At 41.3% G+C, this 144,179-nt stretch overlaps 2 protein-coding genes, 1 long non-coding RNA gene and 2 pseudogenes across 3 annotated transcripts; 3 read left to right on the top strand and 2 right to left on the bottom strand.

The window, feature by feature from the left end:
• The first annotated feature begins 12,865 nt into the window (after nucleotides 1–12,865).
• Nucleotides 12,866–13,832, top strand: LOC117086349 (annotated as a pseudogene).
• Nucleotides 13,833–28,482: 14,650 nt separating this feature from the next.
• Nucleotides 28,483–29,487, top strand: LOC117084894 (annotated as a pseudogene).
• Nucleotides 29,488–44,338: 14,851 nt separating this feature from the next.
• Nucleotides 44,339–66,024, bottom strand: COQ2 (coenzyme Q2, polyprenyltransferase). Its single transcript, XM_033214220.1, has 7 exons — nucleotides 65,407–66,024; nucleotides 59,962–60,128; nucleotides 54,310–54,431; nucleotides 52,577–52,662; nucleotides 50,342–50,475; nucleotides 48,071–48,259; nucleotides 44,339–44,876 (listed from the first exon to the last, which is right to left on the bottom strand). Exons 1-7 carry the CDS (start codon nucleotides 65,657–65,659, stop codon nucleotides 44,712–44,714), a joined length of 1,116 nt encoding a protein of 371 aa, XP_033070111.1. The 5' UTR covers nucleotides 65,660–66,024; the 3' UTR covers nucleotides 44,339–44,711.
• An 8,672-nt stretch (nucleotides 66,025–74,696) lies between these two features.
• On the bottom strand, nucleotides 74,697–118,680 carry HPSE (heparanase). Its single transcript, XM_033214219.1, has 12 exons — nucleotides 118,345–118,680; nucleotides 105,629–105,774; nucleotides 102,736–102,861; nucleotides 96,503–96,676; nucleotides 94,789–94,957; nucleotides 94,092–94,139; nucleotides 93,462–93,555; nucleotides 92,905–93,011; nucleotides 89,947–90,061; nucleotides 85,737–85,855; nucleotides 84,563–84,709; nucleotides 74,697–77,720 (listed from the first exon to the last, which is right to left on the bottom strand). The coding sequence occupies exons 1-12, from the start codon at nucleotides 118,575–118,577 to the stop codon at nucleotides 77,561–77,563; spliced, it is 1,638 nt and encodes a 545-aa protein (XP_033070110.1). The 5' UTR covers nucleotides 118,578–118,680; the 3' UTR covers nucleotides 74,697–77,560.
• Nucleotides 80,142–90,909, top strand: LOC117085379. Its single transcript, XR_004437931.1, has 2 exons — nucleotides 80,142–80,225; nucleotides 90,661–90,909. It is a non-coding gene; the product is annotated as an uncharacterized LOC117085379 (long non-coding RNA).
• Nucleotides 118,681–144,179: the final 25,499 nt, after the last annotated feature.

Here is a 144,179-nt window from a genome sequence, read left to right as displayed (position 1 = left end):
GAGGTCCACGTGTCTAAGACCTGAAGCCTTCCAACAACCACGTGAGGGAGCTTGGAAGCAGATCCCCACTTTGTGGGGCCTTAGAGAACTGAGGCCCTGGCTGACACCTTGTTACAGCCTTGTGACACAACTGGACCCAGAACCACGTGGCTATGTTGCACCTGCCTTCCAAACCCACAGATAATAAATGTTTGCTGTTTTTAATCACTTGGGTTGAAGCAATTTGCTATGCAGCGATAAATAATATGTCACCCTATTAAAATAAAATAAATTTGGGATATATATACATATGGTCTTAGTGAGAAGGCACATCTGAAATACAGGCAAATTAAAGTTAGATTTTGTATTTTAAGACATATTGGCATGAAGGCTTTGTTCCTTGGCTTGAATAAGAAGATTAGAAAGTGGGACAAATGTTGTCAAGTGTAACAACCACATTTTCTGGTTTCTGTATTTGATATTTGACATTTGGGGCCTTGTGACCCTAGAGAGACTGCCATTCCCAGGGCTAGTCAAAGCCTAGAGATAATAAATGATTCACCCACCTGGGAGTGTGCGTTTCATATGCAAACCAGCTAGTCTTTTTTTTTTTTTTGAGACAGGGTCTCACTCTGTTGCCTCGGCTGGAGTGCAGTAGAGTGATTTAAGTTCACTGCATGCCTGGCTAATTTCTGTATTTTTAGTAGAGACGGGGCGTTGCCATGTTGCCCAGGCTGGTCTTGAACTCCTGGAGCTCAACTGATCTGCCCACCCCGGCCTCCCAAAGTGCTGGATTACAGGTGTGTGCCACTGTTCCTGGCTTCAATCACCTCCTTTATTGCTTTCTTACACTCTAGGCCACTGTCTGCCAGGCCTAATCACCCCAGGGCTTGGTACCTGGCCCCTGACAACTAGAGACAGTCCCTCCACCTCAGAGCCCACTGAAATTATTCAAACCAGCCAATGCGAGGCCTACTTACCCTGCTGCCCACTCTGTTCCTTCTCAAGGAGACCACAAAAGGCTCTTGCCCATGTATTCCCCTGTCTCTGCCTCCTGACTGACCCCAGTGTTCTACATGTCACATCCCTCAGCCCCCATGGCATGGTGCATCCCCTTCTCTTGGGATCTGTGAATATAACCAACTGTCGTGTCAATGGCAGTCATCTCATGATCTGTTGGTCTTGCTATACCTAAATAATATGAAAACCTACATTTTAAAACAACAACGCAATATGCATGACATTGTAGACGTTGTCTATTTTATTTTTAGTTTTGATAATTACAAGTGTTAAAAATCTTGTTTTACAAAGATATTTTGTTGCAAATGAAATGACAGCTTTCATATCTCATTTTTCAAGGCTTCTCACAAGGAACACCAGAATTATCTAAGACTTTTAAAGTTCAACTCTAATTTTCTTTTTTTTGTTTTTGAGATGGAGTCTTGCTCTCACACCCAGACTGGTGTGCTGTGGTATGATCTCGGCTCACTGCAACCTCCGCCTCCCGGGTTCAAGAAATTCTTCTATCTCAGCCTCCTGAATACCTGGGATCACATGCCTGGCTAATTTTTGTATTTTTAATAGAGATGGGGTTTCACCATGCTGGCCAGGCTAGTCTCAAACCAATACAACTTATATTAAAAAGGATATGACTGTGAATTCATGGTTCAGCTTTGATGCCATTATGACAGAAATAGTTGTTGAAAGAGTTTTAAGTGTCTCCATATGTACTTAGCTTTCTCTTCTTAAATAAATGGACAGAGAACTTTGTAGACATGGAATTACAGAGAAACAATGTATGTCTCTGAATGAGCAATATAGAACACAGGAGAAATAGGCTGATAATTGCTCAATAGCATTGATTACAAGAAGACTGTACCTATCAGGGGTCAAAAAACTTCAATAATTTTGAAGCAGTAGTGAGTGAAATGGTATTTCAAGGCATGTCTAACAGTTGAATTGGCTCTGAAAATATCTGTGATTTCTACTAGTGGAAAGTCATGGGTTTTGTTAAAACTACTGGGGTTTCTTGCCTACACTCATAATTAAGCAAAATGCTAAATTATATTTTAAGGTTAGTGAAAACAAAGATATATTACTCCCCCATCCAAGGTTCTGGATCCAGTTTGGAAAACTGCTCTAGAGCTTAATTCTCAGCCACTGCCATACTCCCTTTTCCATGGTCAGGAACAAAGGTGGCCGTGAACTCTGAGCTTAGTTCTCATTGTGAGAAGTACCTAAGTATGGTAATCCCAAAGGTGATAGACCACAAGTCTATTCCCAACAAAGGATTACAATTAAGGGAAATGTAGGTATGTTCCCCAATTTGTGGCTTTTCTGATGGTTTCAGTGCATGCCAGAGAGTAGTCATGCCAGGATGGACCTGAGCTGTTGCCAGCAAGGGTGGGGGGATGCCTGGCAGTGGTGTCAGGACATGCATGGCCCAGAGACCCACTGAGACCAGTAGAAACCTTGAGCACTGAAGAGATGGTTTCTCCCTTCTTCCCCAGGTATGTAATTACAAATTAAAACTACAGCAAATCGTAAAATAAGTATAAGGTGTCAGACAAAGTTCTTACTTTGCCTAGGCTGACAAATTTTATGCTTTGAGGGAATGTTTAATTATCTCACAAAAAAATAATTTTTGGATCCTTCTGCTTTATTACTGGTGTTAAAAATTAAAATGGAGACCAGGCTTGAAGAATTCCTGAGCAAACAAAGCAAACAAAGCAGTTAAGCCATGGAGGCAACGCTGACCATGCTTGATTTGTAAAGGTAAGTGAAACTTAGCTTGGGGTTATTTGTTTTGTAAATGTCTACCTTAAAGTAAAATGAAACTTAAGTTCAGCCAATCAGAAGCCACCATCTAATTTATAGGTAACTAACTAGGAAATTTCCAGTAGGAAAGATCAAATAAGACAACTGTATAACTGTAACCAATCAAATATTTCCTTTGCTTTACGCTATGGTTTGAATGTGTTTCCCCAAGAACATTTGTAGGAAACTTAATCCCAAATGTAACAATGTCAAGAGGTGGAACCTTTGGGAGGTGATTAGACTAGGAGGGCTCCACCCTCATGAATGGATTAATGCTTGAGGTTGCAAGCTGGCTTGCTTGCCCTTCCACCCTCTGCCATGGGGTGATGCAGCAAGAAGGCCCTTGCCAGATGCTGGCACCTTGATGCTGGATTTTCTAGTCTCCAGAACTGTGAGAAATAAATTTCTTTACTTTATAAATTAATTACTCAGTCTGTGGTATTCTGTGAAGCAACACAAAATTAAGACACTTTACCTTCATGTGCACCCTATAAAAGACTTCCTCTTGCATCCCCTTGGCAGAGCCCAAACCAGCTTTGATTTGGTGTTTCCTGATTCACAAATCACTGTTTGCTCAAAAAAACTCTTTAAAAGTTTATTGTGCCTTAGTTTACCTTTAACACTGGTCAAATGCATACTTTGTCTGACTGTTGGATAATTCAGCACTGGTTAAAGTATTGTAAGTAAGGGAAATACATTTTCACCTTGGAGCCCAATGAAGCTCCCTTCCCAAAGGGGCAGATGACCCCAATGATGGCAGCTTGTTGTAACATGTGCTCCTGGATCAGTGATCTGTTGGGCTGCAAGGACAGGGAAGGTCAATAAAGGAAAAGCATACTTTCAGCAAGGTGTGATTCCTGGATAACAGAGACAACAGGCTGCCTGCATTGCCTAGTGAATATTGAAGGGAGAAAACTTTGTAAAAAATCAACTAATAAATGATACTTAAGTCAAACATTGAACAAATTGCATTAAAAAAGACCAAGAACAATCTGAAAATAATAATAAGGACTAGGAACCAAGAAAGCTAGTGCATTTGACATGAGCCCAGAATAGCTTCACAAACATGCCCCTGAAAAGTGGCAAAGAGGGGTTTCAGCAGAATTGGAGTAGCTTACATGGGAACAGGGGCGATTCCTTTAGATACTCTAGAAGTAAGGTTCCCACCAGTGCCTCAGGCAGAAAATACAGATACATACTCTAAAGCCAGCACTTCTCACACTTTCCTATGGCCATCCCCTTAAGGACAGAAAAGTAGAAAAGGACTTCTGGGAAGCTAGGGAAATAGTCCAAAGCAGCCTATTTAAACTCCCTAAGCTCAAATTTTCTTTGAATTTGCATGCTTCATTTAAAAAATATGTGTGGATTTTACATTTCACTCCATTAATACATCTGCAATTGTCTCAGCATGAAAGTGTTTTTACAATTGTGTTAATATCACTACATAAAATCATTCCTGTAAGTTCTGATCTGTCCTGTGCACTTTGCCTAACTCAGCCTTTTACAGCATATCTCTGGGGATATGTTTACCCACATTTGAGAAAAAACACCTTGAATTATGTATAATAAAATGAAGATATTAACATTTACAAAGTCTCAATAAATTATTTTGCTATTTTTTTGTAAGGAAAACTAAAGAACTTTTCTAGGATCTATGTATATATCATCTATCTTTCTCTTTCCCGATGGTGACAAAGAATCACTCCACAGATTGTTCACTAATTGCAAACAGAAAAGAACTGTTACCATAGGGAGACCTGGCACTCACCATGTTAACCAAGTGCTCAAACAGCATCCTTGACACATAAGGGAGTATTCCAATCTTATGGGGAAAAAAGCAGGGGAACTAAAGAGATATAATAACCAAATGCAAATGTATGATGGGATACTACTCTGGAAAAACACACCTATAAAAGACATTTATGGGATATGTGAAATTTGAATATAAACTGTAAATTAGAGGATATTATCAAATTACTATTAATTTTTAGATATAAAATGGTATTGTTTATGTATGAGACTGTATTTCTGGGATATTAATATATTAATATTTAAAGGTGAAGTGTCTTTTCTTTTTTCTTTTTTTTTTTGAGATGAGTCTCACTCTGTCACCCGGGCTGGAGTTGAATGGTGTGATCTTGGCTCACTGCAACTTCTGCCTCCTGGGTTCCAGTGATTCTCCTGCCTCAGCCTCCCAAGTAGCTGGGACTACAGGCGTGTGCCACTACGCCCAGCTAATTTTTGTATTTTTAGTAGAGACAAAGTTTCATCATGTTGGTTGGCCAGGATGGTCTTGATCTCTTTTCTTTTCTTTTCTTTTTTTTTTTTTGAGACGGAGTCTTGCTCTGTCGCCCGGGCTGGAGTGCAGTGGCCGGATCTCAGCTCACTGCAAGCTCTGCCTCCCAGGTTTTACGCCATTCTCCTGCCTCAGCCTCCCGAGTAGCTGGGACTACAGGCGCCCGCCACCTCACCCGGCTAGGTTTTTTTTTTGTATTTTTAGTAGAGACGGGGTTTCACCGTGTTAGCCAGGATGGTCTCGATCTCCTGACCTCGTGATCCGCCCATCTCGGCCTCCCAAAGTGCTGGGATTACAGGCTTGAGCCACCGCGCCCGGCCTGTCTCTACAAATAAACAAACAACCCAATCTGTGAATACCAAGATTGCTTAAGAATTCACAAACAGTATTTGAAAAAGATGTAGTAAGAACTGTTAGGAACATAAAAGTTATAGGATACTAATTCCTTAAAAATAAAAAAGCAAAATTTCTTCCTAATTAACTTTTTTCTAACATTTAGGTTGGAGATAATTGGAAGAAAGGTTTACATATAGATTAGCGTCACTATTAGTCAAATAGTGCCTTTATAAAAATTACAGAGAGGCCCTTTTCTCTGGTGATGGGGGGTGGCATACAATCCTAAGCAGGACTCACAGCTTGGCAAGGCAGGAGGAGCACAGACTGGATTTCAGTTCCTACTCACCCCTCAGGTGGTTGCTTTTTGGTAATAAACATCCTGCCCAATCATACGAAGTGGCCTGATAGAGATGATATTTATTAACTACGTGACCTTGGGCAAACATCTCCATCCTTAGAACTTTAGATGCCTCATATAACAAGTGAGAGGGGCTGACCTCTTAGGTCCTTTTTCTCTACAAATACTATGCTCCATGGCATCAGTAATTTTTTTTTTCCTAACTAAATGAGAGTCTTCACAGAAAGTGGAGGAAGTAAGTACCAAATGCTGGCCACAAGAAGGAACTAGTCTGAGAAGTAGAAGTGACAGAAACCCATGGGCAAAAGTGATCAGGTTATTCTAGAGTTCATGATAGGGAGAGTTGGCCATCATTAGATATATATCCGAGACTTTGGTAAGACACATCTACAAATTTTTCCTAAATAATAAGATTCCCTGGACAGAGACTCCCAAAGAGAAGATGTCAAGTGCTTGGGAGAAATGCTGCAAAATGAAATCTGTGTCTTTCAAACAGGATGATGTGGAACACGAAAAAAAGGGGGAGAGTTATTTAAAGAGAGACATACTTGGCCAGGCGTACTGGTTCAGGGCACTTTGGGAGGCTGAGACAGGCGGATCACTTGAGGCCAGGAGTTCGAGACCAGCCTGGTCAATATGGTGAAACCCCATCTCTACAAAAAAAAACAAAAAACAAAAAAGATGGATGTTAATGCTCTGAGATGACAGACTTTTGGAACTGTGGATATAAAGCCCACAGACCTTAACATTAGTGTGTTCAGCCTCATGACATTTCATTAGCTTATGGCTTCTGCTCCAGAAACTCCCACCATTTCCCCATTGACAAGGGAGAGAAAGAGGGCAGTAAGAGATTGTTTAAAAATAGTTGTGAAACTACCAAGGTCTGTGGTTGAGGGTTGGTTTTCTTTTCTTATTTCTTTTTTGTTGAGATGGAGTCTCGCTCTGTCGCCCAGGCTGGAGTGCAGTGTCATGATCTCGGCTCACTGCAAGCTCCACCTCCCCGGTTCACACCATTCTCCTGCCTCAGCCTCCCAAGTAGCTGGGGCTACAGGTGCCCGCCACCACTCCCGGCTAATTTTTTGTATTTTTAGTAGAGATGAGATTTCACCATGTTAGCCAGGATGGTCTCGATCTCCTGACCTCGTGATCTGCCCGTCTCGGCCTCCCAAAGTGCTGGGATTACAGGCCTGAGCCACAGTGCCCGGCTGAGGGTTGATTTTCTAACCAACCTTTATCTAGTCTAGTCTAACCTTTGACTGCAGACATCATATAAGGAACATGGTTGCCTCAGATCCAGAAGATATCAGGAAGGGCTGATTTGTTCCACACTATTTGACCAAACTGATTGCAACAAGATGTGGTCATGTTTTGCTATGAGTTTGTCCCAAAACATTGGAAAGAAACCCCACATCCTGTCACCCTCCCTGAGGGCAAGGACACTCAGAGTTGAGAAATCTGAGGTTTAACCTGTGCTGGGGATGATGACTGAGACAACAAAGGATATAGGACCTCACCTAATGGATTTCAAAGATTGCTGATGTAAGATACACCAAGAACGAATGTCGATGTCCTGGTAGTAGAACAGGGGACCCCTTGTGGGTCCCGTCTTTGATCTCGGGAACACAAATCTTACATCATATTTATGATTGTGAAGGCAAAAGAAATCTTCAATGATGAGGTCTGGAAATTCTGAATATTCTATGCAAAGTATTAGAATTTCACAAGAGAGGACTTTGCTCAGAAGAGAAAAATGAAGAGGCACTAAGTGATAATTCACAGAATTGTCATTCCCATGCTCTTAACTCTCAAGTCTGTTTTGAGATCAGGAAACCTGGAGTCTTTATTCTCACTATGTCCCCTGATTTGAAGACTGTGATTAATTAAGGTGTCATTCATGACATGGTGAGCCATCTTGAGATATTTGAATATCCTGCCATCATGGGAACCCAGACCTACCTCTGGACTAATTATTGGGAGGGGACTGTGGGAAAGAATAATGACTGGAAAATAGAAATCTTTAAGATGTTCTTGAGTAGAACAAACTTCTCCAATAAAGATGTCCATGTGTTTGTATTTGGCATGAATAATACCACATATTCTATAACTCCAATTCTTTAGTATTAGCTCTTTGTGAAAACCTTCTTAGAAACAAGATGTGGATTTCACTAGATTGTGTTTGGGGGCTATAATTTTATGATCCTATGGAAGATTGTCCCCTACTTTGTTTGCCACTTCTGCCAATAAGACCTCTATGTCCTGTCTGCTCTCTTGTTCCCCCAAATAAAGCTGGGATTTCTGTACCATTAACTATCTGCCCAGCATACAAACCTTTAAGTAAGAAAGAAAGCTTCCTCTTAACCTTCATCCAAAAAACAAACAAACAAACACACAAACAAAAGAAAATCTGAACTAAGAATAGAGAGCTTTGGTACTTCTTAAGTACAATGACTAATAAAATATAAACATACTTGCTGTCTTCGGGGGTTTATAATTAAAATCATAACATATATTGACATTGTTTATCAGGTTAAAGACTATACTAATCGGCAGGAATAGAATATTCTTTCCTTTTTTTCAAAATTATAAGTACTCAAAAATTTAAGCAATCTCTATGTTCTACTTACTACTTCTAATGAAGACCTGACAATTCTACATTAATTCAATAGTAATTTTAAGCATTAGATATGTTGATTTGTAATTAAGAGAGACTGAGATCAAGCATTTATGTTGGTGTCTACATTACTAGAAATGATGCAAAAATAGGGCTTTAATAAAATGAAGAAACTATTTTTTTTGTTTACATGCACCTAACACAAACTGAGATCAATATGTGCAACCTACATCTCTGCCAAATTTATCCTCCTTCCAGCCCTACCTTGGAGAGGGGTAATCATCTAAAATTAAACTATTTGCAGACAATTTTTCTTGGAAATGTAATACTAATGGAAGCAATTATTTTTCTTTAGGCTATAGAAAAACAAATTTTTATTATTATTTTTATTTAAAAAAATAATAGAGTGGCAGGGTCTTGCTGTGTCGCCCAGGGCTTGAATTCCTGGGTTCAAGTGATCCTCCCACTTTGGTCTCCCAAAGTGCTGAGATTACAGGCATTACTGGCCTAGAAAAATTCTGAAGAAGTACGATAAGACCAACTCCTTGCCAGCAACCAAATTTTAGAAAATATAGTTTTTACTCTCAAGTAACTTGGGATGGCAGAAACAAACTGTCTCACTGTCTATTCTTGAAATATACACTAAGAAACCTATATTCATAAGAAGAAGTCTTTTAAAAGGGATAACATTTCATAGAAACTTTATTATTGACTTACATTTAACATATGAGCTGTAGTATTTTTCCAGAATTTTATATTCATCTTTATTTTCCTGAGTTTTTTGGTTTTGGTTTTGGTTTTGTTTTGTTTTAGTTTTTGGTTTGTTTTTTGTTTTTTTGCTTTTTTTTTTTTTTTTGAGACAGGGTCTCACTCTGTCACCCAGGTTGAAGTGCAGTGGCTCACTGTACCCTCGATCTCCCGGGCACAAGCAATACTCAGCCTCTTGAGTAGCTGGGACTACAGGCACATGCCACCATTCCTAGCTAATTTTTGTATTTTTAGTAAAGATAGGATTTTGCCATGTTGCTCAGACTGGTCTCAAATTTCTGAGCTCAAACAGTCCTCCTGCCTTGGCCTCCCAAAATGCTGGGATTGCAGGCGTAAGCCACCACGCCCAGCCTATTTTTTATTTTCTTGAGTATTAAAGGCATTCCATGACTATTAAAGTCAACTAGTTTAAGTTTAATGAAGACCTGATTAAGGTTAAATATTCACCAAAATAAAAACAATTATTATTACCAAAATAACACCAATCTTTAAAAATCATTCCAAAAAATTAAAGTATCCACGTAGCATCCCTGCAGGGACTATATTCAGCATGAGAGATGAAGTAGGGAATTTGTCACAGAACATTCAGCAGACAAACTTAAAGAGGGAATTTTAAACTAGCTTTCAGAACCTAGGCTCAGAGGCAGTACTCAAGTGAGGTCCTGCTGTAGATGACAACTGCAAAAGAAAATGAACATTGATTTTCTCCAAGTTAGACTCATTTATTTAGCTGTTACTCATAAAGTAGAAGCCAGGTAAGCAGTAGTGTTGACTTATACATAATTTGCAAAGAGTTGATAAATTCGGACAACAGTAGTGGGACTGCTTTATAGTTTCAAAAGCTTCTTAACATCTTCTCTGTTTTGAGTTCATCATCTTCTCTAAGATGAATTATCTTCAGATCAAATGATAAGCCAATCTGCAATGGAACAAGCTGGAGGAGATTTAGATTCACTAAGAAGTTCTCTAGAGAAAAGTGTTAGTTTGTTTAAAAGAAATACTTTAAACTGAGGGAATTCATCACGACTAGACCAGTCCTACAAGAAATGTTTGAGAGTCCTTCATCTAGAAGTGAAAGTGTCAGGCCTCTGAGGCCAAGCTAAGCCATCATCTCCCCTGTGACCTGCAAGTATACATCCAGATGGCCTGAAGCAACTGAAGATCCACAAAACAAGTGAAAATGCCGGGTTCCTACCTTAACTGATGACATTCCACCATTGTGATTTGTGCCTGCCCCACCTTAACTGAGCGATTAACCTTGTGAAATTCTTTCTCCTGGCTCAGAACCTCCCCTACTGAGCATCTTGTGACCCCCACCCCTGCCCATAAGAGAAAAACCCCCTTTGACTATAATTTTCCACTAATCACCCAAATCCTATAAAACAGCCCTACCCCTATTTCCCTTTGCTGACTCTCTTTTTGGACTCAGCCCGCCTGCACCCAGGTGAAATTAACAGCTTTGTTGCTCACACAGCCTGTTTGGTGGTCTCTTCACATGGATGCACATGACAGAAAGGATGATGTCTACCATCAAGAAAACACACAAGAGTGTAAAATGCACTGGCATAGCAGATACACAAATGAGAACGAGAAAGGAATCAAATGTTACCACTACAGAAAACTGCCAAACCTCAATGATAAATAATGAAAGAGGAAAAAGATCAATGAAAGAAAAAGTTGGTTTTTGGCAAAGAAAAACAAAACTGATAAACTGCTAGCTAGATTAACCAAGAAAAGAAGAGATAAGATCCAAATAAACATAATCAGAAATGAAAAAGGAGACATGACAACAGATACCACAGAAATGCAAAAGGTCATCCAAGAGAATTATGAACAACTATATGCTCAAAAACTAGGAAACCTAGAGGGAATTGATTAAATACCAGAAAACATACTACCTCCTAAGATTGAACCAGGAGGAAACAGAAAACCTGAACATGAAGGGGTGGCCTGCCCCTTCACACCTGTGGGCATTTCTCGTTAGGTGGAACGAGAGACTTGAGAAAAGAAATGAGACACAGAGACAAAGTATAGAGAAAGAAAAAGTGGGCCCAGGGGACCGGCGCTCAGCATACAGAGGACCCACGCAGGCACCGGTCTCTGAGTTCCCTTAGTATTTATTGATCATTATCTTTACCATCTTTGAAAAAGGAAAGTGGCAGGATAATAGGATCATCATAGGGAGAAGGTCAACAGTAAGACATATGAATAAAGATCTCTGTGACATAAGTTTAAGGAAAAGTGCTGTGCCTTGATATGCATATATAAACATCTCCATAAACCTTTTTAGTGCATAAAGAGCAGCTTTGCCGCTGGCACGTCCCACCTTCAGCCCTAAGGGGGTTTTCTCCTTTCTCAGTAAATAGAACATACAATCGAGTTTTACACCAGATATTCCATTGCCCAGGGATGGGCAGCAGACAGATGCTTTTCTCTATCTCAACTGCCAAGAGGCCTTCTATCCTCCTCAGCACAGACCCTTCACGAGTGTCAGGCTGGGGGACCATCAGGTATTTCTCTTCCCACGAGGTCATATTTCAGACTATCACATGGGGAGAAACCTTGGACAATACCTAGCTTTCCTAGGCAGAGGTCCCTGTGACCTTTGGCAGTGCACGTGTCCCTGGGTACTTGAGATTAAGAGAATGGTGATGACTTTTCACAAGCATACTGCCTTCAGGCACTTGTTTAACAAAGCACACCCTGCACAGCCCAAAATCCGTTAAACCTTGAGTCACCACAGCACATGTCTCTTGCAAGGACAAGGTTGGGGGTACGGTCACAGATTAACAGCATCTCAAATACAGAACAAAATGGAGTCTACTTCTTTTTTTTTTTTTTTTTTTTTTTGAGACGGAGTCTCACTGTGTCGCCCAGGCTGGAGTGCAGTGGCGCGATCTTGGCTCACTGCAAGCTCCGCCTCCCGGGTTCCAGCCATTCTCCCGCCTCAGCCTCCGAGTAGCTGGGACTACAGGCGCCCGCCACCGTGCCCGGCTAGTTTTTTGTATTTTTAGTAGAGACGGGGTTTCACCGTGTTAGCCAGGAGGGTCTCGATCTCCTGACCTCGTGATCCACCCGCCTCGGCCTCCCAAAGTGCTGGGATTACAGGCTTGAGCCACCGCGCCCGGCTGAGTCTACTTCTTTCTATACAGACACAGTAACAGTCTGATATCTTTCTTTTCCCCACAGAACAGACCAATAATGAGATTACATCAGTAATAAAAAGTCTCCCCACAAAGAAAGGCCCAGAACTGGATCACTTTACTGCTGAATTCTATCAAGCTTATAAGGAACACCAATTCTTCTCAAATCATTCCAAAAAATTAAAGAAGATGGAAATCTTTCTAATTCATTCTGTAAGGCCAGCATTATCTGATACTAAAACCAGACAAGGACACACACAAAAAAGAAATCTATGAGAGAAAAATATCTCTCAGGAACATAGATGTAAAAATCCTCATCAAAATACTAGCAAACTAAATCCAACAACACATCAAAAATATAATATACTATGATCAAGTGGGATTTATCCCAGGAATGCAAAAAATGGTTCAACATATGCAAATGAATAAATGTGATACATTAACCAAAGGAAGGACAAAAACCATATGATTATCTCAATAAACACAGAAAAAGCATTTGATAAGATTTAACATCCTTCATGATAAAAACTCTCAACAAATTAGGCATAAAAGAAACATACCTCAAAATAACAAAGGCCATATATGACAAACTCACAGCTAACATCATACCACCTGGGGAAAAGCTGAAAGCCTTTCCTCCAAGAACTGGAATAAGACAATGATGCTCACCTTTACTATTCTTATTCAACATTGTGCTGGAAGTCTTAGCCCGATCGATTAGGAAAGAGGAAGAAATAAAGGCATAATCCAAGTTGGAAAAGAAGTGAAAGTGTCCCTCTTTACAGATGACATGATCTTATACCTAGAAAAACCTAAAGACTCTACCAAAAAACTCTTACAAATGATAAATAAATCCAGTAAAGTTGAAGGATACAAAACCAATATACAAAAATCAGTAGTGTTTCCATACAACAAAGATGAACTAACTAAAAAGAAATTAAGAAAGCAATCCCGCATTTCCACCCACTTCCCCACCCAGTGCCACTCTGGCTACCCTGCACTCACTCTGAGCTCCAGGCTCCTGCTAAGTTAGTGCCCCCATGGTCTCCCTTTAGCCGCTATCATGATTATCTACCCTGGCATCATCAGTCACAATAGTTCTCCAACATGTATAAGATTTGGGAGATTGCAGACAGGCTTGCCTGGAGGTGGAGGGAAAGATGGTAAGTAGGACAGAAGGTAACACTCATGACTTGTTCACTGGTGGAAATGCCTCTGCTGAAGGCCCCCTAGAGCAAAGGTACCTAAAGCACAGTAATCACTGGTGTTGATATTGTCAGGAACCTCACTTACAGGAAACCAGCTTCACAAAAGAAGCCTACAAGAAGTACATCAAAGATTACATGAAATCAATCAAAGACAAATTTGGAGGATAGAGACCAGAAAGAGTAAAACGTTCTGTGACAGAGGCTACAGAACCAATCAAGCACACCCTTGCTAATTTCAAAAACTCCAGTTCTTTATTGGTGAAAACATGAATCCAGATGGCATGGTTGCCCTACTGAGCTACCATGAGAATGGTATGACTTCATATATGATTTTCTTTTTTTTTTTTTTTTTTTTTTTTTTTTTGAGACGGAGTCTGACTCTGTCGCCCAGGCTGGAGTGCGGTGGCCGGATCTCAGCTCACTGCAAGCTCCGCCTCCCAGGTTCACGCCATTCTCCCGCCTCCGCCTCCCAAGTAGCTGGGACTACAGGCGCCCGCCTCGTCGCCCGGCTAGTTTTTTGTATTCTTTAGTAGAGACGGGGTTTCACCGTATTAGCCAGGATGGTCTCGATCTCCTGACCTTGTGATCCGCCCGTCTCGGCCTCCCAAAGTGCTGGGATTACAGGCTTGAGCCACCGCGCCCGGCCATGATTTTCTTTAAGGATGATTTAGAAATGGAAAAAATGGTAACAAAGTTGACAATTTCTTTGGATCTATCACCTGTCATCATAACTGGCTGCTGCTTGTCATCCATACAACACCAGTACTTAAGATGGATGGGACTGATATAGTCTTGAGCTCTTCATTTATTTTGACTATGATTTATTTGGAGTGAAGGCAGTTTTTAAGAAAACTATGTCAGGTTGTCTAAAAATAAAATGTATTTAAACTAAAAAAAAAAGAAAAGCAATTCCATTTATAATAGCTAAAGAAAGAAAGAAATAACATACCTAGGAATAAATTTAACTAAGGAGGTGAAAGACTTCTATAAGGAAAACTGTAAAATACTGATGAAATTGAAGAGAACACAAAAAGAGAACAACATACCATGCTCATGGATCAGTAGAATTAATATTGCTAAAATGACCATACTACCAAAGCAATCTACAGATTCAATGCAATTCCTATTGAAATACCACTGACACTCTTTTCAGAAAGAGAAAAAAAAAATCCCTAAAATTGATATGGCACCACAAAAGACTCTGAATAGCCAAAGCAATACTGAACAAAAGCCAAGCTGGAGGCATCACACTACCTGACTTCAAAACACACTACAAAGCTATGGCAGCCAAAACAACATGCTATTGGTATACACATAGACATATAGAGCAATGGATCAGAATAGAGAACCAGAAATACATTCCATGTACTTACAGCAAACTGATTTTGACAAAGGCACCAAGGACATGCACTGGGAAAGGAACACCCTCTTCGATAAATGATACTGAGAAAACTGGATAGTCATATGCATAAGAATGAAACTAGACTCCTATCTCTCACTACTTACAAAAATCAACTCAAAATGCAATAAAGACTTAAGCATAAGATCTGAAACACAAAACTACTAGAACAAAACATAGGAAGAATGCTTTGGGACATTGGCCTAGGGAAAGATTTTATGGCTAAGACTTTAAAAACACAGGGAACAAAAACAAAAAATAGACAAATGAGACTATATTAAACTAAAAAGCTTCTGCACTGCAAATGAAACAATCAACAGAGTGAAAAGACAGAGTGAAGAGACAACCTGTAGAATGGGAGAAAATAAATGAGAACTATTCATATGACAAGGGACTAATATCCAGAATATATAAGGATCTCAAACAACTCAATAGTAAAAACAAAATAAAACAAAAATACCCTCAAATAATCCTGTTAAAAAGTGGGCATATGATCTGAATGGACATTTCTCAAAAGGAGACATCCAAACTGGGCACAGTGGCTCACATCTATAATCCCAGCACTTTGGGAGGCCAAGGCAGGAGGACTGCTTGGGCCCAGGAGTTCAAGACCAGCCTGGGCAACATAGTAAGACCCTGTCTCTATTGAAAAAAAAAAAAAAAGGCATGGTGGCATGTGCCTGTGGTCCCAGCTGTTTGGGAGGATGAGGTGGGAAGATCACTTGAGGTGGTACATGCTTATGGTCCCAGCTACTTAGGAGGCTAACCCTGGGAGATCAAGCCTGCAGTGAGCCGTGATTATGCCACTGCACTCCAGCCTGGGTGACAGAGTGAGACCCTGTCTCAAAAAAAAAGAAGACATACAAATGGCCAACAGGTATTTGAAAAAAAATGTTGAACATCACTAATCATCAGGGAAATGCAAATCAAAGCCATGAGATAACATCTCATTCCAATTAGAATGGCTATTATAAAAAACAAAAACAAAAAAAATGCTGGTGAGGATGTGGAGAAAAGGAAACTCACACACTGTTGGTGAGAAGATAATATGTTACAGCCATTATGTAAAACAGTATGGCGGTTTCTCAAAAAACTAAAACTGGAACTACTATTCGATGCAGCAATCCGAATACTGGGTATCCAAAGGAAAGGAAATCAGTATATACAAGGGATATCTGTACCCTTGTGTTTTTGCATCATTATTCACAATAGCCAAGATATGGAATCAACCTCACTATCCATCAGTGGATAAATGGATAAGGAAAATGTGGTGTATATATATATATATATATACAATGAAATACTATTTGATCATTAAAAAAAAAAAAGAAATCCCATCATCCACAGCAAAATGAATAGAACTGAAGGTCATTATGTTAAATAAAATATGCCAAACACAGAAAGACAAATATCACATGTTCTCATTCATATGTGGGAATAAAAATGGTGATCTCATGAAGGTAGAGAGTAGAATGACAGTTACTGAAGGCTGGGGAGGGTAGTGGGTAGGGAGATGAAGAGAAGTTGGTTAATGGGTACAAACATACAGCTAGACAGAAGGAATAAGTTCTAGTATTTGACAGCAGAGTAAAGTTACTATAGTTAACAATAATTTATCGTATATTTCAAAATATCTAGAAGAGAATATTTGAAATATTCCCAACACAAAGAAATGATAAATGTTCGAAGTGATGGATATCCTAATACTCTGATTTGATCATTGTACGTTGTATGCATGTATCAAAATATCACTCATTTGTACAATTATTATGTATCAATGACAACATTCCTGAAATCCTAAAAAAAAAGTCCTTTAAAGAACCAGTGAGGGTAAAGGATAAGACCAAGGTCCAGCTCAAGCAACAGAAGATAGTTACAGAATTATTGTGCACATTCTGGAGAAAAAGCCATGTTTTTCCTAAGAGGGAAAAGAGATGGAAAAGGAGGGAAGAGAAAAAGTTGGATAAGAAGAAGAGAAGCAAGCCAGAGGATAGAATGCAGGGCCAATATGGTGGCTATGGTCTGAATGTGTGCCTCAAAATCATACGTGGAAACTTAGTCACCAATATATAATATCAAGGGGTGTGTTCTTCAGGAAGTGATTAAGTCATGAGGGCTCCTTGCTTGTGAATGGGATTTATGCCTTATAAAACAGGCTTCACACAGTATTTGCCCTTTTTGCCCTTCTGCCTTCCACCATGTGAAGACACAGTATTCAAGGCTCCATCTTGGAAGCTGAGACTGAACCCTCATTAGACACAGAACCTGCTGGTGCTTTGATCTTGGACTTCTCAGTTTCCAGAGCTGTCAGTATTGAATGTATGTTGTTATAAATTACGCAGTCTCAGGTGTTTTGTTAGCAGCAGGAACAGACTAAGACACCAGCCCCTACTATTTCTGAGTTTTGGCCTGTTCATACTGGCTCAAGAGAGCCAATTGGGTCAATTCCACGTTCAATGACATCACGTGGATAGTGCGAAATCACCGATGGGTATTTATACCGTGTAAACTGGCACATGCTATAAATCAGGGGTCACCAATGCCATCTTTCCTCTGGGAGCTTGTTTCCCTCAACTCCTCTAGGTCTGGGGCAATAAGCCAACATAACATTGGTCTGAATATTTATTTATTTATTTTGAGACAGAGTCTTGCTTTGTCACCCAGGTTGGAATGCAGTGGCGCGATCTTGGCTCACTACGACCTCTGCCTCCTGGGTTCAAGTGATTCTCCTGCCTCAGCCTCCCGAGTAGCTGAGATTACAGGTGCCCACCACCATGCCCAGCTAATTTTTTATTTTTTATTTTTTTTGTGTGTATTTAGTAGAGACAGGGTTTCACCGTGTTGGCCAGGCTGGTCTCCTGACTTTAAGTGACTTATCTGCCTCGGCCTCCCAAAGTGCTGGGATTACAAGTGTGAGCCACCATGCCCGGCCAGGTCTAAATATTTGTAACAAGCTGTTAAATAAAATATGTTTACCCTCACATCTTGACAAATATACTTTTATAATGATCTGGAAGGGCAGGTTCCTATTTAGAATTATCAGACTCCTTGGGGTCTCCAGATTATGGAGCTAGCTGGCTCCCTGGCTGCCCATCCCTGGTCTGAGGGCAGTTCCTCTGTTATTTCTACCTATGCCCCATCCAACACCGCAAAGGGCTTTGTGGACACATGTGTGGACACCTGATGCTGCACAGCTAAGCTCTAACCATACCCACTTCATAAAATGTGTGTCCCCTAGGCATCCTTAGCCTCTAGGATTGTGTACTCCAGCTGTGCATTCTGCCCTTAGGAGGACTTAATCAGGAAAGAGGCTGTACTGGCCCTGTAAATAGGCTCCAAGTGGGTTGGGCAGATAATTCTGTGGTCTAAGGCACCCAGACATAGATGAATAGTATTCCATTGTATAGATCACTTTGGGTAATATGGACATTTTAACAACTTTAATCCTTCTAGTCCATGAGCATGAGCTATCTTTCCATTTATGTGTGTCTTCTTCTATTTTTCTAATGATTTTTTAATAGTGTTCAGTGTACTGATTTTTGTGTGTTGATTTTGGATCCTACAACTTTATTATATTTGTTTATCTTAACAGTTTTTTGGGGGAGTCTCTGGGGTTTTCTATATATAAGGACATGTTATCTGCAAACAGGTGTAATTTAACTTCTCCCTTTCCTATTTGCGGGATGTCTTTTATTTATTTCTCTTGCCTAATTGCTGTAGCTAGGATTTCCAATACTATATGTTGAATACAGGTGGCAAGAATGGACATCTTTGTGTTGTTCTGATCTTAGAAGAAAGGCTTTCCATTTTCACTGTAGTGTATAATATTAGCTGTGAACAAAGTCCGCATTTTAAAACACCTGTTAGATTCTTACTGGGAGATGCTGAAGGCCTCTACATGTAAGAGGTAGGGTAGGGCTGTGTTGCTCTTCCCTCCAAATTCACTAAATGTTGGCACGTTACCCTGGTATCCAGCCCTAGATGGAATTCTGCTACCTCTGTCATCATTGGCAAGCAGGCATCCTCTTCTTACAAGCTCAGCTCAGTCCCTTAGGCACTGTATCAGTTGAGATAAGGAAAAGCTGCTGTAATAATAATAATACAACGGTTTAAAGCAAGAGATGGAGGTGAATGTTCCAAGGTGGCAGGTGGTCTGCTTCCTGAGCCACTCAGGGGCTCAGATTCCTTCCAGCATGATTCTGCACTACTGTCTGGGCCTTTTGTTGTCTGCATAGCAAAGTTCTAGCCAACCAAATGGCAAGAAGGGAACAAGAACTCAGAAGAGGCATATTCATGTTCTTAAGGTGTAGGCCCAGAAATCTAGGTATACATTCTTCTATTCACACGCCATCAGGTGAAACTTAGCCACATGACTACAGCTATCTCTTAGGTGAGCTGGATGGGTGGGGTAGCCAAGCCCCTAGGAAGAAGAGGAGAATGGACTATTTGGTAGAAAGCCGGTTGTCTCTACCATTGGCACACTGCCAAGTATCTTGCAGGAAAGAATTAATCAAGGCAGATGCAGTAGTATTCTAGAGGCAAGTTAAGCTCACTTACTATTCAGAATAGGTACCAGAATCTTCAGGTCCAAATCAGAGTCTAAGCCACGAAGACCACTCTGAAAGATATAGATAGGCTGCTGGGCTCATAAATTTTATGCTCTCCTATACATATAAGGACACAAATTCTTCTACAGTATTGCTAATTAATCCACATATTTTATTTATTTATTTATTTATTTATTTATTTTTATATGGCGTCTCCCTCTGTCACCTAGGCTGGAGTGCAGTGGTGCGATCTCGCCTCACTGCAAGCTCCGCCTCCTGGGTTCACACCATTCTCCTGTCTCAGCCTCCGGAGTAGCTGGGACTACAGGCGCCTGGCACCACACCCGGCTAATTTTTGGTATTTTTAGTAGAGATGGGGTTTCACCATGTTAGCCAGGATGGTCTCAATCTCCTGACCTTGTGATTCGCTCACCTTGGCCTCCCAAAGTGCTGGGACTACAAGCGTGAGCCACTGCGCCTGGCCTCACACATTTTATTTTTTAAATTTAATTTAATTTAATTTTTTTAGACATGGGGTCTTGCTATGTTGCCCAGGCAGGATTCAAGCTTCTGGGCTTGGCTGGGCATGGTGGTTCATTCCTATAATCCCAGTGTTTCGGGAAGCCAAGGCAGGAGGATTGCTTGAGGCCAGGAGTTTGAGACCAGCCTGGGCAACATAGCAAGACACCATCTCTACAAAACAAAAACAAAAACAAACAGACAAAAACCTCCTGCACTCAAAGAATCCTCCCACCTCAGCCTTCTGAGTAGTATCACACACACACATGCCACTTTGCCTAGCTAATCCACATATTTTAAACACCACACATTTTGCCAACTAAAAACCATTTCTATCATTTAAAAAATATATTAACAACTAGTACATTGAGATAGCAATAGTCAAACCACTTGTAATAGGTCCTCTGGAATGTGGAGACCTGAGAAAAACATTTCAAGGCCAGGCGCAGTGGCTCATGCCTGTAATCCCAGCACTTTGGGAGGCTGAGACGGGTGGATCACGAGGTCAGGAGATCGAGACCATCCTGGCTAACACGGTGAAACCCCATCTCTACTAAAAAAATACAAAAAACTAGCCAGGCGTGGTGGTGGGCACCTGTAGTCCCAGCTATTCGGGAGGCTGAGGCAGGAGAATGGCGCAAACCTGGGAGGCAGAGCTTGCAGTGAGCCGAGATCACGCCACTGCACTTCAGCCTGGGTGACAGAGTGAGACTCCGTCTCAAAAAAAAAAACATTTCAGGCCGGGCGCGGTGGCTCAAGCCTGTAATCCCAGCACTTTGGGAAGCCGAGACGGGCGGATCACGAGGTCAGGAGATCGAGACCATCCTGGCTAACACGGTGAAACCCCGTCTCTACTAAAAATACAAAAACTAGCCGGGCGAGGTGGCGGGCGCCTGTAGTCCCAGTTACTCGGGAGGCTGAGGCAGGAGAATGGCGTAAACCTGGGAGACGGAGCTTGCAGTGAGCTGAGATCCGGCCACTGCACTCCAGTCCGGGCGACAGAGCGAGACTCCGCCTCAAAAAAAAAAAAAAAAAAATTTCAAACCTGTCCTGGAGAGTATATTCCTGATTAGGGCACTTTAAATGCTAAATTCCTATTTCTAGATTAAAAGTAACAAACACGCATATATATCATATTGTCCAGGCCCTTTATGCATATTGGAAACATTCATACCACACACACACACTCACATACACATGCACACACACAAACACATGTGTGTGCGCATACACACACACATGCACACAGGAAATACAGAAAACTATGCACCAAAATAGAGATGATTATTACTAGGTAGGGTCTATTTTGTGCAGGTATCAACATATAAATATTCCCAGAGGAATTTCATAATTCACGATTTCGTGAAGATGACAAAAGAAGTAAGGAATGACTGCATCTATTCTGAACTTGACGCAATTCTGAAGTCCTGATGTCAGTCGCTACTTCTTCCTTTCTAAGGCACTGATGGTAACAATTAACTTCTGTGGCCAGGGGACTATTTCCAGGATGGCCTGGATCCTATTTTTGCCATCCCATACTGCTCTTACACCACACTGTTTGAGAGGTCTACTTCCTGCATCTGGGCCCTTGTTATAAATGAAAGTAGTTCTTCTTTGCTTTGGTCCTGGATCAAAAGTTAGCCCTCAACTACTGAGTCTTTAGCAATTCCTTTGCATCTGATTGCAGATGCAACTGAAAATTGCAACATAACTGCAGTTGCCGTGCCTGTGAAAAGGCAGTATAACTGATGGTTGAAAGCAAAGATTCTTTCAGTTCCCTCATCTGAATAATGAGTTGGCAGATGTAGAGTGCTTCGGACAGCACCTGGCATGTAGTAAGTAGCACTCTGTGGGTGCCGGCTATTACCATTTCCCTATTATCTGTTTCTCCTGACAGACTTTAGATAGTGGGACTTTGAATCTTCTTCACTTTATTTTATTGTTTTAATTAATTAATTAATTATTTTTAAAAGACAGAGTCTCACTCTGTTGTCCAGGTTGGAGTATAATGAAGCAGTCATAGCTCACTGTAACCTCAAACACCTGAGCTCAAGTGATCTTCCTGCCTCAGTCTCCCAAGTAGCTAGGACTACAGGCATGCATCACCTCACCCAGCTAATTTTTAAATTTTTGTAGAGATGAGGTCTTGTCATGTTGTCCAGGTTGGTCTTGAACCCCTGGCCTCAAGGGATCATCCTGCCTTGGCCTCCCAAAGCTCTGGCATTACAGGTGTGAACCACTGTGCCTGGCCTCCACTTTATTTTAAGAAGGAAACCACAGGTAAATACTCTTACACTTTATCACTCTTGACACTACCCTTCCACTAGTTAACTGCAGGAACAGGGTCAGATGGCTGCTGGGGTTGTCTTGAAACTTGACATGATTAAGCCTGTGATGCCAGGATAAAAAAAAAAATTACTTTTCTCTTGGCCTTTATCTGTTGTCTGTCTTTTAGACATTTAACTATCAGTCTTCCTGGCCGGGCGCGGTGGCTCAAGCCTGTAATCCCAGCACTTTGGGAGGCCGAGACGGGCGGATCACGAGGTCAGGAGATCGAGACCATCCTGACTAACACGGTGAAACCCCGTCTCTATTAAAAAATACAAAAAAACTAGCCGGGCGAGGTGGTGGGCGCCTGTAGTCCCAGCTACTCGGGAGGCTGAGGCAGGAGAATGGCGTGAACCCGGGAGGCGGAGCTTGCAGTGAGCTGAGATCCGGCCACTGCACTCCAGCCTGGGCGACAGAGCGAGACTCCGTCTCAACAAAAAAAAAAAAAAAAAAAAAAAACTATCAGTCTTCCTACGTGAAGGAATAAATGGGGTTAAAAACAAAAAAAAGAGTTTTTCCTGTTCCAAGATGGCCAAATAGGAATAGCTCTGGTCTGCAGCTCACAGTGTGACTGACGCAGAAGACGTGATTTCTGCATTTCCAACTGAGCCTCCACTGGTGATACTCAGGCAAACAGGGTCTGGAGTGGACCCCCAGCAAAATTCAACAGACCTGCAGCTGAGGGACCTGACTGTTAGAAGGAAGACTAACAAACAGAAAGGAATAGCATCAACATCAACCTAAAGGACATCCACACCAAAACCCCATCTGTAGGTCACCAACATCAAAGACCAAAGGTAGATAAAACCACAAAGATGGGAGAAACAAGAGCAGAAAAGCTGAAAATTCTAAAAACCAGAGCACCACTTCTCCTCCAAAGGATTGCAGCTCCTCGCCAACAATGGAACAAAGCAGGACAGAGAATGACTTTGACTAGTTGACAGAAGTAGGCTTCAGAAGGTCGGTAATAACAAACTTCTCTGAGCTAAAGGAGGATGTTTGAACTCATCACAAGGAAGCTAAATACCTTGAAAAAAGATTGGACGAATGACTAACTAGAATAAACAGTGTAGAGAAGACCTTAAATGACCTGATGGAGCTGAAAACCATGGCACAAGAACTACATGACACATGCACAAGCTTCAGTAACCAATTTGATCAAGTGGAAGAAAGGGTATCAGTGATTGAAGCTCAAATTAATGAAACAAAGTGAGAGAAGTTTAGAGAAAAAAGAGCAAAAAGAAATGAACAAAGCCTCCAAGAAATATGGGACTATGTGAAAAGACCAAAGTAAAGTTTGATTGGTGTACCTGAAAGTGACAGGGAGAATGGAACCAAGTTGGAACACACTCTTCAGGATATTATCCAGGAGAACTTCCCCAACCTAGCAAGGCAGGCCAACATTCAAATTCAGGAAATACAGAGAACACCACAAAGATACTCCTCAAGAAGAGCAACCCCGAGACATATAATTGTCAGATTCACCAAGGTTGAAATGAAGGAAAAAATGTTAAGGGCAGCCAGAGAGAAAGGTTGGGTTAACCACAAAGGGAAGCCCATCAGACTAACAGCGGATCTCTTGGCAGAAACTCTACAAGCCAGAAGAGAGTGGGGGCCAATATTCAACATTCTTAAAGAAAAGGATTTTCAACGAAGAATTTCATATCCAGCCAAACTAAGCTTCATAAGTGAAGGAGAAATAAAATCCTTTACAGACAAGCAAATGCTGAGAGATTTTGTCACCACCAGGCCTGCCTTACAAGAGCTCCTGAGGGAAGCACTAAACATGGAAAGGAACAACCGGTACCAGCCACTGCAAAAACATGCCAAATTGTAAAGACCATCAATGCTAGGAAGAAACTATGTCAACAAACAGGCAAAATAACCAGCTAACATCAAAATGACAGAATCAAATTTGCACATAACAATATTAACCTTAAATATAAATGGGCTACAGGCCCCAATTACAAGATACAGACTGGCAAATTGGATGAAGAGTCAAGACCCATCAGTATGCTGTATTCAGGAGACCGATCTCATGTGCAGAGACACATATAGGCTCAAAATAAAGGGATGGAGGAAGATCTACCAAGCAAATGGAAAGCAAAAAAAAAGCAAGGGTTGCAATCCTAGTCTCTGATTAAACAGACTTTAAACCAACAAAGATCAAACGAGACAAAGAAGGCCATTACATAATGGTAAAGGGATCAATTCAACAAGAAGAGCTAACTTTCCTAAATATATATGCACCCAATACAGGAGCACCCAGATTCATAAAGCAAGTCCTTAGAGACCTACAAAGAGACTTAGACTCCCACACAATAATAATGGGAGACTTTAACACCCAACTGTCAATATTAGACAGATCCATGAGACAAAAAGTTAACAAGGATATCCAGGACTTGAACTCAGCTCTGTACCAAGCAGACCTAATAGACATATACAGAACTCTCCACCCCAAATCAACAGAATATACATTCTTCTCAGCACCACATCACACGTATTCCAAAATTGATCACATAGTTGGAAGTAAAGCACTCCTCAGCAAATGTAAAGGAACAGAAATCACAACAAAGTTTCTCTCAGTCCACAGTGCAATCAAATTAGAACTCACGATTAAGAAACTCACTCAAAACTACTCAACTACATGGAAACTGAACAACCTGCTCCTTAATGACTACATAACGAAATGAAGGCAGAAATAAAGATGTTCTTTGAAACCAGTAAGAACAAAGACACAACATACCAGAATATCTGGGACACATTTAAAGCAGTGTGTAGAGGGAAATTTATAGCCCTAAAATGCCCACAAGAGAAAGCAGGAAAGATCTAAAATCAACATGCTAACATCACAATTAAAAGAACTAGAGAAGCAAGAGCAAACAAATTCAAAAGCTAGCAGAAGGCAAGAAATAACTAAGCTCAGAGCAGAACTGAAGGAGACAGAGACACAAAAACCCTTCAAAAAATCAATGAATCCAGGAGCTGGTTTTTAGAAAAGATCAACAAAATTAATAGACCACTAGCAAGACTAATGAAGATGAAAAGAGAGAAGAATCAAATAGATGCAATAAAAAATGAGAAAGGGGATCACCACTGATCCCACAGAGATACAAACTACCATCAGAGAATACTATAAACTAGAAATAAACTATGAAATAAACTAGAAAATCTAGAAGAAATGGATAAATTCCTGGATGCATACACCTTCTCAAGACTAAACCAGGAAGAAGTTCAATCTCTGAATAGACCAATAACAGGCTCTGAAATTGAGGCAATAGTTAATAGCCTACCAACCAAAAAAAGTCCAGGACCAGAAGGATTCACAGCCGAATTCTACCAGAGGTACAAAGAAGAGCTGGTACTATTCCTTCTGAAACTATTCCAATCGATAGAAAAAGAGGGAATCCTCCCTAATTCATTTTATGAGGCCAACATCATCCTGAAACCAAAGTCTGGCAGAGACACAACAAAAAAGAGAATTTTAGACCAATATTCCTAATGAACATCAATGAGAAAATCCTCAATAAAAGACTTGCAAACTGAATCCAGCAGCACATCAAAAAGCTTATCCACCACAATCAAGTTGGCTTCATCCCTGGGATGCAAGGCTGGTTCAACATATGCAGATCAATAAATGTAATCCATCACATAAACAGAACCAATGACAAAAACCACATGATTATCTCAATAGATACAGAAAAGCCTTCCACAAAATTCAACAATCCTTCATGCTAAAAACGCTCAATAAACTAGGTATTGATGGAAGGTATCTCAAAATAATAAGAGCTATTTGTGACAAACCCACAGCCAATATCATACTGAATGGGCAAAAACTGGAAGCATTCCCTTTGAAAACTAGCAGAAGACAGGGATGCCCTCTCTCACCACTCCTATTCAACATAGTGTTGGAAGTTCTGGCCAGGGCAACAGGCAGGAGAAAGAAATAATAGGTATTCAGTTAGGAAAGGAGGAAGTCAAATTGTCCCTGTTTGCAGATGACATGATTGTATATTTAGAAAACCCCATTGTCTCAGCCCAAAATCTCCTTAAGCTGATAAGCAACTTCAGCAAAGTCTCAGGATACAAAATCAATGTACAAAAATCACAAGCATTCCTATACACAAATAACAGACAAACAGAGAGCCAAATCATGAGTGAACTACCATTCACAATTGCTACAAAGAGAATAATATTCCTAGGAATCCAACTTACAAGGGATGTGAAACACTTCTTCAAGGAGAACTACAAGCCACTGCTCAATGAAATAAAGGAGGACACAAACAAATGGAAGAACATTCCATGCTCATGGATAGGAAGAATCAATATTGTGAAAATGGCCATACTGCCCAAGGTAATTTATAGATTCAGTGCCATCTCCATCAAGCTACCAATGACTTTCTTCACAGAATTGGAAAAAAAACAACTTTAAAGTTCATATGGAACCAAAAAAGAGCCTGCATTGCCAAGACAATCCTAAGCAAAAAGAACAAAGCTGGAGGCATCACGCTACCTGACTTCAAACTATACTACAAGGCTATGGTAACCAAAACAGCATGGTACTGGTAGCAAAACAGAGATATAGACCAATGGAACAGAACAGAGGCCTCAGAAATAACACCACACATCTACAACCATCTGATCTTTGATAAACCTGACAAAAACAAGAAATGGGGAAAGGGTTCCCTATTTAACAAATGGTGCTGGGAAAACTGGCTAGCCATATGTAGAAAGCTGAAACTGGATCCCTTCCTTACACCTTATACAAAAATTTATTCAAGATGGATTAAAGACTTAAATGTTAGACCTAAAACCATAAAAACCCTAGAAGAAAACCTAGGCAATACCATTCAGGACATAGACATGGGCAAGGACTTCATGACTAAAACACCAAAAGCAATGGCAACAAAAGCCAAAATAGACAAATGGGATCTAATTCAACTAAAGAGCTTCTGCACAGCAAAAGAAATTACCATCAGAGTGAACAGGCAGCCTATAGAATGGGAGAAAATTTTTGCAATCTATCCATCTGACAAAGGGCAAATATCCAGAATCTACAAAGAACTTACACAAATTTACAAGAAAATAAAACAAACAATTCCATCAAAAAGTGGGCAAAGGATATGAACAGACACTTCACAAAAGAAGACATTTATGCAGCCAACAGACACATGAAAAAATGCTCATCACCACTGGCCATCAGAGAAATGCAAATCAAAACTACAATGAGATACCATCTTATACCAGTTAGAATGGCAATCATTAAAAAGTCAGAAACAACAGATGCTGGAGAGGACGTGGAGAAATGGAAACACTTTTACACTGTTGGTGGGAGTGTAAACTAGTTCAACCATTGTGGAAGACAGTGTGGCGATTCCTCAAGGATCTAGAACTAAAAATACCATTTGACCCAGTGATCCCGTTACTGGGTATATACCCAAAGGATTATAAATCATGCTAATATAAAGACATATGCACAAGTATGCTTATTGCGGCACTATTCACAATAGCAAAGACTTGGAACCAACCCAAATGTCCATCAACAATAGACTGGATTAAGAAAACGTGGCACATATATGCCATGGAATACTATGCAGTCATAAAAAAGGATGAATTCGTGTCCTTTGCCGGGACATGGATAAAGCTGGAAACCATCATTCTGAGCAAACTATCACAAGGACAGAAAACCAAACACTGCATGTTCTCACTCATAGGTGGGAATTGAACAATGAGAACACTTGGACACAGGGTGGGGAACATCACACACCGGGGCCTGTCATGGGTTGGGGGCCTGGGGGAGGGATAACATTAGGAGAAATACCTAATGTAAATGACCAGTTAATGGGTGCAGTAAATCAACATGGCACATGTATACCTATGTAACAAACCTGCACGTTGTGCACATGTACCCTAGAACTTCAAGTATAATTAACAAAAAAAAAGAAAGAGCAATAATTTTTTTTAAAGAAAAAAGCACTCCGTGGGCAGTGTTTGAAAGAAAGTCTAAAAGAGAGTTCCTCACCTCCTGTGCATTAAGTTTATCTATATACTTACCTGTTCCCTTTAATAACTGTAGTTTTTGCTGGTGTTTAAATATGCTAAGAACTACATCTCCCAGCGTGTGTGGCAGAGTGGTGGCCTCTGTGCACCGTCTGCACCCGTCAGAGGCGACAATGCAGTGGGCTGTGAGCACAGTGGCCTATCGGGGTTTTCTCCTGCAGGCATTCCCTCCTGTCTTGTGTCATCCGCTTAGTTGTGCACAGACCAAGATACATGGTGGCAACCCGATGAAGCTGACGCAGTCTAGTGGTTGGAGACACTGCGGAGCTAAGGCCAAACCAGAGGACACTGTTGCTGTTTACCGATGACTTCATTGTGACCAGCACTTCTGAGGGGCATCTATATGTGATATCCAACAATGGCTGCTGGAAAAAAGACTTGGCCTTCATGCAGGTCAAGGTCAGAGAACTTCAGAGGCAGGGCAGAGATGTGGGCCTGGAGGTGATAGATACTGCCCTGCTAGCCCTGCAAGGGCCCCCTGTGGCTCAGGTGCTATAGGCCGGCGCGGCAGCTGACCTGAGGAAACTGCCTTCATGACTAGTGCTGTGATGGAGGTGTTTGACATGTCTGGCCGCCACCTTATCCACTGTGGCTGCACAGGAGAGAATGGCATGGACATCTTGGTGCCAGCAGTGGGGGCAGTTCACTCGGCATCAGCTCTTCTGGAAAACCCAGAGGCGAAGCTGGCAGTGCTGGCAGCTTGTGCCTGGAGGCGGGCTTCTGGCTGTACGGGAGTGACACTGATGAACACACTACCCCTGTGGAGGGCAGCCTCAGTTGGACATTGGGGAAGTGCCACCAAGCTGCTCTCGACTTCCCTGGAGCCAAGGTCACTGGTCCCCAGCTGAAGGGCAAGTGCAGTGGAGGCATGTGGGGTTGATGTGTGAGGGGGCCCTGATGCAGGCACACAGTCCCACCTGAGCATTGAGGGTCCATGACTGGTACTGTGACCAGTGGCTGTCCCTTGCCCAACCTGAAGAAGAATGTGGCAATGGGTTACATGCCCTGCCAGTGGTCAGCCAGGGACAATGCTGCTGGTAGAGGTGCAGCAGAGACAGCAGATGGGCGCGGTCAGCAAGATGCCCTTTGCATCCATGAACTGCTCTATCCTCAGGTGAGGATGGCTCAGGGCAGGGCCATCCACTCCAGAAGTCTTGCCCTAGAGGGCATCCTACAAGGGCTTTCACAGGAAGCTGAGGCAGAACTCACTGGGGGTGGGCAGCTAAGGGGGAGGTTGGTTCTAGTGGTCTGGTTGGGGGGGGCCATACCACCTACTCTCCCCACCCAACCCATGCCACTCCAGCTCCAGGACCCCATTTCTGAGTGACAGACCAGCCCATTCAATGTCTTCTTTTGGTCCATGATCCCACTGACCCACTCTAGCCTGGTGGAGGGAAATGAGAAGCTCTGGTTCTGCCATCTCTCCCACTCTGCCAGGTGCCGGCTGTGGAACAAAGGCTTGCCTTTGTGGGGAGGATAAAATCTGCCCAACCTGCCTCACCTTGGTTATTCGCATTGCAAGGAGTCATTACCATGGGCAGTGGGCTCAGGCCACCCCTCCAGTTTGCTTTCCATAAATGCAAATTGTCCCTACTATGAGTGAGGAATGACTCCTGACTCGCAGGCATGCGCCACCACATGAACTGCCACACTCAGCCATAAAGTTATTTTTAACTCAGGTTTATTTACAAGGAAATGGAATCCCAGAGAATCCAGAGAGGCAGAGTCAAAGTGACTGCATTTAACCACCAAAGACAAGAAACGTAGGCATATTTACAATACAGGGCAGCAGGAACGTATTGCTAACCAGTTGCCTTAGCTCACAAAGATCTGTGGTGGTAATTGATCACAGTGTTCCTAGGAACAAAATGGATGGGTAGTCAAAAATGTAGCTTGCATCATTAGAGTGGAAAGTCACAGCCTTTTACCTAGTTTTCAGACTTAATAACTTTACAGATGCAGACAGAGGGCCTTGATTGAAGAATGTCTCTGGTGGTCCACCCTAATCAGAGCCATGCAGGCAGGAGAATTCTGGGACATGTAGTTCAGTCTAGCCAAGTCTAGCCAAGTTGACAATGATAAAGCCACCATTCCTAAGGAAGATGCAGAGCAGGGATTTGACCGTAGGTGGTCAGGAGTTGTAGGCTCCACTCTTAACTGTTACTCTATTTTACCTCCTTGGGGTACCCAGGTTGGTCTTGAATTCTTGGGCTCAAGTGATCCACTGCCTCTGCTTCTCAAAGTGCTGGGATTATAGGCATGAACCCCTTTGAGAAACAGAGGTGCCATAAAGTTATTTTTAACTCAGGTTTATTTACAAAGAAAATGTATCACAGACCTTATGTAGTTCTGGGCCACAAGGCTGCCTCAATGAGCTTTCCATCTATTGAGCTTATGGTAAATGTTCCACCATCTTCTAATTGGAATCTACACTAATGGCCAAATAATATGTAGACTCAAAAGTATGTATGCTTTACAAAAAAAATTACACTTACATTAACATACCTGATTCTATCCTGAAATGGAGCCAAAAGTCTCTGTAGTTTGTTTAATAGATTCAAAATAGTAGAGAGAAAATCTGAGCAAATCACCGTACTGTTTTGCTGTCTTCCCTCCCAAACAATGCAGCAGCTGAGTGGTGGCTGGACTGCCGGATTCTGGGGGTGCTGGTCTGCCTGGGATTTTCATAGTTTAGTGCAGAAACTCCCATGCCCTGGCAAACCAGGAGGTTTGGTCACCCTAGCTGGGGGATAAGCAGGCCTTACATGCCCACCTAGGAAGGTCTGCGTTTATCAGTATGGTAGCATCATGAACAAACAGGCACCAGGTACAGCTTCACAGAAGCCTCTTTTCTCAAAGAAGAAAAGACAAGATAATAAGCCCCCTAAAATGGCAGATTTGCCACTGGATCCAGTTGCCTTGTGCTTTCCTCATCACTCACACTGTGGTGGGCGTGAGCTGGAGTTCCAGGCCCTCCAGACCAGGGTTGAGGGTTTTTTCACCTCAACCTGCAAAAGAGACACCCACAGAGCTTTTCCAGTCTGCAGGTGCCTTAGTGCAGGAAGTTGTCTCCTGGTTCTTTTCCTGGAACATGCTGGAAGGTTGGTGTGCAGGTTGCACATGGTAAATCCAGTCCCACGTGCCTGTCTCCCTAAGCCTTTGGAGTCTCTCTTCCATATTGTGCCAGGAAAGCTCTCTAGTAAGTGCGCTCAAGTGAATGAATTTAGCCTGCTCTAGTGTTCTATTCCATTATTCTCGTTTGAACATCTTTAGGTTGCACTTCCACACATGTTCCCCAGGTCTCTGAAGATACACATTAGAAAAGTGTGGCAATTCTTTTGGCGTATAAACTATTTCTTCCTGGGTCATGGTGGGTCCCTGTCCTACTGGAACATGCTGAGATTTGGCAATAATCATGAGTCTAGTGGCAACACGGGGTGGTTGTGGTAGATTTAGAGCATCATGAGTAACTCCTTTTAAGGCATTTGTCTCCAGATGAGCTTATCACAGATATTTAAGCAGAGGAAGGCTAGTCTTCTACCGAGAGCAAGCTACTTCCACAGGAGAGGGAAGCTCAAAACTATACATTCAACTATTGTTGTAAGTCAGCAACCCACACTCTTAAATTGTATGTTTAATTTTTTAGCAGTACCAGCCCTCTGGCTGTGAGCAATAAAAGATTCTTTCAGGGCTATCCTCAAAGCTCTGTGGTCCTCTAACGATGACTTGAGCTGAGAGTTAAAGGATTTGGGCTTGTCATTTTTCTTTCTGTTAATACTCAAGTATGCTCAGAAAAGTCCGTCTCACAGCACATCATGCACTGCCGCAACAGTTAGTTGCAACTGCCATTTGGGCTCCTAAGACACTTGCTTCAGTTACAACTTCATTACAATTAGCCACAAGCGCTAGCTTGATGTGTGATGTCCCTGCACGCCACGGGTCACTAGCTTCCCATTTCCCATTGCTAAGGAGCTCAGTACTGTGCTGAACTCCAAGGACTGGGTCAACCCTCAGATCCCATCTCCACAGGTCTATCTCCTAGGACTACTCCCAGCACCATTTTGTGGCAGTTGGATTCTGTGCCAATCCAGAATTGGAGTATAATTTGAACAGGGAAAGTTTAATAAATAGAATTATTAACTAGAGGAGGGAAATAACTAAAAGGGGTAAGCAGAATGCTAAAGAATACTCTAGAGCTGAGAAAAGTACTTGAGGAAGAAGCAAACTTGGAAGGGATTCCTCTCGTCAAGCTGGAATTCCAGCTCTACTGGAGAAGGTGTGGCTGCAGTCCACTGGAGGGTGGACAAGTTTGCTGGGTTGACCCAGGCCAGAGCCAGTCTAAGTCACTGGACAGGCAGGTAATATTCTTCTAGGGAGTAGGGGGACAGAAGCTGGCCAGAAAACCACAGTTAGGACTAGCAAGTGGGAAACATGTCTCTGGAACGTACGTGGGAAGGTTGGCAAACCACTCCAAGGTGTAGGAGGGCTGAGGCTAGCGGATGGACCTGTGCAAGGATTGAGGGCATCAAGAACCCCTTTACTGATTGCTTGTCATGAGGCCTGGTGTTAGGAGGGCTGCAGCCAGGTGGTCACAGAGCTGGAGCTGCTGGCTTGCCAAGGGACTGTGCCCTCTCTGTTCACACTGGTGTGTTAGTTTGCTTGGTCTCCCACAACAGAGGACCACAGACTGGGGGGCTTCAACAACAGAAATGTATTTCCTCACAATCTGCAGCTAGAAATCTAAGATCAAGGTGTTGGCGGGGCTGGTTTCTTCTGGGGGCATCTTTCCTTGGCTTGTCTTCCCCCAGTGCCTTCATATGTTTCTTTTGTATGCGTCTGTGTCCTCATCTCCTCTTCTTGTAAGGACACGAGGCATATCAAATTAGGGCCCACACTAGTGACCTCATTTAACCTTAATCACTTCTTTAAAGACCCTATCTCCAAACACTAGTAGCATTCTGAGGTACTGCAGGTTAGGATGTCAACATGAATTTTGGGGGGACACAATTTAGCCTGTAACAGTCGGGGAGGAGCATTACTGGATGTCCCTGCCATATGTTGCATACAGCCAGGAGCAGAAGCAAGAAGCCAATGGAAGCACACCTGACCAGGAAGAAGCCCATTCCTCCTGCAAGTGTCCCTCCAGCATCCTCTACTGAAAAAGTCTGACACCCCGCTCACTGCAAAGGAGAAATTCTACAGTATTCAACTCCACTATTGCAGAGTAGATAATGAAGGACGGATTGAGAGCTAAGAGGCAATAAATTAATAACTAGCACACTGGTTCCTCAGCTTTCCCAGCATTTCCGTGAGTTTTCTAATGTCCTCTAGAGAAAATATGTGCCTAAACTGAGTGGTTTACAACTGAGAACACTGGCAAATTTGTAGTTTCCCACTTTTTTTCTTGACAGTAGTTGTGCATTATGGTACCTTCAAGTTGTCATTTTGGGAGGAATAAACAAATTTTCCCTGGAATTTTACTATTATGATAAGTATAAATTAAAATTATCTCCAGGCCGGGCGCGGTGGCTCAAGCCTGTAATCCCAGCACTTTGGGAGGCCGAGACGGGCGGATCACGAGGTCAGGAGATCGAGACCATCCTGGCGAACACTGTGAAACCCCGTCTCTACTAAAAAATACAAAAAACTAGCCGGGCGAGGTGGCGGGCGTCTGTAGTCCCAGCTACTCGGGAGGCTGAGGCAGGAGAATGGCGTGAACCCGGGAGTCGGAGCTTGCAGTGAGCTGAGATCCGGCCACTGCACTCCAGCCCCGGCGACAGAGCAAGACTCCGTCTCAAAAAAAAAAAAAAAAAATTATCTCCATTTAGCGTGGCATGGTAATGGGCTATGGAAACAAGACCAGAAATCCAGCTTTTCTGTTGTTCCTTGTATCTGCCTGATTCATTTCTGTTTCAAGGCTGATACACTTGCTTTTCCTCCTTCCTGGAACTCTCTTCCATCAGGTATTCACATAACTTCCTCCATCAAATCAATTAAACCTCTGTTCAACTGTCACTCGGAAATCCTTCCTTAGTACTCTATCAAAAATAGCCTCATTTCCTCAAAACTCTCTTTCACCAGGCTTTAGTTTTCTTTGTAACAACTTACCAGTATGTTATGTTACTTAAAGTAGCCTATGTACTTATTTACCTACAGAGTTATTCACTTATTATTAAAATGCAAGTTCTAGGAGGGTAGGGATATGTCTTGTTCATTGAGGTATCCTCAGAACCTAGAATAGTGTATGGCATATAATAGGTACTTGATAAATACTGATTAAATGAAGGACTGTAGGTTTCAGAAAAGAATTGGTTTTTCCAGAACACAACTCTATATGCAGGCATATCTACAGCAATGAAAATTTAGCCCCTAACTTAATTAGGATGGCAACAATATAATTGTGTTTTGATTATTCTCACCCTAACTTGGTAAAAATGACTTTTGTTCACTTTTTAAAAATTGTGGTATGGTTAGCATACAGTAAAATTCACCTTTTGTGTGTGGGTACATCCTAAGAGTTTTGGCAAATGCCTGTAACTATGTAAAACCTTTGCAATCAAGATATAGAACAGTTCCATCATCCTTCAAAATCTCCTCTTTCCCTTTTGTAGTCAGATACTCCTCTGACCTCCAGTCCCTGGTAGCCACTGATCTGTTTTCTGTCCTTATAGTTTTGCTTTTTTCAGATTATCACACAAATGGAATCATGTAGTATATAGTTTTCTGGATCTGCCTGCCTTCACCTAGCATAATGCATTTGAGATTCATGCATTTTGCTACATATATCAGCTGTCTGTTCCTCTTTACTGCTGTATAGTATTTCATTATACATACAAAACAAACTATGTACCGTAGTTTGTTTATTCTTTCACCAGTTGAAGGACATTAAAGTTTTATTTATTTTTTCCAATTTGGGATTATAATGAATCAAGCTATTAATAACATCCATGGACAGGTTTTTGTGTGAACATAAGTTTTCTTTCCTCGTGGGTAAATACCTAGGAGTGATTTTGCTGAGTCATGTACTCAGTGCATAGTCAATGATAAGAAATTGCCAAGCCAGGCCGGGCGCGGTGGCTCACAGCTGTAATCCCAGCACTTTGGGAGGCCCAGGTGGGTGAATCACTTGAGGAGTTCGAGGTGGGTGGTCCCAGCTACTTGGGAGGCTGAGGCAGGAGAATCGCTTGAACCCGGGAGGCAGAGGTTACAGTGAGCCGAGATCACGCCCCTGCACTCCAGCCTGGGTGACAGAGCAAGACTCTGTCTTAAAAAAAAGAAAGAAAGAAAGAAATTGCTGAACTGTTTTCCAAAGTGACAATACCATTTTGCATTTCTACCAGCAATGTATAAGAGTTCCAGTTACTCTACATCTTTACCACCATTTGCTATAATGTGGGATGGCTATGGGCTTTGGAAACAAGACTAGAAATCTGGCCTTCTTGTTACCTGAATCTGCTTCATTCATCCCTATGTCAAGGCTTATGCACTTGCTGTTCCATCTTCTTGGAACACATTCACATGTGTTAGTGTAACTTCCATTCACATTTTATTTTAAAGGAGAACCTATCTATGTACACATAAAGACCAGCTAAAAACAGAATGAAGAAAATCAGAAACATAAATACATGAATGAGGAAAAATTATAAAATTGTATGCCTTTCCCTACATTCTTCACCATGTGTCAGAGATCTTAACAATTTTCAATTAGTAATTAATTAATCTGTGCTAAAAACTTTTTTATTTGTAGCATGTTTTTAAATGGATTTGTTTAAAATATTCAGTGTGTATTATGGCCAGGCACGGTGGTTCATGCCTGTAATCCCAGCACTTTGGGAGGCCGAGGCAGGCAGGTCACCTGAGGTCAGGAGTTCAAAACAAGCCTGGCCAACATGGTGAAACCCCGTCTCTACTAAAAATACAAAAATTAGCCAGGCATGGTGGTGGGCACCTGTAATGCCAGCTACTTGGGAGGCTGAGACACAAGAATTGCTTGAATCCTGGAGGCAGAGGTTGCAGTGAGCCGATATCATGCCACTGCAATCCAGCCTGGGACACAGAGTGAGACTCTGTCTCAAAAATAAAATAAAATAAAATATTCAGTGTGTATTTTTAGCAGTATTTTAAAAATACTGACCAGAGCCATAAACTTTCTCCAGATTCTAAAGGGTGTCTTCAACACTTTCCTCTCTTCAAGGAAATGATGTAAACCGAGAGCAATTTATGTTTATGAGGTATTCCTACAATGGGACATGACCTCTGATCCCAATAATTCTTTCACAGATGCTGTGTTGACATTTCTATTGCTTAAGTATAAAGCAAGTAAAAGCCATGATTATTTCGGTTTGTTACTATGCCAATGCTGCCTAAGAAAAAAATTACTAACTTGAATTTTCAAGATTATTCGAGAGTTTTAAAATAGGTAAACAAATATAAATGTAGTTAACATTTGCATGCACTACTTTCCATTTCTTTACACTGAATTTATACTTTATTAATGGGGAGGATATCCCTAGATATATATATTTCTTAATATTTATTTATTTTTTGAGATGGTGTCTTGCTCTGTCCCTTAGGCTGAAGTGCCGTGGCATGATCTCGGCTAACAGCAATCTCTGCCTCCCAGGTTCAAGCGATTCTCCTGCCTCAGCCTCCCAAGTAGCTGGGATTACAGGCACTTGCCATCACGCTGGGCTAAGTTTTGTATTTTTAGTAGAGACAGGGTTTCACCGTTTGGCCAGGCTGGTCTTGAAATCCTGACCTCAGGTGATCCACCTGCCTCAGCCTCCCAAAGTGCTGGGATTACAGGCCTGAGCCACTGTGCCTGGCCTTTTTTTTTTATTTTTTGAGACAAGTCTGAGTCACTGTAGCCAGTGGGATATCCCTTTTAAAATTCATCTGTAATTTTTACAAATTCTCCACTGTTTGTCCCCACCTTTCCCCCACACCCTAAGTTGACACCATTTCAGAAACTCAGGCTTAGAAACTGAATGTTAAAATTGTTCTCCTGAAATAGAACCTGAAAAATCAGCTTCCTCTTAAGTGAATAGTTCCTCATAGAAGGTTTCCGGAAAGACAAATCCTTTGGAGAAGAAAAAGAGTGATAAAAATGCCTGAAGGCAATGAATCATATACTATGCCGTCAAAAGCTTTATATACGTGATTCATTCCACAAATATTTATTGAGAACTTACTATGTGCTAGGCAGTATTCCAGACACTGGAAATAAAGTATGATGATTCAAACAGAAAATAGCTGTGCCCTCATGAAGTTAGGTTCCTGTTAGTGGAGGACACACACCAAAGAAAATAAGTAAAACAAGTTACAGTCATGTGCTACACAACAATGTTGTGGTCAATGATGGGATGCATATAGGACAATGGTCCCATAAGATGATATTGTATTTTCACAGTACCTTTTCTGTGTTTCTTTTTTTTTTTTTTTTAAGACAAGGTCTCACTCTGTTGCCCAAACTGGCGTGCAGTGTTGTGATCACTGCAGCCTCTACCTCCTGTGTTCAAATATTCCTCCCATCTCAGCCTCCCAAGTAGCTGGGACTACAGCCATGTGCCATCACACCTAGCTAATTTTTGTATTGTTTGTAGAGATGGGGTTTAGTCATGTTGCCTGGGCTGGTCTTGAACTTCTGGGTTCAAGTGATCCTCCTGCCGTGGCCTCCCAAAGTGGTGGGATTAGAGGTGTGAGCCACCACACCCAGCCCTTTTCTGTGTTTAAATATGTTTAGATATACAAATACTTACCATTGTGTTACAATTACCTACAGCATGAAGTAGGTATGCTGCACAGGTTTGTAGCCTAGGGGCAATAGACTATATACCACATAGCTTAGGTGTGTAGTAGGCTAGACCGTCTAGGTTTGTGTGCATGAACTCCATAACGTTTGCACAGGGATGAAATTGCCTAATGATGCATTTCTCAGAAAGTATCTCCATCTGTAAGTGACGCATGACTGCATATCATACTTTTTTTTTTTTTGAGGAGTCTTGCTCTGTTGCCCAGGCTGGAGTGTAGTGGCCGGATCTCAGCTCACTGCAAGCTCCGCCTCCCGGGTTTACGCCATTCTCCTGCCTCAGCCTCCCGAGTAGCTGGGACCACAGGCGCCCGCCACCCTGCCCGGCTACTTTTTTGTATTTTTTAGTGGAGACGGGGTTTCACCGTGTTCGCCAGGATGGCCTCGATCTCCTGACCTCGTGATCCGCCCGTCTCAGCCTCCCAAAGTGCTGGGATTACAGGCTCGAGCCACCGGGCCTGGCATCTCATACGTTTTAATATGGAGAAAAATAAAGCAGCGAGAGAGAAAAAGAAGTTTGTGTAATCGTATATGTTAAGTTTTAGAAAATGAAGACAATGGTTTCACTGAGTTGGTGACCTTTAGGCAAATACTGAAGGAGGTGAGGAAGTAGCTATGGCAACATCTGAGAAAGCATTCCAGGAAGCCCACTGAGGCCAGAAGGCTGCAGCGGCACTGGTGAGGCAGGGAATGGACGAAGAGCCAGGCGGCAGCAGGAGCCAGCTCACTTCAGCCATGCTAAGGGCTTTGGCTTTACGCTGGGAGAAATGAGGAGGTGTGAAATGGGGAGGTTCTGAGTAGAGGCATGACATACATTGGCTTTGGTTGTAGCAGGATCAGCCTGGCTGCTATGGTGAGGACACATGAAAGGGGGCAAGGGAGAAGGAGGGAGACCAGTTAGAAGGCTATTGCGTTAATCCAGTGGGGAGAAGATGGGCACTTGGCCAGGGTGGCAGCTGAGGAGGTGGTAGGAAAAGATTAGATTCTGCATGTGTTTTGAAGGTAGAACCAACAGTCTTTTCTAATGTCTTGAATATGGAATGTGGGAAAAAGGAGTTATGGCTGATTCCAAGGTTTTGGTCAGAGCAAAAGGAAAAGTAGATACCATTAATGAGATGGCGAGGAGGGTGGGAGGAGGAGGTTTAAGGCTGAGATCAGGAGTTCACAATATATTGAATTGGAGGTGCGTATTTGGCATTCATGTTGAAATATCAAGTAGGCAGTTCAATATTTATTTCTGCCAAGTGCAAGTTCAAAACGGAAGTTAAGACTGGAGGTGCACATTTGCGAGTAATCAGTGTACAGATGACATTTAAAGTCAGGAGTTTAGATGAGATCATTTTCTCATGCAATTCTTAAAACACTAGCATGTGGAAGATACTATTTTAATCCTCATTTTAGATATAAAGAAACTGGCTGGAGAGGTTTAAATAGTTCACTCTAAGTCATTCAGTTAGTAACAGTAGGGACTTCAATGTTCATTCTTATCTCTAAGAGACAGTTTTCAAACTGGGCTCTGTGACAATCCTAAAAGAAAGGAAGGCACAGTTTAAGGGCACTGTCTCTGATTTCCATCTGTATGCATTTGTTGGGGTTTTATGTACAATTTTATTTGAAAAAAAAAAAAAGTATTTACGCTGAGTGAGGTGACTCACATCTGAAACCCCAGTAACTTGGGAGGCTGAGGCAGGAGGACTGCTTGAGCCTAGGAGTACAAGACCAGCCTGGGCAACAAAGCAAGACCCTGTCTCTACAAAAAGAAAGAAAGAAAGAGAGAGAGGCCAGGCACAGTGGCTCATGCCTGTAATCCCAGCACTTTGGGAGGCCAAGGTGGGCAGATCACTTGAGGTCAGGAGTTGGGAACCAGCCTGGCCAACATGATGAAACCCCGTCTCTACCAAAAATACAAAAATTAGCCAGGCATGGTGGCGCATGCCTGTAATCCCAGCTACTGATTCTGAGCTTATTGAAGATAGAAACTGTCTAATTCAACTCTGTGTCTGCAGCAACTAGCCTGTGCCTGCACATAGATGTTCAACAAATGTTTGATGACTGTCTGAATAATACATATTAATTGGAACAACTATAAAAATGTTAAATATGCTGCCTTCTCATGGAAGAGATAGTTCAGTATAAAGCATGAAATCCAAAATCCCATCACAGTTAATAAAATGATGATCTTGTAAAATAAGAGCACAAGTCTAAGTATGTCAGATATCAGGTCTCGGGGATATAACCAATGAATGAGACAGCGTACATCAACAACAATAACCAAATGGGCAAAGACATGAAGGCAACTCACAAAGAATAAAAATGCTCTATAAACACTTTGAAAAAGATCAACTACTTTAATAATCACAGAGTTGTGAGTGAAACCACGTATTATTCTTGCCTACGTGTCAAGGTTTTAAAAATAGTATCTCTTCATATTGGCCAAGGTCTGAGAAAGAGGCTCTCATGCACTGCTATTAGCAATGTGTACCTTTCTGTAGGGTAATTTGAGAAAATGAATCCAAAACCTTTAAAATGTGCATACCACCATACTCCACCCTCCACACCTACCCTCCAGTCCCTGGAAATGTACATGCACATACACGAAGACATTCTGCTTCTAGGATTTTTCCTAAGGAAATATTCACAGATATGCCCAATGATACAAATCTATTCATGGCCCTAGTGCTTGTAAGAAGGAAAAAAGGCAAATATTGAAATGCTATGTGTTCAATGATAGGATTAATTAAATTGCAGTGGATACATATGATAAAAACTTATGCAGCCAAAAAACACCAATATATTGAAAGAAGCATTAATGAAACGGGAAAATATTAAGTGAAAAAAGTAGATTTTAAAAAAGAAGTATAGTATAACCTCCGCCTCCCAGGTTCAAGAAATTCTCATGCTTCACTCACCCTCTTGAGTAGCTGGGATTGAATTACAGGCGTGTGCTACCAAGCCCGGCTGATTTTTTTTGTATTTTTAGTAGAGACGGGGTTTCACCATGTTGGCCAGGCTGGTCTCAAACTCCTGACCTCAAGTGATCCACCTGCCTTAGCCTCCCAAAGTGCTGGGATTACAAGCATAAGCCACCATTCCTGGCCTGACTCATTTCTAAAGTTAAAAATTAGTTACTGTATGCCAGCACCTATATTAAATGTGTTGCATAGTCTCTAAATTATACATTAACCCTAAGAAATAGGCATCACCATTGATACAGGGCAAATGAGCCCCAACGTGGAGTACATGAGGGTTCTTGGCTGTGCCCGGGAAAGAAGGGCAAAGGGCAAGCCAGAGGTAGAAGAAAACACCTTTATGGAAAAGGCAGTGTTAGCTCCAGTGTTGTTAGAGCTGTGACTGCTCCTGCAGAGCGAGGCCACCCGGTGGGCAGAGAGTAGCATAACTTATATTCTTATATAGTTTTGATGATATGTACATGAAAATGTTTTTATAACGTTACCTTACATAACCAACCTTTCATATGTTGTTGAACAGCGTTAATAATTCCTAATGGTTGCACCTAACACCAGGTCTGACAAATAACTCTAATATTAGTTCACCTGATGTACAAAAATTACAAATGTTTACTGAGTGCTTACAGCGTGGTTTATTGGGGGTATTTCAATGATTAAGACAAACAAGGTCCCACTTATCATGAAATCTACATTCTCTCAAGGGAAGACAGATAATTTTTAAATCCATGAGAAAGGTATTACGATTATACCTATTTGAGTATTTGAGCCACAGAGAGGTCAGGAAACTTTCCCAAGATCACCCAACTGGTAGGCAGGTGTTAAAGCAGATTCTAACCCTGGCAAGCTGTCGTCATGATAACTTTCTTACTTCCTGCTCCACTGGCACCCACCAGCCTAGAGAGAGAACCAGCCCAGAGGGTGGAGGGTGTACTTTGAGTTGGAGGAAACAGTAGGGTGAGGCCAGATTATAAAAATCTGGTAGGGGCGTTAAACAATTTAGCAAAGAAATCTGGGAAGAGGGAGAGGCAGCCCTTGTGATGTGGTATATTGAGGATATTTCAATGAATAAGACAAACAAGGTCCCACTTATCATGAAATCTCCATTCTCACAGGGGAAGACAGAACATTTTGAAATCTATGAGAAAGGTACTATGATTATCCCTGAGTGAGCCACAGAGAGGTCAGGGAACTTGCCCAAGGTCACCCAACTGATAGGTGTTAGAGCAGATTCCAACCCTGGCAAGGTATGGCCATGACTGGCATTCATAACTCCTGCTCCACTGGCACCCACCAACTGCTCTGGGAATTCAGAGGGCAGGTCAGTTAGAGCTGGAATAGTTGTATTCATTTACTTTTTAGACCCTGTGGCTCCCATCCTATCTCCACCCCCATCATGAAATTGTGGTAGATAATTGACCACAGTTTAAAAAGTTCTTTCACATGATTTCTACTGAAAAACTCACAGTGACTTTGACGCAGAATAGTAGGGCAAGCGCCCTCCCCGCTGAACAAATTACCAACGCAATGCTGGTCATTTCAACTATCACAAACTCCTGCAATGCTCCTTTCAACTCTCTCAGGGACTGACACTCCTGATCCAGATGGATGACTGCTGTGTGTCTTTCCAACTCGAGTTGTAAGTCTGTGATTCTAGAGACTAATCAGGTACTTAATCGTTTTTTCTTTTTAAAAATCTGTTCCTTACCCATTTATATTATTTTTTCAGTGTTTCTACTGGGAGAAGGAAGGAAAATGAAAAAGAATTAAAATAATTCAATTACGTTTAAGCAGCTTTTTGAGAATAAGCTTTTTGAGCATGTATGAACTAATGTTATGTTCTCTTGTCCCATGGATCACAAAAAAGTTGCAGGATTTTTAGTGATTTAAAAATTTGTTCCATTTTTAACTTTCATAAACTAAGGAGAATGTTGTAAAATTGAACTACATTGTACTCGCCCTTCTTTAATTGGAAAGGGTTAAGATGTTTTAAGCATTTTAAAACATAGGGTCATATCTGTAAGAAAACAGAAACCAACACAGATTTAAACTCTTGTCTATTCTGTTAAAATCAAAGCCAATCATATTTCCTCAAAAGTAGGGTACTATGTTCCTAATTCTCCCTTTCAACTCACTGCTGCTATAGCAAAGTTACAGCTGCAACAACTGACCCAAGTCATTTTCAGTGGCTCAGTATTTGCTGAGTAAACAGTTAAATCATTTTTCCTATGCTTGCCAGTGTCTGGCATATGTAAGTGCTGTTAGCTGCATCATCTTCATCATCCTCGTCATCATCATCATCATCCTCGTCATCATGCAATTTTGTATTTACTGCTGCCCACACCCACATACACAAATGACTGTCTGCCCTATAGCCTACTGTCTATGAGAGCAATTTAAATCAAGTAAGGTATATTTTAGGTTGCTAATGTTAAGAGCTGAAGAGAAAAAGAAAAAAAAAAAAGCAAGGGGACAGGAAGTATGGGTGATATATGTGAGATTTTTGAAGGTGGCTAAGAAAAGCTTCTTAGAGAAGGTGACATTTAAGAAAGGTTCTGCAGTGAAGGAGTAAGACATGATCTGGGGAGAACTTTCCAGACAAAGTGAACAGTAAATGCAAAGGCCTTGGGGTAGGAGTCTGCCCAGCCTGATTAAGGAACAGTGAGGCCAGTGGGGCTGCAGGTGTGAGTGTGAGAAGTCACACATGAGGCCAGATCACGGAGGGCCTGGCAGGTGGTAGGACTTCTGTTTTGTACTGAGTGACCTAGGGAGATCCTGGAGGGTTCTGGGGAGAGGAATGACATGACCTTACTTAGGTTTTAAGAGAATTACTCTGGCTGCTGTGCTGAGAATATTCTGAAGGTGAGGGTAGGTAAGGGAAAAAACAGTAAACATTTAAGTATCACTATCCTATAAACTGTAATGGGATAAGATAAAAAAGATAGAGACAGAAAATCAAGGTAGTCTCTGGTGACTGCCTACTTGTTTGTTCTGATCACTGTGACTGCATACAAGAGACCAAATCTCCCAAATAAAAGTCAGGGTTGGTAAACAGTGGTACGTGTGGCTATAACAGCTAAATACTTTGATTTGCTTATTTAAATTATCCTAAAACATAAAAAAACAGAATTGGTTTCCTAAATTACAGTTTTTGGCAGTGACTAAAGGTCACAATAAAGAACAATAAGCCCCAACTTTCCAGAGCAGCTTTTATTTTTCCCTTAAAAAAGAGTCCATTTTCTTATAGAGACATTCATTTACGAAAGACCCACATCAGGCTTTTTCTAAAGTGCCAAAACTTGTACAATCCCCATAACTTCAGGTGAGAATTATAATGGGCAGGAGAATGTATCAAGTAAAATACTCAAGGCCATCTTAAATTCTGAAGAGTCCCTGGTTTCTGTGACACAGGGGAATTTTGCTAGTAAATAATTGAATTAAAATCCAGGTAAATATGCTCTAAATCTTCAGGTTCTTAATTCCTTAACATATTGTATCAGATTTTATATTCAAATCTAATTATATTTTGAAAAAAATGTTTTAATAATTCCTAGAAAAATTTCATTCATTAATTTTCTATTTTATTCTCTATACTCTTCTTTGTTTTGTCTGTCTTCTTTTCTTTCCACAAATTCCCGAGGACAATCCCTAAAAAAACTATTAGCCCCAGTGTTCGGTTGGAGATAAATTTATTCCAACAATCCTCAGGTCTGTGGATGTCTAGAGTGTAAATCTGCAAGAGAGGAATAGAAATTTGTATTAATATCTAGTCTGGACTTTGGGTCATCACAAATAAACATGTTAACACAGAGGAGGAAACAACAAATACAAAAGATGAAAAATTAGCTGGGCGTGGTGGCGCACGCCTGCAGTCCCAGCTTCTCAAGAGGCTGAGGTGGGAGGATTGCTTGAGGCCAAGAGATCAAGGCTGCAATAAGTCGTGATCACCCTACTGCACCCTCCTAGCCTGGGTGAGAGAGTGAGACTATATCTCAAAAACAAGAACAAGAAAAAGAAAAATGTACCATATTTTTCACTTGGAATCATCCAAGCTGTTTCCCAAGAACTTTCAGTTGAGGGCTGCATGAATGCTTGTGAGGCAACCCATACTAATTTTCGTTCTAACTATTTAGAAAGTTCTTCCTTATACTAACGGATCGAAAATCTGTCTCCCTGCAACTCCTACCCTCCAGTTGTGGTTTTAGTGTCTGGAGCAAAGTTTCTCAATGGAGAACAAGTACCATTTGGGCAGGACAACTCTCTATAATGCAGGGTAATCTGGTGCAGCACAAGATATTGACTGTATCTGGCCATCATCCATATAGTCACCCCTCCTAGTTTATTATGATAACCAAAAATGCCCTCCCACATTTCTAAATCTCTCCTGTTCAGGGACCTACATTTAGAGAAGGGGAGCTAGAGACCTAAATCTGTTGCTAGTAATCTAGAACAAGCATACTCCTTTTCCCCCATGCTAGCCCTGCAAATAACACTAAGGAAGTCTCATGTATGTTCCTATCTTCCTTAGGCATGGGGGACTATTCTTTATTATGTGGTCTGCAGACTTACAATCATCATGATTTCCTTTATCTTTAAATACTAGAAGATAGCTATGACCATCTCTAAACACTGTATCGAAAACTGGACAGAGAGGCCAGGTGTGATGGCTCATGCCTGTAATCCCAGCACTTTGGGAGGCTGAGGTGGGTGGATCACTTAAGGCCAAGAGTTCGAGACCAGTCTGGCCAACATGGCAAAACTCCGTCTCTACTAAAAAAATACAAAAATGAGCTGGGCATGATGGTGTGTGCCTGTGGTCCCAGCTACTAAGGAGGCTGAGTAACAAGAATTGCTTGAAACCAGGAGGCGGTGGAGGCTATACTGAGACAAGATGGTACCACTTCACTCCAGCCTGGGTGACAGAGGGAAGACTCTGTTTCAAAACAAGAAACAACAACGACAACAAAAAACTGGACAGAGGACCATAAATGCAATTTAAAATATAAAGTGGGCTCCAAGTATTTCTTTTTTCTTCCTTTGAGACAGTTTCCCTCTGTCACCTAGGCTGGAGTGCAGTGGCACCATCTTGGCTCACTGTTACCTCTGCCTCCCGGGTTCAAGTGATTCTCCTGCCTCAGCCTATCGAGTGGCTGGAATTACAGGTGCACAACACCATGCCCAGCTAAGTTTTGTATTATTAGTAGAGACAGGGTTTATCCATGTTGGCCAGGCTGATTTTGAACTGCTGACCTCAAGTGATCTGCCCACCTCGGCCTCCCAAAGTGTTGGGATTATAGGCATGAGCCACTGTGCCTGGCCAAGTATTTCTTATAATATTTGTGATTGTCTTAATAATTTTTGCCTTCCTGTACTATTTAATATTCAGGTGTTTAAATATTAACCTATACCCATTATCCAGACCAGACAATCAAATGACAACGTCAGTCCTCATGGAACTGAGCTACGACCAAAAAGGGATGCTGAGAAATTCTGAAGGGAAAAATGGCGACATCCTGGAAAGTCACCAATTCACATTTTAGTTTTCACAGTGAGGAAAACAGTGGAGGGGACACAGCATATGGTTTACTTTATAGACATCAAATTCTGATTTCCTTCATACCATGTTATGTAAGTCTTGCCTACACTGCTAGTAACTGACAATAATCTGTATAAAATCAGTCATCTAAATATAGCCTCATGAATACTTTTTTTTTTTTTTTGAGATGGAGTCTTGCTCTGTCGCTCAGGCTAGAGTACAGTGGCATGATCTTGGCTCACTGGAACCTCTGCCTCCTGGATTCAAGCCATTCTCCTGCCTCAGCCTCTTGAGTAGCTGGGGTTACAGGTGCCCGCCACCATGCCCAGCTAACTTTTGTATTTTTAGTAGAGATGGGGTTTTGCCATGTTCATGTTGGCCAGGCTGGTCAAACTCCTGACCTCAGGTGATCTACCATGAATACCTTTTTGATTCTGTTTAATGAAAATAACAATAACATTGATATAAAAATATAGTCAATTTATTAGCAAGTGATTTAATCAAAATTAGATTTAATTCATTCATTTTACAAGTCAACAATGTAGATTCTCAACATAAGTTTGTGACAGGTAGGGGATGTGGTGTGGGTGAATATCCTGAAATGACAGCTTCCTGCTCTCTACTGGCAGAACTTTGACATGTTCTGCATTTCATATCTTATCTGGCCTTGGTCTTTATGCCAGCAGAAACCAAATGTATGAATAATTAGTCTACTAACCATCAGTAGAAACCCAGTTTTTTTTTAAAGCTTTATCTGTCAGTTTGCTTTTAGAGTAATTCAACTCAAACCACAAGCTTCAGATATTACTGAAATTTTTCCAACCATGAAAATTCAGAAGTAATTCCAGGAAAATCAGAGGGGAAAATTTGGATTTAGGCCTGTATTTTTTTTTTAAATAATATAGCTTGGCTGGGGTTGGTAGCTCACACTGGTAATCCCAGCACTTTTGGGAGATCAGGGCAGGAAGACTGCTTGAAGCCAGGAGTTTAAGACCAGCCTGGGCAAAATCTTAAGACCCCATTTCTACAAAAAATAAAAAAAATTAGCCAGGCATGGTGATGCATGACTGTAGTCCCAGCTACCTAGGATGCTGAGGTGGGAGGATCACTTCAGCCCAGGAGTTAGAGGTTGCAGTGAGCTGTGATTGCACCATTGCGCTCCAGCCTGGACAACCCTGTTTCAAAAAAAAGTTTTAAAATAAAATAAAATACTATAGCTAGCTTTCTTATAAGTTGAGGCCAGAGGGCAGGGGGGCTCTGTTAAAGGTAGTACAAGCCAAGTAGTTGTTTAAGAAGCTCCTTGCCAGGTAAACACAGAGGGCATACTGTTTAAATAATTTTTATAATTTATACTAAGGAAATATGAGGGACAAATAAGAAAAAGGCCAAACCTGGTGAGTCAGATGGGCTCCTACAGCACCCAGGGCAGTGTAGTAGGGAGCAGTCTGACCACTGTTCACACCCACTAGGCTCAGCGCCCCCAGCATTGCAACACTGAAGCCGCTGAGCCACAGCTTGGTGTTTTCTCCAAACCGCAGAGCCGTGGACTTAAGACCAATCAAAACATCATCTCTTTTGTCCTAATATCAGAAAGAAAAATAAACTGTTTTTTGAGATTTAGTTCACACACCATAAAATTCACATTTTGAAGTATCAGATTTAGTGTTTTTTAGTATATTCACAAGGTTGTGCAACCAATTACCACTAACTACTTTCAGAAGAAGTTGTCTTTTAAAGAACATGCGGATATACCATAAGTGGTGAAAGATGACAGTAACTCAGAAACAGGCTGATCAGTAATGAATGTGCAGGTCAATCAAAGTTAAATACCACTGCTAAAACCACCATCCAGCTTCACTTCTATAAATCATTGTATTTGTTATAATCCTATAATGACTCTTAACTATATTTTTACAGTGTTAGGATTACAATTCAGCTCTAATTCTTCCCATAGCTCCTCTCTACCTCAGAGTTCTCAAATCTCAATAATCTCCCGTACATTTCAGTTTCAATCTTGCAAAAGTCACAGATGTAGAAAAATGCTCACTTACCACCTAACCACATCCACTCATTTTCCACTTCTAGCCCAATCTATCCCTTGCCTTTTCTATCAAATCCTGTTTAGGTAGAGCTAGGTCTTGGTGATATAACCACATGTAGCTGCCTGGTTTCTCCCAGTAAGTTTACTTGTAAGCATCTTCATATACTGTTGTAAATAATGATGGTCACGTGGTATCAGTGGCTGCATGCTGAACTCTCTGCACTGACCTACAGGCAGACAGCAACCCCACAGGCTTTCCTTTGGGGCCCAAATCCAAATAACAATGACTGTGGCTGTTTCTGTTTTTCCTTTCATACTACAATCGCCTTCAGGGTGCAAACTGTCTGTAATTATGTGAGCCACAAAAGTGCCAATGAGTATGTGGTGTCTTCCTGAAGTTGTTAATCTAATTGGAGTACTGGTATCCTAAGCACTGGTTCCAGACTTTACTGCAAAAAGTACAGGCATCTCTTCTAACCGCAAGTCAAGTTTCACTTTGGAAGTAAGGCTGATTACAGATCTGCCTTTTCAAGATACTACAAATGCAGCAGGGCATAGGGGGTTTAGTGGAAGAAAACAGGATGAAATCCAGACATATTCTTCAAGTAAATGGTTGAGAATACATAATCATATTTCAGAAAAATACTGAGAAAAACTTTTTTGAAAAGTTCATAAATGTATTCTCAGAACATGTACTATCAAATCATCACACTGTATACCTTGGATATGCATAATTTTATTTGTCAATTACTCCTCATTAAAGCTGGGGGAAAGTTTATAAATGTAAAAGAAAAAAATGAGTTTTTAGAATTGAATTTATCAAAAAGGCAAAATCAAAAGCTATAAAAATGCATATAATCCTTTACGTCAATAACACCACTTCTAAAAATTTAACTGAAAAACTCCTATTCAAGAAGTATTAATGATTAGAACAATATTACTTATAATTGTGAAAACTCAAACAACTTAAGTAGTCAAAATGGAGAAACTGTTAAATTTGTTTCAATTATGGCACATCAAATTTGTGGCATGTTAAATTGGGGCATAGACTATCTCACAGTCCACAGTCTTAAGCGACAATGATAAAGAATTGGTAAAAATATAGGAAAATGTTCACTAACTACACCAAGTATAAAAGTTGCATAATTCAACGATTAGAGGCACAGGAAAATGTAGTGGTTAAAAGCAGTCTCTGAACACTGGGCTTGAATCATAGTTCTGCCACCCACTAACTGTCTGACATGACACATACTTCTTCACATGTTTCCTCTTCTGTTAAATGAGGTTAATGTTTAAGTACTTTCCTCAAAGGCTGTTGGGGGATTAAGTTTGTAAAGTACTTAAAACAGTGCCTGGCATATAGTAAATACTACTTAATTGCTTGTAAATAAAACAAATGAGTTGAATTTTGGTAAACACACATAAACATAAAAAAAATTTTGTTGGAGCCATGGAACTGTGAGTGACCTTCTTTTTAGAAAACAAATTCTTCCTCCTTAATTTGGTTCTTAAAGTTCTTAAAAAACAACAACAAATTTAAGAAAAAAGGTTTTCTCCTTAATTTGGTTCTTTAAAAACAGCAACAACTAAACCAAAGTTAAGAAAAATATAATTTCTTTACCTGATGGGCATAAATAGTATCATATATTAGTGTCCACATAACTCCAGAAAAATAAAGAGGCAGGCAAACAGATGGATCACAGGAACCCTTGATAGCAGACCATCCAAGTAATGCTCCCCAATTAAATGTCAAGCCTACAATTAGCAAAACACAAAAAAGGGGAAAAGTCTATGTGTACTTTAGAATCCTGAAGGGAAGGAGTAGCATCGGAGCGCGTTCAGTGCTCCTGGGTATGAGACTCAGTGTGTGCTGCTTTCTGTGGGTTCCTTCCTTAAACCCTTTCAACCCTCGGTGGTAATTATGAGCTCCATTTTACAAAAAAGAAAACAGGCTCAGAGAGGTTAATAACTAAAGTAACAGAGCTAATAAAAAGAATAATATCCCCTAATTAAGTAAATAGTAGGTTTAAAGAGAAGATTTATCCCACCTAGTATGGTGCGTGGCACTACCAATAACAGTAGATGCTGGGATCTGAACTTAGATCTATCTGACTCAAAAACTCATGTTCTTTCTGTTACCACTCTGCCTCCCCTACCAGCTACAGAAACAAGAATATACATAAGAACACTGATTTATTCCACAAGGGCATCGTCTCTGAGGACTGTAAACAAACACTTACATGTTGACAGCTCTCAAATCTCCACTTGCAAGCCTGATCACTATCCTAAGCTCCAGACTGCATACTGAACCGTCTGCTGGACGTCTCTGCCTGCAAGTTGCTCATGTACCTTAAACTCAATGTGTCTCAGATACCTTTTCTCAGAAACCCCTTTTCTCCTCCTATATTACCTATTTCCACTCATGTCCCCTCCTTAACTGATTAAGTGCCTCTCCTTTGTGGTCCCGTAGCGCTCCTGCCTGCCACGTTGTACTGCAATGATCTGTTTATCTGTCATCTCCATCTCCAACTCCTTAAAGATGGTCAGTGTGTTTTAGTCATTTTTATTTTCCCAGTACTTGCTGCAATTCCTGGCACAAAGTAAATGTAGGGGTTCAATAAATGTTTGGAGTAAATATACCAGCTTCTTAATATTATCTTACAGATAGGAAATGCTTATATTGAGAATATAATTTCAAATTTAATAAAGAGAACATCCAATGAGAGGATCTTAGAAAAAGATAAATATTCTACCACAACTTCCCCGCAAATCAGGCTCACATCAGTTTCCTGAGTTGCTTTTAGTTCTTTCATTTACTGAAAATAATGATTCAAAGAACTAGAGTCATTCTAGGAATATTCTAGGAATAGAAAAGTCTGGGAATAGATATTTTTACAATAGATTCTGATACTGACTTACCTAACTATCTTCCTTTTTTTTTCACCAACAAGTATGTATTCAGTACCTACACTGTGCCAAGTGCTATGCTAAATGCTGGGCCACAATTTATTAACTGGAGACCACAGGAGGCTCTCAACATATTCTTGGTTGAATTAATGCCGTTGAAATGAGTAATGCCGGATTAGAATCCTACGGTAGCCCAGAAGAGACTGTCTAACTTCTTCCTGAGAGGCTTCACAGAACAGGAGCTGTCTAAGCTATCACATACACTTTAACCCTTGTTTTCCTGCCACAGAGTGCTTCCTACCCCATTCCCCAAATTCTTCAGGGCATCTAGATTAAACATTTTTTCATGACATACTGAGATTTTTAAAACAGCATTTCGGAAAGCAATGATGGCCAGGCGCGTTGGTACACACCTGTAATCCCAGCACTTTGGGAAGCCAAGGCAGGCAGATCGCTTGAGCTCAGGGGTTTGACACCAGCCTGCACAACATGGCGAAACCCTGTCTCAACAAAAAAAAAAATACAAAAACTAGCCAGGCAGGGTTATGAATGCCTGTAATCCTAGCTACTCAGGAGGCTGAGGTGGGAGGATCACTTGAGCCTGGGAGGTCAAGTTTGCAGTAAGCTGAGATCGTGCCACTGCACTCCAGCCTGGGCAACAGATCAAGACCCTCTCTCAGAGAAGAAGAGGGGAGAGGAGAGGGGAGGAGAGGGTGAGAGAGGAGAGGAAAAAATAATGATGATAATGATAACCCTAATAAACATGCAATATTTCTTAGCTAATAAAAATAGCCAACTGCTCTCCTTTAAAATGTGAAAATCTACTATTGGTTAGGAAAATTACATGACTGATTTGTCATTTCATCTTTACCTATCTATCTACCTATCTCTCCATAAAAATGTAGTTTGCAGGTATCAAAGGAAATACTTAGAGTTATTTTAAGCTCACCCAAGGCTAGTTGAGGCCAGTATGTAATTCTTTTCATTAGTGGGTAGGTGATGACAAGAAGTAAGGATCCTGCTCCCAGAGCTATACTGAAAAGAGGAAAAACCATTAAAGTGATTATTACCACTACCTCTTAGAAACCACGAAATACTTTAAGACAACGACATAAGTAATACTAATTGGAAAAGATATTTTATCTTTTTTTTTTTTTTTTTTTTGAGGCGGTGTCTCGCTCTGTCGCCCGGACTGGAGTGCAGTGGCCGGATCTCAGCTCACTGCAAGCTCCGCCTCCCGGGTTCACGCCATTCTCCTGCCTCAGCCTCCCGAGCAGCTGGGACTACAGGCGCCCGCCACCTCGCCCAGCTAGTTTTTTGTATTTTTAGTAGAGACAGGGTTTCACCGTGTTAGCCAGGATGGTCTCGATCTCCTGACCTCGTGATCCGCCCGTCTCGGCCTCCCAAAGTGCTGGGATTACAGGCTTGAGCCACCGCGCCCGGCCAAGATATTTTATCTTAAATTATATTTTATGTAAGTTATCTTCCTAGCCTTTGACTTTCCCTATTATAAAGGATGAGTAGAAAACTACTTTAAATGTTATAAAACAACCAAACAAAATAATAGCTAACACATACAGTACTTTCAGGTATTAGGCACTATTCTAAGTGAATCACATTTGTTAATTCATTATAATCTTCACAATGACTCCAAAAGACAGGTATTAGAATATGAATGTTTATTCTCTTCCTTTTTGGCAGATGGGAAAACTGAAGCACAAAGAAACTAAGTAGTTTGCTAACTGTTATATAGCTAGTCATAGCAGAGTCCAGATTCAAACCTAAGGTAGTCTGGCTCCAGAGTCCAACCTATCCACCACCAAATGTTAACTACCAAATGTTACTGCCTCTCTGAACTGTTTGCAAACATTAAGGCATCTAATAAACTGAGATGTCCTAACTAATAATTAGAGTCAAGATATCCCTCCTTATATGCATGATGCGGTGTTACTTTTCTAGAAAAAAGGAAACACCTGTGATAATGTGATACAATAAGATGTTCTTAGGACCTCAAAGTTTATCTAACACTACCTCTTCCAGAAATAACCTTCCAAAGGTATTTTCAGGGAATTGATGCTATCAGGGCAAGGCATGCAAAATTAAGTCTAGTCTCTATAAAGTAACTCTTTTTGTCTTTCTTCTCTGGCATTGAAGTACTTTGTAAACGGCAATCCGATACACAAAAGTTTCGTTTTGTCTCATTTAAGAGATATAGGAATGAGTCTTCCCACTTCTTTCTTCAGTCATTGATTAGTAACACCACCCTGGGAAAGACATAGTTCCTCTTTTTGCAAAATGAGTATAATCACTTCTGCTTTAAGTCTACTTTAGAGATACTGTCAGCATAAATAAAATTACACACATATGTGTAGGTGTATACACACACATTCATGCACGCACTTAGAAAACCTATGAAATTGCTTTGTGTCACTTAGGGAAAGTAGTACAAATACTGAAGGTGGTTCAAAACAAATTAAATGTTCATTTCTTAACTCCTTTGGCTGAAAGCATTCTTGAAGCAGATTTAAAAATGTGTGGTGAGTTACTTACACTTGCTAACTTACAGTTGCTTGATAAGTAGCAAATGAACAACTTTTTGGTAAAGATATTTCATTTTATTCCTAATTCCTTCATTTCAAAGGAGAGATTTTATACATGATGTGGAAAACATGTTTAATATACCTGTAGTAATTCAGACACAGAAGAACACCCAGTGCCAAGGTTAGCTGTCCCCCAAGAAAAACAAAGGACTGAAAAGTTGAAATGTCTCCGGCGGCTATTGGACGATTGGCTGTTCTTGTAACCTTAAAACATAAAAACAGATACCTGAACTTCATGTAATGACTCAATCATTTATTTAAACATTTAGTGAAGAGACTGGCCCATGGTGGGCACAAATATAAATGAAGAGAGAAATCAACATTTTAAGTACTGGCAGGAATCAAAACTTCATATGTAAAACAGCTTTGAAAAGAACTAAAAATTTCCACCACTAATTCTCTTTTCTCTCATCCCCATCTCCAAACAAACAAAACAAAGGAAATTCCTGGCTGGGTGCAGTGTGGCTCAAGCCTGTAATCCCAGCACTTTGGGAGGCTGAGGTGGGAGGATTGTTTGAGGCCATGAGTTCAAGACCAGCCTCGGCAACATAGGGAGGTGCTGTCTCTACAAAATAAAATAAAATAAAATAAAATTAAAAAGTAAATAAAATTAGCCAGGTATGGTGATGTGTGCCTGTAGCCCCACCTATTGGGGAGGCTGAGGCAGGAGGACTGCTTGAGCCTAGGAGGTTGAAACTGCAGTGAGTCATGAAACTGCAGTGCATCAAGCTCTCCAGCATGGGTGACACAGCAAGACCCTGTGTCAAATAAATAAATAAATAAATAAATAAAAGACAAAGCAACTTCCTTATCAGCTATTTAGCTATAACATGTTCAATTTCCACAGAGAAAGCCTAAAATATTTACGAACTGGCACAATCTCAGCTCACTGCAACCTCTGCCTCCCAGGTTCAAGCAATTCTCAGCCTCCCAAGTAGCTGGGATTACAGGCATCCACCACCACGCTCGGCTAATTTTTTGTATTTTTAGTAAAGACAAGGTTTCACCATATTGGCCAAGCTGGTTTTGAACTCCTGACCTCAAGTGATCCGCCTGCCTCGGCCTCCCAAAGTGGTAGGATTATAAGCATGAGCCATGGCGTCCAGCCCTTTTAATCTTCTTAACGGGGTCCTTAACAGATAAAAATTTGTTGATGAAGTGCAAATTCAATTTTTCCTCTTATGGGTTGTGCTTTTCATATTTCTCACAGCTTTCAAGATTTTAAAATTTTCTTTAGTTTTCAGAAGTTTGATTATAATGTATTGAGGTGAGGATTCTATGTGTTTATCGTGTCTGGAGGTTGCTCACCTTCTTAAATATGTAGGCTTAAGTCTTTTGCTAAATTTGGGGCTTTTACAGCCAATATTTCTTCAATCATTTTTCAGCCCCAACCCCTTTCTCCTGCTTTTCCAAGACTCATGAAACAAATATTAGATCATTTGTTATAGTCCAAAAGTCTTCAATTTTTCAGTCTATTTTCTGTTTTCCAGATGGTGTCATTTCTATTATTCTATCTCCAGTTCACTGATTCCTTCCTCTCTCCCCTCCATTCTGCTGTTGGGCCCATCCACTGAATTATTATTACAATTATTATTATCTTTCAGTTATAAAATTTCCATTTGGTTCTCCTTTATATTTTCTATTTCTTTGCTGAGAGGTGGTATTTTTCATTTGTTTCAAGCATGTTTGTAATTGCTCACTGAAGCATATTTATGACTGCTGCTTTAAAAATCTTTCTAAGAAATCCTAACATCTCTGCCATCTCAGTGTTGTTCATCTGCTGATTGTCTTTTTTTCACTCAAGTTGAAATTTTCCTAGTTCTTGGTATGACAAATGATTCTTAACTGAAATCTGGACATTTAAGTATTATGTCATGAGACTATGAATCTTATTTAAACCTTTCATTTCAGTTGACTTTTTTTGACACTGCTCTGGCAAAAGAAGGGGGTGCCTAATTGCTACCAGCTGGGGTTACAAGTTCAAGTTCCCAACCTGGTTTCCACTGGTCCCTGCCCAGTAGGCTTTTTTTTTTTTTTTTTTTGAGGCGGAGTCTCGCTCTGTCGCCCGGACTGGAGTGCAGTGGCCAGATCTCAGCTCACTGCAAGCTCCGCCTCCCGGGTTTACGCCATTCTTCTGCCTCAGCCTCCTGGGTAGCTGGGACTACAGGCGCCTGCCACCTCGCCCGGCTCGTTTTTGTATTTTTAGTAGAGATGGGGTTTCACCGTGTTAGCCAGGATGATCTTGATCTCCTGACCTCGTGATCCGCCCATCTCGGCCTCCCAAAGTGCTGGGATTACAGGCTTGAGCCACCGCGCCCGGCCTGCCCCCCCAGTAGGCTTTTTATTTTTATTTTTTTCCTGTCTGTGCCCAATGACATTTCCAGATTTCTGGCTTCTTCAGTTCCAAGTCTGGGATATATGAAGAAAAACAAAATCTAGGAAATTCTTTGGGCCCTCAGGTCCCTGGCCAGTCTGCCACCTTTTCTCCACAGTCCTCCTATTTTTTTTTATGTATAATGTCCAGGGGTTTTAGTCATACTTAGTGGAAAGAATAGGGAAAATACACCTATTCCATCTAGTCCATCTTCCTGGAAGCAGAAGTCAAAATCTATGTAATTAGTTTTAACTCCAGTCAAGAGTGTGGGATGTAAACGTTTAGGGGAGAGTCTGTCTACTAAATAAGATAAAGCAATTTAGAATTTTGCAGTTTGCCTTCAAATACTTAATCTCAAATGTTCACTTATCTAAACAGACCCATGCTTCATAAACTGTTACTAATTTATGGCACTATTTTTCATTTTCTGGAAGGCTTATACTAAGCTAGAAATTTTTTTAAGTGATGAACTACTATTAACATGTTCAAGAGTTATCTTGAAGTGATATATGCCAGAAGCCTCATTCATAGAGTGTACAGAATAAAAACTGACCGGGATGTGTGGACCTCCAAATCAAGAAAGTGTGTATCTCATATGTTTGTTGGTTTCTTGTATGTCTTTTTTTGAAAAATGTCTGTTCATATGCGTTGCCTGCTTTTTAATGGGGTTATTTTTTTCTTGTTGTTTGAGCTCCTTGTAGATTCTAGACATTAGCCCTTTGTTGGACGCATTGTTTGTAAATATTTTCTCCCATTCTGTAGGTGGTCTGTTTACTTTGCTGATTATTTCTTTTGCTATGCAGAAGCTTTTTAGTTTAATTAAGTCTCATTTGTCTATTTTTGTTTCTGTTGTGTTTCCTTTTGGGGACTTAGTCAGATATCACTAATCATCAGAGAAATACAAATTAAAACCACAATGAGATACCATCTTCTATGCCAGTCAGAATGGCTATTATTAGAAAGTCAAAAAACAGATGTTGGTGAGGATGTGGAGAAAGGGAAACACTTATAAATGGTTGGTGGGGCTGTAAATTAGTACAATCTCTATGGAAAAAAGCATGAAGATTTCTCAAGAACTAAAAACAGAACAACTAATTCAACAATCCCACTAGTGGGTATCGACCCAAAGGAAAAGAAATCATTTTGCCAAAAAGACACCTGCACTCGTACATTTATGACAGCATTATTCACAATAGCAAAGTCGTGGAATCAACCGAAGTGTCCATCAATGGATGACTAGATTAAAAAATGTGGTATATATATACCATGGAATACAAGGCCATAAAAAAGAATAAAATCACGTCATTTGCAAAAGCAACATGGATGGAACTGGAGGCTATTATTATTAGTGAAATGACTCAGAAACAGAAAGTCAAAACCACATGTTCTCACTTATAAGTGGGAGTTAAACAACGGGTACACAGAAACATACAGAGTGGAATAATAGACACTGGAGACTCCAAAAGGTGGGAGGGTGGGAGGGAAGCGGAGGATGAAATACTACCCATTAGGTCATACTACATATGGGTACACCAAAAGCCCAGACTTCACCACTACACACTATAGCCATGTAACCCAACTGTAACTGTACCCCTAAATCCATCAAAACAAAAACATTTTTAAAGAAAAAGAAAAAAGGACAGTGTGCATCTCTCGGCAAATTAAAGCATCCCAATTGTGTCAGAGAAATGCTTTACCATACAGCTCCTGCCACTCTTCTACTACATCCCATATCCTCCAGCCACACGCAGACCATGTAGTTGCTGTTATCAAACAAATACTCATCTCACAGCCATGCCTCTGGACCTGCTGTTCCCTCTGTCCAGAGAAACCTTCACCCTCTAGCCCACTCTTTTTTGCCATCCTATTCTTTCAGAGTTCAAAGGTCACCCCTGCCTGGAAAGTTATCTCTAATCCTCTCCCTTAGGTTGAGGTAAGTGGTCTTCAGCAAGTTCCCTGGTGAATACTATTCTCAAAAGACTTCTGCTGTATTATAATTACTAAACCCTGAATGTCAGGAATGTTGTATTTCATCGATGCAATCCTAGAACCTGCCACTGGGTCTTCCACATAGCAAGTACCCAATAAATGCTTTTGAATTTAAAAATACATTAATGGCCAGGCACGGTGGCTCATACCTGTAATCTCAGCACTTTGGGAGGCCGAGGCAGATGGATCACCTGAGGTCGGGAGTTCGAGACCAGCCTGACCAACATGGAGAAACACCATCTCTACTAAAAATACAAAATTAGCCAGGCATGGTGGCGCATGCTTGAAATCCCAGTTAGTCAGGAGGCTGAGGCAGGAGAATCGCTTGAACCTGGGAGGCGGAGGTTGCGGTGAGCTGAGATCACACCACTGCACTCCAGGCCTGGGCAACAAGAGTGAAACTCCGTCTCAAACACACACACACACACACACACACATACACGTAATACTATTCTATTAACTAAAAATTATTATAGGTATGCCTTGCTTAAGGAAAATTCAGACTACATAGAAGGCAAACTAGGAGTGATTATTAGCTTTATATAAGTTTATATAAGATTATTCACTTTTTATAATTCAATGTGGGTTTCTTTTAAAATCAAATTTCAATTGATTATTTACTCAAGCATTTATTGATCTTGTACTAATTATGGCATAGTTGCTAAGATAAAAAGGAAAATAAGATGGCCCCTTTCCTTAAGAAAATAACTGTTGAAGAACAAGGAAATAATTATACACATGCATTAGAATAGGTATAAAAAAAAATCCAGAGAAAAATAATGCATCAAACTCTTAACAGAAGTTTTCTCTAGGGGATAAGAGGAGGAGATAAGGACAACTTGCGCTTTTCCTTGGTTGCAATTCTATATTGTCTACATTTTTCAGAACAAGCATGTATTATTTTTCTAAGGAGAAAAAATGGGTAAAGTTATGTTTTTAAAAGAAACAATTATAGGAAATGCTAACAAGGGCTGCTTTGATTCACTTGATTTATGTAAGAATAGTTAGGGCTCTAAAATACATCTCAAAGGAAGGGATGACAGATCTTTGGACACTTGAAGGTTCAGGATGGATTTTTCACTTTCACTCCTAACCTTTAACTCCCTCACCTCCAGTCTTCCAAATTCTCAATTCACTTTATAATAATAAAGTACACACCTTGCCCCTGGGTCCACTCTTGTGTTGAGAAAGGAAGTATTGTACTCTGCACTTTGCAATACCAGCTATTCAACTGATCCTGGCACTTTCTATGCTGGATTTCTGTAGTCACTGAATGATCTTGTTGCTTTATATGGCATTCAAAAGCGATACCACTATGTTATTCTGCAGAATTGAGAAGAGCCTCTCTATTCCTTTTCAGGATGAAATTACCTTTTTATCATAGTCCTGGTCCCACATGTCATTAATAGTACAGCCTGCTCCACGCATCAGAATAGCTCCAGTGCCAAAGAGGGAGAGCATGTACCAATCTGGAAAACAACCTGGTTCAGCTGCCAAACCAATGCTCCAGGTACATGGTAAATACAGCAGCCAGGTTCCTAAGCAAAAATAAAAAGACAAAAAAGGTATAAATTTAAGTCAGTTAACTGTCTTCATTTGTTTAAACACCACATACCAAAGAAATAAAGACACTATTAAAAAAAAAATGACAAAACTGAGAGAATAAATTTGCAACTCAAATCACAAAGGACTCCTTACTATGCAGAGTGCTGAGAAGAGATCAACAGTTCAATTAAAAACTAGACAAAACACATAATAAAAATTCACATAAAAAATACAAATGGCTCTTATACGTCTGAAAAGATACTCAACTTTGAGAACCACATGAAAACTACATTGAGATAAAAATTTTCACCTATCACTGGCAAAACCCAATGTCTGACAACACACTCTAGGGAATTGAATACTCATATGTATTTCTAATGAGGTTACAAAATGGTCCTACCTTTGTGAAGGACAACTTAAAAATTGTTTATTGTGTGTTTATACATGTATATAAATATATATATGTACCTACATATAAAACATTCATACACGAATGTTAATATGCTCACAGACCATGTCAGGAAGAATACACCAGAAACAGATAATAATGGTTGCTTCTGGGGAGGGGAACTGTGTGGACAGGAGACAGGGGTAAGAGACTTGCCTTTCACTCTACACCCTAGCACCTTCTGAATATTGTATCATATACACACAGTAACTACTCAAAAAAGCAAAAATTTCCTTTACTATTGTTAGTACAATACACTAAGATGGTCTAGTTTATTTTTATTTATTTATTTTTTTTGAGACAGCATCTCACTCTGTCACCCAAGCCAGAGTGCAATGGCATAATCGTAGCTCACTGTGGCTTCAAACTCCTGGGCTCAAGTGATCCTCCTGTCTCCGCCTCCTGAGTAGCTAGAACTACAGGTGCAAGCCACCACACTCAGGTAATTATGTTGCTCAGGCTAGTCCCAAACTCTTGGCCTCAAGTAATCTTCCCACCTTAGCCTCCCAAAATGCTGGGATTATAAGTGTTAGATTTTTTGTTATTTTGAACTGAGTACTTTGCAGCTACATGTACAAATGGGCTTAGTTCTTAGTACTTAACCAATAAACTAGATGAAATTAAGATAAAAACAAATAGATTATATAAAAGACTTCAAATATGAACTTTAATATTCTACTTCTAAAAGAAAGTCTTTCAACTGATGTTTGGATATGCTGCCTATTAGATACATTCTGAGCTTTCCTTCCCTATGGAGGGATACAAGAGAAAAGGGATTTGGGGCTAAAGTTCAGATCCTGAAGAAAAATGGTCAAATGACTAAAGTCCCTGTAATCATGTTTAAGCTTCACTAAGTTTAAGCTTTATTCATTTACACATATTTATGAAGCATATACTCTGTGCCAGAACTGTGCTAAGAACTGGGAATACAATGGTGGCTAAGACAGAGGTGGCTTCTGCCTTCATGCAGCTCATAAATCAAAAGGAAGAAATGCAGTTAAATAAGCAATAACAATAAAAGATCAATCCAACAACAGGACAAGAACAGGGTCCTTCAAAGGCATAAAACAAAACTATCCAAGTTAGTTAGCTAGTTTTGGGAGCGGGTAGAGAGGAATCAGAGTGCCTTTTCCAAAGGGGATTTAAATTTACACAACAGAAAAAAAAGTTAAGAAGAAGCCTCAAGCTAAAACCTTGAGAAATGGCCAGTCCAGACCTGAATTCAGGTTGTCCTGGACAGACTCATACTTGGTACACTCCACAGTAACAATGGTTAACATTTACAGAGTGTTCATGAAGTGTCAGGCAGTGTTCTAAATGCTTTATATGTCTAAACTTATTTAATCTTCAATGACATCTTTATATTAAACTTAATTATTTATTTATATATTTATATTAGAGACAGGGTCTGGCTCTGTTGCTGAGGCTGGAGTGCAGTAACAAGATCATAGTTCACTACAGCTTCTGACTCCTAGGCTCAAGCAATACTTTCGCCTCAGCCTCCCAAGTAACAACCTTACATAGTAGGTATTGTTAATAATCCTATCTTACAGATGAGGAAACAGAAAAACAGAGTGGTTTAAGTAAAACATAGTAGATGTAACCATTTTCTTTACCCTGGAGCTCTGAGTATAGTTCACAAGGGACAGAGGAATAGCTGATCCTATCCTCCTAGGCTAGAGAAGAAAGAATACCACTTCACAGCTATTATTTCCTGGTACAATTAGAACTAAAGGTTCCACTAAAAAGAAAAAAATTCTAGACAGAAAGATGTGTAACCACCTATAGTGTTTTCTATCAGGAACAAAACTTGCTTGGCCAAAAATCTGTATTAAAAGTACCATATTCACTTACTGATAGGAATCTGCAGAGCTCCCCTACAGATGACAAGCGTTCCTACAGTGAAGGGGAAAGTAAGACTTCTCAGTTCTATGTCTGCCAATTGTAAGTTGAGTGACACTAGACAATAAAGTATCTTAAGGCTTAAGTCTTCGTTTCATCTGTAAATGAGGGAAGAGAACAGCTACCTCAAAGAGTCATTATGAGATGACAATATTAATGATGATGTTATGATAACAATAACAACAGATACATGGCCCTTATTGTACCAGGTGGTTTCACAGAACACTTTTGACTCTCACAACAAGCCTATGAGATAGGCACTATTTTTATTACAACCATTTTACAAATACGGAAACTGATGCAGAGACGGAGTAATTGTGCCCAAGACCACACAGGTAAAAAGTGGCCACAGTGGTATTCCAACCCAGATGGTCCGGCTGCAGTCTGTGTCCTAAGTCCAATGCTGTCACTCTGTACACCCTAAATCTCTCCATACACTTCAGTTTCACCTGTTCTTTTGTCCCTACTGATTCCTAGCAACATTTTTTTTGTCTTCCATATGACACTTTCATTCCCCATACTTTTCTGTGAAGAAAGATGCAGAGGTAGCAAAGACAAGAGACAAGTAGATTGCAAAAAGAAATGTTTCTTGTAGAAAAAGGAAAAACTCTGTGGGAGATGAAATAAAATGAGGAAGTTCTGAGGGGTGATAAGCAGATCAAAGACAGATGATCTTTAAGACATCAATCATCATCACCCATAAATGTGGTCAAACAAAACATTACACTTCCAATTTGGTGGAGAGAGTGCCACCTGCTGAAATTTCCCGGAATAAGGTACTTTGGCCCATTTGAAAGAAACTATTGCCTTCTCAAAAACAATGAAACCTGCTATTGATCAATGAAGGTAACAAGCTATAACTTCAACAAAGTAAAACAATGAACATACAATTACCCCACAAAATAAGAATTTAAATAAAGAAGTATCAAACCTGGAATTCTACTCCTGTCAATGATTGTTCCTGGCATGTGTTAGGGGTTCAAATGAATTCTAACATTGTACTATTTAGTTTTCTGAAAAATCCTGTCATGATCACCTTATTTAGAACCAAACCATGCAGGCTAGTATCCTCCTAACATATACAATCTGTAAGTACAATATTCTCCAATCCCCACTTCTAAGATAATAATGGCTATTTCTTCAGCACATATTATGACAGGCACTGTTCTAAGCACTTAACATATATTAATAAATTTTCATGACCTCACAAAGTCCATATTATCATTAATAGTATCTTCATTTTACAGATGATAAATGGATGCCCAGAGAGGTGAAGTAATTTAACCAAGATCCCTAGATAAGCAGGGTGGAGGTTCACAACCAAGAGGTCTGGCTCCAGAGTTTTGTTCATAATCCCTTTGTTGCCTCCTGTTACACGGCGGAAGGTCCAGCCACTAAGATAGAAGCCAGAGGTTTAACTGGAGAAATGGGAATAATGGCAGACGTTCATCTATAAGCCTACACTGCCACTCCATGCCACAGACTCCAAGAACAGAAGTCAGGCTTCAGATTGGAACTGGGCTTGGAAATGTATGCCTCTCAACATGAATCTCCCCAAAATGCATGGGGGTCACACACAGCCTCCCAGTGATGGCAGGGCTGTACCTATCGTTCAATGGGCTTTTACGCTTTAATAGCTGACTGTTATAACTTAGTGCTCTGATACCAAACAGGTCGTGCATAAATCTAGAATACCAAAAGCAAGGCCTAATTTGGGTCTTGTATGGGCAAAAGTGGAGTGACTGTACCTAGGCCTTTGAATACATCCCCATACACTGCAATGGCAAATGTCATCATCTAGATTGGCTGGAGTTCATCCTCCACTTCTCCCTCCACGTTATCCAGCTTCTTCAGACCCGTTCTTGTCTAGTCTCGTTTCCCATTTTCCACACCCACTTGGTGTTCCAGGTTAGGCTCATAATCGTAGTGTTCTAACACCCCATCCTTGGTTCTTTGCAAAAATACTTCTCGCACTAAGATCTCTTCTCTCCTTTGCAAAATCAACTTGTCCTTTGGAGTATTTCTTCTTGAAACTTTCCAGCAAGGGACCCACAGTAATTTCTCTTTTATCCTGTAGCACTTGCTATCTGTACCACTCATATTTGATCCATATTTTCCTAGCTCGCCAAATAGTCGTTTTCAACTAGACCAGAGTTCTTTGAAAGCAAGGAGTTTCCATAGCTCTTTCTATCTCTATGGCCGGACAATGTAGTAGGAACTTATTAATTCACTTAACACTACTTGAGAAGCCAATCAACCAGTAAGTGCATAAGGTTAGTGGAGCTATTAAGAAAAATTGCGGATAAAGCAACAGAAAGTGAGGTTGGTAGGTGTTAATTAAAATAGGAAAGTCACGGAAATCTTCCTGTCGGGGGCGATTGTGAGCTGACAGGCAGTCCGTAAGCGCTGTCTCTGCTGCGTTCAAAGGAATTAAATCTTTGCCTTATGGGTGACGCAGGTAAAAGAGCTCCGACTCAGTATCAAAACAGAGTTATTCTGGTCTGGCTCTGACGAGGAGCCTTAGTTTCCGCAGCGTCTTAATTGTCTTAATTATTGTCTTTGTGGGCCTCACAAGATTGCGGGGAGGATCAAACATTCTAATAAATGAATGAGGGCCACGAGAACGGAACCTTCCGCTTGAGTCACCATTTAAACAAGTATTTGTGGAAAGAGAATTATCTTGCCCGCTTCAGGTGCTCAGGATGCAGACAGACGTGAAACTGTCGAGTCCTTTAGGAGACTGTCCCAACTGCGTGTCCCGAGGCGACTCGTCCCTGGGCGCACGGCAGTCGGCAGCCAAGCCCAAGCTTTCATGCTCTCATTTCCATCACTCCCCGGCCGGCCGCCGCGGACAGCTCAGCGGAGCCGAGTCGCAGGCTGCTACTTGCAAATTCCCGGGCTGCCCGCCCGCCCGCACTCACCAATGGGTTTGTCCAACCGCATGAGGCGCAAGTACGGTTGCAGGGGGCGGGGCGCGGAGTTCACCACCGCCGCCGCGGACAGGCTGAGCTGGCGCCCGCGCGGCACGGGACAGGCGGAGGGCTGCAAATCACCACCGTGGGGCGCGCCGGTCGCACGCGCCAGGGCGAAGGAGCGGCCCCGCCAGCCCGGCAGCGACGCCAGTGCCACAGACCGCAGGCCCCGCGCGAACCCCGCGGCTCGCGAGCCCAGCATGGCGCTGGGGAGGCCGGGAGAGCTCGGATTGACGTCATTCCCCAGCGGGCATGCGCAGTGGCATCCGCAGGATGCAATCCAAGTCTGCCAGGCAGGGCGGCGGTGTGGACAGAACCTTTCCTCATCCTTACTTGAGAAAAGGGCTCATCGTGGTCGCTTACTGTAAGGAAGGAATACTTAATATAAAAGGAATTCCTGTTGGCAAAAGGCAAAAAAATTACGATAAATTTAGTTGTAATTTTTTACAACTCGATCTCGATTGACTTTGTGATTCTGTTATCGGGCAACACTCAGAACAGGGGTCTCTGAGGAAAAAAAAATAGAATCGGGCAACACCTTATTCCATAAAATAGAATAAGTGTTCCAAAGAGTCGAGCGGAGGAAGTTGGCTTTATAGACAGAAAAAGGGCTGAAGAAAGCAGAAGCGGAGAACAAAAAGCGTATTGGTCACTTCAAATTACTTTCACTGCGAGGAGGGGACAGGGAAACAACAGTTAGAGAAGTAACTGATTGGTTAACATCAGGTTACTCCAGGTTAAGGACTAAAACAGGAAACTTAATTGTCATGACGATTGCATTTTGAAACGGCCTGGTTGGAAAATTGGCTGTTGTCTCTCTTTCCTGACTTCTCAGAATGTCAGATACAACTTAGTTTTAGTTTGGTGACTTGGAACTTTAGCATGGGTGACTCTTGATTCTTAGTCTGATCTGTTGAGACCTAGTGCAGGAACTTAGTTCAAAACAATGGCCCCCTATAATTTAACACTGTTAGCAGCTTTTTCCATAAAATGAAAAGGATAGTGTTTATACATATGGAACAGTTGTACCAGGAAAAAAAAAAAAAAAAGCTTTGAAAAACGTACTGAATCCAAAAGAATTTGCATACACGTTTAGCCATTTTAAAACAAAAAGGGCACCAAGTGGCCACATACAAGACTGTTAATTAAAATCACATTCAGGATTAAGGGATGCTGATTACACAAGTGAAAATTTTAAATTTGACAGCCCTTCAAAGGAGTTCGTGTAATCAGCAGACAACCAGCGTCTGTGATGCTAAGAACCTGGAGCTGAAAAGTCAGCACTCTTTTTTGAGACAGAGTCTTGCTCTGTCATCCAGGCTGGAGACCAGTGGAGGGATCATGGCTCACTGCAGCCTCCACCTCTTGGGCTTAATCAATCCTCCCATCTCAGCATTCTAAATAGCTGGAACCTACAGACACGAGCCACCATGGCTGGCTAATTTTTAAATTTTTCATAGAGAGGAGGTGTCACTGTATTGCCCAGGCTGGTCTGGAACACCTGGGCTAAAGCGATCCTCCTGCCTCAGATGATCAGCACTCTTTTTCATAAGCAACTCTGTATACCGCTGTGTGCCAGGCACTTTACATGTATCATCTCATTTAACCTCTCACTGAGTAACCCTAGGCAAGTCACTTGTCTGGATTTTAATGTTCTAGGAAGTTGACTTAGTCTTTAGGCTCCTTTCCATAAAACCTGCACAATGATTCTGTGACTTCTTACACATCTCAAGTACAGCAAGTTGGATGCCTGGCCACTTTGGTGTAATGAGGCAGGGGGTACCTAGCCTTTCTCCTGCCTGCAAAGAATAAAGGCCGGCCGGGCGCGGTGGCTCAAGCCTGTAATCCCAGCACTTTGGGAGGCCGAGACGGGCGGATCACGAGGTCAGGAGATCGAGACCATCCTGGCTAATACGCTGAAACCCCGTCTCTACTAAAAATACAAAAACTAGCCGGGCGAGGTGGCTGGCGCCTGTAGTCCCAGCTACTCGGGAGGCTGAGGCAGGAGAATGGCGTAAACCCAGGAGGCAGAGCTTGCAGTGAGCTGAGATCTGGCCACTGCACTCCAGTCCGGGCGACAGAGCGAGACTCCATCTCAAAAAAAAAAAAGAATAAAGGCCAACAGGAAATTTAGTAACACTCCTAGTTGTTTAGATGGGAGACGATTTAGATCTGACTCAAACCTGAAAAGGGTATAATATTAGTCATGTATTGCATCCATGACTTTCCAATTTAGGTCCAAACTCTTTGTTTAAGGAAATATATTAAGAATTTCAAGATGGCAACAGTAGGACATTAAACGAAGTACAAGGTCCTTCTTAGCGTAGGCCCTGGGTGACTGCACAGGTACCCATGATACTGACCCTTCCCAGAAGTGATACAATCCTAAGATATTTGGTCCAGTTAAAGTGCACAGGAAACTGAGACGTCACTCTGCTAATTTGTAGAACAAGAGAACAGTCACATAGAGTAGAGCCCTAACTTTCAGGAGTCTCCTCTGGACTAATGTCAAGGCACAGTATGCTCTTGGGAAAGCCATTTAACTGCTGCAAACTCTTCAGAAAAGGCAGACACTAGGCTTTCTCTAAAAGGGCCTATAAGGCTCCAATTCCTCATTTTGGATTGGGCAGGAACTAATTTTGTTTTAAACCTATTACACACAGGAACTGAAATGGTTAATTTTACATGTTAATTTGGCTAGGCCATAGTGCCAAAATGTTTGGTCAAAAATTATTCTGGCCAGGTACCGTGGCTCACACCTGTGATCCCAGCACTTTGAGAGGCCCAGGTGAGAGAATTGCTTGAGCCCAGGAACTCAGGACCAACCTGGGCAACGTAGTGAGACCTCATCTCTACTGAAAATTCAAAAATTAGCTGGGAATAGTGGCATATGCCTGTGGTCCCAGCTACTTGGGAGACTGAAGTGGGAGGATTGCTTGAGCCCAGGAGGTTGAGGCTTCAGTGAGCCATGATCATGCCACTGCACTCCAGCCTGGGTGACAGAGGGAGACCCTGTCTCAAAAAAATAAACAACAAACCTCTTTCATCTTTTTTATAGTGGCCAGAAGAATGAATTACAATGACTGACAAGGCTTTGGAAACAAGACAACCCCTCCCCACATCACAAGGACTGAGAAAGGTAATCAAGTAGATTTTGCAGTATGTTCGGAGGTGGTAAGTGGTATGGAGAAAAGAAGAGTAAGGGGGAAGAGTAGGGACAGGTTATATGTATACTTAAATACAGTAATTGGGGTGGTAGGGCGGCCCTGATGTCACTTTCTCAAAGACTTGAAGGAGGTAAGGGAGTAACTGTGAGAGATCCGAGGGAAGAATATCACTAGATACTCTTAGAGGGATGGCTAGTGCAAAGGCCCGAAGATGGGAGCAAGCTTGAAATGTTTTCTTAATAAGAGCAAGGAGGCCAGTGTGGATAGAGTAGAGTGAGCAAAAGGGAGAGAGATCAGGGATGAGGGCAAAGAGGACTAGGGACCAGGTTGTGTGGGGCCTTACATACCAAGGTAAGGACTTTGGCTTTTCTCTAAGTGAAATAAGGGGGAGCCATTGGAGGATTGTGAACAGAACAGTGACATGACCTGACTTCTATTTTATTTTATTTTTCTCTCATAGTTCTTGTCTCATACTGACTTATATTTTAAATTACTCTCACTACTGGATTGAGAGTAAACTGTAGGCAAGTAGTGATAGAAGTAGGGATAGTCGTTAAGAGGCTGATGAAGCTCAGGTTGGTGGCTCACACCTGTCATCCCAACACTTTGGGAAGCTGAGGCAGGGGGATCGCTTGAGCCCAGGAGTTCAAGACCAACCTAGGCAACATAGTGAGACCTCATCTTTACAAAAAAATCTTTAAAAAAATTAACTGGGCATGGTAGTGCACTCCTTTAGTCCCAACTGCTCAGGAGGCTGAGGTAGGAGGATCACTTGAGCCCGAGAGGTCAAGGTTGCAGTGAACTATGATCACACCACTGCACTCCAGCTTAGGTGATGGATCAAGACCCTGTCTCAAAAAAACTAGACAGGTAAACCATTATTCTGGTTGTTTCTATGAGGGTGTGATATGGTTGAGTTGTTGTTATGGGAAGTCAGGGACCCCAAACAGAGGGACCAGCTGGAGCTGTGGCAGAGGAACATAAATTTTGAGGATTTCATCTTAATATGGACATTTATCAGTTCTCAAATAATACTTTTGTAATTTCTTATGCCTGTCTTTAATCTCTTAATCCTGTTATCTTCATAAGCTGAGGATGTACGTCACTTCAGGACCACTGTGATAATTGTGTTAACTGTACAAATTGATTGTAAAGCGTGTGTTTGAACAACATGAAATCAGTACACCTTGAAAAACAACAGAATAATAGCGATTTTTGTGGAACAAGGGAAGACAACCATAAGGTCTGACTGCCTGCAGGGTCAAGCAAAAAGAGCCATATTTTTCTTCTTTCAGAGAGCCTATAAACGGACATGCAAGTAGGAAACATATTGCTAAATTCTTTTCCTAGCAAGGAATATTAATAATAATACCCTGGGAAAAGATGCATTCCTGGAGGGAGGTCTATAAATGGCTGCTCTGGGAATGTCTGTCTTGTGCAGTTGAGATAAGGACTGAGATAAGCCCTGGTCTCCTGCAGAACCCTCAGGCTTACTAGGGTTGGGAAAACTCAGCCCTGGTAAATTTGTGGTCAGACCGGTTCTCTGCTCTCGAACCCTGTTTTCTGTTGTTTAAGATGTTTACCAAGACAATACATGCACCACTGAACATAGACCCTTATCAGTGGTTCTGCTTTTGCCCTTGCCCTGTGATCTTTGTTGGACCCTTATTAGTGGTTCTGCTTTTGCCCTTTTCCCTGTTCCCTCAGAAGCATGTGATCTTTGTTAGACCCTTATCAGTGGTTCTGCTTTTTGCTCTTTGAAACATGTGATCTTTGTGCCTACTCTCTGTTCTTATACCCTCTCCCCTTTTGAAACCCTTATTAAAAACTTGCTGGTCTGAGACTCAGGCGGGCATCACGGTCCTACTGATATGTGATGTCACCCCTGGCAGCCCAGCTATAAAATTTCTCTCTTTGTACTGTCTCTCTTTATTTCTCAGCCGGCCGACACTTACGGAAAACAGAAAGAACCTACGATGAAATATTGGGGGCAGGTTCCCCCAGTAGATTGTGTCCTCACCCAAATCTCGTCTTGAATTGTAGCTCCCATAATTCCTACCTGTCATGGGAGGGACCCAGTGGGAGGTAATTGAATCATGGGGACAGGTCTTTCCCATGCTGTTCTTAAGATAGTGAATAAGTCTCACAAGATCTGATGGTTTTATCTCACAAGATCTGATGGTTTATAAAGGGGAGTTCCCCTACACAAGCTCTCTTGCCTGCCGCCATGTAAGATGTGCCTTTGCTCCTCCTTCAACTTCCCCCATGATTGTGAGGCCTTCCCAGCTATGTGGAACTGTGAATCACTTAAATCTCTTTCCTTTATAAATTATTCAATCTCAGGTATGTCTTTATTAGCAGCACCAGAACAGACTAATACAGTAAACTGGTGCTGATAGAGTGGGGTGCTGATGTAAAGATACCCGAAAATGTGAAAGCGACTTTGGAACTGGGTAACAGGCAGTTTGGAGGGCTCAGAAGGCAGAAAGATGTGGGAAAATTTGGAACTTCCTAGAGATTTGTTGAATGGCTTTGACCAAAATGCTGATAGTGATATGGACAGTAAAGTCCAGTCTGAGGTGGTCTCAGATGGAGATGAGGAACTTGGGAACTGGAGCAAAGAGGACTCTTGCTATATTTTAGCAAAAAGACTGGTGGCATTTGCCCCTGCCCTAGAGTTTTGTGAAACTTTCAACTTGAGAGAAATGATTTAGGGCATCTGGCAGAAGAAATTTCTAAGCAACAAGGCATTCCAGAGGTAAATTGGGTACTGTTAAAAGCATTTAGTTTTATGTATTCACAAAGATAGGGTTTGGAATTGGAACTTATGTTCAGAAGGGAAGCACATTAAAGTTCAGAAAATTTGCAGCCTGATGATGCAATAGAAAAGAAAACCCCATTTCTGAGGAGAAATTCAAGGGGGCTGCAGAAATGTGCATAGGTAATGAGGAGCCAAATGTGAATCACCAAGACAATGGGGAAAATGTCTCAGGGCATGTCAGGGGTCTTTACAGCAGCCCCTCCCATCACAAGCCAGGAGGCCTAGGAAGAAAAAATGGTTTTGTGGGCTGGGCCCAGGGCCTTGTTGCTTTGTGCGGTCTTGGGACTTGGTGTCTTGCATCCCAGCTGTGGCAAAAAGAGCCCAACGTACAGCTTAACCCATTGCATCAGAAGGAGCAAGCCCCAAGCCTTGGTGGCTTACATGTAGTGTTGTGTCTGAGGGTGCACAGAAGTCAAGAATTGATGTTTGTGGACCTCTGCCTAGATTTCAGAGGATATATGGAAATACCTGGATGTCCAGGCAGAGGTCTGCTACAGGGGCAGAGCCCTCATAAGTGAACTTCTGCTAGGGCAGTGCAGAAGGGAAATGTGGGGTGTGGACACCCACAGGGAGTCCCCACTAGGCCACTGCCTAGTGGAGCTGAGAGAAGAGAGCCACCATCCTCCAGGCCCCAGAATGTTAGATCCACTGACAGCTTGTACTGCACACCTGGAAAAGCTGCAGTCACTTAATGGCAGCTCATGAATGCAGCCAGGAGGGGGGTTGCACCCTGCAAAGCCACAGGCTGGAGCTGCGTGAGACCATGGGAACCCACCTCTTACATCAGTGTGACCTGGATGTGAGACATGGAGTCAAAGATCATTTTGGAGCTTTAAGATTTGACTGCCCTGCTGGATTTCAGACTTGCACAGGGCCTGTAGGCCCTTTGTTTTGGCCAATTTCTTTCATTTGGAACAGGTGTGTTTATCCAATGCCTGTACCTCCATTATATCTAGGAAGTAACTAACTTGCTTTTGATTTTACAGGCTCATGGGGGGAAGGGACTTACCTTGTCTCAGATGAGACTTTGGACTGTGGACTTTTGAGTTAATGCTGAAATGAGTTAATACTTTGGGGGACTGTGGGAAGGTATGATTGATTTTGAAATGTGAGGACATGAGATTTGGGAGGGGCCAGGGGTGGAATGATATGGTTTGGCTGTGTCTCCACCCAAATCTCATCTTGAACTGTAGCTCTTATAATTCCCATGTGTTGTGGGAGGGACCCAGTGGGAGGTAATTGAATAATGGGGGTGGGTCTTTCCTGTGTTGTTCTCATGATAGTGAATATGTCTCATGAGAACTGACAGTTTTATAAAGGGGGGTTCCCCAGCACAAGCTCTCTTACCTGCCACCATGTAAGATGTGCCTTTGCTCCTCCTTCAACTTCCAGCATGATTGTGAGGCCTCCCAAACCATGTGGAATTGTGAGTTAATTAAACCTCCTTCCTTTATAAATTACCCAGTTCGCAGTATGTCCTTATTAGCAGCATGAGAACAGACTAATACAGGATGTTTTAGGATGAAATTAACATTTAAATAGGTGGATTTCAAGTAAATCAGATTGCCCTCCATAATGTGGGTGGGTTTCATCCAATCTGTTAAAGGCCTGAATAGAACAAAAGACTGACCTATCTCAGGCAAGAAGGAATTCTCCTAGCCAATGGCCTTTGGACTTGGACTTCAACTGCAACATTGGCTATTTCCTGGGTCTCCAGCCTGCCAGCTAGCCCACCCTGCAGATTTTGGATTCTGCAGCCTCCATAATTGCTTGAACTAATTCCTTAAAATAAATTGGCCAGGCACAGTGACTCACGCCTGTAATATCAGCACTTTGGGAGGCCGAGGTGGGTGGATCACGAGGTCAGGAGATCGAGACCAACCTGGCTAACACGGTGAAACTCCGTCTCTACTAAAAATACAAAAAATTAGCCGGGCATGGGAGTGGGTGCCTGTAGTTCCAGCTACTCAGGAGGCTGAGGCAGGAGAATGGTGTGAACCTGGGAGGCGTAGCTTGCAGTGAGCCGAGATCTCACCACTGCACTCCAGCCTGGGTGACAGAGTGAGACTCTCAAAAAAAAAAAAATCTATCTATCTATATCTATCTATCTATCTATCTATCTATCTATCTATATTTATCCTATTGGTACTGTTTCTCTTCTCTAGAGAACCCTAATGCAGAAATATTGCACCAAGTGGATGGAGAATAAATTCATTCATCCCACAAATGTTTGTTTAAATGGTGCATCAACCAGAATATTCCACTTTACATATACCCTTCATTTTAACAGATTTACATGTTTGAAGCACTTCTACATTCATATTTTTCATCTCTACTGTATTTCATCTGATTTTTGTGGTGGGCCCTAGAGAAGGTGTTTTAGGTTTAAAAAATATTTATTGACCAGGTGTGATGGCTTATGCCTGTAATCCCAATACTATGGGAGGCTAAGGCAGGTAGATCGTTTGAGCCTCGGAGTTCAAGACCAGCCTGGGCAACATGGCAAAACATTGTCTTTACAAAAAATACAAAAATACATGGTGGCACACACTTATAGTCCCAGCTACTAGGGAGGCTGAGGTGGGTTGAGCCCAGGAGGCCTAGGCTGCAGTGAGCCATGAGCATGCCATGCCACTGCACTCCAGACTGGGTGACAGAGTGAGACCGTGTCTCAAAAAAAGAGAAAAAAGAAAAGAAAAAAAATTATTGTTTGACTCCCAAATGAGATGTAAAAGTGACTTTCAAGTTTAACAGATACAATCATTAACTATAATTGCTTCAGGCCTTAAAACACTTTTATGTGGAACTGGTGTTCTTTATAGAAATTGTAATTGACAATAATGTGACTATAAAATGAGAGCTGATGAGAAATAAGAGAATAGTAAAAGACAAATTTTGGGAGGCATCCCCTACGCTTCTTAGTAGTGCTGGTGGAACTGAACGCTCATTGCCTACGGCAACAAACTCAACAGCAAAAATTAATACTGGCTCTTTGTTCTCCTCCGTCTCATGCTCCCTGATCTCTCATTCCTTATTCCCAAATAACCTACCTGACCCCAAGTCCTTGTCTCAGACTGTGCATCGGAAAACCCTCACTTCTGATACCTAACAGTATAACAAGGGGTGAAACTCAACACACTAGTGGTTCTATATCCTGTTTCCAGGTATAAACAAAGCAGTGAAGGAAAACAAGGCTTCCAAATGTAGGAATCTGTAGGCTTTAGCTTTACTAAAAGAATAGTCATACAATATCAAGGTTATAAAAATTACTTTATTTCAAATGTGAAAATATAAAAACCACTTACATATAAAGTTTAAGAATATTGAAAGATCTAAAATTTAATTTTCGGCTTTAGCTCCTTACAAATGTACTTAAATTGAATTGAATTAACCTAAGTGTCCATCAGCTGATAAGTGGATAACGAAAATGTGGTATATATATATACCATGGACTATTACTCAGCCATAAAGAAGAATAAAATAATGTATTTTGCAGCAATTTGGATGGAACTGGGGGCCGTTATCCTAAGGAAAGTAACTCAGGAATGGAAAACCAAATACTGTATGTTCTCACTTATAAGTGGAAGCTCAGCTATAGGTACACAAGGACATACACAGTGGTATAATGGACATTGGAGACTCAGAAGGGAGGAGGATGGAGGGGGGTAATGGATGAAAAATTACCTATTGAGTACAATGTACATCACTCAGGTGACAGGTACACTAAAAGCCAAGTCTTCACCACTATACAATTCACCCCCGTAACCAAAAAGTGTGTACCCCTAAAGCTATGAAAATAAAAAATTTAAAAGATACTATATTCATAACAGGCATAAATATAAAGAGTATTAATCCTTAAGAGGGGAAAATACTACATTTTTTCACTGCTAAAAAGTGCAGAACTGCAGTGTTCAGTTTGTAGACTGACCAACACCCTCTCCATTCCAAAGGATTACTCAGAGACAATTATAGGAACCTCACTGTTGTTCGCAGTGACTGGTGAAATGGCCACATTACCCATTTCTAAACAATAAGACATGAGGAGACATGAGGAGAGGTTTGCTGTGAGAAGCTCTGAAAAAGAGTTATTCAAGTCTATGAAGGAGACTAAAAAACTGACTCATTTTCTTCCTCTGGTTGCTACGAGGTCTGGAGAGGCCCTTGGAACAGGTACAGCCATCATGCTACCAGATTCTGAGAATGAAGCCAACACTAAAGATGGCAGAGCAGAGAGCTGGGAAGAACCCAGATCCCTGGTAACATACTGAAGTGCTGGAGCCTGGCCTGTTTGAACATCTAGTTATGTGGGAATGTACATTTCCTTATTGTTTAAGCCATTTGAATCAGGAGTTTCTGTTACTTGCAGCCAAAAGCTTCCCAACTGAAACAAGGATTAAAGGTAGAGAAAAAGCAAGCATTAACAGATGGTTATAAGGTATTGGGTGTTTTCTAAAATTTATCCTCATGATGAATCAATTTCATTTATAGTAATTTTAAGTTTACAGAATGTCTTCCCCTCTGAATTGTCATTAATCATTTTTTATACTATCACATCTAACAATCTGTCCTCTCACATAGTATTGCTGACAAAGACAAACTGAAAGAAGAAAATCAGCAAAATCTAGCTCTCTTTTAAGGTGCAAATAGATAGTTTCTCTTTTACAACCAGTTTCACGGTAATGGCAGTACACTTTTTCTGATGGGAGCCTGTAGAGATGGCATATGAAGGAAAGAATTCTAGAATCTTCTAATGCATTTTGAAAGATAAATATACAGCTAAGTACCTTCTTAAAACTCATAATATATCCTTCACTTCCTTGCTTCCTGGCCATATTAGGACCATTCACATACATTTCTAATAACTTTTGTTTTTTTGAGATGGAGTCTCGCTCTGTCACCCAGGCTGGACTGCAGTGGCACAATCTCGGCTCACTGCAACCTCTGCCTCCTGATTTCAAGGGATTCTACTGCCCCAGCCTCCCAAGTAGCTGGGACTACAGGTGTGCACCACCACACCCAGCTAATTTTTGTATTTTTTAGTAGAGATGGGGTTTCACCAAGTTGGCCAGGCTGGTCTCAAATTCCTGACATCAGGTGATTTGTCTGCCTCCGCCTCCCAAAGTGCTAGGATTACAGGTGTGAGCCACTGTGCCCAGCCATTTTTAATAACTTTAAATAAAGACTGGGTGCAGTGGCTAATCGCTGTCCCCACAGGTATTAAAGTCTTTCACTGATTAGCAACACCGCACAGAGGTAACATCAAATGATCTCCTGCTGTACCATGTTGTACTCCCAAAGAAATCCCAGCACCTGGAAGGCAAAGGTGGGAGGATCAATTGAGTCCAGGAGTTCAGGACCAGCTTGGGTAACATAGCGAGACCCCATCTCTACAAAAAAATTTTAAAAAATAGCCAAGTGTGATGGCATGTGTCTGGGGTCCTAGCTACTTGCGAGGCTAAGCAGGCGGATGACTTGTGCCCAGGAGTTAAAAGGCTGCAGTGAACTATGATTGCACCACTGTACTCCAGCCTGGGCAACAGAGTGAGGCCCTGTCTCAAAAATAAAACACTGCTGGGTGTGGTGGCTCACGCCTGCAATCCCAGCAGGCTTGAGAGGCTGAGGTGGGTGGATCACTTGAGGACAGGAGTTGGAGACCAGCTTGGCCAATATGGCAAAACTCCATCTCTACAAAAAATACAGAAAGTAACTGGGTGTGGTGGCACATGCCTATTATCCCAGCTACTCAGGAGGCTGAAGCAGGAGAATTGCTTGAAGTTGCAGTGAGCCAAGATTGCACCACAGCACTCTAGCCTGCGTGACAGAGAGAGACTCTGTCTCAAAATAAATAAATAAATAAATAATAAAACAAAACTTTATCTAAAAAAAACATGCAAAATGCTAAGCAGTATTTGGAACAAGGTGTTATTAGCTATTATTATTAGCAGTGTTCTGCCTAGAGAGATCAAAATACTGTGCTAAATCTAGCACTGAGAGTGTCCCAGTGTCTCTCAAGCACCCACTAGTTGCTTTGTAAGGTATCTGCTTCCTTTCCTATAACTTGCTTTACTCTTAGTACACTTGAAAAATTCAGTGTCAGGACTAGTATATTTTATTTTCAGATGCAAGCAGCAACTTTGGCATTTCTTATCACAAAAAAACTATATGAGAAAGCTGGCAAGCCCAGTGAACTTCCTGGCCGGAGAGGTTTTTCCATTAAAGGTGGCAAGGTTTGATCATCCACCATCTTTAGAGTTTGACCATTGAGTTGGACAGATCTGCAAAGGAGAAAGATACACTGAGTTAACCAAGTGGTGCAAGCCCCACCTATGCCCCTACAAAAGTCATGAAATCTTTATTAGACCAAATAAACTTTTGTGTGTGTGTGTGTGTGGCAGCCAATATTATATAACTTGTATTTCAACACTGTATCATTTAGGCATTTGACTAGATAATCTTTAAGCTACAATGGCAGAGTTGAGTAGTTATGATAGAGACCATATGGACCCCAAAGCCAGAAATACTTACTGTCTGGCCCATTACAGAAAATGGAACACACACAATCTATACTAGGCAATATGATGGCGGTATAAAAAGGATAAACATGACACACCTTCTGGAATGGTGGCTATTTTATTTAATGGCCAATAATTGAAACTATTTCCATATAAAGCAAATAGATATATAGAATAGAATGCAGTTTCTATGAATTTAGCATAAATGGTAGCCAATGAAATTTCTCACTTGCAACTATGCCCATAAACTGTCTAACTCCCCTCTCCCTGCAGGAGGTAATGCATTCATTTTCTTACTGTTATTAAGAAATTTTGGTAGAATACTGTGGTGAACCAAAAACAATTTGGCTAAACTACAGAACATTTTATATTTCCTGTGTATTTCACTATTGGAATTCAAATTAAAAACTGTTGAATGTTTTTAAAAATTAAGGAAAAGTGTTATTTCTTATACATACTTACTATTTAACTCAAATTAACGCATATTCACAGAAGCAAATAAATATGGACACGAGCTTATGAAGAAAAGTTTTAGTCAGCTGTAGATTAGTCAGCTATTGATATTTTCATAATTCTAAATTTCATAATTTAGAATTTCATAATTTCATAATTCTAAATAAGATGCTTATATCCCTTTTTCTCAAATATGTTTTATATTGTGAACCAAGTTAGCACTCTTTATTGAAAACTTGTAAGATTAGGCTGAGCACGGTGTCTCACACCTGTAATCCCAGCACTTTGGGAGGCTGAGGCAGGCAGATAGCTTGAGGCCAGGAGTTCAAGATCAGCCTGGCCAACATGGCAAAACTCCATCTCTACCCAAAAAAACAAAAATTAGCTGGGCATGGTGGTGGGTGGTGTGTGCCTGAGTCCCAGCTACTCAGGAGGCTGAGACATGAGAATTGTTTGAACCCGGGAGGCGGAGGTTGCAGTGAGCTGAGATTGCACCACTACGCTCCAGCCTGGGCGGTAGAGTGAGATTCTGTTTAAAAAAAAAACAAAAAACAAAAAACAAAAAAGAAACGGAGAATGTACAAGATTAGTTACTGTCAGAGTTATATTTATATCATTTATGTAATACATATAATGTATGTAGAACATTTACAACAGTGTCCTTTATATAGTAAACACTATAAAAGTATTATCTATCATTATTATTACTCAGATAAATATACAAAAAGTAACCTCAGTCACCATAACCATTTTAAACATTTTGATGTATATCCATTCTTTCATCTATTTTTTATGTACATGTATACAGTCATATGCCACATAAGGATGTTTTGGTCCACCATGGACCGCATATATGAACGTGGTCCCATAAAATATAAAATTATAATTCCTATTGCCTAGCAATATCATAGCCATTGTAATATTGTAGCACAACACATTAGTTTTCTATGTTTAGATATGTTTAGATACACAACTACTTAACCCAATGGTAACTTGTATATTCACTACAGTAGCATGCTTTACAGGTTTGTAGCCTAGGAGCCACAGGCTAGTCATATAGCCTGGATGCATAGTAGGCTAGACCATCTAGGTTTGTGTAAGTTCACTCTATGATGTTCACACAAGGATGAAATCACCTATCGACACATTTCTCAGAAGGTATCCCCATCATTAAGCAACACATCACTGTACATACCTTTTTTTTTTTTCTACTTAAGTATGGGTATACTGTATTTTCTTAAAACTTGATTCTTCCCCCTGCCCCAGCACATCCTTTTTCTCACATCATTAAACATTCATCCACTACCTAATTTTAATGTCTGCACAGGATTCCATGGTGTGAGTATATTATTTACTTAATTCTCTAATGTTAGATATTTTTCCATGTAGCATTATTACATTTTTTTTTTCACTTAAAAAAATCTCTCACACCCTGTCCTCATTAAGCATCAGTGAGCAGAAAAACTGGTTTCCATTTTGACCTAATGAGATGCTCAGTCCTGGGTTCTGTAACTTAAGACATATCAATAGCCTGTGCATGATTGTGGCAGAGGCTAGCATGCCTGCACTGCAGTTGTACTCAGTCTATATGAGTTGGTTTTGTTTAAAAGCCTGTATCACCTCAATGTTTAGATGGGGAGAAGGAGGAAATGCCATGACCATCATCAGGAAACCACAAACAAAAATAGGTCTTGAAAATATCTCCAACTGACAGTGTTAAGAGCCTGTTCTGCATGAAATTAAGAACCTTGCAAGAGTACACACAAAAGTTTTAGATACGCTTTTGGAGAGGATATTTTGCTACAAAGTTTAAAGGTAAATCTGGTCATTGTGAATTAATCCTGCTGTGGATAAGACGAGGTAGATGGGCAAGATATGATACCATTAGGCTATATTCTTTAATCAGCTGTACATTTATCTAAAAGATGCTACACATATATCAGGGGTATGCTTAATGTATGCTGATTATTTTCACATCAGGCTGGGCAATGAGGATGGGGTTTAATTTGGGTATAGTGTCTTATTTTATATTCTGAAGTCAATAACATGATGACAAAGAAATAGAAGATGTTTGTCAAATTTCAGATGAAATGAAGCTGGAAGGAATTAGCAAGCAACAGATTTGGCAGAAGTGGGGATGCTGGGCAAAATTTATGAGATAAATATAAAATACTGCCTTTATGTTAAAAATATGTTCATTCAGATGGGTGGGTCATGTCTGTAATCCCAGCACTTTGGGAGGCTAAGGCAGCAGGATTGCATGAGTCCAGGAGTTCAAGACTAGCTTGGGCAATATAGTGAGACCTCGTCTCTATTTTCAAAAAAAAGTTCATTTAAATATTTATTAAATACTTACTATGCAGGACTCTAATAATTTTTAGGGCTGGGTGCAGTTATTCATGCCTGTAATCCCAGCACTTTGGGAGGCCAAGAAAGATCACTTAAGCTTAGGAGTTTGAGACCAGCCTGGGCAACATAATGAGACCTTGTCTCTACAAAAAATTAAAAAATTAGCCAGGTGTGGTAGCATAAGCCTGTGGTCTCAGATACCTAGAAGGCTGAGGAGGAAGGATCACTTGAGCCCAGGCAGCAGTGGCTGCAGTGAGCTGTGACAGCACCTCTACACTCCAGCCTGGGAGACAGAATGATACCCCTGCCTCAAAAATAATAATAATGATAGTAATAATTTTTAAAGGTGACTGCTGTTTAACTCTCCGAGGTTGTTAATACGAGCAAGCGTACAGACTGTGCACTCATAAACTTATCTAGGATACTTTTTTGCAAAATTTTAAATTTTATCTAGGATACTTTTGCATAGTAATAATTTTTAAAGGTGACTGCTGTTTAACTCTCTGAGGTTGTTAATACGAGCAAGCGTACAGACTGTGCACTCATAAACTTATCTAGGATACTTTTTTGCAAAATTTTAAAGATAAGAAGAGTGTAAGTAATACATACTCATCAAAGAGAATTTAGGGGAATTAAACATTGTCTATAATTTCACCAGTTTTCCAATTATAAAACATGAAATGTGTGATCAGAATGTAATAGGGGCAGGGCACAGTGGCTCACGCAGGTAATCCCTGCACTTTAGGAGGCCGAGGCAGGTGGATCATTTGAGTTCAGGAGTTCGAGACCAGCCTGGCCAACATAGTGAAACCCCATCTCTATGAAAAATACAAAAATTAGCCAGGTGTGGTGGTGGGTGCCTGTAATCCCAGCCACTTGGCAGTCTGAGGCAGGAGAATCTCTTGAACTAGGAGGCAGATGTTGCAGTGAGCCATGATCTCTCCACTGCACTCCAGCCTGGGCAACAGAGCGAGACTCCGCCTCAAAAAAAAAAAAAAAAAGGAATGTAATAGGGTCTACTAAATACAACAAAAAGAAGAGTCATTGGAGAAATTGGTCATAGTTAGCCTAAAGTGAAGACAATCTAATTTTCCTTCAAACATTTGGGAATTATTCCAGAGAAAATGAGGTATTCAGCATTGCTCCAAATTAGGGGTGGCAAACTCAAATGACACAAAGGCCAAGAAAGTGATAAGTGCAAGAACAGTAGGACAGGTGTAAGACAATAGGGTCAGGTAGAGATTGCAGAGAGCTGCAAAGCTGAATGACCTGTCTAAAGTATACAATCCCCATTCAACTCCAGCTAGTTGGGAAAGCAAGCCCAGAGTTGCCATAGTATCCATTTTTTTTTTTTTTTTTTTTGAGACGGAGTCTGGCTCTGTCGTCCAGGCTGGAGCGCAGTGGCCGGATCTCAGCTCACTGCAAACTCTGCCTCCCAGGTTCACGCCATTCTCCTGCCTAAGCCTCCCGAGTAGCTGGGATTACAGGCGCCCGCCACCTCGCCCGACTAGTTTTTTGTATTTTTTAGTAGAGACGGGGTTTCACCGTGTTAGCCAGGATGGTCTCCATCTCCTGACCTCGTGCTCCACCCATCTCGGCCTCCCAAAGTGCTGGGGTTACAGGCTTGAGCCACCGCGCCCGGCCCATAGTATCCATTTTTAAAGAAAAGCTGGAGATTCAGATATTTTAATAGCTGTCAATTTTTCGATGCTGACAATTAACTAAAAACAAAACACAGTGCATGACAACCTCCCCTACCAGAAAAAGGGGAGGGGGGAATCCTCCAAACTAACTTGTCTACAAGAATGAGATATAGTTTCCAACCTCTCCTCTAGAGAACAGAACTAAGAGCAGCAAGCGAAGGCACCGAGAGGCTCACTTTATCCTTGCCCAAGAGAGTAGTCACCCTGAAGGGCTTTCCATGGGTAGTTGGACTAAAATGATCTCTTATGACGCTTCCAACTCTACAACTGTTATTCAATTACTTCAGAAAATGATTTTTTATCAGCAGCAAACACAAATATGCTAAAAAAAAAAAATAACCATTTCAAAAAGGGTCAGAACCTAAATTGAAAAAAGTATCTGTTACCCAAAAATGCATTATTTACAACAAGGGGAAGAAAAGATTTAAACAGTAGGAAAATGGTTAACTAAACCACGGTAGTATTTTATAAAACATACAGCCCATTAAAAATGTCTACAAAGGGGCCAGGAAATGGTGGCTCATGCCTGTAATCCCAGCACTGTGGGAGGCCAAGGCAGGTGGATCACCTGAGGTCAGGAGTTCAAGACCAGCCTGGCCCACATGGTGAAACCTCATCTCTACTAAAAATACAAAAATTAGCCAGGCGTGGTGATGCACGCCTGTAATCCCAGGTACTAAGGATCCTGGCTGAGGTGGGAGAATTGCTTGAACCTGGGAGGCGGAGGTTGCAGTGAGCCTAGATCACACCATTGCATTCTAGCCTGGGTGACAGTGAGACTCTGTCTCAAAAAAAAAAAAAAAAGAAAAGAAAAGAAAAAAATGTCTACAGAGGCTATGCTGGAAAGGCTCTTGGGAAGACTTTTGGATCTCTCCCCCAACCCTGCCTTTTTCCTATTACATGTTATATGATTATAGTTATAGTAAAATAAAGCATAGAAGGGAAAAAAAATAAAAGAGCAGTACCCAGTGTTAATAATGTTTGTCTGTGGGGGATAGGACTTTGAAGAAAGCATGCTTACTGTACTGCCTCAAGTTCTGAGGCTAATAGTCCTGGAACACATCACTTATGTGGCATTTGCAAAGATGGGAGGAGATGGTGAGAATTTTGTAAACTCTTAATATTTATTTATGTATTTATTTATTTTTGAGACAGGGTCTCACTCTGTCACCCAGCCTGGGTGACAGAGGCACCATCACAGCTCACTGCAGCCATGACCCCCTGGGCTCAAGCAATCCTCCCACCTCAGCTTCCCAAGTAGCTGGGACTACAGGCACGTGCCACCATGCCTGGCTCATTTTGGTATTTTTTTGTAGAGAGAGTTTCACCATATCGCCCAGGCTGGTCTCGAACTCCTGGGCTGAAGCGATCTGCCTGCCTCAGCTTCCCAAAGTGTTGGGATTACAGGCATGAGCCACTGCTCCAAGCCTGTAAACTCTTTTTATGTTCCAATATGAGAGTAGTCCTGAGAAAGGAACTCCTTCCAACATACATTGAACAGAAACCTCAAAATATTTATATGTCTAAATCTTCAAGACTCATCGTCATTTTTGGCACTCCATTGAATACTGGCTTTTATAAGATGTAGTCAATAATTGGTTTTTGAAACCAAAATGTGTGAGAATCTACTTAAGAAGTACACTGTAGCTATTCTTTTTCTTACTCTAACCAATAAAAATTAATGCTATAAAAGAATCACACTGATCTCACATGGTATGATATTTTATACCAACCCACATACCTTTAACAGCAATTATATACAGGTATATTTTGCTTTAGTGAATGTGTTACCAAGAACTATGTCTTTTTAGAGTAAATAATTTAAATGCATTGAGTGGATCTTGATATGTCAAGTTATTTTGAAATGCAAACTTATTCTCTAAGATAACTGCTAGTTTGTGTTCACATCCTTTTGCTTTAGACGCTTAGGGTGAGTTATACTCATATGAGTAAGTATTCATACATAAATTTCCTGAATATGAAGAATTATTAGAACTTGAAATAGTTGACTTTGTCTTTTGCTCCCTGTCCAAACTCTCTGTTCTGATAAACACCAATAAATTTATTGAAAGTTTGGAAAGAATAAGGAAAATTACTTACTTGGAAAGTAATCCATGAGGTCCCAAAGGTCTTAGGAGGTATTTATCCACTTGCTTGTCAAAAAAAGGATAGGGTAACCGCAAGTACTTGGTGACATTATGGAGGTTTATGGCATATAGAGTTAAATCTCCTTCTTTATACATTGGACTAAAAGCAAAGAGGTTAACTCAATAAAAATATTTATCTAATTTAAGCAATTAAAAACTCAATTACAAATGTGATCCTAAGTATTAGTATCCATAATGACAATCCATAATGCATCCTAAGTATTAGGATCCATAATGACAGTGGGCACTCTTAGTATCCTTCTTTTATGATCATATTAGACCACTAGTGTGGTCCTATTTTGAAAACGTGATTAAAAACATTGCCCTTCATGCTACCAATGTCTGGGCTAGAGCACGTTGAGACCCTCACAGCTCTGCCAGCTGGGTTGCTAGGAAGCCAGCCAGACTATCCATTTACAGACATAGGAAGGTAAAAGGCAAATTTTGTGGGTTCAAGTGAATTCACATTATAAACAATAAAACAGCGGCTTTTCCTAGCCTTATAAAAAGACTGAAACAAGTAAGAACATTAAATCTACTGACGTTTCTTATGAATTTATCCATTCAAACCATTCCCCTTGCTACTTCCCACTGGGGTCCTCACTATCCATAGAGTTCCCAGTCACCAACAATCGGAAATGGTAGATGGTCTTTTTTGGCTAGAATTAGTATTTCAGTATCGTCTTATCAGGAATGATAGACTGAAACCTATCTAGAGAATATTCCTGAGATTTAGGAACATTTTTTGCTACCTAAAGCAAGAGTATGAGGCTACAAAAATCTCTATGTCTTCTCAACTCCAGAAACTGCGGTCACAACTTTTGAAAATAATATTGTTGTTATTATTGTTCTCCTCTTCAAGAATCACTTGAACCTGGGAGGCAGAGGTTGCAGTGAGCTGACATTGCACTACTGCACTCCAGCCTGGGTGACAAAAAACAACAACAATAAAAGTATCATTTTTCTTTTAAAAATAAAATAAAATGAAATCGTTGTATAAAACCTTACTAAACTGCAACCGCCTACACTTACGCGATGTATAGATACATGCAACAGGGTGTTTGAGTAAAGTTACGTGCTTACCCACTAAAACTTGATGATTGGTAAAGGGTGTGTCTCATACTTACTTGTCAGTGTTTGTGCAATGAAGGTATACTCGAAGATTCCTTCTCTTTGGGCCTTTCACACTTGCCATTAACACCTTGGTGCCCACCAATTTCTTGAACAGAAGAGATAGCCAATAATCCTAGTTGTGGTGGTTGGGGAGAAAGAGAGACAAAAATAGATCTTTACTTACTTCCTTATTTAAGAAAACCAGTGGCAAGCAAATAGTCATCCTACAAACAGTATCAGTGTTATCCTGGGGGCATTTAAATAGGATTCATCTTTTTTTTCCTCACATGTGACCACCATGAATCTGACAGCAGTATCTTGCTTGCTGCTGTTTAGCACTGGAGGACACAATTCAAAAGGCCATATCCTCTAGGGCATATCTGTCAGGAATGATCAGAGTTTAAGTATCCTTGGTTATCGTTCATCTGAGAATTCAAAGCAAAGCTCAAAGCCAAACTTTTAGACACACACACACACATACACACGTACACACTCATGAAGACAAATTTTTCAAGTAAAACTTTTGTCTAAGAGAAAAATAATTTCATTTAGGCCAGGCACAGTGGCCAAAGTGTAATTCCAGAATTTTGGGAGGCTGAAGTGGGTAGATTGCTTGAACCCAGAAGTTCAAGACCAGTCTGGGAAACATGATGAAACCCCTTCTGTACAAAAAAATACAAAAAATTAGCCAAGTATGGTGGTGTGCACCTGTAGTTCCAGGTACTCGGGAGGCTGAGGTGGGAAGATCACCTGAGCCCAGGAGGTTGAGGCTGCAGTAAGCCATGATTGTGCCACTGCACTCTAGCCTGGGAAACGAAATGAGACACTGTCTCAAAATAAAAGAAAAAAACTTTCATTTAAAACCTTATTCCCCCCACCCCAATGAAGTAATGGATTAGGCAATGGTCATCACTAGCTATCAAGATCAAAACCAGACACAACCAGACATTGTGTGCTTCCAGAAGCACATAATAAAGCATTCTTGCAACAAACAAACAAAAAAACAAAAAAAAACCTGCATAAACTCAAGCTTCTAGGTATAACTACTAGTTTAAAGGAAGCATAGGGGACAGAGGAACATGCTAAATGATATCACATGAATAAATTTAGCAAACTCCAGAATGTAGGAAATACTATAGAACAAATTACCTGTTTTTTCACATTAATAAATTACAAGAGATGAAAGAAAGGGAGAAAGAACTTAAAGATGAACAAACTTAAGAGACAAATCAACCAAATGCAATATATGAACCTTGTTTGGATTCTGATTTGAATAAACTATCAACAATATTTTAGACAATAAGGAAAATGTAAGACACTGACAAAATATTTGGTGATACTAAGGAATTATTATTAATATTTAAAGTATGATAAAAGTGTTTTTACAAAAATGATACATACTTATATATATATATATATATTTTTTTTTTTTTTGAGAGAAGGTCTCACTCTGTCGCCCAGGCTAGAGTGCAGTGGTGTGAATGCAGCTCACTGCAGCCTGAACCTCCTGGGCTCAAGTGATCCTCCTGCCTCAGCCTCTCATGTAGCTGGGACCACAGGCATGTGCCACCATGCCCAGATAACTTTTTGATTTTTCATAGAGACGAGGGGGTCTCACTTTGTTGCCAAAGCTGGTCTTGAACTCCTGGGCTCAAGTGATCCTCCTGCCTCAGCTTCCCAAAATGTTGGGATTACAGGTGTGATCCACCATACCTAGCACATACTGAAATATTTATAGATAAGTAATATATCTGAAATTTGCTTCAAAGTAATCTAATAGGTAGGAGGTGAAAAGTGGGAAGGATTATGGATCAAACAAGATCAAAGTATGTAGGAGGAAAATATAATTTTCCTACTACTGTTAGTTCTTAGTTGGGATGGATCTCTGTAACAAGACAGAAAACAGGAGAAAAACAAACATAAGTGTATTAACGTGTATTTTATATATACATGTATATATAAATAGAGAAATATATGTATATATATTTTATATATATACGTGTGTGTGTGTGTCTGTATATATATATATATATATATATATATACACACACACAGACACACACACAGAAAATACCCAGGGAACAAGTAATTTTCAAAAAGGTGGCTTAGAACTCCAGCTTATATAGCATCTTTAACAAAGAACAATACATTTTTGGACAAGAGACATGACAAAGGAAAAGGATTTTGAGTCTCCAGGGGTGGCAAGTTGTGGGAAGGAAAATAAATGAGTATGTAATATAGTTTCTTCTAGTGCCATCTTTAGACTGATAAGGGTCTGAAGTTATCTTCAGTGATTAACTCTTGTTTTTCCTGGTAGAAAGGGAAGGAGGGGGACTTTTAAATTTTATGTCCTGCTTTTAGGCAAATGGAGGAGGACACAGAACTTTTCTTCTATGTGTTTCTTCCCAGTTGCCTTCAGCTCAAAATAATCCTTATGCGAAAGTGACATATTTTGGGGTGGCATATTCTAGTCTCCTAAAATGGGTTCATATACTTTCCTCTGTATTTTGTATATGATTAAAATTTTCTATAGTAAAAGTTTTTCTTAAAAAACCACGGATCAGTGGCAGGCACAATGGTTCATGCCTGTAATCCCAACACTGGGAGGCTGAGGTGGGAGGATCACTTGAGCCCAGGAGTTCAAGACCAGCCTGCACAATACAGTGAGACCTTGTCTCAATTTTTAAAATAATAAATAAATAAATACATAAATCACTATTCAACATATACCCCAACTTTCCTTCTTGAAAGTAAAGGGAAAGTAGACTTAACAAGACAAATGGCTTTTGTTTCCCTGCTTAAATTCCACTTTTTCACTGGAGACGAGAGTGGAATCAATGTTTTCAAAGGAGACATACGCATGGGTCAGTGACTGGTAGGGTAGAAAGTATGCAGGCCTCAGAGGCAGGATTTGAATGGGAGTTTTAAGAGTAACGTAGGACTACAGTGTGGCTTCCTGTAAATCATGTAACCTCTTCTTAATTTGAACTTCCTTATCTAAAAAATGGATCCAAGATACCTGCCTTGCCACTTCACAGGACTGTCATGCAAATAAAATAAATTCACAGACATGTAGAGTGAATTTAAGCCTAATCCCCTTGGATCTACAAGTGTCAAGGGCACCATTTACTCTTGCACCTTTTTCTAGCTGATTGAGAACTTGAAGGAGAAGCATATTTAGTGCATATACAAAGAGTTTGTAAGGCAAAGGTTTATGTCTGGGCCCTGGGAAAATTTGGATGAGATAAAAAGGTGAGGAGTAGATATTGAATGTTTGTCTAGTGAAATTACTATGCTTAGTTTAACTCTATAGATGACAGAATATACTTGGGGAAAGATAAATTCCATTTTTGCAAGGTCACTTTTCTAAGAATTTTCTAAAAAAGGATGAGTAATGTGTTCCACAAGCTTGGGCCACTATAGATAAAAAGCAATTTTGTTGGGAAGTCTATCCACAAACCACAAAAGCCTAGCTTATATTTTCACATAGGCTCTTTGCAGAATTTCTTAGCTTTCTTACAACCTTCAAATAATTATTTTAGAAATTATTCTTAGAAAATAGATATCTGCAAATGACATTTAGACTATAAAAATCAAGGTCATGCTTCTCAGGGCTACATCTGTATTATCCCTGACATATATTTAGACATACAGATCTTCCACGAGGCTTTTTGGGAAGAAACATTTCCTGATTTAGCACCAGATGCGGTTGGAGGAAGGATCAGACATCAGACTTTATTCATAAATATCTTGAAGATTATTAACAAAATAGTAAATTCTTAGCATGAGATTTTTAAGCAAATACATGGTACTGGCTCATTTTAAGGTTAAGTAAATCACAATTTCATAACACAAAAAATGTTTTGAAGCTTTGCATTACTGTAGGCAATTATAACTTTGATTTACTTTGTAAAATATTTAAAAATCCAACTTGTTTTATCTTATATAATGAGACATAAAATTTCAAATTATCACCTTTTAAACAAAATCCACACTATACCGCAAATGGCTTACATTTAAAAAGTTATTCCTAGCTCTTGATTTCTTCTCTTCAAACACACAAAAAATTATTAGATTGGTTGATATCTAAGGCGCCTTCTAATTCATCATCTCATGATTTGGCTAGTTACTGAGAGGATTGACTATTCACAGGAGGTTAACACCAGGGGTCCTGAGTTGACTTTAATCTGCTCTACTAGAATTAGGAAAATAATGGTCACTTACAGGTAAAGGATCGAAGTTTTCATCCACTAAATGGTAGTTTCCGGCTCCAAAGAATACTTGCCTCATCACCACTTCTATTCCCATTCGGGCTGACAGGCCCAATTTATCCAGCCACCTGGGACAGAGTGAGACCAAGCTTTCTTCAGGTTTGGAAACAAAATTGCTCAATTCTAATTGCACACCATCTTGATTTTATTTATTTATTTATTTATTTAGAGACAGGGTCTCACTCTGTTGCCCAGGCTGGAGTGCAGTGGCATGATCATAGCTCTCTGCAACCTCAAACTCCTGGGCTCCAGTGATCCTCCCGTCTCAGCCTCCCAAGTAGCTGAGACTGAAACCGCCTTTGCAGAAATTATAACTGAGGAAATTCTGACAGTGAAAGAGATCAGACCTAATTGATTCCATCTTGCTTCTAACCTTTCAGCTGTCCTTGTTCATTCCTGGGTGTAGGCTGAACTAACTTTGGGAAGAAATTCAGTTCATGGTTTGACTCTGAAACAAAATTGATTAACAGCCCTTTTCTGAAAAGACCCCCTTCTTGCCTGGGGACCAGTCTACCTTTGCAGGACTAACAAATTAGCTACAACATTAGAGATTATGGTTTAGGGGTAATGCAGCCTCTGGCTCGAAGAGTGTGAACCTCCCCAAATTGTTCCTGGGGATAACATCACTGTTGTAAAACCTAAGATCAGCACTTGAAATATCTTGCAGACCCTGAACTGGATGGATTAGTTGAGACCACCCAGACTGGTAATCTGGCCCAACCAGTTCTGCCATCCCATCCAGGAACAGAAGACAGCAAGAAAACCTCACTTCCACTCCCTATGATTCTATCATCAACCTGACCAATCAGCACTCTCCACTTCCTAAGCCCCTACCCGCCAAATTATCCTTACAAACTCTGATCCTCAAATGTTCGGGGAGACTGATTTGAGTAATAATAAAACTCTGGTCTCCTGCACAGCTGGCTCTGTATAAATTACTCTTTCTCCATTGCAATTCCCGTCTTGATAATCGGCTCTATCTAGACAGTGGGCAAGGTGAATTCCGTTGGGCGGTTATAGGACCACAGGTGTGTGCCACCATGTCCGGTTCTGATTTATTCATCTTTGTGGGAGGAATTAACAGGAAGCCAGAAAAGTGTCACCAATTATAAATAAGTCATTTAAATGAAATGGCGACTGCATGCAGCAGCAGCAGCAGCAGCAGCAGCAGCAGCAGCATCCCTCCCTTTACATCTTTCCATACGATAACAAATCCGAGAAGACTATTACCATGCTAGAGGTATCCCTTTCAGGGTGAGACAACTTCCACAAAGCAAAGTAGACAAATTCCCACCCCTACGGACAATTCCTGGTCCTATGAGATCCCTGCACAAACAATGTGTGAGAGCTGAAGAAAAAGTTGCAGTCAGCAAGGGTAAAATGTAAAATAAGCAGAATTGCACCTAAGCTATTATGGGCACCTCTTTCCACTTCTTCTCTATCTCCCTCTCCCCGAGACCCCAGATATTTAGTTAATGGCAAAACAAACATCTCCATTCTTTATTCCTCATGCTTCCATGGGCATAAAGGATTTGCAGTTTATTCTAGGCTTATAAGAATGAGGATGAGAGAAAAAAGAATGAAGATGGAAGAGAAAACAGAAACAAATCTCGATGTCTTTTTTTTTTTTTTTGAGACAGAGTCTTGCTCTGTCTCCCAGGCTGGAGTGCAGTGGCACAATCTTGGCTCACCAGGTTCACACCATTCTCCTGCCTCAGCCTTCTGAGTAGCTGGGACTACAGGCGCACGCTGCCACGCCCGGCTAATTTTTTGTATTTTTAGTAGAGACGGGGTTTCACCATGTTAGCCAGGATGGTCTCGAACTCCTGACCTTGTGATCTGCCCGCCTCGACCTCCCAAAGTGCTGGGATTACAGACATGAGCCACCTTGCCCAGCCGAGAAACAAATCTCAATGTGAGGATATAGCACTATAGATTAAAAGCACTAACAGAGTTACTAAATATAACTAAACCAGTGTTTTAAAGCAATCAAGTTTGTCGTGTTGGATAATGCGATGATTTAATAAATCTTTAAATTCAGTGATAGCCCCTCTGGTGGGACCTCATACTTTAGGCTCTAAACTTCTTGGGAATCTATGAATTATAGCTACATACACTAAGTATCCTCCTGAGAGACAAAGCTGTAATATGCTCTAACTTGCTTTTTTTTTTTAAGAGACAGGGTGTGGCCAGGCGTGGTGGCTCCTGTCTGTAATCCCAGCACTTTGGAAGGCTGAGGTGGGCAGATCACTTGAGCTCAGGGGTTTCAGACCAGCCTAGACAACATGGCAAAACCCTGTTTCTACTAAAAATATAAAAATTAGCCTAGTGCAGTGATAATTCTGTAGTCCCAGCTACTCAGGATGCTGAGGCAGGAGAATCGCTTGAACCCGGGAGGCAGAGGTTGCAGTGAGGTGAGATCGTGACACTGCCCTCCAACCTGGGTGATAGAGGGGGAAAAAAAAAAAGACAGGGTCTCACTCTGTTGCCCAGGCTAGAGTGCAGTGGCACCATCATAACTCACTGCAGCCTCAAACTCCTGGGCTCAAGCAGTCCTCCCACCTTGGCCTCCCAAAGTGTTGGGATTACAGGGAAATACCATATCCGGCTATATGCATTATTTTACAATGTACTTCTTTAGAGGAAGGACTACTTGACATATTTATGGGCCATAATTAAAGGACAAAATTTCTAAAACAATTCATCCTTATAGTGATTAATTTAGGACACTTGTCAAAGATGTCTATCAAACTTTAGTAAATCATTTTCTTGCAAAATCTGGCATGAATTTTGGGGCTCAGTTACTGAAACTGTCTTTGATCTGCTTTTTGGCTGGGGAGCTATTTCAGCAGAATAGAAGGTTGGAGAAGAGCTGCAATCTGACCCCTAAGGCTAGCGCTGCTTCACTCACATAAAGCCAGCTGCAAAGGTGTCAGACAGCAAGGGCGCTCCGCCTCCATATGCAGAGCTTGTTTCTCCTAACCAGACCTTCTTGCCAGGCCTGGTGCTCTCAACCACCTATAGAACAGAAAAGTACCCATGGTAATTGCAAAAAAGCTGACCTGTGGCTTCAACTGTGGTGTTGAAGATTAACAACATTCAAAACTTTGTATTCCTAGACCCACCCATCCTATATAGTTATAAAATATGTTCACAGTCATTTAGGTCTTGGGAAATTTTCTTTTATTGAAATAGTAGGCTGTGGAAGAAATATGAACTGAACCAACCCATTCCTATCATCTATGAGAGTTCATTCTACTAAAGGCTATTGGAAATATTTCAAATTTCTAATCACACACATGGGGTAAGACCCAATGCTAAGGGGGAAACTAACAGTGGATAAGTCATAATGCTGGTTCTCTAAAATTAGAAAACCATGTAAATATACATACCTATAGAATTTAGAACTAGCTAGACTATAAAATAAGGATTCTAGTTTTACATTAAAAATGTTAAAAAGACTATTACCTGGAAAACTTTTTGCACAGATGAAATAAAAATGTCCAATACATCAGGGTTTAGAAAATCTTCTTCGGTAGCAGTTCGTCCATTCAAATAGTAGCTAAATTATACAGAAAATATTCAGAAAAAAATACCAAACTTTATTTTCTGCTTTTCAGCTAATTGCTGACCTTATTCTTCTTCTTACCTCTCCCACTCACCTGTTACTTAAAAAGGTAGAAGTTCTACTAGGGAAAGACCAAGATGGAAGGGGGTTATGAGGAGGAATCCATTCTATGCAAGTAACTAGAAATTAGTTACTCTGTCTTGAAAAAACACAGTGGTAAGTACATGTACTCCTGGATTACTGGTTCTTTGGCAAGCAATTGGTGTTAGCTACTTATATGTTCCATGGGTTAATTGGCACTGTTCTTCTGTATAAAGTGATCTTTATAGAAATTACTACATTATTTAAAATAACTTTAAATTTTTGTTTTATTAATATTAAAATTGGAGCACAGTGCTACTTGAGACACTATTTGTTTCTTATTTGAACTGCAGTCAATTGGCAGTTAAATGGAACTAACTTTTTGAATACTAGATAATAAATAAAGCTAGCCTTACTTTCCTAGTATTAAGAATAGGAGACATACTTACTGATGCCATGTAACTGAATCAATCACTTCTCCACCAGCCTTCAGGAAGCTAGAAAAAAAAATTTTAGTATCACTCAGTCATCATATGATAATACATATATATGCACAATATACGCATGAGAGTTTTATTCCCTAGAAATGGGCTGGTTACTGCTTTAGGATCAGGTAAACACAAACCTCCTAATTTTGATAGCAAATTTTATCATAGAAGCCATTTGCCTCAGATCCCTTGATACTCTGAACCTGTCAAAATTTCCTCTTTTGGTAAATCATGTATTCAGGCAGCAAATTGTTTAATAACATGTGGACTATTGAGGATTGTCTACCAGATTTTTTTTTTTTTTTTTTTAAGAAAAGTGGTAGTTGGGTGTGGTGGCTCATGCCTGTAATCCTGGCATTCTGGGAGGCTGAGGTGGGAGGATAGCTTGAGCACAGGAATTCAAGAGACCAGCCTGGGCAACATAGGGAGACCCCATCTCTGCCAAAAAAATCTTTTAAAGTAGCCAGGTGTAGTGGTGTGCACCTGTAATCCCAGCTATTGGTGGGGCTGAGATGGGAGGATTGCTTGAGCCTGGGAGGTCGAAGTTGCAGTGAGCCATGACTGTACCACTGTACTCCAGTCTGGGTGACAGAGCAAGACTCTGTCTCAAAAGAAAAAAGAAGAAAAGTAAAGTGATTCTGCATCCTCTAGTTCCTACCTCTTCAGCATCTCAGCAGTCTTTCTTCGAGGCTGACCAACATCAGGACCATAGAGTTTTGCATTTTTGAAGGTTGACTTTCTTAGAAGTTTATGCAATTGAATAAAATCTTCTCCTAACTGCGACCCATTGATGAAAATATCAGCCTTCTTAAGGAAACTGTTAGGTTCTGAAAGATAGCAATTCTCAAAATATATATCAAGAAATGTTGTATTAAAAAGCAAACATACAGCAATATATAAAAGCAACAAAACATTTTCCAAATTACAAAAACTTGCAATTCAAAGTCAAGAAAAGTAAAACCAGGTCTGGCATTACGGCTCATGCCCGTAATCCCAGTATTTTGGGAGGCTGAGATGGGAGGATCCCCTGAGGCCAGGAGTTTGAGACCAGTCTGGGTAACACAGTAAAAAATCCTGTTCCATGGAAGGAAAAAAAATTAGCTGGATGTGGTGGTGCACCCTGTAGATCCAGCTTGGGAGGCTGAGGGAGAGGATCACTTGAGCCCAGAAGGTCGAGGCCTTAGTGAGCCATGATCACGCAACTGTACTCCAGCCTGAGTTACAGAGCAAGGCTCTGTCTCAAAAAATAAAATAAATAAGTAAAGTAAAACTCATAGTTATAAATAAGATACTCCAGAAAAACAAAACAAAAATTTTAACTGCATAACAGAGATATGAGGGGCTATTAAACAATTTGAAGTTAATAATGAGGGTAATAAACCAATGGATATGGATATCGGGGAACTAGCCTGTATTCCATATCTAATAACTTCATTTACTTTGGAAAAAAAAGGTTTGAGACAGGGCACAGTGGCTAATGCCTATAATCCCAGCACTTTAGGAGGCCGAGGCAGGAGGATTACTTGAGGCCAGGAGATTGAGACCAGCTTGGGCAACACAACCAGACAAAAGAAAAAAGAAATTGGCTAGGCATAGTGTAGTCCTAGCTAATCAGGGACTGAGGTGTGAGAGACTGCATGAGCCCAGGAGTTGGAGATTACAGTGAGCTATGAACACACCACTGCACTCCAGTCTGGGTAACAGAGCCAGATCTTGTCTGAAAAAAAAAAAAAAAAGTTTGAGCAGGAAGACATGTGCTCACCCTATTACTACATTTCATCTCCCATTGAATCCTCATTTCCATTGGTTGATATGTGGAAAAAGCACTCTATGTTTTGAATAAATGTGGCGAATCATGAAGACTTATAGTTGAAATTTACAAGTTCTTTACAAAAAAAGAGTGAAGACAATCAGGAGCTTGACCCACGTAGGATTCTGTACTGGCAGGTTGTAGACCACTGGGTCCAGAAATGAAGGTTGCAATGGGGTTACTGAGATTAACTGACACATTTGAGGAAAGAAGGGATGGATAAAACAAACTGCTGACTTCCCAGTTTTGCTGAGTCCAGTCTGCCAAGCAAAATAGGGTTAAGTGATTCTGAAAATCTCAAGGGAATTTAGGAGCTGGGAAGGTTGCTGACTCCAACTGGTTCTCACCTCAAATGTAACATAAACTGGGATTGGCAATAATAGGTTCTGGAATAGATACAGTAGGAGTTTTCTGCCATATGCACTTCCAAAAGTTGCATTGTTGAGCACTTGCAAGAATGTGCCCAGGCAGAAGTATATTTGCTAATATTAAAAAGAGTGTCATAAGAAATAATGCTAGTGGGGAATCTCCTTATTAATGAATTGTTCCCTGGGGTACTTACCATTGCCTAGTTCCCAAGACATGTTATACCTCTTGAAAGAGCAGTAGCCCAGGAGCAACTGAGCATTAGAACTGTTCCACTGCAAATCTGCTGTTCTTAATAATGCATTTAGGCCAAAGATCAAGTCCAGTCCTGAGCAATTTGCAAACGTATACAGCATATCTACAGAGCTTCCTAAAAGAAAAATGTCACAATTTAATGGTTAGATTGGCACCATGATGAAGAAGGTCTCCAGATGTGCTTTTCGTAATGAATACCTATTTCTGTTGTTAAACTGAAGAAATTCTAATTCTAACAAATGATTATAATTATGTTTATGAGACAACAAAATTGGACAAATTAAAAAAAATCAATCTCACTTCATTTGCTCCAGCTGTTGAATGAAATACCATGGAAGATACCAGAAGCTCTGGTCTGACACTTAGGTTTTGTTCAAGTGGTATCAGGAGAATTGGGGAAGCCACAATTCATAGCTCAGTGCTCCACATGCATGGCCAGACTGTCATTAGTTAGCATAAACCCCACTCTTCGTAATCTAAATATCTCTAGTCACAAGTTAAAAAATATTTTAATAATTTTCATTATATTAAAACAATTTTTTAAATCCCTGTATATGATTTATTAATTTAAAGTGACTCAAATTTTACATTAAAAAATTGGCCTAGAGTTATAGGACTCTGGTTTCCAAACTCTGTGCAAGGCAAGTTGGGGAGCACCAGTGAATGCATAGGTACAGCTGCAGGATTTAGCAACTAAAAGTGCAGGTACCTAAACTTGAACTTCAGATAAGCAATACATAATTTTTAGTGTATGTCCTATGTAACTGTTAAGAAATACTTAACACAGGGGCCAGGTGCAGTGGCTCATGCCTGTCATCCTAGCACTTTGGGAGGCTGAGGCGCGTGGATCACTTGAGCCCAGGAGTTCAAGACCAGCCTGGGCAACATGGCAAAACTACATCTCTACAAAAAGCAAAAAAATTAGCAGGGCATGATGGTAAGCACCTGTAGTCCCAGCTAGCTACTTGGGAGGCTGAGGTAGGAGGATCACCTGAGCCCAGGGAGGTCAAATCTGCAGTGAGCCATGATCATGCCATTGCACTCCAGCCTGGGCAACAGAATGAGACCCTGTCTCAAAATTAAAAAAAAAAAAAAAGAAAGAAAAGAAAAATAATTAAAATGAAAAGAATTATTTATCTGAAATTCAAACTCTAACCAGGCAATACTATTCACAGAGGCACTGTAGGCTCTTTTAAGTTTGCAAGGGAGAAGCATCAACATCTATTGGACAATACAAGACCTATTACTATTAGGTTGTGTAGATCTTACAATTTAATAATCAAAACACAGGTATTTTTTGTGGCCTAGGCGTGCTGTAAAAAAATTTTCTGTGATATTAAGGTACCATAAGTTTGGGAACTTCTGTACTCTGCTTTTTAAACCATTAGCTGTTCTATTATCAGATTTCAAGAGTGGCAACAATATAATTTTAAGTGTTGTCTTTAAATTGATTATCATATGCATAATACATCCTTCCAATTTTCATGTATATCTACAGTTGTTTGTTAAAGAGTAATTCATTCCTGAACTTTTGTAGTTAAAAAGAAAAAGACCTCTATCTATCTGGCAAACTTACACCCTTTCTCCTTAAAAGTGGCTTTGTTTTTGTTTTGTTTTTAAGTCTTTGCCCTGAATAACATAGTATAATATTAAATATTAACTATTTAGACTGGGCACGATGGCTCACGCCTGTAATCCCAGCACTTTGAGAGGCTGAGGCAGGTGGATCACCTGAGGTCAAGAGTTCGAGACCAGCCTGCCCAATATGGTGAAACCCCATCTCTACTAAAAATACAAAAATTATCTGGGTGTGGTGGCATGCACCTATAGTCCCAGCTACTTGGGAGGCTGAGACAGAATTGCTCGAACTCGGGAGGCAGAGGTTGCAGTGAGCTGAGATCACGCCACTGCACTGTAGCCTGGGTGATGAAGCAAGACTCCGTCTCAAAAAAAAAAAAAAAAAAAATTAACTATTTAATATTAGCTATAAAGACCACTAGGCAGAAACAACTCTTGCAAGCTGCTTTAGGTGTTTTGATATTTGCTGTGTCACCCACTTCCATAAACTGCTGCCTACCATCAAGGAATGACAGACATTTGGGTTTGAAAAGCTCCCTAGAGTCCTGTGACCCAGAATTCTACTGGATCTTAGAGCCACAGTTTCGGGCAGTATGGAGGCTTTGGGATCACCAGCCTGTGCTTAACCTCCACCCTCATTTTTCTAGGGGGGAACTGAGATCCAAACAAGGTAAGTCTTTGCCCAATATCACACAGCCATTTGGTGGCAGTACCATTACTGGAGCTTGTTACAAGGGGTGAGTGACCTGCTTTAGTTACATATTATAGGCTTTTATATTTCAAAATCATGTTGTAGAAAGTGCTCTGGATCAAGAATCATAAGACTTGAGCTCCAGGCATAGCTCTCCCACTTACAGACTATAATATGATCGCAGGTAATATCTTTACCCGACAGGAACCTCAGCTATGGATCTACAGTCCTGGGAAAAGCACCATCACATGCCTACCTGTAAAACCAAGGTTGAAATGAGACATGTGAAAACTGTCTGTAAATCACAAAAAACCCTTACAGTTAAATAGCACTTTGTACTAGCCCGGTACAAAGATTATAGCATTTTCAAAAAACCTGGAATGCTTGCACTCATACTTTACCCTTCCTCCATTTCTTCATTCTTCCAAATGTGCTTGGAATTTACATAGCTTGAAATTCTATTATACAACCCCTATAACATAATAAACTGTAACATCTCCTGGAATAGAGGCTATTGACAACTGAGTTCAAATCCATTCTTTTTTTCTTTCCTTTTCTTTTCTTTTTTCTTTTTTTTTTTTTTTCGAGACAGAGTCTCGTTCTGTCACCCAGGCTGGAGTGTAATGGCATGATCTCGGCTCACTGCAACCTCTGCCTCCCGATTCTCCTTGCCTCCACTTCTGGAGTAGCTGGGACTACAGGTGGATGCCACCAAGCCTGGCTGGTTTTTGTATTTTCAGTAGAGACGGGGTTTCACTGTGTTGGCCAGGCTGGTCTTGAACTCCTGACCTCAAGTGATCCACCTGCCTCGGCTTCCCAAAGTGCTGGGATTACAGGCATGAGTCACCATGTCTGGCCACATCTACTCTGAAGAAAAAAAAAAAAAAGCCACCTAGCCTACTCCTTCCCCAAAATAGAAAGAACAATTTAAAAACTTACAATTCATTATCTTATTCCCAATACTTTTCCAAACTCTCATCTCTTACTGTATAAAGAGTGGAGAGATCCTTGGAATGAAGATAAGCAAGATGAGACATTGAAAAAAATGGCAGACTCTTTCCCTTGGACTGTACCATGTAAGTCTATGTCAGCATCCAGTGTAGGCCTGGGTGTAGGCAACAGAAGAATGGGGTGATGAGGGGAACAGGTGGAGAAGAAGAACTACAAAGAGTTAGCTCACTCAGGATGATTACTTTAATAAGGGAGTCATCCTTTCTGCAGTCACACCCAGCATTACATCTGTAACATTGCTTCCTTTTCGTGCTCAAACAGGTTTAAAATATGAGTCTATATTCTCATGACAAATGTTTTTATCATCTTCTACTTAAGTGGAACACACCATTCAAGAGGACCTGTGTTAGAAAACGTACCTATATATTCTGGGACACTTGTTTTTTTGTTTTGTGTTTTGCTTTTTTGTTTTGTATTGTTTTTGTTTGTTTTTTGTTTTTGTTTTTTTGAGACAGAGTCTCACTCTGTCGCCCAGACTGGAGTGCAGTGGCACAATCTCTGCTCACTGCAACCTCTGCCTCCCGGATTCAAGTGATTCTCCTGCCTCAGCCTCCTGAGTAGCTGGGATTATGGGCACCCACCACCATGCCTGGCTAATTTTTGTATTTTTAATAGAGCCGAGGTTTCACCATGTTGGCCAGGCTGCTCTCGAACTCCTGACCTCAGGTGATCCACCCGCCTCAGCTTCCCAAAGTGTTGGGATTACAGGCGTGAGCCCCTGCACCCAGCCTGGGACGCCTGTTTTAAGGGTGCAGACCACTAGCTAAGCAATGAGCATGTCCTTATCTCCGCAGCCTTTTGCTACCTCTTCCTTTGTGGTATGTCCCCATGTCACTCAGCCATTACCAACCTCAGCCACAGGTTCACACCAATGTGTGGAATCTCCTATTGGCTTCTAAAATATTTGTCACTACAATGAGTAGGTGCCCAAACTAAACACAGATTTCTGTTTCCATGACGTGCCCATGAAAACTGAAAATTTCAAGCCAGAAATCAAATGTTTACAAATACAAATAAAATTCTGTATTTGTTGTATATTTTAGCATTGCCAACAGGGTAGTCAGACTTACATTAACTAACCCAGTTGCATAGTTAGCAAAGGAAGGCATTTCCCCTGGTGTAGGAACTATGAAAGCCAAGTCCTGCAGTTGGAAACCTACCATTTTGGTAACAGAAAGATCGTGTGAAGTAGCAAAACTTTCTTAGAAATTTAAGATAAATTGGTATAATGTTTACTATGACCCCCCAAGACTTACCTGTATCTTCTGGGACATGTGTTTTAAGAGCAAATCCATTAATTACCTAATACAACCGGGTCTTCTCCTAGCAGAACTATAATGATTTATTACAAATGTGACCTTACTTCCGTGGTTCTATGGTACCTGTCATTCCTTTAATGGGATCTGAAATGGCCCTGCCTTATGCCAAACTCCATTCAATAATTAATTACACTTATTAAAGTGTCAGAGTAGATCCCCCTCTTAAAAATGCAAAAAAAAAAAAAAAAGTTTTTTAGAGGACAACATTAGCTATTAGCATATGAGCTATTTTCTGATTTCTTATGGATCACCTTTTTTTCTGTACCATATACATAAAAAATGTATATAAATTGAAATCTATCTGATACATTGAACTCCAGGTAGTACATAGCAAAATCTTACAAGGATAATTTATTATCTTTGTAAGTATGTACATATACTAATGTATAATTATTATTATACTTTAAATAATGTTAACTAACCAAAACAAGTACAGTAACTTCAAGAAAATTTATTTTCAAAAGTCAAAAGAACTGTTTAAAGTATCTGAGCAGGTTATTTCTTTAACTGAGATATGGGGCAACATCATTCCTTAGTTGGGTATAAACATGAACCTTCAGATGAAAATATATTTCATAGTTAAAAAAGGATTGTGGCCAGGTGCGGTGGCTCATGCCTGTAATCCCAGCACTTTGGGTGGCCAAGGCGGGTGGATCACCTGAGGTCAAGAGTTCGAGACCAGCCTGGAGTCTGGCCACCATGGTGAAACCCTGTCTCTACTAAAAAATAGAAAAAATTAGCCAGTCGTGGTGGCAGGCACCTGTAATCTCAGCTACTCAATAATCAATAATATGATCGGGGGTAATATCTTTACCCTACAGGAACTGAATAATCAAATATTCTTCATAATGAATAGGAGGCTAAGGCAGGAGAAGCTCTTGAACCCGGGAGGCAGAGGTTCAGTGAGCCGAGATAGCGCCATTGCACGCCAGGCTAGGCAACAAAAGCGAGATTCTGTCTCAAACAACAAAAAAAAAGGATTGCTTGTTTCACTTGCTTTAAAGCCCCATGTGACAATGTCATCCTAATTTGAAGACTGGAAGACTGTTTTAGTGACTGAAAATACACTAATGGGTAGCTGAGCTAGCCCTGTGTTTGCAGAAGCCACAGAGGAAACAAAAAGAGAATGCTGCTTGGTGGCCAAGACTGTCTGGAGTGACTCAGGGCCCTCCTGCCTAATGCTCTAAACCACTGCATACTGGGGGATATTTCTGGGAGGGGGACGGACAGCAAGGTATGAATGATGTTCACATTTTGCCCTTTATATGTCTGTATTTTAATTTTACATAAGGAATATATTCATGTTTTCCTTGACTCCCTAGTTTTTTAGAGCAGTGAAGGTCATTGTTAGATCATGAATGATTGATTTATCTTTCACTCTGTGGCTACTAGGCAATGTCAGATGAAGAAAACAAAACAAAATAAGTTTTGAGTTCAGGATTTCCCATTTGGGAAATGCTTCAGTATTTTCAGTTTTATACAATTTCTGTAGGACTTGCTAGATTGGTGCCCGAGTCCAGTCTATTCAAATATCTTTGGGGCTGGAACACCTCTAGGGTGCCTTTCATTTCTTACTTGAGTAGGTGCTGTTCTTGAACTTTTTCTGGTAGTGTTCTCGGAGTAGCACTTGCTCCTGGTAGGGCCATTCCGACCGTAGCTTCTCCTTCACATCAGGAGGGATGGATCCAGATTTGCAAATATCTGCAAGTGGGAGAGATCATTTAGAGGATCTGTTTTCACAGTGAGCAGGCTGAAATCCCATGTGTTTATTTAGTTTGCTATTTATGTGACCAAAGCAGGATAATTAAGTTCTGGTTGTGAGGTAGGAGAGCAGAGAAAAGATATATTCTGTAACACATGTCAAATTTGCCGGCTCATGAATCACCACAAAGAAAACAATCAAGGGCAGGTTTCCTAAGAAATACTGAACACACACTGAACATGGATATGTTGGACATAGCTCCAAGTTATTTAACAATTCAGAGGGCTCCTCAGAAGCTTAAAATTACTGGCCGGGTGCGGTGGCTCACACCTGTAATCCCAGCACTTTGGGAGACTGAGATGGATGAATCACTTGAGGTCAGGAGTTCGAGACCTGCCTGGCCAAATGGTGAAACCTCATCTCTACTAAAATACAGCTACTTGGGAGGCTGAGGCAGGGGAATCGCTTGAATCCAGGAGGCAGAGACTGCAGTGAGCCAAGATCGCGTCACTGCACTCCAGTCTGGGTGACACTGGACGACAAAGCGAGACTCTGTCTAAAAAAATTTAAAAAGCTTGACATTACCAAAGAACTCTAATGAAGAAAACATCGTGCAGTTCTCTTAAGGTTCACTTTCAAAATCCATAGCAATTTGTTTTACGTGGACTGTATCTGCAGTGTGGTGATTTCCTCTTGCCATCATGGGAGGTAGGATGGGTGGGAACTGTTGACGTTTTTTCCCTTTGAATTTGGTACCATCAAAACTTCTGGGACCGCAACATGTGCACTTGAAAAAAATCCACCCTGGCCAGGCACAGTGGCTCACGCCTGTAATTCCAGCACTTTGGGAGGCCGAGGTGGATGGATAGCTTGAGCTCAGGAGTTCGAGACTAGCCTGGAAAACATAGTAAAACCCTGTCTCTACTAAAAATACAAAAAATTAGCTGGGTGTGGTGGTGTGTGCCTGTGGTCCCAGCTACTCGGGAGACTGAGTGGGAGGATGGCGTGAGCCTGGGAGTCAGAGGCTGCAGTGAGCCAGGATCCCACCATTGCACTCCAACCTGGGTGACAGAGCCAGACCCTGTCTCAAAAAAAGAAAGAAAAAAGAAAAATCCGCCCCATCCTGTCAGGCAGATCATTTCTCTATCACAAGACAGCAGGGTTGCCGGGTGCTGACTGCCAGGGCCGGCTAACTGGCCGATGACTTCCTTTCTGGAAAGCTGCACACTGACTTGCTGGTGGCTGATGCCTCATCCATCCCTGGGCTCACAGAGGATGTTTCAGAGGAACTTGGATAACCCCAGTTTCCCCCACCAACCATCCTCCTAGACACAGGATGAAGAAAACTGATGAGCAAAGAACAGTTTCCTGTCTAAACGTATGAGATCTTGTGGACACACATGGCTGGTGGGAAAGGGTCAAGTCTAAACAGAAACTAGGTTAGGTATGGTGGCTATCCCTATAATCCCAACACTTTGGGAGGCCAAGGCAGGAGGATCACTTGAGTGCAGGAGTTTGAGATCACATAGAAAGACTGTCTCTACAAAAAATTAAAAAATTAGTCGGGTGTGGTGGCATGCACCTGTGGTCCCAGCTACTCAGGAGGCTGAAGTGGGAAGATTGCTTGAGCCTAAGAGGTCAAGGCTGCAGTAAGCCATGATTGTGCCACTACACTCCAGCCCGGGGAACAGAGTGGGACTCTGTCGAAAAAAACCACCCCCAAAACAAAACACAAACTCATAAACATTCCAACCTGGTATTCAAGGAGAGCCCATCTGTCTTTTTTCTATTTTCTCTAATTACTGTTCTGTCAATTTAGCCCCAATTACTGATGAATTGCTCTAAATACTTCGTAACTGGAGAAAATAAACAGAAGGAAAAGGTATAATATATGAAATACTCAAATATTCCTCATAATGAATATATACATTATATACATGTTATTATAATTCAATGGTGTATACAATATTTTTAGTATTTCTTTTCTTTTTAAATTATTGAAAAATAGAGACAGGGTCTCTCTATGTTGCCCAGGCTGGGCTTGAACTCCTAGGCTTAAGTGATCCTCCTGCTTCAGCCTCCCAAAGTGTTTGGATTACAGGTGTGAGCCACTGCGCCCATCCTAGTAATTGTTAAGATATGATTTAACTACCATTTGATGTCTGATAGCACTTCTGAAAGACAGGACAAATTTTTATGGCTCCCTAGGACAGGTTTCTCAGGTGAAGGCCACAGACTTTCAATATTAGAATCCCCTGAGAAGCTTGCTCAAATCAGAATCTAACGTTGGAGCCCAGAAGTCCAAATATTTAAACTCACCCAGGTAATCATGGATCTCTTTCACCCACATTCTATTTTTAGAATAAATATCCTTCAATCTATCGTATCTTCAGCTAGAAATACTCTCTTTAGTTTGATGCGATTCTACCCACTTGCTCTCTCCGAGCAGCTCTGTCCTTCAGCTACAATCACTGTTCTATTAATATTTACAGTACGATGAGCTCTCAGTTATATCCAGGACACCTTTTTTTTTTCTTTTTTTTTTTTTTTTGTGAGGTCTCACACTGAACATGACAAACATCATGCTGAGAAAACCTGCCCACTGCCTCCTCCTTTGTTTCAGGTTCCTCCAAAGATCAGATGAGGGGAGAGGAAGTTTATCTCTTATATTAATTGTTAGGTGTGAGAAATAACAGTTTTCTCAAAGCATTCTCATGATGGACTGATATTAATTAAAATATAGAGTTAATCCTTAAAAATTTTCACCCTGGTTGACTTGAGATTGCCAGTAACTTCTCTCTTCAAAGGTTGATTCCTTCTTGGGATCGAAAATTAGGAAGTCTGTCTTGGTGCCACCAAACCTCAGGTATGCAGGGGACAAGCCTCTGGCCAAGGTACGAAGCTTTGGAGAACTGTTAGGAAGACAAGCAAGAAAGTATAACTGTTTTTTCCAAGACTATCTAGTCAAACATTCTTACTTCCTTCTTTCCTGGTGGACTTATTTCTTAACATTTCTCTGTGGAAGACTTAGAGGAGGAAATCATATTGTTTCGTTTTTGAGACAGAATCTTGTTCTGTTGCCCAGGCTGGAGTGCAGTGGCGCGATCTCAGCTCACTGCAACCTCTGCTTGCTGGGTTCAAGCAATTCTTGTGCTTCTGCCTCCTGGGTAGCTGAGATTACAGACAGTATTGTTTAATTTTTACTTTTTTCTTATTGGGCATGATAGAAAGGGAATCATTGTTTAAAACAGGAAGCATCTCAATCTGAATCTAATTGAAAGACTGATGGTCTAGGCACCTGAGGGCAACTTGCAGCTGTAATTCTGGCAAGAGCTTTTGTGTGTGTGTGTGTGTGTGCATGTGTGAGTGTGTGTGTGTGTGTGTGTGTGTGTGTGTGTGTGTGTGTGTGTGTGTGTGTGTGTAGGGATGGGGTCTTGCTATGTTGCCCAGGCTGGTCTCCAACTCCTGGCTTCAAGTGATGCTTCTGCCACAGCCTCCCAAAATGCTGAGATTACTGGCATGAGCCACTATACCCAGCCAGGAGCTTATGTTTTAACTTGACAAGTAGGATGGTGTTCGACACTTAAAAAAACTCATAGCCTTTTATGACTGATGGGGAAAAAGAAATGACAGAATGGAAACTAAGGGAAAGACAGCTCTGTGTCTGTCTGAAAAACAGATTGTCCCAAACTACGGAACAGTAAAAAGATCAGCGGTTACCACGGGATGGGGGTGGAAATGCAGAGAGGGAGGGATGAATAAGTGGAGAACAGGGGATTTGTAGGGCACTGAAAATACTCTGTATGTTACTATAATGGTGGATACATGTCATTGTACATTGCTCAAACCCATAGAATGTACACCAACAGTGAACCCTGCTGTGAACTATGGACTTTGGGTGATAATGATGTGTCAGTGTAGGTTCATCAGCTAGAACAAACACCTCTCTGGTGGGGATTTTGATAATGAGGGAGGCTATGCATGTGTGTGGGCAGGGGGTTTATGGGAAATCTCTGTCCTTCCATTCAATTTTGCTGTGAACCTAAAACTGCTCTAAAAACAGTCTATTTAAAACACACACAACTTGGTGCAAAACTTTTTAAAAAGTCTTCAAACACCTGTGTTTCCAGAGAAGTTTATAAATGACTTAGGATCTCTTCTCCTCTCCTTAACTCCCACCTCCCTTCACCATTCCCCACCAAGGAAAATCATTATTATGTATTTAAGTCAAATGACTTAGAATTATATAGACTTCTAATTCCCATCATTGACACCTCTAATTTGAACAATTGCTCCGAATGGGTGCCTATTATGTGCTTAGAATGGTACCAAATGCTAGAAAATGGAATTAGAATGATCTATAATCCCCTCCCTCAAAAAAATGAGGATGTTCATAAATATTTATATGAGCAAAACTGAGAGAACAGAAGACCTGGGTAAGAGAAACACCTGTCATACCTTTCTGAAATATCAAACATGCAAGGCTGGCCACACTGCTTCCTGGAATGTTCTGAAAACATATTAAACCAATGCTAGTAACTCTTGGAATGGCCTAATTAGTTTGTCTACATGTAGGTTTATTTCAAGTCAGGAAATTATTCTTGGAGCACTAATTGCCAATACTTCTTCTTCTTCTTCTCTTCTTCTTCTTCTTTTTTTTTCTTTTTTTTCTTTTTTTGCAGACAGGGCTTCATTCCCATTGCCCAGGCTGGAGTACGATGGCATGATCTCAGCCCACTGCAACCTCCACCTCCTGGGCTCTAGCAATTTGCTCACCTCACCCTCCCAAAGTGTTGGGATTATAGGCATAAGCCACCACGCCTGGCCAAATTGCTAGCACCTCTTATTATCTTAGGAATTAAAGATCTGATCCAAAATTTAAAATTTTAAGATGTGCTCATGCTTAATTAAATATGCTATGTAAGAATTTCAAAGTATTTCTTTGAATGCTTAGGAAATAAACCAAAAGATAGAAATTGAACAAAATGTAAGTCTCTTGTGTTAAAACTTCAGTGATTCCTCCTTACCATATTTTTGTTTGTAACTTGTGAGCCCCTAAAAATACAGTGGGCTCTGGCACTAGGAACCTCAGAATAAAGTGAGATTTTAAAATGTTATCAACCCGAATTCACCCTGACTGAAATACCTGACAGTCCCAAAGAGCTCTAGGAAGGATGGCATCTGCCATAGGATCCTCAAAACCGTGGCTAAATAAATGGAAATGCTGATCTAAGGTAAGGAAGAAGTAGCTATTTTCAGTTTGGTATGAACCCAAATAAAAATAAATTGTAGGGAGGGGAAAATAGAGGATGCACTACTGTTTAATGACTACAGAGTTTCAGTCTGGGAAGACGAAAAAGTTCTGAGATAGATAGTGGTGATATTGGCACAACAATGCGAGTGTGATGAATGCACCAAACTGCACACCTTAAAATGGTTAAAATGGCAAGTTTTTATGTTTTGTGTATTTTGCCACAATAAAATAAATAGTACTTGTAGTGTAATTTTAACAATAAAAGAATATATATTTATATACGAGAGAAGTATGCCTGGATGATAGCAATGGTCATTATGTGGTGAGCTAGATAGTAGACTTTTTCATTGCTTTCCTGTATTTTACAAGTGTTCCATAACAAGCACGTGATATTTTAAATTATACAAGTTGGTGTGTGTGTGTGTGTGTGTTGGTTTTTTTTTTTTTTTAGACAGGGTCTCACTCTGTTGCCCCAGGCTGGAGTGCAGTGGCATAATCTCGGCTCACTGCCACCTCTGCCTCCTGGGTTCAAGTGATTCTCTTGCCTCAGCCTCCCTAGTAGCTGGGACTACAGGCACCCACCACCATGCCTAGCTAATTTTTGTATTTTTAGTAGAGATGAGGTTTCAACATGTTGGCCAGGCTGGTCTTGAACTCTTGACCTCAGATGATTCAGCTGCCTTGGCCTCCTAAAGTGCTGGGATTACAGGCATGGGCCACCACACCTGGCCTTTGTGTCTGTTTTAGTAGGTGAAAAAAATAAGATTTTAAGGAGGTAAAGCCATCTGTTAATTTATTCAACAAATATTTGTTGCAGGCTGACTCCGCCAGGCATTATGCTAGTTGCTGGAGATGAATGGTGAAGCAGGCAGAGATAGCGGCTGTTCTCATACAATTTATAGTTTAGTGATAGATACGAACAAGTAAATAGACAATTCTTAAAAAATTCTATGGAACACATTTAGAGGGGCTCCTAATCTAGACTTTGGGCCGAGGGTAGGGGGTTGGTTAGCGAAGGTTTTTCAGGGGAAATGGTTTCACTGCTAGACATTCAAAAAGAATAAACCTTATCTAGATTAAAGAGAGGGGGGTAGGATTGAAGAAAGCAATCCAGGTGAAGGGAAAAGTCTGTGCAAAGACCAGAGATAGAAGAGAAGCTGGCACCACTGACGAGCAGAAGGGTGTAGCTGGTGCCTAGAGATGGGGGGCAGAGAGGCTGGGAGAGAACAGAATGGAGAGGCAAACAGGACCACATCATGGAGGGCCCCGTAAGCCGCAAGTCCAGGAGTGCCAGCTTCATATGAGGGCAACGGGGAGCCATGGAAGGATCTGCAGCAGTTGGAGTGACCTCACCAGACCTATTTTAGAAAGGAATCACAGGCTGCAGTACAAATAACTGAAGAGAAGGAACAAGACTCTGGTCATGTTAATCTAGACAAAACATGATGGACTGAGGTAAGGTGACAGCTCAGAGATGGAGAGAGATGGATAAATTCAAGACACACTTAGAAGTAGAAATAATAGATTTGGGTTTTTCAAATAATTTTTTTAAAATGAGACAAGTTTCACCTTGTTGGCCAGGCTAGTCTTGAACACCTGGCCTCAAATGATCCACCTGCTTCGGCCTCCCAAAGTGCTAGGATTACAGGCGTGAGCTATTGTACCCGGCCTAGATGTGATTATTAATTGGATGTGAGGAGGAGTCAAGGATTACTTCTGGGAAGCACCTTGGAAGATGGTAATATCATTTGCTAGATGAGGAATAGGTGATAGATTGAAGATGGTGAGGAACAGGGAGGAGAAGGGGCACTAAGTTTTGTAGAATTTGAGATACCAATGGAACACCAAAAAACGTATTTCCATCCATCAGGCGCTTGGCCCTGTGTGCCCGAACTCAGGAGACACATATAGGCTGGGAATATAGACAGGCAAGTCCTGTAGAAATACCAGGGACTGGCAACCCCTAGCTCACAGGTCGCAAGGCATGGCCCTAAAACCAAGATGAGGAACTTCCTCAGAGAGAACCACTCCAGGCTGGCCCCGTTCCACTGCCTTCCGCCAGGCACTGATTCTGTTCCTTGGCATTTTGATTGGGTTTGATGATAGAGGAGCCTCATTTAGATTCCTCTAGCTGTATTTGTAAGCAGTCGTGGCTGGGCAAGAGATGGGGAAGTGGGAGGAAACGAGCACCCGGAAAAGGAACTCTGGCATCACATGACGGACATCTGTGCATGACCCGGGTCACGGCCTGGTCCTTAGAGGTACAAACCGTACCACCTTGGTTCACTCTCCATCACACTGCCCTGCCTTCATTTTCTTCATAGCAGTTGTCGCTCTCTGAAATCAGCTTCCTTGTTCATTTCCTTGGCTTACTCTCTACTGCAGCCCCCATCTCTGCTGCAAGCTCCCTGAGAGCAGGGACCTGACTGACTTATCAGAATCCACCCAATACCTAGATAAGTACTTGGCACACCGCTGGTGTTGAATAAATACTTCAGTGAATGAATGAGCAAGGCCCGCCTGATGTAAGGGTAAGTCGGGGCCAGACAAAGACTGTTTCCTGAACAAAATGAAAACTCAGTGTTGTCTGGGTTTACCACTTGGACACTGCCAGGTAAAAGAAATCATGTTTCAAAGTTTGGGTATTAAGGACCTTTCTGTTTATTTCTTTTGCAATGAAATATTTTCTTGCTTTGAAAAAATAATATTGATGCCCTCTGACAAAAACTAGATTTAATATGGCTGCAAAACATGCCATAAAACTAAAATTGATCAAAGGTACAGTATTTCAATCATATACAAGAAAAATAAAGGAAAAATGATCCCACCACCACAGTGACATGGAAATAACAGAGGAACGCATGAAAGAAGCTGCAGCTATTCTATTTCTAGAGCAGTTCATTAAGGAAAAAAAGGGGGGGCCTGCAGGTGTTTTTATTTTACAAAAATAAGTTACTTCTCTCTGACATGAAAGCAGAGGTGTGCTGGAGTCGGCTGTACCACGTGGTCGGCCTGTGAAAGCCAAATGTTAAATTTGGAGAAATTTTGTGAGCCTGTTGTTAAACTGTTGGCAGTTTGGAACTGGCCGTGGAGGGAGTACTTACACTACAGAAATCAGCAAAACCCATCAACCAGTCTCCCCTTCTCCCAGAGAGCCAGTTGTTAAATAGTTTCCAGCATAGCCCTGCATGACCAGTAATTTAAGTAATTTCTGGAAGTGGGTGAGACCAGCCGGGGAATACATGAAGTGAAAAAAAGGTCTAGGTCAGAAGTCTGAGGAACACTAATGTTTAAGACAAGCTAGAGAGAGAGATGGAGAGGAATTGTTAGAGAACGCTCCCCCCCAGAAAGGTGACAGACCTAAAGAGGTAAGAAAGTGCTTTCATCGTCAACCTTGCCAAATGCCTCCAAGAGACTGTATTAGTTTGTTAGGGCAGCAGTGGCAGAGTTACTGTAAACTAATTGGTTCGAACAACAGAAATGTATTGTCTTACAGTTCTGAAAAGCCAAAAATTTTAAATGAAGGCAGTGACAGGGCCATACTCCCTCTGAAGGCACAGGAAAGGATTTGTTCCAGGTCTTTCTCCTAAGTTCCCATAGCTTTTTGACTCCAACTCCGTAACTCCTGTCATCACATGGTATTCTCCCTATGTGTGTGTCTGTCTCCAAATTTCTCCTTGTTATGAGGACATCAGTCATATTAGAAGAGGAGCCCACCACATTCCAGTATGACCTCATCCTAACTAATAACATCTGCAATGACCCTATTCCCAAATAAAGTCACATTCTGAGGTACTCAGGGTTAGGACTTCTAACATGGATTTCGGGTGACCTCATTCAACCCATAACAAAGACCAAATAAGATAAATTATTTATTAGGTTTTCCAATACAGGAAGGCCATTGATGATGTCGGAGAGATTGATTTTAGTGACACAACGATGGTGGCATCATGAGGGCGGAACAGCAAGAACTGGCTGCCAAGGGGAGGGCAGAAATGGGGTGGTTTCTGCAGAGGCAGTAGGTGAGGAGGTGATTGAGATGGGAAAGGCTTGGGGATGCTTCTATGCTGCGAGGAAGACGCCAGTAAAAAGGGAGGGGTTGAAGATACAGGAGAGGGAAGAGGTGACTGACAGAGCAAAGTCCTTGGGGGTTGGGGAGGGGACGGGATTCAGAGCAGAACTGGAAGAAGCGGACTGAGATCAGAGAAAGGAGGAAAGCTGGACTTAGGCATGACATGTCTGCAGATTTGATGACAGGAGGAAAAGGAAAAGGAAGTAATTGCTCATTTTCTTTGGGAAGCAGAAGTATGGTGATGTGCTAAGAATGACAAGGTGAAGGTGGAGTCAGAGATTTTTAAAAAGTAGAGAATGAGAAAGGCAGACAAATGGAGAGTTAAGGGTAACACTAAGGGCCAGGGAAGTCTGGAAGCTAAAAAAATGTTTGGTGCAACATCAGTCTGTGTGGCTGGGAAACTGTCCACTCCCCCAGAGCTCAATAGCCCAGCTATACAGGTTGGCCACTGAGACTGGAAATGAGGCATTAAAATGGCTTATTAATATGCATTAAAATTAATAAGTAATATATTTCAATTTCCAGGTTTTTGGGCCACCCTGTAGATTCCAAAGAGAGAAAATATGGTTGGACTAAATCAGGTTTAGGATTTTAGCTGGAAGAACAATGGAACAGGGATTTGGGGTTATTATCACAAAAGTGGTTCACATGATAAATTAAGAAGCTCAAATCAGATATGGAAGAAGTAGAGAGAGGAGGAAGCTGTTCAGTGGAGGTATTTAAAAATTGTTATGATGAGTGCTACAGAGTAGAGGAGCTGTGGTCTGGCTCTCAGAAAAAAAGGTGCCCTGCTTTTTAGTATTTGCCAGTTTCCATGGTAAATATTCTCACCATGGCTGATTTGCAGATACCCACAGGATGTCACTGAATACAGAGTTGAGAGGAAATGCATACATTTCATGAGCTGGACAAGCTGGTTCTGTTACAACTTGAGTGTAACATTATCTGTTACAACATATAAAAAAATGTGAGAGTGAAGAAACTGAGACAGTTTATCTAGGTGACTTGAAGTCATCTAGGATGATGGCGAGACTTGGAAGTGGAGAGGAAACTGTGAGATCAGTGCCAGTCTTCAGCTAATAAGGGGGAGTAAGTAAGGGGGGGACAGAGTGCTGTGAGCAGGAGCACTGGATGAGAGCCGGATGTGGAGATGAGGAACCACACACTGCATCATGGCGTCATCTGTAATGCTCATGAGCCTAGTCCAAACTGAGTGTGTAGGGAATTGACCTGCCTTCTTTCACTTAATTTCAAAATAACCCAGTGAAGCAAGTGGCATTATTATCATCATTTTACAAACAAGGAATCTGAACAAAAGGAGGTAATTTGCCCAAGGTAACAAGTCAAAAGAGATTTGAACTACAGCAGTGTGGAGTTCAAACTAGTGGGCTGTCATCCAGAAGCCAGACTGGAGAACAGGAAAAGGACTGGACTATGGGAGAAAGTGCAGCCGCTACTCAAAAGGGCTACAGGGAAGACAGTGTCTTCAGAGAAGAACCAAGTTGTAGCTTGGACAAGGAGGTAGAGGAGATATTCTGTGAGGAGGACAGAGCAGGGTTACCCCGCAAAGGGCTCCAGGGCACAGTGGATAGGGTTAGTGGGGAAGGGGAATGATAAGAGCTCAATCAGAGGGACAGCACTTCCCAGGAGTTAGGAGACATGAGGTGTGTGATTGCCCCCAGCCCTTTGTTTCCTTTTGGCCGTGGATATTTCTGCCATCAGTAGGCACATGGGGGGTCTGCGCCTCTTTCCAACACTGGTTATCAAAATATGTGTTTACATTGACAAGTAATTTTCCAAATGGGAAAAGCAACTCTGTCTGTGAAGATGCAAGAATCTAATATTGAATTTTTTATCAGTAAATATTTATTGAATTGGCAAAAAGAGATAAACTTTGCTGAAGGAAAATAAGCAAATTGCAATGAAAAGCAAATATAGTTGGTTGCATTATCACTGAGATTGCTGTTCATACCACTTTGCTCTGCAGTAGTTAGTATTTCTACCACTAACTCAGCACTATACTTTTTTTTATTTTTTTTTTACCATGCATTAGTGAACTATGCTGGCATATGTGTCTTAACTGAAATGCAGATCTGTACTGTCCACTACCATAGCACTAACTACATGTGGCTACTGAGTGCTTGAAATATAGTTAATCTGAGGCTGGGTGCAGTGACTCATGCCTGTAATCCCAACACTTTGGGAGGCCAAGGTGGGCAGATCACCTGAGGTCAGGAGTTCGAGACTAGCCTGGCCAACATGGTGAACCCTTGTCTCTACTAAAAATACACAATTAATCAGGCGTGGTGGCGCACACCTCTAGTCCCAGCTACTTGGGAGACTGAGGCAGGAGAATAACGTGAACCTGGGAGGCAGAGGTTGCAGTGGGCCGAGGTAACGCCATTGTACTCCAGCTTGGGCGACAAGAGCAAAACTGTCTTGGAAAAATAAAAAGAAATATAGTCTGAGAAGTGCTATAAGTAATACATGCCAGATTATAGAGAATTGGTTTGAGGAAAGGAATAATAAATATCTCATTAATATTTTTATATTGATTATATGCTGAGAAAACATTTTGGATATATTGAACTAAATAAAATTATTAAATTAATTTCACTTGTTTCCTTTTACCTTTTTAATATGGCTACTAGAAAATTTAAAATTACATATGACCTTGCATATGAGGCCCACATCATATTATATTTCCATTGGACAGTGTTGATTTAGGGCCAGGCTCTCTTTGGAGTTCTGCAAACAGTTGGGCTTAGGAAGTATTTTGATTGGTTTCTTGATTAAGTCCCTCTGGGAAGACGACAAATTGAAAGTTTTATTTTTTAAATTTTAGATTGCTCTATCATTGGTATTTCAGTTTTGTGTGCAGTTGGGCTGTACACAATGTATTTGCCTTCATGGAGGCTAGAACCACACCATATGACTAAGTTTGCTTAGGCCTCTTTGAAGTACTTTAGATGAAGGTTTGGGCCCTGAAACCGTTACTCTCATGTGAATACTTCTTTTCTTTATATCAATCTCTCAATTCCTTTCCAAACAATCTTTTTCTACCATATCCTACTCGCTTTCCTTTAAAAAATATAATCTGCTTTCCCTTTTTATGGGCACTATTGTCTCATGTGATCAGAGTCTAGTTTCAAACAGCGGCCAAGTTACTTAATCTCCCTGAGCCTCCATTTCTTCATGTTTAAAACGGGGATGATAAAATGGGGATGATACAACCTCATAGTGTTGTAGCCAAGACTAAATGGATTAATACCTAGAAGGTGCTTAGAACAGGGCCTGGCAAATGACAAGAACTGAGGAAGTGTCAGCTGTTTGTGTCCTCCTTTCTTTCCTTATTCCTTCAGCTTTCGTCTGCTCAGCTCTTGCCATCCTGCCCACACATCTTCACTTTTGAGGAACTGTAATAAATTAAACAACAGGCGTCTTACTCTGCTCTACTGTGGACCCATACAAAGCTTAGTGTTGTCTTCTGAGACGGCTGGGCTGCTTGGGCCCTGTGCCCCTCCTGGGAAGACGGACCCTCACACTCCGATTTAGAAGCTAGGTCTTAGATGAGGAGAGGGGGTTCCTGCCTCTTTAGACAGCAGCCAGCCTTGGAGAGAAGCACGTATGGACAAGAATAAACTGTTTTGTAAGCCAGAAAGAAAGTTTTATGTATCACACGTTATGCTCTCTTGGTATTTCATTATACTCCAGTCTTTAACAAAAAGGTGCAGAGGAGGTGGGAAAAAGGGTGCTCTGGGAAATGAAGAGATGTATTTACGAAGAATAAAGGTATCATCCTCACTAAGTTGCAGATTGGAAGTTCTACGTGTTACAGGGGTGTCAGTCAATTGCAGGGAGCTTGACTGCTGGATGATCAGGCCCAGACCCTGGAAGTCATACTGTATGTTTTTTCTTTTGGACCTGTTACTCCAGAGGTGAACCCCCATCGTCCTTTCTTGGGGAGAGGTTGGGGAATATGCTGGTTACAGCAGTAGAAGAGGCCTTGGGTCCTCACATTTCAGTAAATGGACATCTACTTCACACCCATTTTCAGTAAACCCACCCCGCTCCCCAACCCCCCACTGCCGCCCCACAAGCCAGCAAGCTAAGACCAGGGTCCTGAGATCTGGAGCCCTGTGGTTCAGCATTTCTCTGAAGTAATCTTCCTATCCCCTAACTAGTTGCTGCCTAGTATCAGCTTCCTATCCTTAAAAGGAAGGGCAAAAAGTGAGGATTCTTCCCCACCAGAAAATTCTAGTGCCACAAGGGAAAGCAGAGGTTAACTATGATCCAAAGAAAACAGAAAACTGGTGAATGGCTACCAAATGCTCACCATGTCCTAGGAAGAAACAATTCGTTTGAATGTCAAACACTTACTATGGGCCAAACACTGTGAAGCTCTTACCATATCATCAAATCTTTGGGCAATAATCCTTGAGGCAAGCTTGAGAAATTCCATTTTACAGTGGAAGAAATCAAGGTTGGTGTGGCCAAGAGACATGGAAAAACCAAGTCACTTGTCTTTGCCAGAGCTGAGAGTCAAGCCAGGACAGTCTGTCCATCTCTTAACCAGTACACTACCCATTAAATTAGCACTGGCAACTATCGTGTGGGCTCAGGGAGGACAGCACCTAGGTATTTAACACAGAGGTGAGATAGTGGTGATCTTTCCCTCTATCTGGGCTGGTCAAGATGTGGCCAACTCTGGAGGCTCCCAGGGCCTAAATAAGAGACTTAGAAGACCTGGGATTGTTGCTGTAGCTCCCCATCTTGGAGTCATGGATCTTAGTCTCCCAGTTATATGAAATTATAAAATATGAAGAAAAAGGCAAAAATATAGAAGATATCAGGATTATGCAGAAATGAGGAGGGTTGTACTCCAAGGAATGTTTGGAGAGAAAATGGACTATGATGACCTTTGACCACATCCTCAAGGAATGGATGATTTTTGTGAGACACAGTCTCACTCTTAGCTCACTGCAGCTTTGACCAGCTGGGCTCAAGTGATTCTCCTGTGTCAGCCTCTTGAGTAGCTAGGACTTCAGGCACACACCACCACATCTGGCTGATTTTTAAATTTTTTTTAGAGATGGGGCTTTGCCACATTGCCTAGGCTGGTCTTGATCTCCTGGACTCAAGCAATCCTCTTGTCTCGGCCTCCCAAAGTGCTGGGATTACAGGCACCGCACCTAGCTAAGGATTGGATTCTAAATTGAGTTCTAAACTTACCCATTTTCCCTAACAACTACAGGGCAGAAGCTTTGAACCTGCATCAGGTTCCTTCTTTCTCAGGCAAGAACAAAACTTGGAGCTGATAAGGCAGCACCACATTTCGCAGCCCCATTTTGGACAGACATCTTTTTATTAGGACTTTGTAAGTCACTGCAGTAGTCTCCTAGGTCTCATTTATTGAATATTTAGATTTTTATTCTTGTTGTAGATGCCCTTTTCAGCTGCCAAAAAAAAAAAAAAGAAAGAAAGAAAGAAAAGAAAAAGAAATCTACCTAACAGAGTTTAAAAGACAGAAGCCTATACACAATCTTGTCCTACACTGCACAGCAATTCAAGCATTCACAGGCCTCCAGGTGCACCTGCCCGGTTTCCCTCCTCCTGGCCAGGGAAGTACTGGGGCAAGTGGGCAGTTTCTTTTTTCAAATTTCCACTTATACCTGACCTTAGGTGGTGCTTACTCAATACTTACAGAATGAATGAAACAAAAAGGCTCATTTAGAGTGGGCACGAAAAATGTGTACACATGGACTTAGTGGAATAGTAGACACTGGAGACTCCAAAAGGTGGGAGGGTGGGAGAGGGATGAGGGATGAGAAATTGCCTATTAGATACAATGTACACCATTCAGGTGACAGTTACACTAAGAGCCCAGATGTCACCACAATGCAATATACCCATGGAACAGAATTGCATTTGTAACCCCTAAATCTATTTTTTAAATGATACCCCCCAAAAAGAGGTTTGGGGTCAGAGAGTAAGGGAGGGAGAGGGAGAATGAGAGGCGGGAAGTGGGGTAGGGAGAGGCAGGCGGGGGAGGTTCCGGTGTGAAGTTGTTTCCGCGCAAAAGGAGAGTGGCTGGCGGGGCAGACATGGGTGTCAGGAGGACAGGAGAGGGTACAGGACCAGGAGGCTGGCGCTTACCCCAGGAAGATGAGAAACCGTGGGTCCGTGGCCAGGTTAGCGTCGATGGTGACCGACAGGAACGAGGGGCTCACCAGGTGCAGCGGCTGCTGGGTGAAGAAGTCCAGGTCCACGACGTCCTGTGCTTGCGCAGGTCCGGGCAGGGCGCCCGGGCAGAGGGGACCCAGCGGCCCCAAGAGCAGCAGCAGCAGCGGCGGCGGCTGCGGCAGCGCAGGCTTCGAGCGCAGCAGCATCTTGGGCTCACCTGGCAGCTCCCCCGCCAGCGGCCGCGCAGCGGAGAGTCGAGAGCTCGAGCACTTCCTCCCCCGGCGCCCCAGCGCCCTTTTCTCCTTTCCTCCGCCCCGTTACGCCTACTCACCCCTCCCACTGCGCCCTCCATCCCTCCCACTCCTCTTCTGCATCCCTCCCACTGTTCCCAATCGAACCCCGCCCCGCCTGCCTGGCTCTCTCCTACTTCCTTGCTCGTTTTCCCCTGGTGGCGGTCACGTTCACTTACGAAATCACCCACACCCACTTGAAGGGTGAGGAGATGGCCGGGATCCAAGCGCCCGGGAGGCCTGGGGAGGAGCGCCCGGGGAGCAGCGCTGGGCATCCCGGACCCGGCTTCCTGACGCACGTGTTCTGCGCGCTCTCGTGGGAACCCAGCGTTTCCCACTTCCAGGTCCCATTCTGGTGGCTCCGGGTCTCCCTGTGACCCTCGAGTAAAACCTCCAATGGAGTATTCATCCCTTCCTCTCCCATCTAGCTTATGAACGCTTGTCACTTGAGCCAGATTGTCCTCTGGCCAGGCAGTTTCTTAGGTATTTTACTTTTGCTTGAAAAAATCTGGCCTCAGCATACGCTAAACTGCTGCTAGAAAGAGATCAACCACCCAAAATTCCTTATCAACTTCTCATGAAGACAATATTTAGCAATCTTAAAGTGTTAATTGCTCCAATGTCTGGAACTCAGGACCTGAAGCCCCCAAACAAAATGTGGAGTACGGACTGCCCCTGAATTTGGAACCTTTGACAAATTTCTCCTCTGCGCATTTATCGTTCACTGTTGGTCAGACTTTTCTTCAACTTTCCCTTGACGCTTACAATGATGTATAATCATAGCAAGCATTGCACACTTAGTGCCTACTGTATGCCTGATACAGGTGCTTTACTTGTGTTCTCTCCCCTTCTCACAACCCTGCCAAGGTGCATACTGTCCTTGTTTTACACCTGCAGACCCAAGCTCTGAGACAATAACTGGGTGAAGTGTCAGAATCGGGATGTGAATGCAGTTACAAAACCTAGAGCAGACGGCAGTGTGTCTCAGCTGAAATGTACCTTCCCTCAAGGAAGCTTTCTCTCAATCCCCAGGCAGCTGAAGTCCCCATGGCACACTGTCATAGCATCCTCAATTTGTTACACTCAATTTGTTAGACACTCTCATAGCATCCTCAATTTGTTAGTATTGTGATATTGCTCAACATAGGCTTCATCTACTAGATTATACGCTCCACGAAAACAGAGATTAAGTTTGTCTTATACGCTGTGCTAGCCACAGCTCAGGCATGTGACCATGCTTGGTGCTTAGTAAGAGTCTAATAAATATTGGTTGAGTAAGCAAATAACACCAAAACCCTTAGATTTTTCCACTTGAGATTGTACCACCAATAAAGCAACAAATAAAAATTGATTATTTTGAAAATGTGCATAGATCGGGCCAGACATGGTAAGTGATGCCAGTGATGCCATAATGCCTGTGATGCCAGCATTTTGGGAGGCCTAGTTGGGAGGATTGCTGGAGCCCAGGAATTCAAGACCAGCCTGGGCAATGTGATGAAACTCCATCTCTACACAAAATACAAAAAATTAGCCGAGTGTGGTGGGCCGTGCCTGTGGTCCCAGCTACTTGGGAGGCTGAGGTGGGAGGTTTATTTGAGCCTGGGAGGTGGAGGTTGCAGTGATCCTTAATCACACCACTGCACTCCAGCCTGTGTGACAAAGTGAGCCACTCTCTTCAAATAATAATAATTATCATTATTTGCATAGATCCAACTATTCTTTTTTTTTTTTTTTGAGACGGAGTCTCGCTGTGTCGCCCAGGCTGGAGTGCAGTGGCGCGATCTCGGCTCACTGCAAGCTCCGCCTCCCGGGTTCCCGCCATTCTCCCGCCTCAGCCTCCGAGTAGCTGGGACTACAGGCGCCCGCAACCGCGCCCGGCTAGTTTTTTGTATTTTCAGTAGAGACGGGGTTTCACCCTGTTAGCCAGGAGGGTCTCCATCTCCTGACCTCGTGATCCGCCCGCCTCGGCCTCCCAAAGTGCTGGGATTACAGGCTTGAGCCACCGCGCCCGGCCAGATCCAACTATTCTTTTTTTTTTCTTTTCTTTTCTTTTTTTTTTTTTTTTTTTGAAGTTTTGGATGTCTATATTTGTTTTTTTTTTTGTTTTTTTTTTTGTTTTTTTTTTATTTTTTATTATTATACTTTAAGTTCTAGGGTACATGTGCATAACGTGCAGGTTTGTTACATATGTATACTTATGCCATGTTGGTGTGCTGCACCCATCAACTCGTCAGCACCCATCAATTCATCATTTATATCATGTATAACTCCCCAATGCAATCCCTCCCTCCTCCCCCTCCCCCCTCCCCATGATAGGCCCCAGTGTGTGATGTTCCCCTTCCCCAGTCCAAGTGATCTCATTGTTCAGTTCCCACCTATGAGTGAGAACATGTGGTGTTTGGTTTCTCTTCTTGTGATAGTTTGCTAAGAATGATGGTTTCCAGCTGCATCCATGTCCCTACAAAGGACTCAAACTCATCCTTTTTGATGGCTGCATAGTATTCCATGGTGTATATATGCCACATTTTCTTCATCCAGTCTGTCACAGATGGACATTTGGGTTGATTCCAAGTCTTTGCTATTGTCAATAGTGCCGCAATAAACATACGTGTGCATGTGTCTTTGTAGTAGAGTAATTTATAATCCTTTGGGTATATACCCAGTAGTGGGATGGCTGGGTCATATGGTACATCTAGTTCTAGATCCTTGAGGAATCGCCATACTCTTTTCCATAATGGTTGAACTAGTTTACAATCCTACCAACAGTGTAAAAGTGTTCCTATTTCTCCACATCCTCTCCAACACCTGTTGTTTCCTGACTTCTTAATGATTGCCATTCTGACTGGTGTGAGATGGTATCTCATTGTGGTTTTGATTTGCATTTCTCTGATGGCGAGTGATGATGAGCATTTTTTCATGTGTCTGTTGGCTGTATGGATGTCTTCTTTTGAGAAATGTCTGTTCATATCCTTTCCCCACTTTTTGATGGGGTTGTTTGTTTTTTTTCTATATATTTGTTTGAGTTCTTTGTAGATTCTGGGGATTAGCCCTTTGTCAGATGAGTAGATTGCAAAAATTTCTCCCATTCTGTAGGTTGCCTGTTCACTCTGATGGTAGTTTCTTTTGCTGTGCAAAAGCTCTTTAGTTTAATGAGATCCCATTTGTCAATTTTGGCTTTTGCTGCCGTTGCTTTTGGTGTTTTAGACATGAAGTCCTTGCCCATGCCTATGTCCTGAATGGTACTACCTAGATTTTCTTCTAGGGTTTTTACGGTATTAGGTCTAACATTTAACTCTCTAATCCATCTTGAATTAATCTTCGTATAAGGGGTAAGGAAAGGATCCAGTTTCAGCTTTCTACTTATGGCTAGCCAATTTTCCCAGCACCATTTATTAAATAGGGAATCCTTTCCCCATTTCTTGTTTCTCTCAGGTTTGTCAAAGATCAGATGGCTGTAGATGTGTGGTATTATTTCTGAGGACTCTGTTCTGTTCCATTGGTCTATATCTCTGTTTTGGTACCAGTACCATGCTGTTTTGGTTACTGTAGCCTTGTAGTATAGTTTGAAGTCAGGTAGCGTGATGCCTCCAGCTTTGTCCTTTTGACTTAGGATTGTCTTGGCAATGCGGGCTCTTTTTTGGTTCCATATGAACTTTGAAGCAGTTTTTTCCAATTCTGTGAAGAAAGTCATTGGTAGCTTGATGGGGATGGCATTGAATCTATAAATAACCTTGGGCAGTATGGCCATTTTCACGATATTGATTCTTCCTATCCATGAGCATGGTATGTTCTTCCATTTGTTTGTGTCCTCTTTTATTTCACTGAGCAGTGGTTGTAGTTCTCCTTGAAGAGGTCCTTTACATCTCTTGTAAGCTGGATTCCTAGGTATTTTATTCTCTTTGAAGCAATTGTGAATGGAAGTTCATTCCTGATTTGGCTCTCTGCTTGTCTGTTACTGGTGTATAAGAATGCTTGTGATTTTTGCACATTAAAACTATTCTTAAGCAACTTAAAAGCTAAGCTCAGTGAAGTTTGCAACTGGAATCAGGTTCATATCCTACAATTACTGTATATATAAGAAAAAAAAAAACACACATAAACACCACACTACCAGAAGAGTGTAATAATATGGTAGCAGAGATAGAGTTGGAAAAACAGGAGAAGAAGTTTCTTTTCCACATTTGTCACGATATTAATCTTACACCCCACCCCATGCCCCTGCCTCCTGTTGTGAGTCAACAGTCATACCAATTTCTTTAACATATTTTGGTGATTTGAAAAGTGGACCATTGCAAGTTTTCTAAATAGTGCATCCTTGTGGTCTACATGTGAGTTACTAATATGGAAACTGGGGGCCGGGTATGATGGCTCACACATGTAATCCCAGCACTTTGGGAGGCCAAGGCAGGCAGATCACTAGAGCCCAGGAGGTCAAGACCAGCCTGGGCAACATGGCGTAGCCAGGAGTGGTGTGTAGACCTATAATCCAAGCTACTTAGGAGACTGAGACATAAGAATTACATGGGAGGTAGAGATTGCAATGAGCCAAGATCACGCTGCTGCACACTGGGAGACAGAGCAAGACCCTGTCAGAAAGAAAGAGAGAGAGAGAGAGAGCGAGAGACAGAGAGACAGAGAGAGAGAGAGAGAGAGAGAGAGAGAGAGAGAGAGAGAAAAGAAAGAAGGGAAGGAGGGAAGAAGGGAAGGGAAGGGAAGGGAAAGGAAGGGAAGGAAAGGGAAGGGAAGAGAGGGGAGGGGAGGGGAGGGGAGGGGAGGGGAGGGGAAGGGAAGGGAAGGGAAGGGAAGGGAAGGGAAAAGAAAAAGAAAAAGAAAAGAAACTGGGAAAACAAAAAAGAGGGGACAGAGAAGCAATTTGCACACATGATGATCTGATGGCTGAGATCTGGCTCCTCCCTGCCTCTAATTTGGTTTGATTTACAATGTCTGATAAGGATATCTGATATGGATACATAGGAAGGAGGAACATATAGGAATATTAATAGGAACTGTCATTTCAGAGATATTTTGTAATAAGACACCTTAATTTTTATAGCAAGTTACAGCTACATACATCCTAGCTAGAGCCCTTTTTCATGCATCTTAGCCCTGCAGCTTGATGGGATGTACAATCTTGGGCCAGATTGTCAATCTCCAAGAGCCTCAATTTCTTCATCTGTATAGTAGGGTAATAATACATATTTCATAGGTTTTTGTTGTTGTTGTTTTTTGAGGCAGAGTCTCACTCTGTCACCCAGGATGGAATACAGTGGTGTGATCTTGTCTCACTGAAACCTCCACCTCCCACACTCAAGCAATCCTCCCACCTCAGCCTCCCAAGTAGCTGGGACCAAGGGTGTGCCCCACTATGCCCTGTTAATTTTTTGCATTTTTTGGTAGAGATGAGGTTTCTCCATGTTGCCCAGGCTGGTCTCAAACTCCTGACCTCAGAGATCCACCCACTTCGGCCTCCCAAAGTGCTGGGATTACAGGTATGAGCCACCATGCCTGGCCCATAGTCTTTTTTTAAGGAATTAATTGACAATAATGTAACAGAGTTAGCTCCATCTACAATGTGAGGTATGTGTTTAACAGATGAGAGATTATTATTATTATTATTATTTTTAGACAGAGTCTCGCTCTGTCACCCAGGCTGGAGTGCTGTGGCCGGATCTCTGCTCACTGCAAGCTCCGCCTCCCGGGTTTACGCCATTCTCCTGCCTCAGCCTCCGAGTAGCTGGGACTACAGGCGCCCGCCACCTCGCCCGGCTAGTTTTTTGTATTTTTAGTAGAGACGGGGTTTCACTGTGTTAGCCAGGATGGTCTCGATCTCCTGACCTCGTGATCCGCCCGTCTCGGCCTCCCAAAGTGCTGGGATTACAGGCTTAACCCACCGCGCCCGGCCCGAGAGATTATTTTTAACAAAATTATTACCCCCACTTAATCTTTGCAATAACCTTGTAAAGTAGGTTTACAGCTTTCTGATTCCAAGCCCAGAGTTTTTCCACTATCTCACCCAGATTTACGGACTCACAAATTATGTGATGACAATGATTTAGAGATAAAAAACTTTAAATGAACTAGAAAGTTTATGTCAACTCTTTATTAATTACAGTGCCAGGTGCAGTGGCTCATACCTGTAATCCCGGTGCTGTGGGAGGCTGAGGAGGGAGAATCGCTTGGGCCCAGGAGTTTGAAACCAGCCAGGGCAACATAGCAAGACACCATCTCTTAAAAAAAAAAAAAAAGTTTTTGAATTAGCTGGATGTGGTGGCATGCACTTGTTATACCAGCTACTTCACAGGCTAAGGTGGGAAGTTTGCTTGAGCCCGGAGATAGAGATTGGAGTGAGCCATGATCATGCCACTGCACTCCAGCCTGGGCAAAAAAGTGAGACTCTATCTCAAAGAATATTAATAAATAAAAAATAAATGCATAAAAATACAAAAAAATTATAATGTGATATCATTTCCATGTGGCCTGTGGACTGATTTTCAGTACTGGCAGTGGGTTTTTAGGGATTCACACAAGGTTTACCTGGTCAACAATTACAAACACCTGTAAAACAACAGACTGATTTCAGGATATTTTCAGAAAATGATAACCTTATCACTTGTCTGTTTAGAAAATTAAGACTTTTCTAATGTAGAGATCTCTGAATGGAGGCAAACTTTTAGGCATTTGTAGTTATCTCCAGGCAAATAAATAGTTACAAATGTGTTGTTTTGAGTTACTGGGTTATGACTTTCTAAAGTTAAGTTTTGCTTTTAATTATTTGCCAATCAAACTATATTTCAAAGCAAGGAGAAATTAAGCGAAAATTTTTGCTGAAAATTTGGTGAAAGGAAGGAAGTTAACATCTGTTGCATGCGTGGTGTTCTACAAGGTGCTTTCACATATTCGTTTATTCATCTATTCATTCAAATAGTTATTGGGTGCCTACCATGTGCCAAGCACTGAGCTAGGCAACTGTAAGCAGCAAGGAGGGATGGTTCCTGTGCTCTGAAGTTTTACTGAGGAAGTAGAAGGTATTTTAAAAATCACAGGCTGCTGGTGGCTCACACCTGTAATCTCACTGCTGAGGCAGGTGGATCACTTGACTCCAAGAGTTGAAGACCAGCATTAGCAACGTAGTGAAACCCCATCTCTGCCCAAAATACAAAAAATTAGCTGACGTGGTGGCATGTGTCTATGGTCCCAGCTACTCAGGAGGCTGAGTCAGGAGTATTGCTTGAGCCCGAGAGGCAGAGGTTTCAGTGACCCAAGATTGCGCCATTGCACTCCAGTCTAGGCAACAGAGACTCTGTTTCAAAATAATAATAGTAATAATAATAATAAATTTAAAAATATCACGCAAAAGTGAAATTGCAAGTTCGGTAGGTGCTTCAAAGTTGATCATGGTGCTTTACATGTGTATGAGGGAGAATTTCGATTTGGGGAATGGGGCCATTAAGGATGTGACACTTAAGATCTGAAAGGTGAGTAGACAACTAGGTAGAGGGAAATCATTCAAGGCTAATGGAATGGCCTGTGGAAAGGTCCTGTGGTGTATGAGAGCATGGAGAGTGAGGGGACTGAGAGAAGGCTGGGGTGTCTGGATCAGAGAGAACAAGGGGGCAGCTGGGGATATAGGAACAAACATTGCTGAGCCTTGCAGTACTTTTAGAGCAATGAGAAGCCATTGAAAGGGCTTCAAGAGGTGCTGTGATAGGATCAGATTAATGAAATGATCCTCCTGCCACAGCCTCCAGAATAGCTGTGACCACAGGCATATGCTGCCACACCTGGCTAATTTTTGTGTTTTTTTTTTTGTAGAGACATGGTCTTGCCATGTTGCCCAGGCTGGTCTTGAACTCTTGGACTCAAGCAATCTGCCTGCCTGGGCCTCCCAAAGTACTGGGATTACAGGTATGAGCCATCATGCTCGGCCTCAGATTCGTATTTTTAAAGGGCAAGCTATAAATGTTCTGTTTCCTCTGCTATATAGATGCCTGTCATAGAACATGGATGTGCATTTCTCTATAGAAATAGAGTTTCTATTTTTTAAATTATGCTTCTATATGTGCCTACATACACATATATACACATAAGATTATACACACAAGCTTATACACACACACACACAGTTAATATATATTTCTCTCTGTGCCTGTGGGCAATTGGGTACTGGGTATCAGCAAGTGAACTAGAGGATGCCAGAGAAAGCAGGAAGCGTCCCTAGAGCAAGAACTAATAAACTCAGTGACCACACACTCTAACCAGGCAGATTATTATCCTGTAGCCTGAGGGGTTATTCAAAAGTCCCTAAAGGGCTGACTGCCCGAGTTTGGTCACCTGTCTCTGGCATATGAAGGCCCTGCAAGATGTTAATTATACTCATTACAAAAAAAGCATAATAAAGTGAATTGAGGGGGACATTATTTATGTTGCCCTCAGGCTCTGTAAATGGTATATACAGTATAAACACAGGGCATATGTGTGTAGGGAAAACTCTCTCTCTAACTGTGCTTTTTCTTCTACTCTCAAACCACAACAATCATCAGCATAAGACCACTTCTGTGACCACAGGTGTGTGTGGTTTTCCTCCCCACACCAAGAGCAGACACCAGCTGGTGTTCTTTAATTCGGTTCTGACGCTATCTACCTGGAGATAGTGTGAGATTCCACAAGTTGAGAGCTCAGTCCCCAAGACTGCCTCACCCTTCCACACGAGTTCCGGGTCTGGGCCTCTGAAACTTCTCACCAACCGGCTTCAAGTTGGGGTTTCCATGGCCCCCTTTTTGGATTTGACTAATTTGCTGAAGTGGCTCACAGGACTCAGGAAAATACTTACTTACATTTATTGGTTTATTATAAAGGATATTACAAAAGATACAGGTGAAGAGATATGTAGGGTGAAGTACGGGGAAGGGGTCAGAGCTTCCACGCCCTCCCTGGGCGCCACCCTCCAGGAACCCTCACATATTTAGCTATCTGAAAGCTCCCTGAACACAGTCCTCTTGGGTGTTTATGGAAACTTCATGATGTCAGCATTCCCGCCCCCAAGGTATACTGCAGAAGTCTCTCTGGAGAGGGTCTTAACACCCACAATCAGAAAGGCAGAATGTATTAGTCCATTCTTACACTGCTATAAAGAAATACCTAAGAATGAAAAAGAAAATAAAAGGAAAAAGAAACACCTGAGACTCAGTAATTTATAAAGAAAAGAGGTTTGATGGTCTCGTGGTTCTGTAGGCTGTGCAGGAAGCATAGCAGCATCAGCTTCCGGGGAGGACCCAGGGAACTTACAATCATGGCAGAAGGCAAAGAGGGAGCGAGGCACTTCACATGGCTGGAGTAGGAGGAAGAGAGAGATTGGTGAGGAGTTACAGACTTTTAAATAATAAGATCTCAGGAGAACTCACTCACTATCGTGAGAACAGCACTGAGGGGATCGTGATAACCAACTCATAAGAAACTGCCCCGTGATCCAATCACCTCCCACCAGCCACCACCTCCAACACTGGGGATTACAATCTGACCTGAGATTTGGGTGGGGGCATAGATCCAAACCATATTATGAAAAATTAGAGTCCTTCCTTGGGGCAGGTGAAAAGAGGGCAGGAGAAGGTCAGAGGCCTGCCCCTGAAGCCTAACGCACCCAACATTACAACAAAAGACTCTAAGAGGGACTATCAGAGTTATGAGCCAGGAATCTTGAATGAAAACCAATATATATCATAACATCACAGCATAGATGGAAGAATTCTACTAAGTGCGTTGAACATAAAGAAGTGGTTGGGGTGGGTAGATTAGGAGAAAGTGTCCTATCCTGATATTATGTGTAGACTAGATTTCTGCTGTGTGCTTGGCTTTTGGCTAGATGTCAGTTTTTTGGCCCTCTCAAGAAATATGTGCTTTGAAGTAGGGCAAAAATACCTTTGGTTTTGTGGACTCCAAATAAGGAGCTAATAAGGGAAGTGGACTGTGTAGGAAACACTGCTGGTGAAAGATCTCCTTTATCACTGGTGACTAAGGCCTTGTAGTGGCTACCCTTAGCATCCAGATTCAGCCAAGGTGCATGTTGGAGTGGTCAAAGAACTGGATAGGCAATTGTTTTTACAACTTTAATTGAATAGTTGATCCAGGCATTGCTATGATTTGAATGTGTCCTCAAAAAAACACACGTTGAAATTTAATCACCATTGTAACTATTAGGAGGTGGGGACTTTAAGAGGCGATTAGACTATTAATCGATTAATGCTGCTATTGTAGGAGTGGACTTGTTATAAAAGAACAAGTATAACTCCCTTTAATCATTCTCTCACCCTCTCCTTCTACCTCCCGCCATAGGACGATGCAACAAAAAATGCCCTCGCCAGATGTGGGCTTCTCAGTCTTGGACTACTCAACCTCCAGAATTGTGAGAAATCAATTTCTATTCATTATAAATTACTCAATCTCGGGTATGCTGTTATAGCAGCATAAAACAGACTAAGATAGGCATGATTGTTCAATTGTTTGAATATCGTATTAGACTTTGTCATTATTTTATAAAATGAATAGAAAATGGAAAATGCTATTGATAAGAAACATGAGTCTCATTAACTTACTTCATTTGCAACCAGGTGGAAAAGCATTAAGTGTGCTAAGATAGACAAATCTTTATCCTCAGTCTGATACTCAAGATTTAAAACAGAAGTGAAATGTGTTTTCATTTCTGAAGAAAAACTCATACTAAAGAACCTATTCAAGAATGCTAGAAATAACCTTATTTCAATACCAACTCAAACAAATAAACCTTATTAAAAACCATTTATGAGGCAATCAAGGAAACATGGACTGGATACTGAATGATATTAAACAAGTTATTGTTAATTTTTTAAGGATAGAAAATTGGCATTGTGGCTATTCAAGTATGCTTGTCTTTCAGAGATATCTCCTGAAGTATTTATAGGTAAACTGACATGATGTTTAGGATTGGCTTCAACATAACTTCCAAGGGAGAAAGGGAGTAGGTACAGGTATGGATAAAACAAGATTGACTCTGAGTGAACAGTTATTGAAGCTGGGTGATGGGTACATGATGGGTGTGGCAGATTTTATTTTTTAAATGTAGCAATAATGTTTTCCATCCATGTTCATCTGTAATTTGACTTTTCCATCATCCCATAGAAAGGCAAGGATCTATGCCCTTTCCCTGTGAATATTAGGCAGGCTTTAATCAATAAAGTAAAACAAATAACACAGTGTGACATCTGAGGCCAGTCTATAAAAGGCCACGCAGCTCCCACTTTGATTCTCTTGGCATGCTTATTATCCAGACACTTCTTTTTAGGATACTCTGTCTGGGAACCCAGCTGCCATATTATGAGAAGCTCAAATCGTGCTGAGCGTGGTGGCTCATGCCTATAATCCCAACACTTTGAAAGGCCAAGGCAGGAGGATCACTTGAGCCCAGGAGTTCAAGAGCAGCCTGGGCAACATAGCAAGACCACATGTCTTGAAAAAAAAAAGAAAAAAGAAAAAAAGAAAAAAAAAAGGGAAAAAAGAAAAAAGCTATTTTAAAGAAACTTTAAAAAAGTTATTTTAAAGAAAAAAGTTATTTAAGGAAGAGAGAAGCTCAAGTCAAATGGACAAACCATGTGTGGATGTTCCAGCCCATAGTCCCAACCAAGCCCAGCCTTCAAGTTATCCCACCCAGGAACCAGACATAAGACTGAAGAAACTTCCAGATGATTCTGGTCCCAGTGATTCAAGTTACACTAGCATTTCTAGTCTTTCCAGTGGAAGCCCAGACATCACGGAGCATAAAGAAGCCATCTCTACCATGTACTATTCAAATCCTGATCTTCAGAATCTGTGAGCATAATGGCTCTTGATTTATATCACGGATTTGGAGTAACTTGTTACATAGTAAAATATAAATGAAATTGGGCTGTGTTATGCCATTCTGCTTATTACTTTTGTATATATTTGAAATTGTCTGTAATTAAACATTTTTTAAAAACTTGTATGGCCGTTAAAAAAGAATGGTAGAAATACACCATCAGATTTATCTAAAAGGTGAGATGCGACTGGGAATTTTACAATGGTGTTAGCTCTTTGGAGACAGAGTCCTCCTTACAGTATGGAACACTTTCACAGACTCCTCAGTCATACACATTGCAGCATGTGTGAAAGTCAGTGACTGTCTGGATGGGTTTGTTTGTGTCAAATGGGAGAGAAGAGAGTATGGTGAGTAGCCAGCAGGCAGAATACAATATTCAAAGTGAAAGGGTCAAATTAGAATAAGTTTCAGCTTCCAGGTGGTTTGCTAGATTTTATGTTAGAAAACTAGTCCAAACCTTTATTTCTTCATGGATTTTGGGATTCGGGACAGTCTTTCCTCCCCAGCCCACCATAGTAGATTAACTTCCCAGGAGTCCTGCAGAAGGGGCTGATCAACAAAGTTAAAGACCTATGTACTTCTGTTTTTTTTTTCCCTTTGTTACCTGTGCTTTGTGAGGGAGCATGTTTTATCTTTTTCCAAAAAGGAAATAGCTTTGTTTTATTTCTGTTTATAAAGTGACCACATGTTCTTTTTAAAAAGTTAGTATATTTAGGCCGGGTGTGGTGGCTCACGCCTGTAATCCCAGCACTTTGGGAGGCTGAGGCGGGTGGATTATGAGGTCAGGAGATCAAGACTATCCTGGCTAACATGGTGAAACCTCCTCTCTACTAAAAATACAAAAAATTAGCTAGGTTTGGTGGTGGGTGCCTGTAATCCCAGCTACTTGGGAGGCTAAGGCAGGAGAATCGCTTGAACCTGGGAGGGGGGGGTTGCAGTGAGCCGAGATTGAGCCATTGCACTCCAACCTGGGTGACAGAGCGAGACTCCGTCTCAAAAAAAAAATAAAGTTAGTGTATTTAGAAACCACCCAACAGTCTATAGATGGACGAATGGAGAAAATGTGGTATATATAAAGGGTCTTCAAAACATTCATGGAAAATATGTATTATGAAAAAACTATGCATGGATTTTGAATTTTTTGTACCAAAATAAACTCCTACTAACTTGTTATAACATGTCTGAACAGAATCTAGTATGATGCACTAAGAAGGATAAGACATCAGTTTGAAAAGAGCCCTGTATTAGTCCATTCTCATGCTGCTATAAGGACATACTTGAGACTGGGTAATTTATTTTTTAAAAACAGTGGTTTAATTGATTCCCAGTTCTGCATGACTGGGGAGGTCTCAGGAAACTTACAATCATAGTGGAAGGGGAAGCAAACATGTCCTTCTTCACGTGGTGGCAGGAGGGAGAAGTGCAGAATGAAGTTGGGAAAAGCACCTTATAAAACCATCAGATCTTGTGAGAACTCACTCCCTGTCATGAGAATGGCATGGGGGACCGTCCCCATGATCGAATCACCTCCCATGAGGTAGCTCCTCCAACATGTGGGGATTACAATTCAAAATGAGATTTAGGTGGAGACACAGAGCCAGGCTATATCATTCCACCCCGATCTCCCAAATCTCATCTTTTTCACATTTCAAAACACAACTATGCCTTCCCAACAGTTCTCCAAAGTCTTAACTCATTTCAGCATTAACCCAAAAGTCAAAATCCAAAGTCTGATCTGAGACAAGGTAAGACCCTTCCACCTCTGAGCTTGTAAAATCAGAAGCAAGTAAGTTACTTCCTAGATAAAATAGGGGTACAGGCACTGGATAAATACATCCATCCCAAATGGGAGAAATTGACCAAAACAGAGAGGCTACAGGCCCTATGCAAGTCTGAAAGTTAACGGGGAAGTCATTGAATCCTAAAGTTCCAAAATGATCTCTTTTGACTCCATGTCTCAAATCCAGATCATGCTGATGCAAGAGGTGGGCTCCCACAGCCTTGGGCATCTCCACCCCTGTGGCTTTGCAGTGTACAGCCCTGCTCCTGGCTGCTTTCGTGGGTTGGTGTTGAGTGCCTGCTGCTTTTTCAGGTGCATAGTGCAAGCTGTTGGTGGATCTACCATTCTGGGGTCTGAAGGACAGTGGCACTCTTCTTACAGCTCCACTAGGCAGTGCCCCAGTGGGGACTCTGTGTAGGGGCTACAACTCCATATTTCCTTTCTGCACTACCCTAGAAGAGGCTCTCCATGAGGGCTCTGCCACTGCAGCAAACTTCTGCCTGGACGTCTAGGCATTTCCACACATCCTCTAAAATCTAGACAGAGGTTTCCAAACCTCATTTATTGACTTCTGTGCACCTGCAGGCTCAACACCATGTGGAAGCTGCCAAGGCTTGGGACTTGCACCTTCTGAAGCCACAGCTTGAGCTGTACCTTGAGCACTTTTAGCCACAGCTGGAGCTGCTGGGATGCAGGACACCAAGTCCCTAGGCTGCACACAGCAAGGAGCCCCTGGGCCCAGCCCATGAAACCATTTTTCCCTCCTGGTCCTCCAGGCCTGTGATGGGAGGAGCTGCCTTGAAAGTCTCTGACATGCCCTAGAGACATTTTCCCCATTATCCTGGTGATTAACATTCAATTCCTTGTTACTTACACAAATTCCTGCAGCAGGCTTACATTTCTCCCCAGAAAATGGGTTTTTCTTTTCTATTGCATTATCAAGCTGCAAATTTTCCAAACTTTTATGCTCTGCTTCCTCTTGAATGCTTTGCCACTTAGAAATTTCTTCCTCCAGATACCCTAAATCATCTCTTTCAAGTTCAAAGTTTCACAGATCTCTAGGGCAGGGGCAAAATGCTGCCAGTCTCTTTGCTAAAGCATAGCAAGAAGACCTGTATTCCAGTTCCCAACAAGTTCCTCATCTCTATCTGAGACCACCTCAGCCTAGACTTCATTGTCCATATTATTATGAACATTTTGGTCAAAGCCATTTAACTAGTCTCTAGGAAGTTCCAAACTTTCCCACATCTTCCTGTCTTCTGGGCCCTCCAAGTCTCTGGAAAGTTCCAAACTTTGCCACATTTTCCTGTCTTCTTCTGAGCCTTCCAAACTATTCCAACCTCTGTCTGTTACCAAAGTAGCTTCCACATTTTTGGGCATCTTTACAGTAGCACCACACTACCTTGGTATCAATTTACTGTATTAGTCCATTCTCATGCTGCTATAAGGACATACCTGAGACTGGGTAATTTATAAAGCAAAGTAGTTTAATTGACTCACAGTTCTGCATGACCAGGGAGGCCTCAAGAAACTTACAATCATGGAAGAAGGGGAAACAAACATCCTTCTTCACATGGTGACAAAAGAACGAAGTGCAGAGCAAAGAGGGGAAAAGCCCCTTATAAAACCATTGGATCTCATGAGAAATCACTCACTACCACAAGAGCAGCATGAGGAGCCCACCCCATGATCAAATCACCTCCCATGAGGTCTCTCCCATAACACATGAGGATTACAATTCAGATTACAATTCAAGATGAGATTTGGGCCGGGCGCGGTGGCTCAAGCCTGTAATCCCAGCACTTTGGGAGGCCGAGACGGGCGGATCACGAGGTCAGGAGATCGAGACCATCCTGGCTAACACTGTGAAACCCTGTCTCTACTAAAAAATACAAAAATTAGCCGGGCGAGATGGCGGGCGCCTGTAGTCCAGCTATCGGGAGGCTGAGGCGAGAGAATGGCGTAAACCCGGGAGGCGGAGCTTGCAGTGAGCTGAGATCCGGCCACTGCACTCCAGCCTGGGGACAGAGCGAGACTCCGTCTCAAAAAAAAAAAAAAAAAAAAAAAAATTAAAAAAAAGATGAGATTTGGGTGGGGACACAGAGTCAGACCATATCAAGTCCTATCAGAGCAACATGAATTCTGCAAAAATTGAAACAAGAACAAACACAAAATGTATGACTCAGGTGTAGTGGCTCACACCTGTAATCCTAGCACTTTGGAAGGCTGAGGTAGATGGATCACTTCAGGTCAGGCATTTGAGACCAGTCTGGCCAAGATGGCAAAAACCCATCTCTACTAAAAATACAAACGGTAGCCAGGCACAGTGGCACATGCCTATAGTCCCAGCTACTTGTGAGGCTGAAGCAGGAGAATTGCTTGAACCTGGGAGGTGGAGGTTGCAGTGAGCTGAGATTGTACCACTGCACTCCATCCTGGGTGACAGAGCAAGACTCTGTCTCAAAAAGAAAAAAAAAATTATGATGAAGCTTGGATAAAAGAATGGTGAAATCATTGATACTTTACAAAATATTTATGAGGACAATGCCCCAAAGAAATCAACAGTTTGCAAGTGGACTACTTGTTGTAAGAAGGGTTGAGACAATGTTGAATATTAAGTCCACAGCAGCAGTCCATCCACATCAATCTGCAAAAAAAGAAAATTAACCTTGTTCATGTCTTAATTTAAAAGGACTGATGATTAACAGCAGAAGAAATAACCAACACCTTTAGACATCTCAAATGGTTCAGCTTACACAATTCTGACTGAAAAATTAAAGTTGAGCAAACTTCCCACACGGTGTGTACATAAACCAGCTGCAGGCAAGAGCGGAGCTTTCCCTGGAAATTGTAAACAAGTGGGATCAAGATCCTGAGGCATTTATTCAAAAAATTGTAACAGGACATAGAACATGACTGAAGACAAAGCACAATCAAAGCAATGGCTACCAAGAGATGAAGTAGTCCAGTCAAAGTACAGTGAATGGGGCCAGAGCGAAGGTCATGGCAACATTTTTCTGGGGATGCTCAAGACATTTTGCTTATTGACTTTCTGGAGACCCAAAGAACAATAACATCTACATATTATAAGAGTGTTTTGAGTACATTAGCCAAACTTTAGCAGAAAAATGCCTGGGATAGCTTAAGCACAGAGTCCTTCTCTACCATAACCATCATCCTACTCATTTTTCTCATCAAGCAAGGGTCATTTTGTGAGAGTTTCTATGGGAAATCATTAGCCATCCATCTTAAAATCCCGGTTTGGCACCTTTTAACTTCTTTTTGTTTCCTAATCTTAAAAAATCTTTAAGGGGCACCCATTTTTCTTCAGTCAATAATTTTAAAAAGACTGCATTGACATGGTTACATTCCCAGGACCCTTTGTTCTTTAGGGATAAACTAAATAATGGATATCTTTGCCAGAGCTTATGTTGAGAAATAAAGTTTTGATAGAGAGAGAGAGAGAGGAGAGAGAGAGAGAGAGAGAGACAGTCTCACTTTGTCATCCAGGCTGAAGTGCAGTGGCGTAATCTCGGCTCATGCTCCGCCTCCTGGGTTCAAGCGATTCTCCTGCCTCAGCCTTCCGAGTAACTGGGATTATAGGTGTGTGCCACCATGCTCGGCTAATTTTTGTATTTTTAGTAGAGATGGCGCACAATGTTGGCCAGGCTGGTTTTGAACTCCGGACCTGAAGTGATCTGCCCGCCTCAGCCTCCCAGAGTGCTGGGGTTACAGGGCATGAGCCACCATGCCTGGCCAAAGTTTACATTTTTTGTTTTTGTCTTTTAATTACATTTCCCAAGAATCTCGGCTCACTGCAACCTCCTCCTCCTGGATTCAAACCACTCTCCTGCTTCAGCCTCCCAAATAGCTGGGAGTACAGGTGCATGCCACCACACCCAGCTAATTTTTGTATTTTTAGTAGAGATGGGGTTTCACCATGTTGGCCAGGCTGGTCTCAAACTCCTGACCTCAAGTGCCTGCCTTGTCCGCCTAAAGTGCTGGGATTATAGGCATGAGCCACCACTCATGGTCCCAAGAACTTTTTGAAGTCCTTTTGTCTTCACAAATAAGCCAGTCACAAAAAGACAAGTATTGTAAGTCCATCTATATGAGATATCTAAAGTAGTCAAATACATAGAAACAGAAAGTAAAAAGGTGATTTCCAGGCATGGGGGGGGGGGGCAAAAAGGGGAGTTGTTTTTCAATGGTTATAGTTTCAGTTTTATGAGATAAAAAAGTTTTGTAGATCTGTTTCACAGTAATGCGAATATACTTAGCACTACTAGATTGTTCACATGGAAATGGTTAAGATGGTGAATTTTATGTGTTTTTTTACCATGATTTTTAAAAGTTTTAAAATTTAGTATACATAGCAAAGGAATAGAGAATAAAATAAATATCGTCATAATCTTACAGGTTAGAAATAATTAGCATTATTGGTATGTGTTCTTCCATACTTTTTCCCTATGAATAGACACGTGCATACACAAACACATTTATTACGATTAAATATGGGATCACACTACACCCACTTAACAATAGAAAAGGATATCTTTTCATTGTAATAAATATGTTTTCATGCTCCATTTTGATGGCTGCAGAGTTTTTCACGTATTAGATGTGTGGGAGAGTAAAACTTTGGCAGCAGTTCTCAAAATTTCTGATCCCAGGAACCATTTACACTATTACAAATTATTGGGGATTCCGAAGAGTTTTTTTTCTCACATGGGTTACATCTGCAATATTTGATGCACTAAAAATTAAAACTGAAACATTTAAAATATATTTCTTAAATAATTAAAAGTAACTATAACAAATACTTTTTTTTTCTTTTAGAGACAGGATCTTGTTCTGTTATCCAGGCTGAAGTTGAGTGGTATGATCATAGCTCACTGTAACCTCAAACTCTTGGGCTCAAGCAATCTTCTCACCTCAGCCTTCCAAGTAGCTAGGACTACTGTCAAGTACCGTCACACCTGGCTTATTTATGTATGTATTATTTTACTTTAAGTTCTGGGATACATGTGCAGAACGTGCAGGTTTGTTACATAGCTACACATGTGCCCTAGTGGTTTGCTGCATCTGTCAACCTGTCATCTAGGTTTTAAGCTCCATATGCATTAGGTATTTGTCCGAATGCTCTCCCTCCCCTAGACCCCCACCCCCCGACAGGCCCGGGTGTGTGATGTCTCCCTGTGTCCATGTACCCTCATTGTTCAACTTCCACTTATGAGTGAGAACATGCCATGTTTGGTTTTCTGTTCCTCCTGGCTAATTTTTAGAAAACATTTTTTGTAGAAATGGGGGTCTTGGGCCGGGCGCGGTGGCTCAAGCCTGTAATCCCAGCACTTTGGGAGGCCGAGGTGGGCGGATCACGAGGTCAGGAGATTGAGACCATCCTGGCTAACATGGTGAAACCCCGTCTCTACTAAAAAAAAAAAACAAAAACAGAAAAAAAAAAGAAAAAAAGAAATGGGGGGCTTGCTCTGTTGCCAAGGCTGGTCTCGAACTCCTGGCCTCAAGTGATTCTCCTGCTTTGCCCTTCCAAAGTGGTGGGATTACAAGCATGAGCCACTGCATCTGGCCATAAACACATTTCATATTAATATGAATAGCATATTTTAATTAAAAATAACTATATTTTTAAAACAAGAAAATCAACAAAAAAGGTGGCATTGTTTTATCTGCAAATCTCTTTAGTGTCTCACTTAACAAAAGGCGGCTGGATTCTCACATGAATGTCAACAGTACATTTATTACATCATAATACATCATGTAGTGTCTGGAAAATTGCACTGTCCTCTTGGGAGAGAATGAGGGTGAAAGGAGCAAATGACATCTTAATATTATTATGAAAAGAGTTTTGACTTCACAGATCCCTTGCAGGGTTCTCCAGGACTTTTAGGGTGTCTGTCGACCACAATTTAGGAATTGTTTTAGAGATATTACTCTATGTCCTTTTTTTCCTTCCTAGTCTTCTTTTTTGAACAAGTAGCAAGCTTGGCTCAATATTTCAAAGGTGGGATGTGACATGGCGGAAAAAAAAAAAGAGAGAACAAGCTTTTATTTTCAAAAGCCTAAACCTAAATCCATTAAGATTCTGTGAGGTGCATCAGAGTTAACACCTCACCATGATGCAGTTTCCTAACCTTCTGCACACCTTGACACACATAGAAAATGACAGCGTTTGTAGAGCACTCTGGGAAAGCTGATGCTTTTGAGGAAATCCGTACACCCTTGGTGTAAAATACATTACATTTTGTATGTTACATAATTATGATAAGAAACATAAAATACAGACCACACATTTGCAAAACATTTTATTTGTAAACAACCTCCAAATGCTGTTTCTTACATTTTCTTAATAAAAGCTTGAGTTCATGAACACAACTTTTTTTTTTTTTTTGAGACAAGGTCTCACTGTGTCACCCAAGCTGGAGTGCAGAGGTGCAATCATGGCTCACTGCAGCCTCGATCTCCTGGGCTCAATCAATCCTTCTGCCTCAGCCTCCCAAGTAACTGGGACTACAGGTGCACATCATCATGCCCTGCTAAGTTTAAAAATTTTTTGTAGAGACAGGGTCTTGCTATGTTGCCCAAGCTGGTTTCCAACTCCCGGGCTGAAGCAATTCTCCTGTCTCGGCCTCTCAAAATATTGATTACAAGTGTGAGCCACCATGTCTGGCTAGAACATAACTTTTTAATATCCAGTGTATTTGAAATGTCTGTCCACCATCTTAATTAATGACTTTCAATAGTCTCTTCAAATTCCTAACAAAAACTTTGCTCATGCAAGTAGGTAATAAACAATTTAAAAATTTTTAACAGTTGTATTTATTAAAAGAATCTCACAGCAATTGCTTTCTTTCATGAGAAAGGTAGTGTTGACCCAGAATCAAACCATAAAAAAGACAATGATGAAATTTTCTGTGATAAAGTAAATGAATTTCAGATACAATGAAACATTTTCACATCACATATTGCAAAATAGTGATGAAGCTGCAATTGACGGAAAGGACTTGCAGATGACCCGGGGCAGGTGGACCAATAGATGTTCCAGGTGATACCTGGGTGGACAGATGAGTGGAAGATCACTTCCTCCTGTCATCTGCCTGCTCCTGGTCTCACTCCTGACATGCATCACACCTCAGCACTGTGCAAGTGCCCCAGAACTCAGACACAACCCCGTGGAACAGGGAAACATTTTAATTTTTCTATCATTTCTATCCTCTTATTATAATAAAAATTGCAAACATACATAAAAGTTTGTAACCACCACCTAGATTCTACAATTAACTATGTGTCTATCCATTCAATCATCCCTCTCTCTATTCATCAATCCATCTTATTTTTTAATTGAGATACAATTTTCATATCATAAATTCACCCTTTTAAAGTGTACAATTCAGGGGTTTTAGTATATTCACAAGGTTGTGCAACCATCAATACTATCTAATTCCAGAACACTCTCGTCACTCCAGAGAGAAACTCCATGTCCATTAGAAGTAACTCTTACTTGCTATCTACCTTCTGTCTTTATGGATTTGCCATTATGGACATTTCATACAATATGTATCCTTTTGTGTCTCACTTCTTTCACTTTGCACAATGTTTTCAAGGTTCTTCTAATGTTATAGCATAAACTAGTACTTTATTCCTTTTTGTGGCTGAATAATATTCCATTTATATGGATATACCACTTGTATTTGTCAGTTTATCAGTTGATGGAAATTTGTGCTGCTTCTGCTCTTTGGCTATTACGTGTAATAATCCTATGAACAATCATGTACAAGATTTTCAGTTCTTTTGGATATATACCTAGGAGTGGAATTGCTGAGTCATATGATAACTCTACGTTTAACATTTTGAAGAACTATCAACCCTATCAACCTGTTTTCTACAGTGACTATACCATATTGCAATCCCATCAGCAATATATGAGGGTTCTATTTTCTCCACATCCTCACCAACACTTATTATCATGTGTCTTTTTTAATTATAGCCATTGTAGGGAAGGAAAAATTTTCTTCTACCCACTTAGGTTCTGTGACCAGGCCTAATAATTAAACTGACATAAGATAGATCAATAGGAGAAAAGCATATAAATTCATTCAATATGTTTACATGTACATGGGATTCTTCACAAGGATATTGAAGACCCAAAGAAGCCATTGGGCCCTAAAGCTTACATGCCTTTGTCCACAAAGGGTACTAAATTAGTGGGGATGCCACCAGACAAGGGGGCTCTGGCTAGAGCAGTAAATTGTGGTGTAGAGACTAGGAAACATGGGTAAAATAGTGGAAAATAAAAGCTATTTTAGTATGTTCAGAGTTGTACAGATCCTTTTCAGGGTAACTCTTAGTTTCTGGTCATAAGAATGTTCTTTTCTTCCTGGTACAAGGAGAGCACCTTTCTCATAGGAAACTTTAGGATCTGCTATTTGGTGAAAAAAGGGGAGATCAGAGAATTCCTACATCTGCTGTTACTCAAGTGTTTTTAGTTCAAAATAATCAGTATGCAAAAGTGGTATATTTTGGTGCGTTATGTTCTGAACTCTTTTACCAAGTTGATATCTTATTGTGGTTTTGATTTACATTTCCCTAACGACAAATGATGCTGATCCTTTCATGTGCTTATTGGCCATTCTTCTTTGGGGGAACTACCTATTTAAATTATTTGTTGACTATCTTATTTTTTGAAATATTCCAATATGTATAAGCTGTAGACCTTAGTATACTTTACCCTTAAAGACCACAACATTCAGGCCAGGTGCAGTGTCTCATGTCTGTTGTTACACAACCGAACTGGGGGCAGGTGTGGTGGCTCACACCTGTAATCAACACTTTGGGAGGCCAAGGCAGCAGGATCATTTGAGACTAGGAGTTTGAGACAAGTCTGGGCAACATAGCAAGACACTGTCTCTACAGAAAAAAAAAAAAAAATAGCTGGTCATGATGGCATGTGATCGTAGTCCCAGCTACTTGTGAGGCTGAGGGGGGGAGGATCACTTGAGCCCAGGAGGTTGAGGCTGCAGTGAGCCACTGCACTCCAGCTTGGGTGACAGAATGGGACCCTATCTCAAAAAAGCGTGAAAAAAAAGAGAACCAAAGGGAGTTCACTTGCCTGGAGCAGTAAAACCAGATATCCACACTGAGGTTTTACAGCTGTAGAAAGGAAGATGTGGGCCAGGTGTGGTGGCTCATGCCTGTAATCCTAGGACTTTGGGAAGCTGAGGTGGGAGGATCGCTTGAGGCAGGGAATTTGAGACCACCCTGGACAACATAGCAAGACCTCTATCTCTATATTAAAAACAAAATTTAAAAAAAGTAAGGAAGACATTTATTTTCAGGGAGGATCAGGCAGCGGATGCTTAAATCCTGACCTCCTGGGTGGCTTCAAGGTAAGAGTTTTTAAAGACAGGGTAAATTTCAGGAAAGCAGAAGTTATAGGCAAAATTGTAACTCAATACATGAAGGTGACCCACTGGTTTTGCCTTAAAAGGGTGGGATATCTTGAAGGGTGGATGGGGCTTAGAGGTCAGAGGTAGATTCAAAGATTTTCTGATTTGCAATTGGTTGAGGAAGGGAAGCTTTTTTGGGGGGTAGGGTGGGAGTTGTGGACAGAGTCTCACTGTGTCAACCAGGCTGGAATTCAGTGGCACGTTCTGGGCTCACAGCAGCCTCCACCTCCTGAGTCGAAGCAATTTTCCTGCCTCAGCCTCCTGAGTAGCTGGGATTACAGGCATGTGCCACCATGCCCAGCTAATTTTTGTATTTTTTGGTACAGATAGGATTTTGCCATGTTGCCCAGGTTGGTCTGGAATTCCTGAGCTCAGGCAATCCGCCCACCTCGGCCTCCCAAAGTGTTGGGATTACAAGCGTGAGCCAGCACGCCTGGCTGGAAGGGAAGCTTTGTTTAAAAATTTGGGATCAGCAGAAAATAATGTTAGCTCTGGTTTATGGGTGCAACTCCCTCCAGGCCCCTCAGGAAGAAATTTAGAAAAAAGAACGGTGCTCAGAATTCAGTCTTCAGTTCCTGCTTATCTGAGGTCGATGTGTCAGTGGATCCATTCGGTGGAGATCCAGGTTTTTGAAAAACAACTCAGGGATAAGTTAAGACGTCGTATTAGGGCCGGGCCCAGCACTTTGGGAGGCCGAGGTGGGTGGATTGCCTGAGCTCAGGAGCTTAAGACCAGCCTGGGCAACATGGCAAAATCCCATCTCTACTAAAAATGCAAAAACTAGCCAGGCCTGGTGGTGCACACCTGTAATCCCAGCTACTTGGGAGGCTGAGACAGGAGAATCGCTTGAGCCCGGGAAGCAGAGGCTGCAGTGAGCTGAGATTGTGCCACTACACTCTAGCCTCGGCAACAGCATGAGACCCTGTCTCAAAAAAAAAAAGAAAGAAAGAAAAAGAAAAAGAAAAAAAGTTGTTATCTTTAGTTTCTATACAGGAACCAAGCATCTGACTCTAACTTCCTTGTCTATTGTTTTAGGCTACTGTTACCTTCTGCTTGTCAAGTTGCTTATTTCCTTCTCAGGGCTAGCTAGGTGCCTGGAATTTCCTTTCAAGGAACTCAGGATTTTCCTTTATTTCCGTGTTTGGAAGCTCACAGGCTCCTAAGAGAGGGTTCTTGCTCCATTTGACTGTAATCATAATCCCAGCCCTTTGGGAGGTTGAGGTGGGAGGATTGCTTGAGCCTAGGAGTTCAAGGTTACAGTGAGCTATGATTGCACCACTGCACTCCAGCCTGGGTGACAGAGTGAGACCCTATCTCTAAGAAAAGAAAAAAAAAAAAAAATTCAACATTCATATTATTAACTAGAGTTCAACATTTGTTTATGGCTTTTTTTGCTTTTAGGTATTATTTACCTACAATAAAATGCACAAATCTTGAGTGTAACATTGGATGAGTTTTGACAAATTCATAAACCCAAATGTCTATCACTCCAGAAAGTCCCTTCGAGCCCTTTCCCAGTAAATCCCCACCCCCATACCCAGAGGCAAGCACTGTTCTGACTTTGTCCATCATAAATTAGTCTAGCTTGCTCTAGAACTTGAAGAGGAAGAAGAATCACAGGTTACATACTCTTTGTGTTAAGTTCTTTTTACTCAGCACAATGTGTTTTGAAATTAATTCAGGCTATTGCATGTATCTGAGTTCATTCATTTTTTTTCTAAGTAGTTTCCATTGCATGAATATATCGTAGCTTGTTTATCTGTTTTCCTATTGATGAGCATGTGAGGTTGTTGCCAACTTGTGGTGTTATGAATAAAGCTGCTAAGAACATTCTTATCTCACGCTTTGTGTAGAGCTACGTTTTCATTTCTCAAGGGTAAATAACCAGGAGTGGAACTTCTGGGTCATAGGATTGGTATGAAACTGCCAAAAGTTTTTCCAAAGTGGTTGTATCATTTTACACTCCCATGAACAATGTATGAGAGCTCTTGTGGTTCCATTAGACTAACACTTCGTGTTGCCAGTTTTTAAAATTGTAGCCATTCTGGTGGGTGTATAATCCACCTCACTGTGGTTTTAATTTTCATTTCTATGATGACTAATAATGTTCCTTATATGCTTATTTGCCATTTGAATAGGTTCCTTTATGAAATGACTGTTGAACTTTTTGCTAATCGGATAGCATCTTAACATATATAAGGATTGTATGCCCTTCAAATAGCAAAAATTTTGAAGGAATTCAGAATCCTATGAATTCAGATACATAAGTATCTATAGAGCCTATAGAGCCAAAGAAATGCAAAGTGCATTGGCACAATGGGTCAGTCTAAGTGGGGTATCAGAGTTCTGTAAGTTGCTTTAAGAATTAGGTCGTGGGCCGGGCGCGGTGGCTCAAGCCTGTAATCCCA

Source organism: Trachypithecus francoisi, unplaced genomic scaffold, assembly GCF_009764315.1.
Source record: "Trachypithecus francoisi isolate TF-2019V2 unplaced genomic scaffold, Tfra_2.0 Lachesis_group1, whole genome shotgun sequence".
Lineage (NCBI taxonomy): Eukaryota > Metazoa > Chordata > Mammalia > Primates > Cercopithecidae > Trachypithecus > Trachypithecus francoisi.
The sequence above is the reverse complement of the archived record's forward strand: the minus strand, read 5'-3'. Positions and strand labels throughout refer to the sequence as shown.

What these genes read in the sequence shown, in the direction of transcription:
- COQ2 (XM_033214220.1), bottom strand. Translation starts at nt 65,659, where the DNA reads ATGCTGGGCTCGCGAGCCGCGGGGTTCGCGCGGGGCCTGCGGTCTGTG. An exon ending in GCGGTTGGACAAACCCATTG is followed by an intron (nt 60,129 to 65,406) that starts GTGAGTGCGGGC and finishes ATTTTTGCTTAG; the next exon opens with GAACCTGGCTGCTGTATTTA. An exon ending in ATACTATTTATGCCCATCAG is followed by an intron (nt 48,260 to 50,341) that starts GTAAAGAAATTA and finishes TTCTGATATTAG; the next exon opens with GACAAAAGAGATGATGTTTT.
- HPSE (XM_033214219.1), bottom strand. Translation starts at nt 118,577, where the DNA reads ATGCTGCTGCGCTCGAAGCCTGCGCTGCCGCAGCCGCCGCCGCTGCTG. An exon ending in GCAATCTCAAGTCAACCAGG is followed by an intron (nt 102,862 to 105,628) that starts GTGAAAATTTTT and finishes TCCCACTTGCAG; the next exon opens with ATATTTGCAAATCTGGATCC. An exon ending in GTCTTGGGAACTAGGCAATG is followed by an intron (nt 94,958 to 96,502) that starts GTAAGTACCCCA and finishes GCTATCTTTCAG; the next exon opens with AACCTAACAGTTTCCTTAAG.